We start from the raw sequence: 139999 nt of genomic DNA, 5'->3' as shown, positions 1-139999 counted from the left end.
AGAACGGGAATTTTTTTTATTCAACTCCTCAGCGAACATGCATTTTCGTTTCGGCATTGCTTGTAAACATTCAGTGTCGAGTGGCCAGCCAACCCTACTTCGTAGCAAAGTGACTAGATTTGAGGAGAAGGGCGTGACTTATTTGGAAACTGAAGGAATGGGGTTGAAATACAACAAGTCCTACCTAGCTACAAAAACAGATATGCTCAAACCTCATTGAATAAAGTACATAAGCAGACAAGTATATTCACATATTAAATCAATAAAAGAAACATTTTAAGCATATAATTATACCTACACACCAAATCAATAAAGCAGACATAGCTAGACATTTTTGATAGGTGGTAATGACAAAGGTTTTTATAACTTTATGATCTGATATGTATTTCTGAGCACTTTGAAATAACAAATGTTTTTTTATATATTGCCTGAATAGCTTAATGACCCTCAAGGAACTGTTTAATGCATGCCTGATGATTTTCTAAATCACGGACACTGCCAAAGTCGTCTAAAAATGTTCAGTACTTGATTATATCTTATGTTTTGATTAATGCTAGACGCCAGTTTTCGATTACTACTGAACGTTCTGGACAGAGGGAAATATTTTGCCTAACAAAGAAAAGATATGGTTGGAAGCATGATTAAACTAAGAATATGATGACGTAAGCAAGTACATGGAGTATCAAAAGAACAAACAAACAAAAACATGGTAAGTGGTGAGTACAAACTTTGCATAGTCAGGGAACATTAATAAATTGATGATGTCACAGCCAAAAGCTCACATAATCCCGTACAAAATGACAAAATTGAAAGAATGATGAATGGGTGTGCGACAGTGGACGAAGTGGATGTATGTGCAAGAATGGTTTACAGGAAGGACACTTGGAGATAAAACCGGTAGAGGTGCCAGAGGAAGAGCGGCAGGAGGAAAACAACCATGAACCCGGCCAAAGGGGATCCCCAAGGCCGAAAGACGGGATGGAAAACAACAGCCCCCACACACACCGAATCACCCATAATCAGCACCCACCCCCACGGAACCAGCTCTCACCGAACCAGCACCCACTCCCATGGAATCAAACTCTCCTGTGAACTTGCCACACCCCCTGACTCATCACCCATCAAACTCAGCCCACATTGGCATGTGCAACTGAATATAAGCTGACCAAAGAACCTTGAACATTGCCTTTTCTGAATGGAGACTTTCTGCTCTTGAGCATGGTCGCACGAAAGGCCCAGCGCTGTATTGTACTTTCCTGAAAACAGCTTTCTTAACAAGAATTGTGATTGAACTCAACCAACCTGTGTAAGTCTAAATTTTGTTTCGGTGTCTTAGCCTTTTCCTAAAACTGAAGAAATAAGGGTAAATCAAGGATTTAATGATTTGGAGTGACACAGAAGGTTTGACAAACTATTATGGCTTTTACGCACACCCGGTCCTACTCTACGGAGCTCTCTTTCACCTCTGTGGATGGAAGTCGGGGGCCGGCGCTCGGCCGGGTGGCTGTCCGGGGACGGTGGATGGGGCTCGGACACTGCCTACGCATGCCCGGTCCTACTCTACGTAGGTCCCAGCCACCTCCGTGGCTGGAAATGCCACCTCCGGGGATGGAAGTCCACGCCGCCACACGCCTTGAAGTCCACGCCGGTGCTTGGGGCCGTGTGGCGGTGAACTATTTATGTTATAGTCATTTGATATATTTTATTTCATGTAGCAACTTGTATATGTTTTTATCGTTACAGTTCAGTAGTTGTTGGCTCGTTGAACTCTTGTTTTGTTAAATAAAGAGCCGTTTACCAAACCCACATCTTTCCTGGTACTTTGTTAACGCTACAATATAGTTACATACTAATCTGTGGAATAACGACGAGGCTGACGTCAGCGGCGCACGCGCGGCGTTGTTGACAAAGGACAAGGAATTTGATCTATGGATTTAATGATTTGGAGTGACAGATGGTTTGATAATATTGTTGTTTAAATGATAGTTATTTGATACATACTTTATATATCGTTATATGAGTCTGTGGAATATTTTGCATATTTAGACGTCAGCGGCATCGTTTCCATAAAGGACGCTCGATGGATTTAATGAATTGGAGTGACACAGATAGTTTGATAAACGTGTTATTTATCCATCCATCCATCCATCTTCTGAACCGCTTAGTCCCCACGGGGGTCGCGGGAGTGCTGGAGCCTATCCCAGCCGTCAACGGGCAGTAGGCGGGGGACACCCTGAACCGGTTGCCAGCCGATCGCAGGGCACACAGAGACAAACAACCATTTGCACTCGCACTCACACCTAGGGACAATTAGGAGTCTTCAATCGGCCTACCAAGCATGTTTTGGGATGTGGGAGGAAACCGGAGTGCCCGGAGAAAACCCACGCGGGCCCGGGGAGAACATGCAAACTCCACACAGGGAGGGCCGGAGGTGGAATCGAACCCGCACCCTCCTAACTGTGAGGCGGACGTGCTACCCAGTGCGCCACCGAGCCGCCACGTGTTATTTAGTATTTGAATAATAATGATGGCATTCTGTCTGTGCCTTTGAATGTGGTGCAAATTAATTTGACTGTTGTACATATCCAATCACGTTATTTTAAAATAGTACTGATAAAATTGCTTGTTCTACAAGTTGTTATCCAAATGATGAAAATGTACAGGGTAAACCTGAGTTTTATTTTGCACTTAGACATCCGCCCCGTTTTCCAGAGTGTGAAAGTCAAGGCAATGATGTCAAAAATGCAAGTTCCATATTGAAGATTGCAATTACAAAATACACGTTTTGCATATGCTCGACAGTAGCTAAGCATACATAAGTATATTCAAACCACCAATAACAGCTCAATTTCCAAAGATAACGCAAGGCAGTTGTGATTACTTCTACAATCAAGAATAAGTCAAAAATTAATCTGTACCTTATGGAGTCCAGTCAGTTTTTAATACAGATGCAGTGGAGCCTCGGTTTTCGAACACAATCCGTTCCAGAAGGCTGTTCGAGAAGGGAATCGTTCGAATTCCGAATCATATTTCCCCTTTACAAATAATGGAAAGAAAATGAATCCGTTCCAAGACAAAAAAAAAATCGGCAAACGTTCTGATGTATTTCATCTAGATGATGATGGTAATGATCTAGATGAAGATACAACGGTCTTCTTCCAAAGTTCCCAAAGGGGCAGAGGAAGAGTTATAGACCAACAAGGCCGCAGGCCGCCATTAAATTCAAACTCCACATCAAATTTGGACTGTTGGAACTGTGGGAAACGGGGACACTTGGCAAGAGTGTGTCGTCGTGTAAAACAATACCAATCAAAGGGTGGAGGAAGGGGCAGAGGAAAAGCCAAATTTTCAACATGACAAGCTTCCTCCCCTTTGACCGCTCAAACTCATACAGAGAAAGAATTAATAGATGTCCATACAGCAGAACATGTCATTGTCAGATTATTAGAAATTTCTTGGGATTATTAGAGCTCCTGTCCATACATGAAGTAGGACAATGCTGTTTGTATGCCCAATGACAAATGACCTGAGATCAATGTGTGTGCACACTAAAGTTAAAATTTGCAAAATAAATGGAAAAGAATTACAAATAGCTTCTAAAAGTAAAATAGAGAATAAATCTGACAAGTAAGACGAGCAAAAAGGTGTTCTTAGTGCGTTCTATGTGTTCTTATATGTTGTGCGTCATCCTTTTGTGCTGGTGTGTGTGTGTGCGTGTGCGCGCAGAGGATCCTCATGAATGTGTGTGTGTATGAGTGTGAGTGAGATGTGTGTCCTATGGAAGAAATCAGTAATGGAGAATGTTCAGGAGGCTGTTGGGAATAATAGGGAAATTGAGAAGTGGATGATGATGTGTTTAAGTTGGTTGGAGAAACTAAGATGAGCAGTGTGTGGCAGTAGAGAAAATAAGACGTGTGTGGCAGAAAGTGACTAGACCGGTGGTTTGATAGGACGAGAATAAGAGACAGTAAATGTTGTGTAGAAGACAGTGAAAGATGTCGAATGTGAACATGATGAAGGGGGCAACAGCAAAGTTGGCCTGCCCTTTGAGAGGGTGAGACTGATAAGCGTGCCTGCGCTCGCGCGTAGTCGCGGGGCGGGGCTGTGCGCGTGGGCCTGTGCTATGCTCGTGTGGGCGGTGGGCCGGCATCATGATTGTTGCAGGAAATGGCCAGCCTGTGACCAATCAACATTGATGCCGCGCCCCCCCCTCACGAATGGCTGCAGGCGAGGCAGGGAAAGTGTGAGTCGCTCAGAGAATGTTTGAATATTTGAAGCAGGGTGATGCTTAAGGAAGATGTGACAATATTTGCATGAAGGATAAAAGGCACTGATGAGAAAAAAAGTATAACCAAAACGTCAAAATAGAGGATGACGTTTGCGCAGCGTTGTTTGTTGGTATTGTTTGTGAGCTGTGTCTCTGCTGTTTTTGTGTTGTCTGTGTGCTGTGTTATGTGTTAAAAGGATGAAATTGGCTAATACAGGTGCACAAAAGAATTTCTTAGACTGTAGTCTATCTGATTTGCACCGCAAAACAAAAACGATTTTGTAAAAATAGGAAGTGAAAAAAAAAAAAAAAAAAAAAAGCAAGCAATTTGTTTGTGGGCAGAAACTGGTCCACACTGCATTAATGCCTAGCCTTGATGAAACAAAATTTGAGAGATGGAAAGAACTTGCTTTCTGGAATTGGATGAAGAAAAATTATGAAATAACGACATTTCGATGCTAAATTTAAAGGGAATAGTCGATTGGTTGTGTCAAGACTATACAAGTTTTTACATTTGAGAATAAGAGAGCGATTGAGTTGAAGTTAAGAAACAACAACAATTAACTATTATATTAATTTACTGCCGGTCATTTTGTTGGTTTTTATCTTTTTATCTTGATTGGTTTGACACCTTGAGGAAGGAAAAATTAGGATGTGGAACACGGGTTGAGACAACCAGTTACACACGCAAAACGTGTGCACTGGGACACTGAGAAGCATTTTGAAAGGTGTGTCAAATTAAACGAAGATGAAATCATATGTAGTAATACAACACTTTACTACATATGGATTCTCTAAATCATACAATTGAGTAAAATAAAACATACATTTTGATTTTATTCAAATTTCTAAGATTCTTGTGATAAACGATGAGAAAATGATTGAAAAGTAACTAAAGAAACTACAAGAAACTACAACTAAGCTAGTTGTGGAAGCAGTCCAATTGATATGCACGTGTGCAGGGCACACACGAGACTGATAAGGTGTCAAGAGGTAACACGCTTGCAGACGGAACCGCATAGCTGTAGTGCAAAAGACGCTTCAAATTTTATACACACAAGAAGCAGATTAAATTACTGAAACGTTTTTAAAGATGTGCAGCGACAAAGTCCATCGACTGACATTCAATTATGGACGAAAAGAGGGGCAAGAGTAGAGAATGGCATCTATAAATGACCAAAAGACTGACCTATCATACAAATGAACCGATACAAATGGGCAGCAATATTGAGCCATGATGTTGTCACATGGTGTTGACACATGGCTCAACAGGGGGGATGAAAGGGCAGTTCAGTCAGCTTTATACAACATATGAATTTGATTCATATTCAAAACATTTATAAAAAAACATTTGTAGAGCTTGTTTAACATGTGCTAAGCTCAATCCACAGGGTTATAATGCCTGGTCATAATAGATGCATTCTCAAAATGGATTGAATTGGCTTCAAAATAAACACTGAATGCCTTAAGGGGATGTTTGAGAATATTTGCCATTTTTCACATGTCCTGTGTTGTTAGTCACCTAAATGTTGAACAGAGGGTGTGATTTACCGAAGTCAAATTCCTTGTTTGGCACGCTCAAACATGGCGAATAAAAAAAAACTCTTGAATCTTAACAGTGGCAAAGACGTTATGTAAAGAAATAATACTTTGTCAACAACCGCTGTAGATGTTAAAGAATGGAATCAATATCTCTAAAATGAATGTGGATAGTTTGTTTCAGGTGACTATAAGAGTAACTGGTAAAAGAAACAATTGATTGCTCATGGCAAAACAAGCTGCAAAGACAGAAAAAAATAATGAATGTCATATGTATGGGTTTACGACCGATTCTTTATGTTGTACCGTTGCCATTGACAAAAGATTGTGTGAAATCTGTCACGTCTACTGATTGTGAAAGGTGCGACAGTGTTCTATATAATATCCGTTGAGAAAAAAACAAAAAAAACATTGCTTTTAGAGAATGTAGTCAACCAAAATTGTATATGTATCGACATGCCAAGATCTGGGAAAAAGCTGGAAAAAACCAAAATGTCTTTAAATTTGAGAGGCGACGATGATCTGACTGAAATTGATGCAATTAGGGTCCCCAGAGGAGTTCCTGATTAATAAGAATTAATTAACCAAATTGCAGCGGGATGGGAGTCCTCCATTTGCTGCTGGTGTACGATGAACAAGAACGTTGACAGGATAAATTACATCCATTGCAACATGCAGAAATTGGGCAAACGGACACAAGCGGGACTTGAGGCAGTGCACGAACAGCTAGCCACGCCTTCCCTAATGTCAATCCAGAACCGCAATGCTCTTGTTATGTTGTTGTCTGAGAAAGGAAGGGTCTGCGCAATGTTCAGGGAACAATGCTGCACCTTCATCCAGAACGACACCGCCCCTGATGGAGGCCTGACGAAGGCGATTGCAAGCTTGCAATCCCTCAACACGAGGATGGAAGAGCACTACAAGTGGATGACTGCTTTTGGGAAGTATAAAGCCCTTGTGTCCTCAATTACTGCTATACTCACCTTGTGTGGATGTTGTTGTATTGCATGTCTCCGTGCTCTGTTTAATCGTCTCATCACTACAGCAATATCGCCCATGGAAGACGAGATGGCCCGGGTATGCCTAGTGTCTGAACGCCAGCATGTTGATGATAACGATGATGATGATGCAATTTTTGCACTTGAGTTTACAGACTTTTTCCCAGATCTGTGTATTTCCGAATGATGATGTCGCAACATTTATCCTTTTTGGTGTAAATATATTTGTGCTCATACTTGTGATCCGACAACTGAAAATCAAGAGAAGTGGTTGTTTTTGGTAATGTAAAAATTGAGCAAATGTGTGATAAACAGGAGGGAAATGTTGGAATAATATAAGTGAAGCCTTGGCCTGCCAGACCTGGAGGCCTTGTCTTTACGAGTTTATGACTTTCCTTTTATCTAGGTTCTTCCTCTTCAGTGACAGGGATGTCTTTTGATCCCTGTCAGCCATATGTGTCCTTCCTGTCCTTATGTTATCTGTGTGTTTTTGTTCCTGTAAGAGGCCTTCACTAACAATGAGCAGAGCTTATTTGCATAGGCGAAATGTTCTTATTTGGTTCAAAGAAACTTCATTCATTTTAATTAACTGTAGGTTTGGTTCATAGATTGTTGTTGATCAGAACTGTTTTTCTTTGTTAAGTGTTATATACAGTTTGAAGTAGTTGCGTACAAGTTATCCTATATTTACTCAATGTTTGTTTAAGGAACTGCATACCAGTTACCTTACATTTACTTAACATTTGTTTTAGTGTTTAGGACAAGTTACTCATTATTATTGTGTGTTAATTTACCAAGTAGATAAAGTTAGCCAAGGTTTAGTTGCATTGTTCCACAGGAAAGCGGCAATTCAAGTTATCTGATCACACTCGAGGACGAGTCAGCCAACCATGAGAGAAGAACAGCTGGTTGAGGAAAGAGGACAAATTCTGCGGGGGTCACGGGCCGACAATGAAGTGCTAATTCACACCACACTACATTCCTTGGCTAATCAGCGTTGCTACAGACACAATCTCCCCTCCCTTTAGTGTAGCAACGCCTCTGTAACCAGGGCAACCAAAACATTGAAAAGAGGAGCACGTGAAGTAAGGACTCAGAATTGATGGAGATACATGGTATCATCTGTCCCAGTGCACCCCAGTGAAGGGTTCCTGCAAGGAACCAGATCCGCCATCGACAGCGTCCCCGCCCCCAGTTCAAACAGAGGCAGAATAATCCTTTTCCCCCTTGGTGGCCAGGTAGTCCACCCTGAGCCACTGAAGACAACGACCACGCAGCAGATATTTCCAAGTTCTCCCCGGACGGAGCAGAGCTGCGAAGGGGGTGAGAATTGTGCTCACCCTCCACCAGTGGGCGTGCCAAGCCCCCAACGGCTGAACAATCGCGAGCAATTTTTATCTTGAACTGTTGTTATTGATAACATTCTGGTCGCCTGAGGCAGAGGGACCGTGTGAGACTTTTCCTGCAAAATAATATCTAGCCGCAGGTTTTTCACTCATACAAAATTTGGACTGGAGTATTGAGGAAAAACCTCATCTTCACTGGAAATTATTGCTGTCATTGTATTTTCTTACTTATGTTTGATTGATCGGGATTGACATAATCATATGATAAAACAGGAGGGATATGTTAGGGTTTACAGATTATCTTCATCGTATGATTATGTTGGAATGTAACCTGTAATAATTTACCTAGCTTGTCCTGTCGAAAGTAGTAGAACAAAGTGCTAAGATCTTTTCAGCTGATTGACTAGCTGCAGAGGAAGCAATCAAAGTTGCCTTGTTTACACAACGTCGTAAAAGACCCCCTGCTATGCTTTGATCAGCAGGCCAGGGGCTTCAACCCCACACCCCCACTCTCAACCCTACTCTGTTTCTCTCAATAAAAATGCTCCTGCATGACGCCAGAGTCAGACGTCATTCGATCATCGCTGTATGCACAGCGACGAATGGACTCTCCACCTGCAGGTGTCTAAAAGGACTTACTTGTCTCCTGTGTGGTTCTTGCAAAATAAGTTAGAGTGAGCACCACCCTAACAATATGGGCACCAGAGTGGCCTCAATAGTAGACACTTAGGGACTTACACTGTTGCCTAAGGTCGGGGTCGATTGGATCGGCCAGGCCACCAATACGAGTCGGGGACTCGTGAAAAAAAAAAAAAAAAAAAAAAAAAAAGGTGAAGGCATCGCTGATATAACAGGACGGATGCCTGCCGACCTCAATAGTGCGACCTTAGAGACTTATATTGTTGTCTAGGGCGAAGGGTAACTGGGTTAACCAGGTCGCTACATAATTGTTGAAGTGTGTCTATGATGATATTGTGTGGAAAGCAGGCTTGGCTGTCAGATGGGACAGCGACGCAGCTGGAGAAGTGAATGATTAGTTGTGGTGCTGCTGTTCATGGGGTGGAAGTGATGATTTGTGGTTCATGAAGAACAATAAGTTGATTTGTATAAAATTGTTGATTTTTTATTGGCATGTGAGTTGGAGTCAGAAAAATGGCTTAACAAGAATTTGATAAAGAATGTATATATATAATTAGCATGAAGGTTGTATCCCATTGTGAGGTGAGGTTAAACTGTAACCATTTGTGTTTTCAAAAGGGTGCGACTCTAAAGTTTGGGCCAAACGGTCAGGTGGGCACAAATGCATATTTTGGACAGAGGTGGGGGGTTGCATTGTGTGACGTGGTGGTGGCGAGGTTCTCCACACTTCGGTTGCCCCCCCCCCCCCTTGTCATCAGCTGGGAAGATTGTCATGTCTATGTTGTGGGCCCGTGTGTTATCTATGTTTGTCTTTGTGTATCAGTTCGTTATAAATGATGGAATTGGGCTAAAATGGTGCACGAAAACGGTGTGCTAGACAATGGTTTATCAGATTTGCATTGTTAAATGTAAAAATGAGAAATTATAGAATAATCTGAGGGTTGTGGGCAGAAACTGGTCCAACGAGGAGAGTGCCCAGCCCTCATAAAAAATGTGAGAGTAAGAGAGAACATACATTGTCAAAATCCAACATCACATATGAATTGTAAATGCATACGGCATAACAACTTGTCAAAAATAATATTTGCTTTTTATATGTAGGCTAATCATACAGTTATAAACTTTCAAAAAGATTTTATTCACTTGAGATTTTATTTACTTAAGAAAACCACTACCATTGACATTTAGCGACCATTAACGTTTGTGTCAGAAGCTCTTCTCCTCCAAATTATTTAAACTAAAACAACTAGTCACGTAGCGAATTATGGAAAAACAAAGTATTAGCTAGCAGGCAAGCTACAACTTAAGTCCAAGCATGAAATCCATTGATAATGAAATGGACAAACTTTGCATGACAAAACAACAGCTCTTACTGAAACACCTCATAGCAGGCTTCCTTGGTGTCTTTTTTTTATTTTGTCTTTTAGAAGCAACATGCGTCGACTGAGCAGTTTACTTGCTGTGGACACTTTTACTTCTACTTCTTCTTCTTCTTGTTTTTTACGGTGGCGCACAATTTATGCACATGTCTGCCCCTAGCATTTCGAAAGAAGCAATACAACATTGTTCGTACAAATTACAGCTGGTTTAGGGTTCAATATTTCATATTTAATGGATTTAATTTTGGCATCTATATAAGGTCTATGGAAAAACCTAATATAGACTTCTATATCAGTTTACAGAAATAACCACACTTCACACGGATCATTGGTTGTTTAAAACAAAGCAACACAACTTCTGTACATTATTTATACAACTTATAGCTGGTTTAGGGTTTAATATTTCATATTTTATGGTGGGGACAAGCGGTATAGAAGATGGATGGATGGATGGATGGATGGATGGATGGATGGATGGATGGATGGATGGATGGATGGATGGATTAAAATTGGCCTCAGGTTACAGAAATAACCACACTCCACACGGATCAATGGTTGTTTAAAACAAACCATCACAACTTCAGTGAGGACCTCTCCTGGTCCGCCAACACCGCATCACTGGCCAAGAGAGCTCAGCGCCGCCTGTACTTCCTGCGGAAACTCAGGCGAGCAAGTGCTCCTCCGGCCGTCATGACTACATTCTACCGTGGCACCATTGAGAGCGTCCTCTCCAGTTGTATCGCTGTCTGGGGTGGTAGCTGCACTGAATACAACGTGAAGGCCCTCCAGCGCATAGTGAACACGGCTGGTAAGATTATTGGTGCTTCACTCCCCTCCCTGAAGGACATTTACACCTCCCATCTCACCCGCAAGGCGACCACGATTGTGAGTGATGTGAGTCACCCCGCTCACTCTTTGTTCGATCTTCTGCCCTCTGGGAAGAGGTACAGGAGCCTGCGCTCCCGCACCACCAGACTCACCAACAGCTTCATTCTCCAGGCTGTTAGGATCCTGAACTCTCTCCCCCCTTCTGCGTAGCGTCCTGTACTTTTGAGCTATATTCTGACTGTCTGCTGTATGCACACTTGCTCCATTTTTGCTCCTCTTATTTATTGTGTTATTTGTTTATTTATTATTTATTCACCACTCTTATTTATTCATTGTTTGTGCCTTCTTGTTTTTATTTTTTTTGTGTTGTTTACTTGTATGTATATTGTGTACTATGTCTTGTCACCGTGGGATAGTGGGAATGTTATTTCGATTTCTTTGTGTGTCTTGGCATGTGAAGAAATTGACAATAAAGCAGACTTTGACTTTTTCTGTACATTATGTATACAACTTACAGAATGGTTTTGGTTTAATATTTCATATTTGATGGATTTAATTTTGTCATCTATTTTAGGTCTATGTGTAGACTTAAAATAGACTTCTATTTTAGGTTATTCTACAGACCTAAAATAGACATCTAAATTAAGTCTATGTGTAGACCTAAAATAGACGTCTAAATTAGGTCTACACATAGACCTAATATAGACGATCAGGTTACAGAAATAACCACACTTCACCCCGGATCAATGGTCGTTTAAAACAAAGCAATGCAACCTCTGTTCATTATTTATACAACCTACAGCTGGTTTATGGTTTAATATTTCATATTTAATGGATTTAAATTTGTCGTCTCTTCTAGGTCTACACATAGACCTAATTTAGACGTCTACTTTAGGTCTATAGAATAACCAAAAATAGGCGTCTTTATCAGGTTACAGAAATAACCACTTCACATGTACGGATCAATATGGTTGTTAAAAACAAAGCCAAACAACTTCTGTACATTATTTATATAACTTACAGCTGGTTGAGACTTTAAAATTTCGAAATATGATCATATTTGATGTTTTTAATTTAGACGTCTATTTTAGGTCTATACATAGACCAATTATAGACGTCTAAATTAGGTCTATACATAGTCTAATAGACGTCTATGGCTGACAGGGAAATTTAAATCCATAAATATAAATATGAAATATTAAACCCTAAACCAGCTGTAGGTTGTATAAATAATGTACGGAGGTTGCGTTTCTTTGTTTTAAACAACCATTGATCCGTGTGAAGTGTGGTTATTTTGTAACCTGATATAGACGTCTATAATAGGCTATTCCATAGACCTAATATAGACGGCAAAATTAAATCCATCAAGCGGAGATGGGGACTCGAGTCACTGTGACTTGGACTCGAGTCGACTCGAGTCGCTGTTTTGATGACTTGTGACTTGACTTGACAAAAAATTAAAAAACTTGAGACTCGACTTGGAAGTTAAAGACTCGGGACTTGACTTGAGACACGATGACTTGAATGACTTCAGTGTTATTTAGTTTATGTTTTCAGTTTGAATATAAAATTAATAATACATTTAAAAAAATAATATCGATAACACGGTAGGAGCGCAGGCTGAGAATGGCGTTGTCATGATTGGATCACTACCCTGTCAATCAATCAGTCGTGCCCGCTCTACCTACCGAACGTGTTTATTGGAGAATCACGCCCCTTTATATCAGACGTGCGCAAACATGTCATCCTGAGCGGTACCGCGAGTCATCACCTTCTGCTATCGCAATTACTTTTATGACGGCAAAAGACGGACACCACAGTGCGAGATATGCAACAAAAACATTTCGGACAGCCAGACGACAACTTCAAACTTTGTCCGTCATTTGAAGAGCCATTCTGCCAAGTAAGTGCTTTTCATTTATCTAAATAGGTGTGTATATATAGCTTTAATGCAATGAATATGATGATGAAACTGAATTAAGTAAATATGATTTAATATGGAGCAAGTTAATAAATAAAAACTACAGTTAACTTGACTTGGACTTGACCAGGCACGTGCACTCATAGGAGGCAGGTGAGGCAGTGCCTCACCTTGCCACCAGGGGCGGTAAAGGGCTCAACATGGTTTCCTCAGCTGTCACCATAAGTTGTTAAAAAATGAATAATATAATAAAACATAATATAATATCTGTCCTGTGGTCTATGGTTTTAATGCAATTTTGGTGTTTTTCCCTATACATATGGATCATTTTCATAGTCAAAATAGCTGTATTTCTTGTTCAAATAACAACGGGAGACGAGAATCATGGAGGCTGAGGCAGTGACAGGTAGTCCCTCTCAGGGCGTGCGTGTGAGTGCGCGCACCACTCACACACTGTACTGAGCGCATGCAAACGGCGCGTGCTTGCAGTCAGCTCAGTAACCTAGTGGTAGAGTGTCCGCCCTGAGACTGGAAGGTTGTGGGTTCGAACCCCGGCCGGGTCATACCAAAGACTATAAAGATGGGACCCATTGCCTCCCTGCTTGGCACTCAGCATTAAGGGTTGGAATTGGGGGGTTAGATCACCAACTGATTCCCGAGCGCGGCACCGCTGCTGCTCACTGCTCCCCTCTCCCCCAGGGGATGGATTAAAATCACACGGGGATGGGTTAAATGCAGAGGACAAATTTCACCACACCCAGGTGTGTGTGTGACGATCATTGGGACTTTAACTTTAACTTTAAAATACGGGCCTTGAGGCAGCCAGTACTTTTGCCTCAAAGATAGTGAGCCTGCGGCTAATAGTTCACGACACGAGTAAATGCGAGAGTAAATTAAGAAGAAAAAAAAGAAAAGAAAAACAACCAACCACATTCGGTGCTAACGCGTTGCTATTTGGCTTTATTTTCCCTGAAAATGGAGGATATAATCTCGAAGATAAGAAATTATTCAAAACTTGACTTTCAGTCAAAGCAAGAAATCATAAGTAAGGGAAGACCAACGCCAGATTTGCGAGGATTAATTCAAACTACGGGCCTCCCGGGACGGACTACAACACGTTCGTTTCAAAAGGATTGGTACTCTAAAAAAGACTGGCTTTGTGGTCGTGCTGCAAAAAATCGACTTTATTGCTTTCCCTGTCATCGAGATTTTCGTCCAGAAGGACAGGAGAATGGACTTCATTTACAAGTAAAGGTAAGAATACTGCAGTGGTGTGTTTAAATGTACAGTGGTGTGTTTAAAATGTTATTAAATTTGAGGTAAATTTTGGATACTATGCGTCTCTGTTTGTCACCTTAAATGGTGACCTAGCTGCAGTGAGGAGACCATAAGCTATTTTTGCGGTACAGAGAAGCTCTAGTTTCAGTAATGTGTAGGTACTTAGAATATGGAAGGGCCATTCGTCCGTGACCAGGAAGACCTTTGTCCATGCCCTTTTAAGGGCATCGGAAGTAACCAGTAGAGTTAGACTCGGACCGCAGCTGTTGTCTTACGAGGTACAAATGATGGGGGAGAACAGATAGGGGGGCGCGAAGGGCAAGAACAAGAGGCGCGAGGGTGTTTTGGGGCAAACATCTTTGCTGTCAAGAGCTGAAACATCTTTGCTCTTGGGGCCACTCAAACTTTTGGAGAGACATCACTCTGACATCGGTTGAATAAAATCTTTTCCCAATCAGCCGTGTGTCACTGGAGTGCTTCGCTGGGACAGCCATTGTCCACCGAGTGTTTTTTTTTGGAGACCAGCGAAACAACAAAGACCATTCACCACAAATTTAATCAAGAATGGGATAACAACCATGTATGCATGTAAATCTGACTTGTGAGTCAGTGCCTTAGCGTCATACAGTACGTTTGTAAATCTGACTCTGAGTCAGTGCCTCACCAACCCCAACCCTCACCGCACGTCACTGGACTTGACCTATTTAAGGACTTGACTTGGACTTGACCTATTTAAGGACTTGACTTGAATTGACTTGCCCAAGACAAAAATGACTTGGGACTTACTTGAGACTTGAAGGTTAAGACTTGAGACTTACTTGAGACTTGCACCTGTGTGACTTGGTCCCATCTCTGCCATCAACTATGAAATAGTAAACTCTAAACCAGCTGTAAGTTGTATAAACATATTAGGGTGACCAGACGTCCTCTTTTTCCCAGACATGTCCTACTTTTGAGCCCTAAAAAATCGTCCGGGATTGTGTTGGACTGCCTCAAACATAATGCATGTACAGTATACATTGTCAATAGAATTGCCACTCCGTTCCATTTCCAGGTTTTTCTGTATCGTTCGCAAATAAGTCACGCCCTTTTTAGACTTCTCCGAGTGCTTACAAGCAATGCCGAAACGAAAATGCACGTTCACGGAGGAGTTGAATAAAAACATTCCCGTCCTTTCGCCAGGGTCGTGATCCTTATGAAGCTGAATGCTTGACATGCAAGGCAGGCACTTGCGTGTCTGTGGCAAATAAAGGTGCCAACGCACCCCGCAAGAGCGCTTTTTTCTTCTTCTTCAAATGCACCGATGGCCGTATTTCTTTTGTCTTTTTATACTTAGTGTACCACTATAAAACTAAAAAATGTCAGTGTACACATATGTTTTCGTTAGCGTAAATGTGTTTTTGTCATTGTATATATGTTGTTTTGTTATTCGAGCCAATAAATGCAATTGCTATACTGACACCATGCCCCCCCCCCCTCTCAAAAAAGGTGTTCTCTTTTTCAGAAACCAAAATCTGGTCACCCTAGTTTGTGTGCTCTTTATAAATGAAGCGAATAAAAAGCAGGAATAGCTGCCATGATCTGTCACATGATTTTTATTTGGAATAATTAGTGTTAACTGAACGTTTTCCAAACGTCACAAAACATGTCAGATCTTCAACACTTAAAATTCCCTAATTACATGTATTCATGGTATCAGTTGATTCTTGTCATTATTTCCGTGTGTACGCGTACACACACGCACAAACACACATAAATCTCAGGAAGAGTGTGAATATATACATGCACACAATCTTCCTAAGATTTATATATACTATATACTCTTTCTGAAACACGTCACATTGACGTTGACATTGGCTGCAGGTCAGCGCAAAGTGGGCGGGGCCAGTCTTGACGGCTTCCTGCGACTTGACGGCGGTGCTCCCCTCAGGCCATATAAGGGTACTTCCACTGTGTGAGCGGGATGTGCGTTTCCTTTACCACCTGCGGGGAAGTCCAGCGGAGGACATAGTGAGGGCCGCCCGGTTTGTCGTTTGTGCCTGGCAAAGGCAAAAAAACAAAGATGGCGTTAAGACTGGCAAAAAAACAAAAATGGCATCGAGACTTGCTACAGCACAAACACGTTAGCGTGGGTGTTTTGGCGTGTACAGTGGTGCCTTGGGGTCAGAGTTGACTTTGTTCCACGACCATGCCTGTAACTCAACACTCGTATCTCAAATCACCCTATTCAAATAGACCTGTCTGGAAAGTGTACTCTTAGGAGAGAGTAAATTCACACTTGATGAAAGCATCCAGAAAAGTCATCATGAATGCTTTTTGAACGCTCACGTTTCCTCCACAAAAAGAGCAGCAAAGGGGGAACCTGCATCCACACCATTTAGGGTGCACTTCAAGTGGGAGGCTCACGAAAAAGCCGGTCTCTTTTGGGGACCTATTTTCTTGTGAAACGTGGCCGTGTCAAGGTGTCCCTGTATCGCTGCTGGTTCTGACCTGACGCTCTAGCGCCCCCAAACGGCTGCTGCGCCACAACGGAGCCCGTCGACTTGTCGTTGATGTAGAAATTGCCCGCGGCGTTCCTCAGGATTTTGGACGCCTCGTCTACCACGGCCCTGAAAAAGGTCACCAAACCGCCTGTCAAAAGGCAACAGGCCCCTGTCTTTGGCCCAACCCCCGGGGCAGGCGGGCTCTTACGTGTCCAGTGCAAAGACGGCGCCGGTGAGCGCGTAAGGAGACGTGCGGTCCACTAGGCTCAGAAACTGCTTGTAGTCGTCGTCCGGGTACACGTACACGGACAAAACCGGGCCAAAAAGCTCCTGCAAGACAAACACGACAAAGGAGGAGACGTTCACACTCACGGGTTTTCGAGGGTGGACATTGTAGAGCTCTTGTTTGAATCTGTTCTGTTCTGGCAGCCGCAGCACAAAGAACCTCAAACTTGTTAGATTTAAAGGCGGGGGGTGACCTGGGCCATGATTGGGTGTTGGGGGTCTTTGGAGGTGATGATGGTGGGCTCCACAAAGTAGCCCTTGGAGTCATTGCAGTTGCCCCCGGCAATGACCTCCAGTTCAGGGGAAGACTTGGCGTCATCCAAACACTTCTTGATACGGCTGAATGACTGCCAAGGAAGACGCAGGGGAGGACGTCAGCCCGCGAGCGTGTTGGCTTGCGCACACGCTAAAGGCCTCACCTTGTGGTCAATAACGGCGGAGAAAAAGGCGCCAAAGTCTTCCACTGGCTAAAAGACAAGAACAAGGCCCGGTTGGCTTTCATGATATCAGCGTCAGCTTGTGATGGTGATATTTTGTGAACGCTTTTCTGCGGACACCAGCGAGCGCGAGAAGGAAGTTGTGCCTTGTGTCCCGGACGTTCTGTAACACACCTCTACGACAAAAAGTCATTTATGGGCTTTCTTTTTAGCAGCTGTGCATGCAGGCTCTCTACGTCGACCGCCTTCAGACCACTTACTGGCCATACTTTGGCCCGCCCCGCCCGCAATGGAAGAACAAGAACCGCACTTTATAGGAAGGGCAAGAAGAGGAACTGACATCTCCCACGCGAATTTGCTTGAGAGCGTCGAGCAGCTGCCGCTTGATGTCGGGCCACAAGCTGGCGGGCACGTACATCCTGGAGCAGGCCGAACACTTCTGGCCACCATACTCAAAGGCTGAGCGCACTGTGCCGTTCACCACGCTGCGCACGTCCGCAGAATTGTGCACAAAGTGGAAGTTCTTTCCGCCGCACTCTGACAAGAGAGGGGGGGGGGGGCAACTGAGAGCGAGAAGAGTGCCGTTGCGGCCGGCGGCGGCGGTCCTCACCTCCGGCCAGCCTGGGGAAGGTCCGGTACACGTCCAGGTTGTGGGCCACCTGCTTCCACAGGCTCTTGAAGGTCCTGCGGGAAAATGGCACAGTCGCACGGGATTTTGTTTACTGGGTCGAGATCAGTCGGACGGACGACGCAAAACGAGAAGAAACTTTCCACCCAAAAAGAAAAACATCGAGGGCGACTGGACCTGATTCCAAAGCAGGTTTGAAAGAAGCGCTTACGGGACACTGCCGGTGAAGTTGATTCCCGCCAGGTGCTCGGAGGACGTGATGGCGTCTCCAAAGACGGGACCGTCGGCCGGCAGAAACTGGATGACGTTGGGCGGGAGGCCGCACTTGCGCAGGATGCGGTAGACGGCGTAGCTGGCTGACATGGCTGTGTCGCTGGGCTTCCACAAGACCACGTTGCCCTGGACGCCATGCACACAGATGCACGCTGTTGAAGAACTCCTCCCAGTTCTCCACCAGGATTCAAATCTCATTGTCTCAGTCCACCGCGGCGCCATTTGAAGCTTTTGCGAGGCGTGCCGGAAAACCTTTCGCTGTCTCGCTCACCATCACGGCCGGCGTTGCCGCCAAATTCCCGCCGATGGCAGTGAAGTTGAAAGGCGCCACGGCGGCCACAAAGCCCTGATGGGAAAAAAAAAAGGAGTTGTTGTGACTGTCCCACCTGAAAGGGGGAGGAAAGGCGCCTGCTCCGTACCTCGAGACCGCGGTAGACGGCGGTGTTGGTGCTGCCCTCGGCATTCAGCGGCTGCACTGCCTCCAGCTCCATGGCGTGTTTGGCGTTGAAGCGCAAGAAGTCAATGAGTTCGGCGGCCGCGTCAATCTCCGCCTGGATCACTGTTTTGCCCTGGGAGCCCGGAGAGCCAGTCCTTTGCTTCAGAGTGGCCGCGGCTCAAGCCGAGGCAGGCCGTTACCTGTCCGATCATGGTCTTGGCCAGCACTTCACTTCGTTTGGCTCCGCTGATGACATCGGCTGCCTTGAAGAGGACTGCTGCTCGGTCCTGGACAGGTTTCAGGTCCCACTCGCGGCGTGCTGCCATCGACGCCGCGATGGCTTTGTGGATAAGGTCCTGCACGGGCACGCATGCTCCAATTCATGTCAAAGTTTCTCAAAGCTCAAACTTGGTCATTTGCCGATTGAAAACCAGCAGCGCCGATTGTCACCTTGTCGGCGTAGCAGAACTTTGAGACTCTGTGTGCGTGATTGAAGGGCTTGAAAAGAGAAGAGCAAAGACGTGAGGCTCCGGGAAGCCATTCAGCCGGTGACACACGACAAGGTGGCGCGGACTCACACACAGTTGGTATCGGACGTCAGCGGTCCAAACGGGTTCATCCCCTACCACGCAAGGAATCTCCTCTGTGGTGGACTTAAGCCGCTCCAGCGCCTGAGTGTGTGTTCATGTTGACAGAGAAAAGGAGAGCCATCGCATTGGCCTGGTGCAGAGGCGAGCGCAAACCACCGAGCAGACCTGCAGAAGCTGCCGTCTTTCAGGACTCCCTCGTTTGAAGTCCAGCACCGGCTCATTCCTCACTGACACGCCGCCGGCGCAGCGGGCCGACCCTTTCAAACTAAAAGCACAACACACGCTCAGCTTTCCCTCGCATTGCAGCTTGAGCGCCATTTTTCTGCCAGCGGGCGCCACAATTGGACCCCCGGTGCCACTGCCACCTTGTCATGAAACTTCCAAGTTTGCCAGGACCAAGCCGCGGCGCGGCGCCCGTTGTGCCCCCTCGGAGCACCCCGTCGTTGGCGGTTTGGTTTACTTTACAATCGGCACTTGTTTTTGTCACATGAACACGCAGCCCAAAACACAAGGAAACCGATCAGAGCCGCTCATTAAGTGCCAAAGGAGGCGACCAATTAAGTTCATGACATGACTGTTAATAGAATTTCTTTCCCTCATTGCTGGCGGCGCCTTCATTTGTTCCTTTTGTACTTGTCGTATGAGCTCAAAGGGGGAACAAACAAAGCCAAATCGAATCCAGCCAGTACAAGCACAGTTTTTTATTCAGACATTTGACCCTGGGGAAAAAGTGCATGTTTGTGCGGGCGCCATGTAAAGTTTAACTTATTAACTCCTACGTCAAACGCAGCTGAAGGTCGCCAAAGGGCAATTTGCTTTTGCGCAATTCTGAGGGCAATGGAAACCCACTGACTGTTTGCTTCTTGTGATTTGGATTAAAGACGCAGAAAGTGGAGAAATTCCTGACGCTAAGCATAGTCGCTACTTTGTGCTGACCTTCCTCTCCCGCACCTTTGCCTGTGTGAGTGAAATGTGGAACATGAACAAAGAGTCCGCGTGTTTGGGCAGCTGGTGCACACGCTGAGACTCAACGCACACTCACACGCACGTCATCGGGCTCATTATCTTAGCCACTAAGCACTGCTGGCAAAATACTCATTCACACGCCTGCTTGTGCCGACAAGCAGGCAAGTAGACGGACCGAGAATAGAAACGAGCGAGTGCTCTGAGCAAAGACTGCGAGGATAACTTAACCACGTTGGCTGCCATGTTAGTATGACGTCACAATGTGGGCAGGGCTTATCTCCCCTCTCATGAGCCCTTGTAAGCATGAGCATTAGCTGGATGACTTCTTTCCGAGGTCACGGTATTTGGTCTGGCCGTAACTTGTGCTGTTTCTTGCGTGTCTGTGCTGAGGACGAGCGAACTCACCCGCGCCACGACGTCCGCCTCGTCGCCGCCACTGTCGTCCCCCTCAGCATGGTTCCACCCGCAGCACGAGCACAAGTGACGATGCAGAATAGTGTTGGCAAGTGAGTGAACGGTTCGTTCAAAATGAACGGATCTTTTCAGTGAACGAGAGTGAACGAATCACTTCCTAAAGTGATTCGTTCTTTTTAATTTTTTTATTTGTTTATTTATTTTTTATTTAACGTTTTAACAGGTAAGCCAATTGAGAACACTTTTTCATTTACAATGGCGACCTGGAGGCAAGGTGTGTGAAGTGTTTTGCCCAAGGACACAACGACATGTGACTGTGACAGAGCTGGGATCGAACTGCCAACCCTCCGGTTACTAAACGACCCACTCTACTGCCTGAGCCACAGCCGCCATATAACTTCAACCAGTAGGTGTCGGTAATGCCCATTGAAGCTGGTGCCACCTCGCCGTAAAACAAAACGAAGAAGAAAATGACGTACCGTTTTTGACCATGTATAATGCGCAAAATGTAACTAATTTATTGTCCTAAAATCTGGGGTGCGCATTATACATGGGTACAATTTTTTATTTTTATTATTTTTTTTTTTTGAAGAAAATCATGGTACAACAATTTTTGAAGAAAATCTTGTCACGGATGGAGTGTGGAAAGGAGCGGGGCGACCAAGTGCAGCTTGGACCAGGGTTTATTGGAGGAACTCAAAACACAGACTTGGTAAACTAATTGGGATAAATAACTGGAACATCACTCAAATATTGGTGATCCCGTTGAGAGTCTCACATATTTCTTCACTATCGAGTTTGCGACTGCATGCGCAGTGATACTGACCGGCAGAATAACATCCGGTTGTTCCCAAAGATGATCTTTTTTCTGAAATAATTTTACGTTTACGGACTTAAGTAACCCGGCCGGGTCATACCAAAGACTATAAAAGTGGGACCCATTGCCTCCCTGCTTGGCACTCAGCATTAAGGGTTGGAATTGGGGGGTTAGATCACCAAATGATTCCCGAGCGCGGCGCCGCTGCTGCTCACTGCTCCCCTCTCCCCCAAGGGATGGATCAAAATCACACGGGGATGGGTCAAATGCAGAGGACAAATTTCACCACACCCAGATGCGTGTGTGACGATCATTGGGACTTAAAAAAATAAATAAAAGTCAAAATTTGGGTGCGTATTATACATGAGTACAGGCTTTTTTCCAGCATCGACATGCCATTTTTAGGGTGCGTATTATACATGGGGGCGCATTATACATGGAAAAAAACGGTAACTTCCCGTTCACGAACGAGTCATGAATTGCATTTCCCGTTCACCAACGAACGAATCTGTGAGTGAACGAATCACTCACTGAGTGATTTGCATTTCCAGTTCACCGTGAGAACGGAACAGTTAGGGAACGAATCCTGGCTTTCCCATTCGCTAACGAGTCAATGAGTGAACTGCCTTCCTGTGCATCGACGGATCAGTCAGTGAATATGTTGCGTCTCCTGGCGTGGACTATGTAAGCCAGAATGTAGATTTACGATTTACTTATAGTAGGTTTTAAATAACGTGTATGCATATACCGTAATTTTCCATGTATAATACGCCCCCATGTATAATACGCACCCTAAAAATGGCATGTCGATGCTGGAAAAAAGCCTGTACCCATGTATAATACGCACCCACATTTTGACTCTTACTTAAGTCCGTAAACGTAAAATTATTTCAGAAAAAAGATCATCTTTGGGAACAACCGGATGTTATTCTGCCGGTCAGTATCACTGCGCATGCGCTAGGAAACTCGATAGTGGAGCAATGTTTCGGATTTGTGTAGGGTACATTGTGACAGCAAACGAGCAGGTGATCGAGCAAGCGTCTGATACGAGAGCATTGTGTTCGTATGGAGCGTGTTTGAAGTGAACAGCAGAGAGGAAAGGAACAAGGCAAAGTGTTGTGAAATAAAATATTACCTGTAATACGCATTTAGGTAGAGAACTGAACTCTCGCTCTTTATATAGCTGACGTGTCTTGCGCATCCGTTCTGCGCATCTGTAATGGCGGCCTCCGTATGATATCTGGTTTGCGATGGAGATTAAAAAACAAAATATTTGACAATAACACACCATCAAGGATTGGACCATCGCATCAAACGATGTGTCGTCAATTATGAATTTTACTGACTAAGTGTGTTGGGCAGGATGGCTGAATGCGATGCGCGATTGACGTGTCTTGCGCATCCGTTCTGCGCATACTGTCATGGCGGCCTCCGTATGATATCCGGTTTGCGATGGAGATTAAAAACCAAACAATATTTGACAATAACACACCATCAAGGATTGGACCATCGCATCAAACGATGTCGTCAATTTTGAATTTTACTGACTAAGTGTGTTGGGCAGGATGGCTGAATGCGATGCGCGATTGACGTGTCTTGCGCATCCGTTCTGCGCATACTGTCATGGCGGCCTCCGTATGATATCCGCTCTGCGATGGAGATTAAAAAACAAACAATATTTGACAATAACACACCATCAAGGATTGCACCATCGCATCAAACGATGTGTCGTCAATTATGAATTTTACTGACTAAGTGTGTTGGGCAGGATGGCTGAATGCGATGCGCGATTGACAACAAACAAGAAGAAAGGTGATTTCAAGTTTTATTTCGAGGGAGATTTTCTTCAAAAATTGTTGTACCCATGTATAATGCGCACCCCAGATTTTAGGACAATAAATTAGTTAAATTTTGCGCATTATACATGGAAAATCACGGTATATGCCTAAATGTTGTTATTCAATATATCGACTGCAGTTTCACATTAGATTGCTGGTTTGAGATGTACTTTTATTATTATTATTATTATTATTTTAATAAACATTTATGTTATAACTTGTCTGGTGTTTTATTCCTTGTTTTTATATTCGCCAATCAAAACAAAAATACGACATTTGGTTAACTGCTTTATATGACAATATGTATGTGTTTTACGTTGTTATATGAGTTGGTGTCCCCAAAATTAACATATGTCGGCATAACGTTTTTTATTCCAACCTTTTATTCAAACACAAACACGTTCGATATAATAACACCATCAACGACAATCCAACAAATACAAAATTAAAACATCAATGTCGGCATAAAGTGTGTAGGTTGGCAATGGCATAGCGGCAATGCTGTCTGTCACTCACTCGTGAATCTTCGCGAACGACCAATCAGCAGCGCCAGCGAGCGTTAGATGGAGGAGGGACTTTACGAGTCAGTGACGTAATTTCCCGTTCACGAACGAGTCAGTGACGCAACTTCCCGTTCACGACCGGGTGAGAGACTGTTGCCAACGAATCAGTGTGTAAGTGTTGTATTATAGAAAGAAATGTGTTAATTACCCGAGCCAATTATTAGCATATATAATAATTTGGGCGGGGGGTGGGGGTGGGGGGTAGTTGTATTGTTTGATGTGTATGGGTTATTTCCACTGGATGTTATTTAAAAAAAAAAAAAGCCGTATCATTGTGTGTGTGTGGGTGTGTGGGGGGATTCATTGAACGATTCGTTTGAACGAATCTTTTGAGTGAACTGATTTCAAAGATTCTGTTCACCTAAAAGAACTGGAATGCACATCACGAATGCAGAAGCATTAGCAAGAACACGCTTCTGCTGTCCTGTACCGCCCCCGGTCAGCTGATAGGAGACGCCTCGACCCACGGCTGTTTTCAGGACATACAAAGTTGGCACGCACGCCCACGTCGATGACCGCATGGTGTCGCTGTTGTTTTGCACTGTTTTGTTCCACTTTTACTATTTGCAGAGGTTTAAAAAAGGCATCGATACTACTTGCACTTTTTGTCACGGATCTCTCGAAGACGCGTTCCACACGTTTTGGGATTGCCCACATTCCGTTCATTTTTGGAAAGACGTATCTATCATCATTTTTGTTCTTGTAGCTTGTGTAATGTAGAGTCATGCAAGGTGGCTAAGCTAAGTTCTGCTAGGAAGCTTAAAGAAATTTCCAAACAAATAGAGTCCCTCTACTTATTGTTAATGCATCGACTCAATGTTTGACCAAACCAATAGATTTCCCTCCCAACACTTTACGTTGCTGCTACCTTTTGTTACAACTGGACTTTAGAATGATAAAATCTATAACACAATATCCAAGGAGACTATAAACACACCTGGGGGGGTATTCCAGAAAGCGGGTTATGTGAAAACTCAGTAAGTTAGGTAAGTAAGGGAAACTCTGAGTTATCTGTTGCATGTTGTTTGAGACCCCTCCGTGAGTCGTCACCTTATCGTGGTGGAGGGGTTTGCGTGCCCCTATGATCCTAGGAGCCATGTTGTCTGGGGCTTCATGCCCCTGGTAGGGTCACCCGTGGCAAACGGGTCCTAGATGAGGAGCCAGACAAAGCACGGCTCAAAAAGCCCCTTATGATGAAAAAGATATATGGACACAGATTTCCCTCGCCCGGACGCGGGTCACCGGGGCCCCCCTCTGGAGCCAGGCCTGGAGGCCTTCGCCCATGGGGCCCGGCCGGGCACAGCCCGAAAAGGAAATGTGGGTCCCCCTTCCCATGGGCTCACCACCTGTGGGAGGGGCCAAAGGAGTCGGGTGCAGTGCAAGCTGGGCGGCGGCCAAAGGCAGGGACCTTGGCGGTCTGATCCCCGGCTGCAGAAGCTGGCTCTTGGGACATGGAATGTCACCTCTCTGGCTGGAAAGGAGCCCGAGCTGGTGTGCGAGGCAGAAAAGTTCCGAATAGATATAGTCGGACTTGCCTCCACGCACAGTTTGGGTTCCGGTTCAAGCCCTCTCGAGAGGGGCTGGACTCTCTTCCACTCTGGAGTTGCCCACGGTGAGAGGCGTCGAGCAGGTGTGGGTATACTTATTGCCCCCCGGCTGGGCGCCTGCACATTGGGGTTCACCCCGGTGAACGAGAGGGTAGCCTCCCTCCGCCTTCGGGTGGGGGGACGGGTCCTGACTGTTGTTTGTGTCTATGCACCAAACGGCAGCTCAGAGTACCCACCCTTCTTGGAGTCCCTGGAGGAAGTGCTGGAGAGCGCTCCTTCTGGGGACTCCATCGTTCTACTGGGTGAATTCAATGCTCACGTGGGCAATGACAGTGAGACCTGGAAGGGCGTGATTGGGAGGAACGGCCCCCCCGATCTGAACCCGAGCGGTGTTCTATTATTGGACTTCTGTGCTCGACATGGATTTTCTATAATGAACACCATGTTCAAACATAAGGGTGTCCATGTTTGCACTTGGCACCAGGACACCCTAGGCCGCAGTTCGATGATCGACTTTGTAGTCGTGTCATCGGATTTGCGGCCGCATGTTTTGGACACTCGGGCGAAGAGAGGGGTGGAGCTGTCAACTGATCACCACCTGGTGGTGGGTTGGCTCCGATGGTGGGGGAAGATGCCGGTCCGACCTGACAGACCCAAACGCTCTGTGAGGGTCTGCTGGGAACGTCTGGCGGAATCCCCTGTCAGGAAGAGCTTCAACTCCCACCTCCGGCAGAGCTTCAACTCCCACCTCCGGCAGAGCTTTTCCCACGTCCTGGGGGAGGCGGGGGACATTGAGTCCGAGTGGACATTGAGTCCGAGTGGACCTTGTTCCGCGCCCCCATTGTTGAGGCGGCCGACCGGAGCTGTGGCCGTAAGGTCATTGGTGCCTGTCGCGGCGGCAATCCCCAAACCCGCTGGTGGACACCGGCGGTAAGGGATGCCGTCAAGCTGAAGAAGGAGTCCTATCGGGCCGTTTTGGCCTGCGGGACTCCGGAGGCAGCTGACAGGTACCGGATGGCCAAGCGGAACGCGGCTTCGGCGGTTGCTGAGGCAAAAACCCGGACGTGGGAGGAGTTTGGCGAGGCCATGGAGAATGACTTCCGGACGGCTTCGAGGAAATTCTGGTCCACCATCCGGTGTCTCAGGAGGGGGAAGCAGTGCAACGTCAACACTGTTTACAGTGGCGATGGCGTGCTGCTGACCTCGACTCGGGACGTCGTGTGTCGGTGGGGAGAATACTTCGAAGACCTCCTCAATTCCACCGACACGCCTTCCATTGTGGAAGCAGAGCCTGGGGACTCTGAGGCGGACTCTCCAATCTCTGGGGTCGAAGTCACTGAGGTAGTTAAAAAACTCCTCGGTGGCAAGGCCCCGGGGGTGGATGAGATCCGCCCGGATTTCATAAGGGCTCTGGATGTTGTGGGGCTGTCATGGCTGACACGTCTCTACAACATCGCATGGACATCGGGGACAGTGCCTCTGGATTTGCAAACTGGGGTGGTGGTTCCCCTCTTTAAGAAGGGGGACCGGAGGGTGTGTTCCAATTACAGGGGAATTACACTCCTCAGCCTCCCTGGTAAGGTCTATTCAGGGGTGCTGGAGAGGAGGGTCCGTCGGGAGGTCGAACCTCGGATTCAGGAGGAACAGTGTGGCTTTCGTCCTGGCCGTGGAACAGTGGACCAGCTCTTCACCCTCAGCAGGATCCTCGAGGGTGCATGGGAGTTCGCCCAACCAGTCCACATGTGTTTTGTGGACTTGGAGAAGGCATTCGACCGTGTCCCTCGGGAGGTTCTGTGGGGGGTGCTTCGGGAGTACGGGGTACCGAGCCAACTGATAAGGGCGGTTCGGTCCCTGTATCACCGATGCCAGAGTTTGGTCCGCATTTCCGGCAGTAAGTCGGATTCGTTCCCAGTGAGGGTTGGACTCCGCCAAGACTGCCCTTTGTCACCGATTCTGTTCATAATTTTTATGGACAGAATTTCTAGGCGCAGCCGAGGCGTTGAGGGTGTCCGGTTTGGGGACCTCAGCATCGCGTCTCTGCTTTTTGCAGACGACGTGGTGCTGTTGGCTTCTTCAGGCCGTGATCTCCAGCTCTCACTGGAGCGGTTCGCAGCCGAGTGTGAAGCGGTCGGGATGAGGGTCAGCACCTCCAAATCCGAGTCCATGGTCCTCGATCGGAAAAGGGTGGAATGCCCTCTCCGGATCAGGGATGAGATCCTGCCCCAAGTGGAGGAGTTTAAGTATCTTGGGGTCTTGTTCACGAGTGAGGGGAGGATGGAGCGCGAGATCGACAGGCGGATTGGTGCAGCGTCGGCAGTAATGCGGACTCTGTACCGGTCCATCGTGGTAAAGAGAGAGCTGAGCCAAAAGGCAAAGCTCTCAATTTACCGGTCGATTTACGCTCCTACCCACGAGCTATGGGTCGTGACCGAAAGAACGAGATCCCGGATACAAGCGGCCGAAATGAGTTTTCTCCGCAGGATGTCCGGGCTCTCCCTTAGAGATAGGGTGAGAAGTTCGGTCATCCGGGAGAGACTCGGAGTAGAGTCGCTGCTCCTCCACATTGAGAGGAGCCAGATGAGGTGGCTTGGGCATCTCATCAGGATGCCTCCTGGACGCCTCCCTGGGGAGGTGTTCCGGGCATGTCCCACCGGTAGGAGACCCCGGGGACGACCCAGGACGCGCTGGAGAGACTATGTCTCTCAGCTGGCCTGGGAACGCCTTGGGATGCGTGTGCGTGTGTGTGTGTATGTTGTCTCTGCCGTCTGTGCCAATGTGGCCACAAAGTTCTGGGTGCTGTATCCGTGTTCTGATTGAGCAGTTATGTTTATATAAAATAATAATACAAACCGGATTCGACTGAAGTTGGGAAATTGTGTAAAATGTAAATAAAAAAAAAATACAATGATTTGAAAATCCTTTTCAACCTATATTCAATTGAATACACTGCAAAGGGCGGTTCGGTCCCTTTATCACCGATGCCAGAGTTTGGTCCGCATTTTCGGCAGTAAGTCGGATTCGTTCCCAGTGAGGGTTGGACTCCGCCAAGGCTGCCCTTTGTCACCGATTCTGTTCATAATTTTTATGGACAGAATTTCTAGGCGCAGCCGAGGCGATGAGGGGGTCCGGTTTGGGGACCTCAGCATCGCGTCTCTGCTTTTTGCAGACGACGTGGTGCTGTTGAGGCCGTGATCTCCAGCTCTCACTGGAGCGGTTCGCAGCCGAGTGTGAAGCGGTCGGGATGAGGGTCAGCACCTCCAAATCCGAGTCCATGGTCCTCGGTCGGAAAAGGGTGGAATGCCCTCTCCGGATCGGGGAAGAGATCCTGCCCCAAGTGGAGGAGTTCAAGTATCTTGGGGTCTTGTTCACGAGTGAGGGGAGGATGGAGCGCGAGATCGACAAGCGGATCGGTGCAGCGTCGGCAGTAATGCGGACTCTGTACCGGTCCGTCGTGGTAAAGAGAGAGCTGAGCCAACAGGCAACGCTCTCAATTTACCGGTCGATTTACGCTCCTACCCTCACCTATGGTCACGAGCTATGAGTCGTGACCGAAAGAACGAGATCCCGGATACAAGCGGCCGAAATGAGTTTCCTCCGCAGGATGTCCGGGCTCTCGAGATAGGGTGAGAAGCTCGGTCATCCGGGAGAGACCCCGGGGACGACCCAGAACGCGCTGGAGAGACTATGTCTCTCAGCTGGCCTGGGAACGCCTTGGGATCCCCCGGAATGAGCTGGATGAAGTGGCTGGGGAGAGCCAAGTCTGAGAGTCCCTCCTAAAGCTGCTGCCCCCGCGACCCAACCCTGGATAAGCGGAAAAAGATGGATAGATGGATGGATACACGACAAAGACAACATATTTAATGCTCAAACTAATAAACTTTATTTTATTTTTCAAATAATAATTAACTTAGAATTTCATGGCTGCAACACGTGAAGCAGAATTGGGAAAGGGCATGTTTACCACTTCGTTACATCACCTTTCCTTTTAATAACACTCAATAAACGTTTTGGAAGAGAGGAGACTAATTCTCTTAGCTACTCATGTGGAATTCTTTCCCATTCTTGCTTGATGAACCACTTCAGTTGTTCAACAGTCTGGGGTCTTCCCTGTCCTATTTTGCGCTTCATAATGCGCCACACATTTTCAATGGGAGACAGGTCTGGACTACAAGCAGGCCAGGGGAGAACCTGGACTCTTTTACTTCAAAGCAATGCTGTTGTAACACCTGCAGAATGTGGCTTGGCATTATCTTGCTGAAATAAGCAGCGGCGTCCATGAAAAAGACGTCGCTTGGATGACAGCATATGTTGCTCCAAAATCTGTATGTACTTTTCAGCATTTATGTTGCCTACACAGAAATGTAAGTCACCCATGCCATGAGAACTAATGCACCCCCTACCATCACAGATTCTGGCTTTTGAACTTTGCGTTGATAACAGTCTGGATGGTCCGCTTCCTCTTTGGTCCGGAGGACATGTCGTCCAGTGTTTCCAAAAAGGATTTAAAAGTGGACTCATCAGGCCACAAAACACTTTTACATTGTGCATCAGTCCATTTTACATGAGCTCGGGCCCAGAGAACCCGACGGCGTTTCTGGATGTTGTTCATAAACGGCTTTTGCTTTGCATGGTAGAGTTTTAACCCGCACTTATTGATCACTTCACTGGTTCTTTTATATCAAACAAATTATTTTAGGTGCATTACCTGACATGTTTCGGCGGGTTCTTCCGCCTTCATCAGAGTGTCACTGATGTGGTTGTGACGCGTCTTTATCAGCTGATAGATGAAGGCGTGGCTCACCTGTCAGATTTGACAGGTGAGTCACGCCCTCTGCTGTCCGTTCACCTCTCCAGAATGCTGTTCCAGGTTGTAGAGAGCATGTAGGCTGTTGATGGTACTTGGGCCCCGCTTGCGGATCTCAATGGCCTCCCTGATCCAACGCTGATGTTTGTTTTCTTCAGTGCGGATGACTCTGGCCTTTTCCCAGTCCATGATGTGGTTTTCTCTTTTACAGTGGTCGGTAATGGCTGACTTGTAGTGTTCCTGTTCTGCTTGTAGTTGTATTGCTCTTGTTTGTCTTGTTGCTGTCTCCTTCTCACACTCCTTCTTGTGTTCTGTTTTTCTTGTGATGAAGTTCCTCCCTGTCTCCCCGATGTATGATTTATTGCATGATTTGCATGGAATCTCGTATAGAGAATTGCATTTATTTTCCGGGTTGACTCTGTCTTTTGGGTGGACCAGTATCTGATGGAGTGTTGTATGTGGTTTGATAGGTGTGTTTATGTTGTATTTTTTCATGGCTCTTTTGATGCGTTCCGTAATTCTTCTCACATACGGCAACGTCACCATTCCGCTGGGTTCTTGTTTCCGTGTTTCTTTCTTTCCCCCTGTGTTTTGTATTTTTTGTTTTTTACCTGTTCTGCACCTTTGGTTATTGCCCATTGTGGATACTGACATTTTTTGAGTGCGTGTTGTATGTATTTTTCTGCCTGTGTTATGTCCTCCGGATCCGTGATTATTGTTGTGCGTTTGTATAGTGTTCTGACTACTGACAGTTTATGTGTAGTGGGATGTTCTGATGTCCAGAGGAGGTATTGGTCGGTGTGTGTGGGTTTTCTGTGTACTTTTATTTTTATGTCTCCGTTGTCTGTGTGGTGTATGTTGATGTCTAGAAAGGCTATGGATCGATCTGTTTCTTCTTCATGAGTGAATTTGATGTTACCGGTGGTGTCTATGGTGTTGAGATGGTCTGTGAGGTGTTGTGTATGTCCTGTTTTTGTTTTTTCTAGAATGTCATCGACATAGCGTCTCCATAGCGTGGGTTTGTTCTAAATCCTCCATAAAAAAATTGCACATGATGGCAGAAAGAGGGTCTCCCATGGGGCATCACTCTTTTTGCCTGTAGATTGTGTTTCTGTATTGGACGTATGTGGAGGTGGCGATGAAATGGAGTAGTTGGGTGATGTCCTGTGCTGTTAGATTTGAGCGTTTCTTAAGTGTCCTGTCTGCTGATAGTCTGTCATGTACTATGTATATGGTGGACTGTGTGGGTGTTTTTGTGAAGAGTGAAAAGACGTCATGTGATATGAACATTTCGGACCCGCCGAAACATGTCAGGTAATGCACCTAAAATAATTTGTTTGATATAAAAGAACCAGTGAAGTGATCAGTAAGTGTGGGTTAAAGCTCTACCATGCAAAGCAAAAGCCGTTTATGAACAACATCCAGAAACGCCGCCGGGTTGTCTGGGCCCGAGCTCATGTAAAATGGACTGATGCACAATGTAAAAGTGTTTTGTGGCCTGATGAGTCCACTTTTCAAATCCTTTTTGGAAACACTGGACGACAACTGTTGCATCGATTCTTCGTAAGTGTCTGTGTCCAGAATTACTGTTGTTCTGCCTTTGGTCCGCTGGGAGGATTGTAATGTCTTTATTTTTTGTTAGTGTGATCATTGCGTTTGCTGCCCCATCGTAGACAGCATAGGGTCAGTCACATAGTATAACCTTTCAAAAGCACTCACAGAAATAATAAAACCACTACTAGGACTCACGGATCAACACTGCAAAAACTCGAAACAACTCGCCACAGAACTCACACACATAAAAGTACAGAAAGACGAAATGTTCATATCACACGACGTCATTTCACTCTTCACAAAAACACCCACACAGTCCACCATACACATAGTACATGACAGACTATCAGCAGACAGGACACTAAAGAAACGCACAAATCTAACAGCACAGGACATCACCCAACTACTCCATTTCATCGCCACCTCCACATACTTCCAATACAGAAACACAATCTACAGGCAAAAAGAGGGATTCCCCATGGGAGACCCTCTTTCTGCCATCATGTGCAATTTTTTTATGGAGGATTTAGAACAAAAGGCACTCTTAACAGCCCCGGACACATACAAACCCACGCTATGGAGACGCTACGTCGATGACATTCTAGAAAAAACAAAAACAGGACATACACAACACCTCACATCTCAACACCATAGACACCACCGGTAACATCAAATTCACTCATGAAGAAGAAACAGATCGATCCATAGCCTTTCTAGACATCAACATACACCACACAGACAACGGAGACATAAAAATAAAGTACCGTATTTTCCGCCCTAAAAGGCGCACCTAAAAACCTAAAATTTTCTCAAAAGCCGACAGTGCGCCTTATAGGCCAGTGCGCCTTATATATGGATCAACTGATGAATTTGTTGATCCATACTGGTTGTACACAGTGCTCTGCCAAAATGTTTCAGTACGTTTTAGTACGACTAATAAATTACAAGGTCGCATCGCTTCCCAGCATTACGGCAACTGTAGTCAGGGGGCGTCACCGAATAGCTGTTGTACCCGCGAGGCTATTTCCTGTCAAAATAGGCTGCTCTGTTAATGTTTCGAGTAAATCTACGGATCGATATGGAAGGGAAACATAGGTAAGTAGTACCAATGCGTTAGATCGAACTTTAGTCAGTTCCGATCATTTTATAGGAGATCGTTTGAGAAACGCGATTGTTTACACTTTGCTGAGGCTCATGGGAGATTGCGAGGTGAGGCTCGTGAGACTTTGCGGATGGCTAATGCTATTGCGATAGCTGCTATACGTACCAGGCTATTTCATGTCAAAATAGGCTGCTCTGTTAATGTTTCGAGTAAATATACGGATCGATATGGAAGGGAAACATAGGTAAGTAGTACCAATGCGTTGGATCGAACTTTAGTCAGTTCCGATCATTTTATAGGAGATCGTTTGAGAAACGCGATTGTTTACACTTTGCTGAGGCTCATGGGAGATTGCGAGGTGAGGCTCGTGAGACTTTGCGGATGGCTAATGCTATTGCGATAGCTGCTATACGTACCAGGCTATTTCATGTCAAAATAGGCTGCTCTGTTAATGTTTCGAGTAAATCTACGGATCGATATGGAAGGGAAACATAGGTAAGTAGTACCAACGCGTTAGATCGAACTTTAGTCAGTTCCGATCATTTTATAGGAGATCGTTTGAGAAACGCGATTGTTTACACTTTGCTGAGGCTCATGGGAGATTGCGAGGTGAGGCTCGTGAGACTTTGCGGATGGCTAATGCTATTGCGATAGCTGCTATACGTACCAGGCTATTTCATGCCAAAATAGGCTGCTCTGTTAATGTTTCGAGTAAATCTACGGATCGATATGGAAGGGAAACATAGGTAAGTAGTACCAATGCGTTGGATCGAACTTTAGTCAGTTCCGATCATTTTATAGGAGATCGTTTGAGAAACGCGATTGTTTACACTTTGCTGAGGCTCATGGGAGATTGCGAGGTGAGGCTCGTGAGACTTTGCGGATGGCTAATGCTATTGCGATAGCTGCTATACGTACCAGGCTATTTCATGTCAAAATAGGCTGCTCTGTTAATGTTTCGAGTAAATCTACGGATCGATATGGAAGGGAAACATAGGTAAGTAGTACCAATGCGTTGGATCGAACTTTAGTCAGTTCCGATCATTTTATAGGAGATCGTTTGAGAAACGCGATTGTTTACACTTCGCTGAGGCTCGTGAGACTTTGCGGATGGCTAATGCTATTGCGATAGCTGCTATACGTACCAGGCTATTTCATGTCAAAATAGGCTGCTCTGTTAATGTTTCGAGTAAATCTACGGATCGATATGGAAGGGAAACATAGGTAAGTAGTACCAATGCGTTAGATCGAACTTTAGTCAGTTCTGATCATTTTATAGGAGATCGTTTGAGAAACGCGATTGTTTACAGAGGGCTCGTTGGTTATTGGCTAGTGGATGCATACCGCAACCCTAGTCAACCTCAGTTTGATGCAGTATAGCTTCTATTTTATGCGCCTTATAAGCCGGTGCGCCTTATATATGGACAAAGTTTTAAAATGGGCCGTTCATTGAAGGTGCGCCTTATAACCCGGTGCGCCTTTTAGGGCGGAAAATACGGTACACAGAAAACCCACACACCGACCAATACCTCCTCTGGACATCAGAACATCCCACTATACATAAACTGTCAGTAGTCAGAACACTATACAAACGCACAACAATAATCACGGATCCGGAGGACATAACACAGGCAGAAAAATACATACAACACGCACTCAAAAAATGTCAGTATCCACAATGGGCAATAACCAAAGGTGCAGAACAGGTAAAAAACAAAAAATACAAAACACAGGGGGAAAGAAAGAAACAAACACGGAAACAAGAACCCAGCGGAATGGTGACGTTGCCGTATGTGAGAAGAATTACGGAACGCATCAAAAGAGCCATGAAAAAATACAACATAAACACACCTATCAAACAACATACAACACTCCATCAGATACTGGTCCACCCAAAAGACAGAGTCAACCCGGAAAATAAATGCAATTCTCTATACGAGATTCCATGCAAATCATGCAATAAATCATACATCGGGGAGACAGGGAGGAACTTCACAAGAAAAACAGAACACAAGAAGGAGTGTGAGAAGGAGACAGCAACAAGACAAACAAGAGCAATAAAACTACAAGCAGAACAGGAACACTACAAGTCAGCCATTACCGACCACTGTAAAAGAGAAAACCACATCATGGACTGGGAAAAGGCCAGAGTCATCCGCACTGAAGAAAACAAACATCAGCGTTGGATCAGGGAGGCCATTGAGATCCGCAAGCGGGGCCCAAGGACCATCAACAGGGACGAGGGAGCCTACATGCTCTCTACAACCTGGAACAGCATTCTGGAGAGGTGAACGGACAGCAGAGGGCGTGGCTCACCTGTCAGATTTGACAGGTGAGCCACGCCTTCATCCATCAGCTGATAAAGACGCGTCACAACCACATCAGTGACACTGATGAAGGCGGAAGAACCCGCCGAAAAATGCACCTAAAATAATTTGTTTGATATAAAAGAACCAGTGAAGTGATTAAAAAGGAAAAACAAGATGAACTTAGTACAACTAACGCATTTACTGATGTCGTGACGAACTGTATTTACTGACAGTGGTTTTCTGAAGTTTTCCTGAGCCCATTTGGTGATATCCTTTACACACTCATATAGGATTTTAAGACAGTCTGAGGGATCGAAGATCACGGTCATTCAGTCGTTTACGTGCAGTGATTTCACCAGATTCTCTTACCCTTTTGATGATATTATGGACCGTACGTAGATGTTGAAATCCCTAAATTCCTTGCAATTTTGCTTTGAGAAATGTTGTTCTTAAACTGTTCAACTATTTTCTCACGCAGTTGTGGACAAAATGGTGAACCTCGCCCCATCCTTGCTTTTGAATGACTGAGCATGTTTGGGGAGGCTCCTTTTATACCCAATCATGGTACCCACCTGTCCCCAATTAGCCTGATCACATGTGGGATGTTCCGAATAGGTGTTTGATGAGCTTTTCTCAGCTTTCTCAGTATTTTTTGCCACCTTTCCCAACTTCTACTGGACGTGTTGCAGCCATGAAATTCTACGTTAATTATTATTTGGCAAAAAACAATTAAGTTTATCAGTTTGAACATTAAATATGTCGTCTTCGTAGTGTATTCAATTGAATATGGGTTGAGAAGGATTTTCAAATCATTGTATTTTGTTTTTATTTACATTTTACACAATTTCCCAACTTCAACCGAATCCGGTTTATATATATATATATATATACAGTGCCTTGCGAAAGTATTCGGCCCCCTTGAACCTTTCGACATTTCGCCACATTTAGGCTTCAAACATAAAGATATAAAATTTTAATTTTTTGTCAAGAATCAACAACAAGTGGGACACAATCGTGAAGTGGAACGAAATTTATTGGATAATTTAAACTTTTTTAACAAATAAAAAACTGAAAAGTGGGGCGTGCAATATTATTCGGCCCCTTTACTTTCAGTGCAGCAAACTCACTCCAAAAGTTCAGTGAGGATCTTTGAATGATCCAATGTTGTCCTAAATGACTGATGATGATAAATAGAATGCACCTGTGTGTAATCAAGTCTCCGTATAAATGCACCTGCTCTTTGATAGTCTCAGGGTTCTGTTTAGAGCGCAGAGAGAACCATGAAGACAAAGGAACACACCAGGCAGGTCCGAGATACTGTTGTGGAGAAGTTTAAAGCCGGATTTGGATACAAAAAGATTTCCCAAGCTTTAAACATCTCAAGGAGCACTGTCTAAAAGTCGCTCCGGAATATAGGTCGCATTAGCCATAAAATGCACAGTAAAGTGAAAAAAAACATATATAAGTCGCTCCGGAGTATAAGTCGCATTTTGGGGGAAATTTATTCGACAAAATCCAACACCAAGAACAGACATGAACGAGCAACAACAGGCTAAACGATAGGAATGCTAACGTAACATAAACACAAACAAAGAGCTGAGAATGGGCCTGACGTAACATTCAGAGTTATTCAAATAACTATTACATAAATAACACGTTTATAAAACCATCTGTGTCACTCCAATTCATTAAATCCATCGATCGTCCCTTATGTCAACAATGCCGGCCGGGTGCGCGCCGCTGACGGCGGTTGCACTTCAAAATATTCCACAGGCCCATATAACGATATATAAATTATATATCAAATAAATATAAGCAATAATATTATCAAACCATCTGTGTCACTCCAAATCATTAAATCCATCGATCGTCCTTTATGTCAACAATGCCAGCCAGGTGCGCGCCGCTGACGGCGCTTGCACTTCAAAATATTCCACAGGCCCATATAACGATATATAAGCAATAATATTATCAAACCATCTGTGTCACTCCAAATCATTAAATCCATCGATCAAATTCCTCGTATTTTGTCAACAACGCCGCGCGTGCGCCCTGACGTCAGCCTCGTCGTTATTCCACAGATCTAGTATATAACTATATTGTAGCGTTAACAAAGTACAAGGAAAGACGTGGGTTTGGTAAACGGCTCTTTATTTAACAAAACAAGAGTTCAACGAGCCAACAACTACTGAACTGTAACGATAAAAACATATACAAGTTGCTACACGAAATAAAATATATCAAATAACATAAATAGTTCACCGCCACACGGCCCCAAGCACCGACGTCGACTTCCAGGCGTGTGGCGGCGTGGACTTCCATCCCCGGAGGTGGCACTTCCAGCCACGGAGGTGGAAGAGAGCTCCATAGAATAGGACCGGGCGTGCGTAAAAGCCATGTCCGAGCCCCATCCACCGTCCCCGGACAGCCACCCGGCCGAGCACCGGCCCCGACTTCCATCCACGGAGGTGAAATAGAGCTCCGTAGAGTAGGACCGGGCGTGCGTAAAAGCCATGTCCGAGCCCCATCCACCATCCCCGAACAGCCACCCGGCCGAGTGCCAGCCCCCGACTTCCATCCACGGAGGTGAAAGAGAGCTCCGTAGAGTAGGACCGGGCGTGCGTAAAAGCCATAATCCATCCATCCATCCATCTTCTTCCGCTTATCCGGGGTCGGGTCGCGGGGGCAGCAGCTTCAGGAGGGACTCCCAGACTTCCCTCTCCCCAGCCACTTCATCTAGCTCATCCCGGGGGATCCCAAGGCGTTCCCAGGCCAGCCGAGAGACAGTCTCTCCAGCGCGTCCTGGGTCGTCCCCGGGGTCTCCTACCGGTGGGAGATGCCCGGAACACCTCCCCAGGGAGGCGTCCAGGAGGCATCCTGATGAGATGCCCAAGCCACCTCATCTGGCTCCTCTCAACGTGGAGGAGTAGCGACTCTACTCCGAGTCTCTCCCGGATGACCGAACTTCTCACCCTATCTCTAAGGGAGAGCCCGGACATCCTGCGGAGAAAACTCATTTCGGCCGCTTGTATCCGGGATCTCGTTCTTTCGGTCACGACCCATAGCTCGTGACCATAGGTGAGGGTAGGAGCGTAAATCGACCGGTAAATTGAGAGCTTTGCCTTTTGGCTCAGCTCTCTCTTTACCACGACGGACCGGTACAGAGTCCGCATTACTGCCGCCTGTCGATCTCGCGCTCCATCCTCCCCTCACTCGTGAACAAGACCCCAAGATACTTAAACTCCTCCACTTGGGGCAGGATCTCATCCCCGATCCAGAGAGGGCATTCCACCCTTTTCCGATCGAGGACCATGGACTCGGATTTGGAGGTGCTGACCCTCATCCCGACCGCTTCACACTCGGCTGCGAACCGCTCCAGTGAGAGCTGGAGATCACGGCCTGAAGAAGCCAACAGCACAACGTCGTCTGCAAAAAGCAGAGACGCGATGCTGAGGTCCCCAAACCGGACACCCTCAACGCCTCGGCTGCGCCAAGAAATTCTGTCCATAAAAATTATGAACAGAATCGGTGACAAAGGGCAGCCTTGGCGGAGTCCAACCCTCACCGGGAACGAATCCGACTTACTGCCGGAAATGCGGACCAAACTCTGGCAACGGTGATACAGGGACCGAACCGCCCTTATCAGTTGGCTCGGTACCCCGTACTCCCGAAGCACCCCCCACAGAACCTCCCGAGGGACACGGTCGAACGCCTTCTCCAAGTCCACAAAACACATGTGGACTGGTTGGGCGAACTCCCATGCACCCTCGAGGATCCTGTTGAGGGTGAAGAGCTGGTCCACTGTTCCACGGCCAGGACGAAAGCCACACTGTTCCTCCTGAATCCGAGGTTCGACCTCCCGACGGACCCTCCTCTCCAGCACCCCTGAATAGACCTTACCAGGGAGGCTGAGGAGTGTAATTCCCCTGTAATTGGAACACACCCTCCGGTCCCCCTTCTTAAAGAGGGGAACCACCACCCCAGTCTGCCAATCCAGAGGCACTGTCCCCGATGTCCACGCGATGCTGTAGAGACGTGTCACCCATGACAGCCCCACAACATCCAGAGCCCTTAAGAAATCCGGGCGGATCTCATCCACCCCCGGGGCCTTGCCACCGAGGAGTTTTTTAACTACCTCAGTGACTTTAACCCCAGAGATTGGAGAGTCCGCCTCAGAGTCCCCAGGCCCTGCTTCCACAATGGAAGGCGTGTCGGTGGAATTGAGGAGGTCTTCGAAGTATTCTCCCCACCGACACACGACGTCCCGAGTCGAGGTCAGCAGCACGCCATCTCCACTGTAAACAGTGTTGACGTTGCACTGCTTCCCCCTCCTGAGACGCCGGATGGTGGACCAGAATTTCCTCGAAGCCGTCCGGAAGTCATTCTCCATGGCCTCGCCAAACTCCTCCCACGCCCGGGTTTTTGCCTCAGCAACCGCCGAAGCCGCGTTCCGCTTGGCCACCCGGTACCTGTCAGCTGCCTCCGGAGTCCCGCAGGCCAAAACGGCCCGATAGGACTCCTTCTTCAGCTTGACGGCATCCCTTACCGCCGGTGTCCACCAGCGGGTTCGGGGATTGCCGCCACGACAGGCACCAATGACCTTACGGCCACAGGTCCGGTCGGCCGCCTCAACAATGGAGGCGCGGAACAAGGTCCACTCGGACTCAATGTCCCCCGCCTCCCCCGGGACGTGGGAAAAGCTCTGCCGGAGGTGGGAGTTGAAGCTCTTCCTGACAGGGGATTCCGCCAGACGTTCCCAGCAGACCCTCACAGAACGTTTGGGTCTGCCAGGTCGGACCGGCATCTTCCCCCACCATCGGATCCAACCCACCACCAGGTGGTGATAAGTTGACAGCTCCGCCCCTCTCTTCGCCCGAGTGTCCAAAACATGCGGCCGCAAATCCGATGACACGACTACAAAGTCGATCATCGAACTGCGGCCTAGGGTGTCCTGGTGCCAAGTGCACACATGGACACCCTTATGTTTGAACATGGTGTTCATTATAGAAAATCCGTGTCGAGCACAGAAGTCCAATAATAGAACACCGCTCGGGTTCAGATCGGGGGGGCCGTTCCTCCCAATCACGCCCTTCCAGGTCTCACTGTCATTGCCCACGTGAGCATTGAAGTCACCCAGTAGAACGATGGAGTCCCCAGAAGGAGCGCCCTCCAGCACTTCCTCCAGGGACTCCAAAAAGGGTGGGTACTCTGAGCTGCCGTTTGGTGCATAGACACAAACAACAGTCAGGACCCGTCCCCCCACCCGAAGGCGGAGGGAGGCTACCCTCTCGTTCACCGGGGTGAACCCCAATGTGCAGGCGCCCAGCCGGGGGGCAATAAGTATACCCACACCTGCTCGACGCCTCTCACCGTGGGCAACTCAAGAGTGGAAGAGAGTCCAGCCCCTCTCGAGAGGGCTTGTACCGGAACCCAAACTGTGCGTGGAGGCAAGTCCGACTATATCTAGTCGGAACTTTTCTGCCTCGCACACCAGCTCGGGCTCCTTTCCAGCCAGAGAGGTGACATTCCATGTCCCAAGAGCCAGCTTCTGCAGCCGGGGATCAGACCGCCAAGGTCCCTGCCTTTGGCCGCCGCCCAGCTTGCAATGCACCCGACCCCTTTGGCCCCTCCCACAGGTGGTGAGCCCATGGGAAGGGGGACCCACGTTTCCTTTTCGGGCTGAGCCCGGCCGGGCCCCATGGGCGAAGGCCCGGCCACCAGACGCTCGCCTTCGAGCCCCGCCTCCAGGCCTGGCTCCAGAGGGGGGCCCCGGTGACCCGCGTCCGGGCGAGGGAAAACGTGATCCATTAATTTTTTTCATCATAAGGGGCTGATGAGCCGTGCTTTGTCTGGCCCCTCACCTAGGACCCGTTTGCCATGGGTGACCCTACCAGGGGCATGAAGCCCCAGACAACATGGCTCCTAGGATCATAGGGGCACGCAAACCCCTCCACCACGATAAGGTGACGACTCACGGAGGGGGCGTAAAAGCTGAAAAAGTCAGATGTTTTCAAACCTTCTGTGTCACCTCAAATCATTAAATCCTTCAAACTCTTCATCCTCCGTGTCACTTACAAACAAAGCCGCTAATGATGCCAGTAGTACGTGGGGCCCTTCGTCATCTTAACTAAAGTCCCAATGATCGTCACACACACACCTGGGTGTGGTGAAATTTGTCCTCTGCATTTAACCCATCCCCGTGTGATTTTAATCCATCCCCTGGGGGAGAGGGGAGCAGTGAGCAGCAGCGGTGCCGCGCTCGGGAATCAGTTGGTGATCTAACCCCCCAATTCCAACCCTTAATGCTGAGTGCCAAGCAGGGAGGCAATGGGTCCCATTTTTATAGTCTTTGGTATGACCCGGCCGGGGTTTGAACCCACAACCTTCCAGTCTCAGGGCGGACACTCTACCACTAGGCCACTGAGCTGGTCGTCATCCCGTGATCGAATCTTTGTCCTTTATGTAAACAACCGCCGTGCTGCGCTGCGCACGTCACTTGAAATTCAAATTACAGTAATCCCTTGCTACATCGCGGTTCAACTTTTTTTTTTTTTAATTTTGAAAATTTATGAAAAAATTCACATAAGTCGCTCCTCAGTATGTCGCCCCTCCACTCAAACTATGGAAAAAAACGCGACTTATAGTCCGAAAAATACGGTAATAATAATAATAATTGTTAGTCACCTGAATGTTGTTCGTCACTTAAATGTTGTACAGAGGCTGAGATCAACCGGAGTCAAATTCCTTGTTTGGCATGCACAAACTTGGCCAATGAAGCTGATTCTGATTCTGAAACATTTATGAGTGTGTCTAAATTAACAAAATATGTACACGTTGCTGTTTCACACACTTCATATCCGTTCCCGATAGAGAGGTATCTTAAACTCTGGATCAGTTACTGCCAATGTTCCCTCTAATTTTTCATGTATCTGGGCATACACACAAGCTCCCTGAGCAAACTGAGGACTACTGTGAGCAACATCAGATATGCACGCTTTATTTTTAAAGAAGTAATTTGGTCCACTTAAAAAAAGACAAAAATCTGAAAAATGGGATGTGTAGATGTTATACAGTATGTGAGCGTCCTGCTTTGGCCATTGGAAGAGTCCTGCTTTGGCCATAGGAAGAGTCCTGCTTTGGCCATGGGAAGAGTCCTGCTTTGGCCTGGCTGAGTGTCCTGTTCTGGAAGATATGAGACATATACACCTTTCAGACATAACATTTTGCTCACATTAAAACATTCACATTTTGCACAATGACTTGTGCTGTAGCTTGTGATACAGTGCAAATTCCTGTAACACTTTGTCTGTAAAATATCTAATTACACAGTTTTTCCTGGCATTTCTACTACCCATAAATGATCTAATAGTAACAACATTTAATGATTAATATCCATAAAGACAAAATCTTAATAACCGTCACTAGAATATACACAAATCTGACTTAAATTTGACCTTATTTTTCACGTCTGTCCTTCTCACTTCTCCAATGGTTGTACACTTTGTCCAGGTTGATGGCTTCGTCTGCTTCTTGCTTTGACTTTATGCGCATCAGCTGGTCCAAATGTGTCACTTCAAGACGATTTCTGGATTTTGTTTTGATATGATTCATTAAACTAAATCCTCTTTCACAGTCGGCACTGGAAGCTTGAAATGTAGCACAAATATCCACAAGCTGTGAGATCTCCTTTAGCTCCTCACATCTAAGTAGACCTTTCTCACTTGAAAAAGAAAAAATCTCACCCAATTTCACCGCTTTTTCTTCAATTTGCACATACTCCGACAGCCATTCCATCTTAAAAGAACTGCATTTCTTTTTTACTGTGGCTTGGTGAGTGGATGTATCGCTGCCTGTTCGTTTCGCCATGATGCGGGGTTTGTATTAGCATCAATTAACCTGCTAGCTAACCTGCACGGCGCATATAGGCAGGGCCCAGACGCAAGCACCGTCAATGCCATGATTGGCTTCGTACCGTAAGTGAACCGTATCGTATCATTGGCTGGACACCTGTCACTCACTGAGTGAGAAACAAAAAAAACAATATTATTGGGCGAATTAATTAGATTAGGGCTAATATTAATATAATATTATAATTGATATAATATATTATAATAATATATTATAATCTAATATTAATTAATACGTTATGTTGATGTTGTTTATGCGCTGGATAGATTTTCTTGTGCGCTGAGAATGTGCGGGCAGTGCGCGATTGCGCACACGCGCAGTTTAGAGGGAACATTGGTTACTGCGGTAACTTACTCTGTGAACATAACCTGCTTACTGGCAGGTTTACTATAAGAGACCCAGAGTTCCAATCTGTCTCCTCCCACACGAAGAAAGCAGTTAACCATGGATTGTCCATTAATTCAAAATCCGATCGACATGGAGGTCGTAATAATTCGAAACACTTTACGTCGTGAGAGGATCTTACAACCCAGATTAGATGTTTCATCATTTCTAGAAAAATATATTTTCGAGCGCTACTGCTTTCTTTGAACAGTATAATTTATCTCAATTTATCTTGCCCTGGTTGTTGGGCTCCAATGCCCCAGTAGGTCAAGATCACAACCCGGTGGTCCGACCACACGAACATGCCGGGAAGTATCAGGTCGTTCAGTCTGGTCCAGAAGGAAGGGCGGGAGAGCAGACAACACGAGGTACAAAGAGGACGCGAGGCGCGACACATTCGACGCACCAAAGTAGGTGTCTCTCAGCCACTCCGGCTCCTCTGAGCCAATGGAAATTAGTTGGGCACCGATATTCCTGCAGGTGCGCTGAGTGTCGGCCCATGTCTTTTGGTCTTCAAAAGGGTTGTAGCAAGAGCCCGCAAACTCCTTTCAGTCTCTTCTCTGCGTATGAGATGTCGTGTCATCACAAGTTGACGTGACGGCACGAAGAACCGACTCAAACTCACCTTCATCCGCAAATGTGAAAGCCAAAACCTCAATTCGGTCGGCTCTGCGGAGAGTTGAGAGCTCATTAGCTGGCTTCCTTCGTCGGGCCGAGCGGTGAAAACGGGCCACTCACTGTCTGGAGGCGATTGCGTTTTGGGTGGAGGTGGTGAAGACCTGCGTCAGAGCTCTCACCAAGGTGCACTCTCCACTGATCTTTTTGTGAATGATGCCTGCATGAACGGCGGCCGCGCAGATGTGCGAGTCCTGTGCTCGGGGAAAGTCGTAGTCAAAGACAAGAACTCAAGGGGCGGGTTGCGCCATTACGTACCGCCTTGTACACCGACGTGCTGAACACTTTGCGGGCCAACTTGGCGCAACCTGGCGGACAGTAGACCTTGCAGAAGATGCGGAAGACTGTTGTGACACGTGAGCGGGAACCCTCCTCGCAGGTGTAACTCACGTCTTGGGATTGCCATCGATGCCGATGCTGGCGGGCCCGTCATTGCACCTGAACACATCTGCGGACAAAAGACAGAGTCAGAACGCATTCGTCTCTCGGACGAGTGCAGCGGCGCTCACTGCCAGGCACGCATCCCAAGACGTCAAAGCGGATGGCGACGTTGGCGTCCTCCAGCGGCAGCAAGCTGATGTACCAAGCCGATACGGGCGTGTCCAGCAGCTGATAACACCCTGTAGAAATAAAGAGCAGCCGCGTTTGCATTTGCCAAACGTGGACGTCAGCATGCCTTGAGATTGCGTGGTGTGGTGTGTTGCGTCCCGTCCTACCTTTTCTCTTGCAGAAGTAGCCTCTCTTGTTCTCGCACACGTCAAATTTCCAATAGCCGTTGCCAGTGAGAAAGGAAAGGCAGTGTCCACCAGATTTGTCGCCAGGGTGACCTGCAAACAGAGACTAAGCACTCTGTTCGATGCCGAGCGATGAATATGAACGAGGATCAGCACCAACCTGCGCTCAAGTGGACGTAGCTTAATGGGGAGCCGTCGGCCCAGCTGCCGCCGCCCTCGGTAAAGAACGTGTTGGCGCCCAGCCACAGGGGGGCAGTGGCAGGCACAGTCGTGCTGTGACCTCTGGATCAAAGTTCCAACATGGAGCGAGAGTTCAGAAATGCGCATGCACGCTTTGGAAGGGAACACCGCTAACTTTCGGGACCTGAGCTGAGGCATGCCACCAACATTGGCCGTGTGATGTACGGTGACTGTGTGTGCTGTGATTGGCTGGCGTCAGCGGCTCTGAGCAGCCATGGAGTTAAACTCTGTAGAACATGCCCAATAGACGATCAACCGCTCTCGCGAAATTCTTTCAAGGGACACTAAACCGGGCTGAACATTGGCACTTACAAACTGTCAGTGCTGCAACTGCCCCCTGGAAAAAAAATCTGAAGAGACAAGCAGGCCTTCGTACACGATAGGGCGACTGGCTGTGTGTGCGTATGACACACACGCACACACGGCCAGTCACTCTACCGTGTACAAAGGCCTGCTTGTGGCCATTGGTGATGGTGAGGAGGTCGCCTCCGTGGAGCTTGCAGTCGTCACGCACCTCCTTCCAGGTCTTCGGGTAGCTTCCTCTCATCAGGTAGCAGAGGTCATTGGCGGGGTTGTCCAGCCACTCCCAGCCGCATTCGTCACCCCAGTCTGCAGGCCACAAGTCAGGGGAATGCTGCACGAGCCGCACTCCGACATGACGACGCGAGCACAGGGCGAGACGTCCGCCTACCTTGGAGATGCTGAACGGGTTGGGCTGCAGGGGGGCGAAATGGAGCGCAAATGAGAGTAGAAACAAAAAGGGCGTGGTGAGGGCTTTGTGACCTCCACACCTTTTCAATAGATGAATGGCCTGGAATCAGTGCAAGAGCTGTCATTAATCCCACGTGTTAGCAGACCACATTCTTGATTTTGGGGTCGGTGCGGGTACCACAAGACGAGGTTCTGTGGACAACATTGGTGATGTGGTCTTAGCGTGTTGCATTTCTTTCTTCGCTCGTCAACATTATCACATTGCTACCGTATTTTCCAGACTATAAGTCACTCCGGAGTTCAAGTCGCACCAGCCATGAAATGCATAATTAAGAAGAAAAAAAAAACATATATACTAAATCACACCGGAGTACAAGTCACATTTTTGGGGAACTCTATTTGACAAAATCCAACACCAAGAACTGGCATGAATAGGCAACAACAGGCTAAACGATACGGTATACTAACGTTATATAAACACAAACGAGGAACTGAGAACGTGCCTCACGTAACGTGAACAACGATAACATAAATAACAAGTTTATCAAACCATCCGTGTCACTCCAAATCATTAAATCCATCGAAATCTTCATCCTTTGTGTTGCATATAAACAATGCCGCTGCTGACTCCAGAAGTACACGCGGCGCTGACGTCGGACTCATCGTCAGTTGCGGTTCCAATCATTCCACAGACCTATATAACTACTTGTATATATAAACTATACATCAAATAATCCATCCATCAATCCTAACCCTTTACTCTCCTCCGTCAATGCATCCATCCTAACCCTTTACTCTCCTCCATCAATGCCAACATCTTACAGCTCGATTAGTGCTTCCACAGGCTATTTTTTTCTTTTTCTCCAACATTATGTAGGACATTTCTTGGAAAGGTGCACCTTTTTTTTCTTGAAATGGATGAAAAACTCATCTTTGTAGGATGACACGTTAGTTTGCACTTTTGAATTATTGCCAACTGAGAACTTTTTTTTCTTCAACTGCCATGAGTGTGTTACTTATCAAAGCTGTTTTGTCGCTCGACTCAAACTGGTTGTTGGTCTTCTGCAGTGCTAGCCAAGAATCGTAACTAGGGATGTCCCGATCAGCATTTTGGGCCTTCGATCCCGATCCGTTTTTTTAACCTCAAATCCGATCTGATTTTGTGTCCCGATCCGATATTTTGCCTTTAGTATTGCAATTCATCAAACTGAAATATATTTTGAGCAAGTAACTCAACTTTTTATAAGAATAAAATTGAATCAATAAGCATTACTATATTATTGCAAATCCCATGAAATAAAAATCTTATTGAGAATTTCAATTTCAGCTTCAATTTAATATTTTAGACAAAAGTAAAAAGAAAAACACTTACTTGGTACAGTATTATCAAAAAGTGCTATCCAAGTGCTACTGAGATGGGCTGGTTGTCAAGAGCAATACATTTTACCAACCTTGACCTCTTTGCCCTCTTGTTTTCATTGGAGTATTTGTCTCTCCTCATAATGTCCAGCGTTTGTTGCTTTGCTTTAGCAACATTTCCATCTGCAGCTTTATAAAACGCATTATACATTGTTATGTTTTGTCCTCAGATGTCAAAATCAAGTTTGTGGTGTTAAATGTCGCTCTGCTGCTACCTCCTCTTGAAATTGCCATATTGCAGACATTGCAAGTAGCTTTAGGACAGTCTTCACTCTCGAGAGTAAAATATTTCCACACTTCTGACATGTTTGCTTTGCACCGATGGTTTATATTGCGCAGCCATAACTAGCGGGTACTTTAGGGCAGTTCCCGTAAAGATCGGCACGACTTGTCAGTTAATGCATCTGATCTCCGATCACCGGAAAATAGGAAAAGAACGGGCCGATCCGATCTCAAGATCGGTATATCCCTAATCTGATTATTGAGACCCACCTAAGTCCACGAACGATCAACATCTCGCATTTGAGCTTGTGGAAAGAGAACTCAGCTTTAGTGCATGAAGAGCAGTCAAACTGGCTATAGTTACGTCGCGTTACAAGATCGATGTCGGCATCGCCACTTGGCCTTGGTGCTCACCCCTCATCCATTTGCCGTCTTCGTGCGAGTGGACTAGATAAAGCTGTGCTAAAGGGAATGTCAACCAGTCAATGAGGTAAAAAAAAGTCCAACTCCCATTCCGTACGAAAATGATACGGTTTGGCTTCTTACTTGGTCCAGCAACCCCACTCATTTTTGATGGTTATAAACTTTCTTTAGTTCAAAAGAAATAAGCGAGTGTGTGCGTTGATGCGTAATGCATTGATGACCTTGTTAGCTTTGGTGCCGAATTTGTGTACGCACAGACAAACTTGCTGCGGTAAGGGGGTGTGGTCACTGTCTATTGCGGATGAAAGTGCTACAATTTGGCTTCTTACTTGGTCCAGCAACCCCCCTCATTTTTTATGGTCATAAACGTTCTTTAGTTTAAAAGAAAAAAGCGAGTGAGTGCGTTGATGTGTAATGCGTTGATTAGCTTGTTAGCTTTGGTGCATGCGCAATTGATCTATATATAAGGCACTGCATTATTTGGCGCACTGTGGTTTTTTGAGCTTTTAAGTGCGTCCTATAGTGCGGACAATACGGTATATAAATAGAATGGACTTAACGAATGCGTTGAAATTTCCGACTGGCTGTCGACCCAGAACAGCGATTTAGAAAACAGGTGTGGCCTCATCGGCCGTTTGCTCTGCTCTGGGCAACTTGGATGTCCTTTTCAGTCCACGCCAAGTTATCAAATTCATGATAGACAACTGAAAATAGCTAAAGTAAGTATCCTTTAACAAAGCACGCATGTTTTAAAACATGCTTAGAAAAAGCTGAACATAAATAAAGAAAACTCAAAAGACAATAAGGACGCCTGTTGCTAGGCAACCACCAAGCGGTCAAACTGTTGACTGTTTTTTATTGATCAGCTGAGCAAACAACAGCAGGTCACCCCACCAAGTGACTGCTCTTTACAAAAATACAATTGAAGCATTTGTGTTTAAAATACGTTCCCCGTTTGAGTCTTTCTTGTCTGAAAAAACTATCAGAGGTATCAATGCTGTGGGGCTATCATCTAATTTTCCATTCATTGAAAAAAGATTTTAACTCTCAAAACAGAGGTGGCCCTTCACAATAAAAGTCTTGTTTGTGTGTGTGTGCGCCTCAAATGACATGGAAACGTGACCGCTCCGTGGATCTCGCATGTAAATTAATGCATGACCGGAGTCTTAATACTTTTGAGCATGTGGCCAGCGGTCAGGTGATCACTCTTTGGTTTTCAATCAAAACAGAGCCCATAGGGCGGAGGGGAAAATAAACGGCAATATGTTGCGTTCCATTTGGCATTGAGGGATCGGGCTTGTTTGTCAGACGCGGTGGCCGCAGCGTGGGCACTCTATTCGGCGTGGTGCCCGGTGATGCGGCAGTACACCCGACGTCGATGCTCGGGCTGCAGGCAGTAAGCCAGGGTGAGCTCCGCCTCCCGGCAACGCCTCAGGAAGCGGCCTCGGTCGCGCGCCAGCTGCTCCCATGGCCCCCGACGGTCCTCTTCAGCCGCGTTGGCACCCGACGCGATCAAGAACTCCTCTACCACGTCGCTGAAGCGAACCTGAGCGACAACGACTCAGATGTGAATCAAACGACATCAGGCACAGGAAGTGCCATCCTGTGTGATAGCTGGAAACACGATGAGCACAAGCCTCGGTGCCACAAGAGCAAACGCTGTGCAGGAACTAGATAGAAGCACTTCAAAAGAAAAGCCTGACTCGCAAGTCAAAATTTGTTTTAAAACATTACACAGGAAGTGGACACATTAGCTTAGCCATGCCGCAGGCGCAAACAGGAAGTGAGTTGGGTTCTCTCAAGATTCAACGAGCTTGCACAACAAAATAAAAGCCTACCTTTTTGGCCTGGGTGAAAGGTCGCACCAAGCCACTATCCATCCTCGGGGGCAGAGCCGGTGCTTTCCCGGTGCTTAGCGGTGCCTGGAAGTTGAGCAAACTGTAGGGGTCGGAGGGGGTCATCGACGCCAACAGGAGGAGGCTTTCTGCCTCGTCAGCTTCGTCTGCCTCGCCGCCGGAGTCATCCCACACGTCCTGACCCGAGGCGGGCGAGGCGGTGGTGGCAGGAATGGAGCAAGGCTCTGCGCAAGCCGTGTGGAGCCAGGCACTGACGTTTGGAGGGTTGCACGGGTCGTCGTGGTGACACACTGAGGCAAGCAAACGCCCCGCCTCCTCGTCCGCCACGTCGCCAACTCCTCCGTCTTCGTCGGATGACAATCGATCCGACGAGAGGTCAGACGAGCCCGAACTGTCGAAGCCGTCGTCTTGGGCGGAGTCTGCATCTGATTGGCTGTCATCCTCGCCGCCGCCGTGCGGGCAGCCCATGATGAAGGCGATGCTGGCGTTACGGCATTGCGGCACTGCCGTCCGGGCCAAGCGATCCACCTCCGTCTTATCAGCCGCCTGACTGGGGGAGTCCGTCCCATCCGGCAGCTTTACGTGTGCTTCGCAGAGCGCCGCGGCCGATTGCCAGGCGTGACCGTCGTCGGCAGTCTCACGACTCTCCGTCGCCATCTTGAAGGGTGGGCCTTCTTCAGGCGCGCGACCCGCCTCCATCTCCCCTGCCGTTTTATCAGGGAGTCCATCCCATAAGACGCGACCCGGCACGTCCGACAGCTTGACGCTGACCGAGAGGCACGCGTGACGCTTGAGGCCGTGTTCCTCCTCCAGGCTATAGTAGCCATTGTCCTGGTCGCCGCCGTTCGGGGCACCTTCCGGGCCTGCATTGACTGACGCTTGCTGTTTGTGGATGACGCCTACAGCGTTTTTGACCAACCGGTCGCCAGAGACCAAAATGCGGCACTGCTCTTTTGTCAACTGTGAGCTTTGCAAGACACCCAAGTGCTTGTGCACTGATCCTAGTTCAGCGTGAGACCAAGGAGCGGACTGCGGGTTTCCTTCCTGAAAGCCACTCCACCGGCCCTTCATCCCGTCCTTCTGCACGTCCCAAGCGAAGAAGGTCCCGGAAGGAGAAGCCTCGGGATTCCGGCCCGGCTCGATCTCCAATTGGCGGAGGGAATGCTCGCTGTCGCTGAGCCAGGGCGCGCAAAGCTCGTCCTGCTCTTGGGCCACATCTGCTCGGCCTACGCCGGGCTGCCACTCCGGGCCGGTGCTTGCACCGCCTCCCCCGACAAGGCCCGGAAGATATTTGGAGACGAAAGACAGCGCGGGCCTGGACAGCACCGAGAGCAGGCCGAGCCACGAGCTGTCGTGAGCAGCGAGGCCGGCAGAGGAGCCGCGCAGGCCGGTCGCGGAGGCCAGGTTCCGCCCGCGCGGTAGTCCGCCCTCGCTGCTGACATTTTTCAACATATTTACTCCTCCTGCTTCAGTTGAGTTCTCAATCGCACACAAGCAACACTTGAGAGTGGTCAGTTTCCAGAAGCTGAAAATGTGACAACCGTGACGTCAAACGGATAACTCGAGTCCACTTTTGACCCCGCTTGCCACTTAAAAGTTTCCGCAATGGAAGTGCGTCCTGCCCAGAGACATTGTGCTTACTCGGATTGGCGAGATGCCCAGCGAAAGTGAGGGCCGGTGGGCACCGGGGCAAGGCGAACGTCGACCCGGTGGAGGTCGTCGGCGGCGGCGCTTTGACCACTCCGCTGCTCATTCGGTTTCGTTCTGCACGACGACGCGCTCGCGTGGGACGCAGGGTGAACACCGAAGACCTGGCAAGACCCCATCCAAGCCATGCTGTTCGTCTCCGGACGCCGATTGGAGAGGGCCGGAAGCTCCCCCGGTCGGCTTGTCTTAATTTAGCTTATCTTATTTTAGCTTAGCTCAGCTAATCTTAGCTTCGCAGCTCGTCAATGGCCTAAAGTGCCTCCCCTGCAAATGAATCCGCTTCCACGTAACAAAAGACGTCTTTTGGTGTCGTCTACGAGTCCCAAACCCTTTGTTGGGACATTAATGAGGGCAAAAGCTTGGCCTCCAGCCACCTCGCTCTTTTCCGTAGTGCGACCAAAAGATTTCATCAGAAAGTCAAGGGAACGTCCACCAGTGGCAGGCGTGTGTGTTGGCAGGGAGCGTCGCGGTGTTATTGGAGCCGAGCACCCCCTGACACAGTGGTCCCCAACCACCGGGCCGCGGACCGGTGTTGTGCTTGATTTGGTTCCCCCGTGAGATTTTGTTCCCCCTGCCGCGGGAGCGCGCACGCCTTATTTGGAAAGCGAAAAACCGATGTCGTACGGCGTCGTACGGCGTCAGCACTATGTTGTTTTCAATAAAAACATGAAGAACTCACGTTTGCGTCAGTCAATTTTAATTTTTATAAAGGATTATTCTCATTTGATGTCTTTAAATTCATCCGCGTTCTGCCATTGAAGCGGGGTGCATTCAATTTTTATCCCCCCTCCCCACCATCTGTCACTTTGCTTGGGACAAAAGGAGCCTTCAGAACTGAAATTTCTTCTCAATTATTCATTCAAATCAATTCACTCAAATCATTCTCGTTATGAAAGATTTGATCACAAAACGTGTGTGGCTTTTTCTTAAATGAACACGTTTGACATTGCTATAGTGTCAGTTTTTAATTATATTGCGCTGTCATTTTAAAGCAAATTAATAAATGCAACAATATTAATTTGCTTTGAAAATACCTGAGTAATAAAATGGATGGATGGATGAATGATGATCACAATTAAGTATAAAGTCTCCTTTGTAATATATACTCCTTGTAGCCTGTACCCAAAAAGAGGAGTTTCTTTGCATCGAGGTTTATGCAAAGAGCTCACGTAATTATATTGTTGCGTTTTGGTGAAGTGAATGAGTGTTCCGTCTGTACGACTGGTCTTTGAATGCACCCCGCTTCAATGGCAGAACGCGGATGAATTTAAAGACATCAAATGAGAATAATCCTTTATAAAAATTAAAATTGACTGACGCAAACGTGAGTTCTTCATGTTTTTATTGAAAACGACATAGTGCTGACGCCGTACGACGCCGTACGACATCGGTTTTTCGCTTTCCAAATAAGGCGTGCGCGCTCCCGCGGCAGGGGGAACAAGATCTCACGGGGGAACCAAATCAAGCACAACACCTGTACCGGTCCGTGGATCACTTGGTACCGGGCCGCCAAGCCGCACAGGGAAAAATATATATATATACTATATATATATATATATTTTTTTTTTTTTCATTGACGATCAATTCATTCAGGTTAAGACGCTCGTCCCGGTCACGTGACATGTTTCCCCAGTCGAGCCCGCAAAGCTAGCAAAAATGAGTAAGAATTTATTTTGAAAAATATAAAAAATTTGGCGAATCTCTCCCAATTACATCTGTCGGTGCATCTGAAAAATAAGGACTCTTGACACAGGGCGCTCGTCTCGGTCACGTGACATGTCACCACAGTCAAGCCCGCGAGGCAAGCAAAAATGAGCAAGAAACAGAGAAGTTTGGAAAGCTTCTTCGGAAAGGGAAAAACGTCCAATGAGGACACTGAGGAAGAAGAGCCTACGACTTCTAAGAAAAGGAAAGCTGCATTTAAAAGAACATTTCTGGAGTCCTTCTTAAAATATGGATTTATCGCCACAGGTGACTGACGCGCCAAGTGCACACCGCATATGTGGCGAAAGGCTAGCTAACGAGGCAATGAAGCCTTCAAACCTGCTTCGGCACATGGAGACCAAGCATCCTGCATTTAAAGACAAACCTTAACCACTTCGGGTGTCATTGTCTCCGATTATGCCTAGATGGGAACAGCTCATTTCTGAGAAAAGAGCTCGGTGCTCCCACTAATTCAACGTTTTATTTTTATGTGGTTTATATTTGGTTTTATGCCAGTCGTATCATTTTATTTCATCCTATTTATATATATAAATATTTAAATAATAAATATATAAATATATTTATTTATATAAAGGCCGGTCCGCGAAAATATTTCTGACACGTAACCGGTCCGTGGTGCAAAAAGGTTGGGGACCACTGCCCTGACATACAGGACTGTCTCAGAAAATTAGAATATTGTGATAAAGTTCTTTATTTTCTGTAATGCAATTAAAAAAACAAAAATTTCATACATTCTGGATTCATTACAACTCAGCTGAAATATTGCAAGCCTTTTATTATTTTAATATTGCTGATTATAGCTTACAGCTTAAGAAAACTCAAATATCCTGTCTCAAAATATTAGAATATTTCCTCAGACCAAGTAAAAAAACAAGATTATAAACAGCAAAACAAAATCAAACATTTGAAAATGTCCATTGATGCACTCAGTACTTGGTTGGGAATCCTTTTGCATGGATTACTGCATCAATGCGGCGTGGCATGGAGGCAATCAGCCTGTGGCATTGCTGAGGTGTTATGGATGCCCAGGACGCTTCAATAGTGGCCTTTAGCTCATTTGCATTGTTGGGTCTGGTGTCTTTCAGCTTCTTCTTCACAATACCCCACAAATTCTCTATGGGGTTCAGGTCAGGGGAATTGGCAGGCCAATCGAGAACAGTAATGCCATGGTCAGTACACCATTTACTGGTGGTTTTGGCACTGTGGGCAGGTGCCAGATCATGCTGGAAAATGAAATCATCATCTCCATAGAGCTTTTCAGCAGACGGAAGCATGTAGTGCTCTAAAATCTGAATTTACTCTGGACTTGATGAAACACAGTGGACCAAAACCAGCAGCTGACATGGCTTCCCAAACCATCGCTGACTGTGGGAACTTCACACTGGATTTCAAGCAACTTGGATTTTGCTCCTCTCCAGCCTTTTCTCCAGACTCTGGCGCCTTGACTTCCAAATAAAATACAAAACTTGCTTTCGTCTCAAAAGAGGACTCCGGACCACTCTGGAACTGTCCAGTGCTTCTTCTCCATAGGCCAAGTCAGATGCTTCTTCCGTTGTCTTGAGTTCAGAAGTGTCTTGACCATGGGAATAAGGCTATTGTAGCCCATTTCCCGGACACGTCTGTGAACAGTGGCTTTTGATACCTGGACTCCAGCTTCAGTCCACTGTCTTTAAAGCTCCCCCAAATTCTGGAAGCAACTCTTCTTCACAATGCTGTTAAGGCTGCGGTCATCTCTCTTGGTTGAGCAGCGTTTCCTGCCACATTTTCCCCTTCCAACAGACTTTTTGTGGATGTGCTTTGAAACTGCACTCTGTTAACAGTTTGCTCTTTGAGAAATGTATTTTTGTGTCTTACCCTCCTAATGGAGGGTGTCAATGCTGGTCCTCTGGACAGCAGTCAGATCAGCAGTCTTCCCCATACTTGTGATTTAGTTTACTGAACCAAGCTGAGTGTTTATCAAGGCTCAGGAAGCCCTTGCAGGTGTTTCGAGTTAGACGATTCAAGTGATTAGTTGAATACCCTACTAGTATACTTATTCATGATATTCTAATATTTTGAGATAGGATATTTGAGTTTTCTTGAGCTGTAAGCCATAATCAGCAATATTAAAATAATAAAAGGCTTGCAATATTTCAGTTGATTTGTAATGAATTCAGAATGTATGACATTTTTGTTTTTTTAATTGTATTACAGAAAATAAAGAACTTTATCACAATATTCAAATTTTCTGAGACAGTCCTGTACAACCCTGCTCTTCGCTCATCGTCTGCCGACCATTCTCGGGCTATTTTTTCATTGCTTAAGTAGGGTGACCAGACGTCCTCTTTTCCCCGGACATGTCCTACTTTTGAGCCCTAAAAAAAACGTCCGGGGGATTTTCAAAAATCGTCCGGGATTTTGTTGAACTGCCTCAAACATAATACAGTACATTGTCAATAGAATTGCCATTCCGTTCCATTTCACTCAATTCCAGGTTTTTCTGTATCGTTCGCAAATAAGTCACGCCCTTCTCCTCAAATCTAGTCACTTTGCTACGAAGTAGGGTGGGTTGGCCAGTCTACACCGAGTGTTTACAAGCAATGCCGAAACAAAAATGCACTTTCACGGAGTTGAATCTATATATACTACTATAAAACTAAAAAATGTCAGAGTACACGTATGATTTTGTTAGTGTAAATATGATTTTTGTAATTGTATATACACTCAAACCTCGGTTTTTGACCACAATCCGTTCCAGAAGGTGGTTCAAGAAGTGAATCGGTCGAATTCCGAATCTATTTTTCCCATTACAAATAATGGAAAATATTTTAATCCGTTCCAAGAAACCCCCCCCCCCCCCCCCCGCATTTTTAAGCTTTTTTTCATTTGCGCATGTTTGTCCGATCGCGCAACTGCAGCGCACCGCCGAACACGCAACCGTAGCGCGCCGCCGACCGCGCAACTGCACCGCGCTGGTCGCATTATTGTGACAGCTGAAATTTAGAAAATATTTTTAAAATCCTGAGGTACTTTCCAAAATTTAAGTGGACCTCAGTGCGTAGGGAGCTTAATTTAGTCCGATCACGCAACCGCAGCGCACCGGGCGCTCACTGTCGCATTGCTTTAAGAGCGTCTCTGTGTTTTAGAATGGCTTTACTGCTCCTGCTTTGCTTTCTTTGGAGGCATGATTAGGGGTTAATACAATCTTCAAAGTAACGAAAATACAATAACGAACGGAGTCAGTCGGCATCCGGGCCGCGAGGTCGGGTTTTCTCGAGTCCATTCGGCTCATCTCACGAGGTTCGACCTCCAAATTTTGTTCGACAACCGAAGCAAAAAAATCTCAAATTTTTCGTTCGGATTCCGATTTGTTCGAGAAGCGGGACGTTCGAAAACCGAGGTTTGACCGTATGTTGTTTTGTGTTATTCGGGCCAATAAATGCAATTGCTATACAGACACCATGTAATTTGTGTCATAACATGACACAAATGACCACCCTATTAAAACCCACAAAATAAATCATGACCCCGCCCCCTCCCAAATAGACCACGCCCCTCCCAAAATGACCACGCCCCCTCCCCAAAGAAGTGTCCTCTTTTTCAGAAACCCAAATCTGGTCACCCTAGCTCAGCGTGACCAGATTTGGGTTTCTGATAGAGAACACCTGTTTTTTGGGGGGGGTCATTTTTTTGGAGAGGGGGTGCTTTTTTGGGGGGGGGGGGTCATTTGTGTCACGTGTTATGACAAATGTCATTTGTGTCATATGTTATGACACAAATGACCATGGTGTCTGTATAGCGATTGCATTTATTGGCCCGAATAACACAAAACAACATATATACAATAACAAAAAACATATTTACACTAACAAAAATATACGTGTACACTAACACTTTTTAGTTTTATAGTAGTACACTAAGTAAAAAAAGACAAAAGAAATACAGACATCGGTGCAGCATTTGAAGAAAAAAAAGGGCTCCTCTTCAGTCCCCTTGCGAGGTGCGTTAGCACCATTATTTGCCACAGACACGTACGTAAGTGCCTGCCTTGCATGTCAAGCAGTCAGTTTCATAAGGATCACGATCCTGGCAAAAGCACAGGAATTTTTTTATTCAACTCCTCCGTGAACAAGTCCAACAAAATCCCGGACGATTTAGAAATTCCCCCCGGACTTTTTTATAGGGCTCAAAAATCGGACATGTCTGGGAAAAAGAGGACGTCTGGTCATCCTAGTTTAAGTAACAACAGTAAACAAAGAAAATCAGTTGCGCACGCATCCTTTGGCTGCGGCTGATGCCAAATCCATTCATTTTGAAAAACATACAAGACTTTCTCTTTTGTTGCAAGAACTAAGTTCTAAACAGATGTCAGATTCGAGACTTTTGCACTTAAGGAGTTTTTACTGTCAGACGCCAATAAAAGAAAATGACAAGTCATGCCAGCAAGTTGAATGTGTTGTGTTGCAAACAGAAACAAATCGGCAAGCACATCATCTTGGAGTTCCAGTTTATTTGCGATTATTGTTTATTGACTTTATTTGCGTGCATTAAAATGCTTGTTGGATGTATGAAGAATAGAAAGCTTTCCGCGTCGCGCGTTGACATTCCTCTCAGCCCATCACGTCGCTTTCTGTCCCGGCGTGGAGTTTTTATTTCTTGTGCATTTCAAAAGGCCAACGTTCACAGTCTGCAGTTGCACAGTTGAACAAACCCACCAAGGATGCAAAAGGTTATAAAAATAGAAAACCACATGTGCAAAGAGAAACGAAACACAAAGATCGGTCCCATGCTAATGTGAGCGCCGCCTTCATTTCCCGCAACGGGTGCGGCGGGAGGGGAAGACGAGGCCTTCGCAACCCCACCGGAACACGGGGATTGACGCGCCCACCCTGCGAGTGCCCTCATCCGCCCATGCGTAGCAATGCTCTTTGGCCTCACTCGCTGGACGCAGCGGAATGTGGCAAAAAAGGAGGCAAAAAGTCGCGAGCGCACGCACGCGGGCAGGAGCGTCAGGGGTGCGCCCACTTCACATTTGCCAACGGAATTCATGCAAAACTTCGCCATCCGGGACCGCCCTCGGACCGAGTGGCGGGCTCGATTTCGGCTCGGCAGAAGTGAAGGGGGAGAAGCGCCAATAGTGGAGGGGGAATGTAACCCGGTAGAGCAAAGTTGTAAGCACGCGCGCTCGTTCGGCGACGAGTCGGAGGTGGGGTTGATGCCGAAAGGGATTTTCCATGCGCGCTCCCGTTTTTTTGCGGTGGACGCGCGGTGCTCATTGTGGCACCGGCGCCAATGGGTGCCAGTGGAGCCAGCGCTGACCCGGAACCAGCGCCCCGAGCGGCACTAAGGCCTCGCCCAACAGCGTGTTGTCCCAGAAGGTGCCATCAGCCAGCACGCGCACGTGCACCTGGCGCCGCTGCAGGTCGCCACGCGGGATGCGCTCGTACACCAACTGCCGGGCAAAAGACACACGCGTGTTAGCATCGCGGCGCAACTCAACTCTGACGAGCGCCGGCCACACGGTACGCCGCCGACACGTCTGACGGCAAGGCTTCGCTCTGGAACTCTCTGTGGAGGAGTTGGCTGGGAGCCTCTCCGTTTTTGGTGTGCCGTCAATAAAGTCCGTCGACGCCTTTTGGGGTTTCTGGTCTTCGCCCTCACTGTCCGAAGCCAAAGTGTCGATACTTGAAAAACCGACGACAGCACAAAGACGCTCGATGGACCCCCTTTTATCAGGGGTCTCGAGCCCACTTGCTTTTGTGCCCGTGTGGCTGCAAAGTGGCTGGCTAGTTTGCCGCTCAAAGCGGCTTCCTGGCTCAAAGCGGCATGAAAGTTGCATTAGCGGCACCGGGTGGAAAGCTCCGCCTCCCGATTGCACGCCATTCCACAGCATTTTGCAGCAGCTTCTTACGATCTGGGCGCAAGCTGCATTGTCTGCCTGCTGCTTTTGTCATTCCAATCATGCGTGCGTGTGCGTGGGTACCATCTCGTTATACGTTGGGTTGCAGGTGCGTCGCGCCGCCTTGGTCTTCCTCTTGCTGGTCTTTTGTGGGTCTGGCAGGAGGTAGAGTTTCACGTACGGGTCAGGGTCAGTACCGTCCTGAAGCGGCTGCTGCTGGCACACGCACGTTCACATCAGTGGGCGACGTGTGCCCGAAATCCCCCACCCCCGATACGCGCAGCAGGACACACTGACCAGGCCTCGGATGTGCATGACCATGATGAAGAGTTTCTCGTTGCGGTAGCAGATGGACAGTTTGACCTCGCCCAAATCTTTGCCAGACGGACTCCACGGCATTTCTGTGAGTGTGCACACGCAAAGTTACACACATACATACACAATCATGTCCAGCATGCACGCACTTTAGCGCGAAGCATCAATCAGCTTATTTTTGTACATATACCTAGAATAATTTATGGTGGCTTGTGATTACCATAAATTTCGGACTGTAAGCCGCTACTTTTTTCTCAAATTTTGAACCCTGCGGCTTATAGTCCGGTGCGGCTTATATAGGTTTTTTCCCGTGATTTTTCTCATGACTAACTTATACACTCATAAAAAAGCTGTGGATCGCTGTTGTGGTGTTATGTTAATAAAAGTTATGCGTCCCTAAATAATCATCTCTTTCCTGACAATCATCTTTGTGTATACCGTGTTTTTCCATGCATAATGCGCAAAATTTAACTAATTTATTGTCCTAAAATCTGGGGTGCGCATTATGCATGGGTACAACAATTTTTGAAGAAAATCTCCCTCAAAATAAAACTTGAAATCACACCTTTCTTCTTGTTTGTTGTCAATCGCGCATCGCATTCAGCCATCCTGCCCAACACACTTAGTCAGTAAAATTCATAATTGACGAAGCATCGTTTGATGCGATGGTGCAATCCTTGATGGTGTGTTATTGTCAAATATTGTTTGTTTTTTAATCTCCATCGCAAACCGGATATCATACGGAGGCCGCCATTACAGATGCGCAGAACGGATGCGCAAGACACGTCAGCTATATAAAGAGCGAGAGTTCAGTTCTCTACCTAAATGCGTATTGCAGGTAATATTTTATTTCACAACACTTTGCCTTGTTCCTTTCTTCTCTGCTGTTCACGTCAAACACGCTCCATACGAACACACTGCTCTCGTATCAGACGCTTGCTCGATCACCTGCTCGTTTGCTGTCACAATGTACCCTACACAAATCCGAAACATTTCTTCGCTATCGAGTTTGCTAGCGCATGCGCAGTGATACTGACCGGCAGAATAACATCCGGTTGTTCCCAAAGATGATATTTTTTCTGAAATAATTTTACGTTTACGGACTTAAGTAAGAGTCAAAATTTGGGTGCGTATTATACATGGGTACAGGCTTTTTTCCAGCATCGACATGCCATTTCTAGGGTGCGTATTATGCACGGGGGCGCATTATGCATGGAAAAACACGGTATTCTCTCACAAATGGTAACTAAGCATTAAAAACCTTACACGATCATGCGGCAACTTTACATGCATTTTTTTCTAACGGCCATCAGGGGGGGCTCGAGCAGAAAAGGTAAGAGTGAGAGAGGTGGAATATATGCGCCGAGGAAGACAGTAGTGGTACGTTGTGCACGAGGAAAGTTAGCGCAAACAGAGCCCAATGATGGAAGGCATGCGTATGACGCAGCTTTCAAGTTAAAAGCCATTGAGTTGGCTGATAAAGAAGGGAACAGACCGGTTGCACGTAAACTTGGAATAAATTAATCGATTTAAAGTGGCCCTCCGACTTGAATGGGAGGCTTGGATGACCAGCGGCGAGAAACCTTTTCCAAAAACTGCCAGTGGATCCTGACAGCGTGGAGCAGTGTGAAAAAATCCACCATCACCAACTGGTTTCGAAAAGCCGGTCTGCTGCGTGACGGAGAGGAGAGAACAAGCTCAGGAGTGAATTTGCCTCAGGACGAGAGTGACGCTGAAAGCGACAACGTAAGAGAGAATGAGAAAGAGTGTTGCGACGTACATCTGGCGCTATTCCAATTGGACACTGAGGTGGAAGATTTTGCTGGTTTCAGTGGACAGGAGGAAGACAAAGACGGCTCTCAGTGACTTTGTTGACTGGTATGTTGTTTTTTTTACCCACCTAGTTAGTGTTGTTACTTCCGTGTTTACAACAAAACGTTAATTTTATTAAAACTTTAGCCCAGCTAGTGCTGTTACTTCCGTGTTTACAACGAAATGTTAATGCTATTAAAACTTTAGCCCAGCTAATGCCGTGTTTACAACGAAATGTTAATGTGATTAAAACTTTAAAAAGGCTTTCTGTGTACTGTCTTTCTTTGTAAAAAGACTCGTGCGCACGTGCGGCTTATAGTCCGGTGCAGCTTATATAAGTGTAAAACAAAACAAAAATCACGAATTTTAGATGGTGCGGTTTATTGTCCGGTGCGGCTTATAGCCCGAAATGTACGGTAATAATTTGGGAAGAATGCGAACATCTTCCAGTGATCCTATGAGAAAAGCTCCTCCTGAAGCTCACACTCAAGCAACTGCCCCATGGGAGAGACAATGTGAACTGCAAACTGCGTATGTGTGTGTACACACGAGTTTGCACGCACACCTGTTTTGCTGCTGCTGCCTGGTCCTGGTAGCTCGTCTCTGGGTAGGGGGTGGAAGAACGTGTACACCAGATCACACTGCGCATATACACACACACCCATATATACACACCCATATACACACACACACACACCGCTTCTCAGAAGTGCTCATATCATATCAGCATTACGCACTCACGTGTATGTGTGTGCGTGCTGAGTGAAATGGAATCACAATGTTCCAAGACGGAGCTGAGGGGTCAAGGGGGTTGTAGACATCTGCCAACTAGTCCACACGCGTTTGAAAGTATGCGCCTTTGTGTCCGTCACATGTAGTGCAACAACTGACCTGTGCGACGTCCTGCACGGCGTGGAGGAGCTGCCGCACGTAACCATTCAGCTCGTCTTTGCGCCGCTCCGCCGCCCCCTCGCCGCGGGAACGGCCCATCGCCAGGCGGCCGGGGAAGCTAGGGGCAGGACGAGCGCCGAACTCAGAATTGTACAGCACCGGTGCGCCGCCAATCAAAGCAGGGGAGACGCACGCGTTTGGGGATACCTGGGAAGCTTGGAGGAGGGGAACAGGAGCCTGAGTTTGCTGTGAAGTTCCTGAAACTCCTCAAAGGTCCGCTGCACCAACTGCGCCTCCTGCTGGCCATCACGCTCCACCTTCACCGCGTAGGTCTAGAACACGAAGCGCACGGCACAGCGTCATCGGGGCAACTGGAGGTGGCCGGCGAAATGAAGGAGCGCCACCGACGTGAGCTTTCCCATGGCCGCTGCCGTGCGCGCACACGTAGAGACTTTGGATGACGCGGTCGCTCTGAGCCGTGTGCACGCGAGGGGCGAACGACAGCGACGGGACGTCCTCGCCACACGCGAACTTCATCTGCGCCAGGTTGTGGATGAAGAAGTTCAGCTTGGTCGCCACGCTGCCCAGGCTCGTCTCGATCAACCTAACCCCACGCGCGCACGCACAGACACGCACGCACACACAAGTAGCCATGAGGTGCATCTGTGACCGTGTTTGCTGGTGTTCAGGTGGCATCACATGGTGGCGCCTCAAGACACGTGTGAAACCACACTTGTATTTCAAATGGCTTTTGCACATTGAAATGCGTCCATGCCCAATAAGCGCACATAAATTCCTTTCATCATTTGTGGTAGCGGCGTGGCAAGCCAAAGCCATTCTCTTCATGGCCAACAGAAGCGGGCCCGGACCGCCCGCACCAACACATTTGCTGCGGTGGTTGTTGGAGGACGTCACTCAGTCTTCGTCATGCGCGCACCTGGTGAAGTACATGGTGGCGTCCGCCTCCGACTCATGAGGCCTCAGAGCATCGTAGACGTACTTGAGATCATCGACGTCGGACAATTCGGGAATTCCGCATGACAGCATCTTCGAGACACAAACGGCAGACTGCTCACCCTGACGGCATGTGCGCGTGGAAATGCACGCATGTGTCGGCAGATGTGCGCCCACCAGGCCGAGCAGGTTGACGAAGAGGTGCGCGTGCTTGCGGATGATGTTGTAGGCCTCGCAGCAAAGGTCCACAAAGTCGTGGAAGCGACTGGACGGTTTGTCCCCGCCGTTGATGACGTAAGCCATGTCGGACGTGAAGACGAACGGTGCGCGGTCCCTGTGGGAACGGGGACACAGTCACGCTCACCTTCACTAGAGCAACGGCTGTGTGCAAGGCGACCACTTGGGTCCACACTTGACCTCTGGAGCGCGCTGTCGTGCTCTCGCATGCAGCTGCAACCTTCACTCACCGCTTGATATTGCCAAACATCTGCGCGTGTCCCAGGAACCTGCCAAAGTCGATGTGGAACATGTGGCCGCTGGTCTTCAGCATGATGTTGTCGTTGTGCCGGTCGCAGATTCCCAGCACGTACGTGGCCACGCAGCAGCCCGCGCACGAGTAGATGAAGTTCTCCACCGCCTACCCGCACCAAAGCAAACGTGGCTTAGGGCAATGGGGTGCGCTCCCGTCTCAAGTCACCTTTGCCCTTTAAAACAAGATGCCAACGACGGGCAGGTGCACCTTGTCGTACTGCTCTTCGGCAGGGTTGTGCTTCTGAAGCCAGTCAGCCAGCGGTCGGTCTTTGAAGGATCCAGTCACGCCGTGCTCCACCTGGATCTTGCGCAGCGTCTCGGCCTGAGGGATCATCTCCACCATGCCTGAATGCAAAGACGGCCGCCAATCAGATGCCGCCCGGCCGCCGGCCCGCCAAAGCGTTCCTCACCGCGGCCCCGCCCCGTGGACAAGCACTTGAAGATGACCATCCTCATGTCCAGACCCTCCTGGAGCCAGATCCTGTTCATGATGCGGATCACCTGCAGCGTCAGCATGTCCTGACGCAGGTCATCGCCTGACTGCACACACACGCACAGAAAGGTGCAAACAACCGTCAAAGGAAGGAAATTAAAAATAAAACACACACACACGACAGGCGGTCTGACTTTGAAGATGACGCTGATGTCGTCGCCGAGTGGGTCGAAGTTGCAGAAGGTCAACTTGAGTGGGACGGTGTTGGAGTTGAAGAAGGAGCACGCCTGCATGGCGGCAAGAGAGAGGGAGCGCCCCCCCCCCCCCTCGGGTCAGCAGCGTTGGCAAGGTGGCCGGCACGACGGGCCCCGACTCACCGGGATACAGATCCCCCGTACCCGCAGTGCCGGGTTGAGGGGAAGTCGGCAGCTGCCGTTGATGGAGAAGAAGCTCTTCATCTCCTCCAGAGCGTCCCGCAGCGCCGCCTGACAAAAACGACGTGCGCCAGACGCGAGTCGGCCACCTTTGACACGGCCAGCGGATCCGTTTGTCGAGATACTTTTGACCATTGGCCGAGCTGCCTCTGAGGACCCAAATCTTACACAGCCCCCTGTTGAACCCCGAGACTTGATTTTCAAAAGGCACTGCCGTGGAACGGGCACGGGTGGCCATCACTCCCAAGCCTACGCCGAGCTACATTTTCTGCCAATCAGATTTGAATCCAGTCCTCTTGGAGATGGCCCTCAAAACATGTCACCAAAGGCTGTTGGAGACGGCAAAAACGCCCAGCAGCCTTTTCAACAGAGGGACTGCGGCCATGCTCGGGTGTGACGAGAAGGGCCGCTATCACCCAAAGGCAGCGCAGGGCCGAAAATCTCAAAGTGGTATTTTGCGTGTCTTTGCAAGTGGCGGTCGCACCGGCCAAGCGGCCGCTCTCGGGCGACACCGCCCACTGACCTGTCTGGCGGCAGACGCGGCGTCCCGGACGCTTTGGGCCACCTTAGTGAGGATGGACACCATCCAGCACTGGCGGTCGAGCTGCTCTCGGACGCCGCGGCCCGCACAGCACAGCAGGGCAGCCAGCAGGTGCTGATAGCGAGCGCGGAACTGGCTATCCTGCAGGTTGTCCTTCAGCAGCCTGACGGGGCGAAGAAGGTTAAAAAATATAAAATAAAAGGCGCGCCGGGGGTGAAGACAGCTAGGGCAAAATTCACCAGAAAAGCTGCTGAGTGACACTCAGGTCTTGGATGGCACGCCGCAGCAGGAAGCGCACCAGCGAGCTGTCCAGGTAGCACTCATACTTCACCGCCTCACCAAAACAAGGAGGGGGAAAAAATTCACATTGGATGGATGACACCAACTTCATCCATTGCGTGATCAAACAGTCGAGTTAGTCGATCAATTGAGCCGAGTCCTTGCGAGGTCAGACCTGTACGAGTTGAGGCAGGAAGTCGACCAGCTCCGGCTCGGAGATCGCGTCCATCCACTTGACGGCCGTCCTGCGAAGCTCCTGGTCCGGGAACCTGCAATGGCGGCGGCGTCACAGGCGGCGTCCTGGGCGTGGCAGGCCGCCGCTGTGGCACTCACGAGGCGTGGAGCAGGCCCAGTGCGTCCAGGTGGCCCGGGCAGGCCCACTGTTTCAGCAGTGCATAGATCTCTGGCAGGCAGGCCCACTGCCAGCAGGGGGCGCTGGCCAGCACCAGTGGAAGCGGGCTGCTCTCCGCCTGGAGGAAGGCCTTCTTCTCCCACACGGCGCGCTTGTCCTCCGCCGTCAGCCTGAAATGCACACGCTAAAGCACTTCGAGCTCTGGCCACCCATGCGCCAGAGCGGGCGGCTCTCTTATGCCTGACCAGAAGAAGGCCTTCTTGTGGAGGATGTCGCGCAGCACCACCTGGCTCTCGGCGTCCAGTTGGGAGAAGTCGTATCGAGGGCAGAAATCGGTGGCGGGCGGCATGCCGAAGACAACCTGGAAGGCCGGCGACGGGAAGTCCACCTGTGAGCCAGCGAGTCCGTGTGAGATGAGCGCCGCGCACGCGGTTCCTCCGGCCAAGGGAGGCTTGCCCCACCTGCAGGATGACGCTGTCCGGCTGGCTCAAGTTGGGCGAGCCAGAGCGGGCGTTAATGCTGCTCCCCGCTGCAGAAGGCCAAAGGCCCAGCAGCTTCCTGCCGCACATCAGCACGCTACACATGCCACCGGCCGTGAGTGCGCTAACAGGGACGCTAATGGTGGGGGGCAAAGGGGACGCCACTTACTGCCTAAAGTCAAAGAGTGGCAGGGTTACCCAGCCCAGGGCCTCGGCGCCACGCCGCTGCCTGCCCTTCTCCTCTGAGCTGCCGGGGGGCGGCAGCGAGCTGGCATACAGCGTCACCGTCAGCTGTGTCTCCCGGGGAAGCTGGCTGATCTGCACCGGGAAGGTCACTCTGCGCTGACAGGCGCGGATGAGAAGACGGCCGACGAGCGCGGCAGCAAACACTGGCGCCTACCTCTGGTCCCACACCACCAGGTGGAAGAGGTATTTGTTGACCAACTGTTTGCTGGTGTGCTGGGGGGCGCAGAGCTCCACCCCTCCGTGACTCAGCGCGCATGACAGGAAGTAGCTCTCGTAACTGCGCGCGCAAACAAACACGCACATGAATACCGGAGGTGCCAAGCGCCTTGGCGTGAGAGTGTCAGCGTGCACCCAAGTGGACAGGGATGTGCCCCGCATCCACGTGCAGCCAAGGGAAAGCCACCTGGCAGCCCAGGTGACGGGCAGGCGGTGCGCGGCGTAGACATTGAAGGAGAGCACGGTGGCTGTGCGTCCCGCCTCCTGGACGGGCGTGGCGCCGGGGCGGTTGTGTGGCGCCGTGTGGAAGTCAGCGTTGAAAGTGGCGCAGTACAGGTCCACCAGGTCCAAGATGGCTGCTGTCAGCCTCTCCACCAGATTCTCTGTGAGACGGCAAGCGGAGCGGACAGGAAATTGTGAGGACGAGCGGTGGGAGGGACGCGAACAAGCGAACTTACCTCGGTTCTCCTGGACGCACAGCGCCGAGGCATCCTGCCGGTCAGAGAGCACGTGTTCAGAAGTCTTGTTTTAAGCTTTCAACTTGGGCTCTCACGTCAGGTCAGAGGTTTCAAATTTGGGTTTTGGTCTATTCTATTCTATCTATTCCATTCTATTTTAGTGCGAAAGTCCAAATCTAAAGCCTGGTCCGTTTGACATTGTTTTAAAAGCCAAAGTTGAAATGCCAGCGTCGGCTTAAACACGTTTGCGCTGCGGCACGACACAAAACCCCGAGTGCACCTTGAGGACTTTGGGCTGCAGGCGACAGGGACGAGCAGGCAGCCGTCCGAGCGCCACCGTCACCTCCGGCGTCTCCACGCCCGCTAGCGAGCTGCACAGCACCTTCACCGACTGGACCAGCCGCTCCACGCGCGGCGGCGCCGGCTCCGCCTGCCGGGGCCCACGCCGCCCGAGGGTCGGTCAACTGCTCACCGCCCGAAGGTCAGTCGCCCGCGCTCGACACCTTACCTCAGCCAGCGTGAAGGATTCGGCCTCGTTGTGGAAGGTGTCCAGCAGCACCGTCAGAGCCTCCCTGTGTGCAAAACATCCAAATGCAGAGCTACAGCAATAGTTTTGTTTTTTTTTTCTCTGAGGTATGAGGAGGAAAAAGTGGCCATTGAAGTATCCAAGCGAGCCACCACCAGCGCTGGTGCCGCATCACCTGGTGAGCGTCTGCTTGATGGGTCGCTCCTGCAGCAGGATGCCGTGGTTCAACGCGGACGCCAGCTCGTCATCGTCCTTCTGTCGGGTTGGACCAAAAACAAGAACCTGGTACGGTTGTCGACTTCGGGGCTCAGTCTTTTGTGTCTTTCCGCAAAGCAGAGGGGGCCTTTTTCTATTGTTGTTGGCTTCATCACGGGGCTCAAGCGAGCTCCTGGTCACGTTGCTATATTGATATGCCAATCTTTGCACTGCCTTGGAAGACGTCTGTGAGTTAGTTTCAGCCACGATTTGTGTGTGTGTGTGTGTGGGGGGGGGGTGAATTTGGCCTAGGACCACACCATTCGCCGCTTCAGACAATTAGGCGGAAATGTTCCCATCTGCTAGTCGGTCTGACGTGACGACTACAAATATGCGCACGTGTGTGCACGGACCGTGCGTGCCAGCTCCGTGTCGATACCATCTCGCCGAGTGAGGACCAGTCGAACATCCCGGTCCAACTTCAAACATTGTTGCACATACTCGGAACCTGCCAAAGTCTGACAGCTGCCACACGCGCGCACGCACACAAACACACATGCTCACATTGGAGGAAGAGAAGATTGGACTGAGGGAAAAGCAGCACGTCAAAGACACACGAGAGGAAGTGGGCAACCCACACGGAAGCGGCGCCGACGCGTTTCCGCAAACAAACAACCTCGCCGCTTTGTTGCCTGGTGAGAACGTAAGGACTTACTTTTGCAGGTACTCGTCGTATCCGCACACCTTCAGCAGGTAGTCGTTCACGTCCAGGTGGTTCAGGTCCTCGTGAGTGTAGCACAGCATCTGGTAGATTATCAGGTCCGCCGTGGAGGAGCCTGGCGCACACGCACACAAGTGAGCGCGGGTCGCCTGGAGAAGGCTGCGGCGGCTGACCAACCATCACAAGTGAAGATGAGCGGCTCCTCAAAGTGAGCGCTGATGACCGTCACCTTGACGGCGGGACACGGGCCGCAGCGGGTCTCTTCCGGGCCGGCCCGCGGAGACCAGACCAAGCCGGCGTTGGTGGAGCGCTTGCAGTGCGGGTACGCCAAACGCAGCCTGGGCAAACACGAGCCAGTTCTCAACTGTCGGCTGTCGAGCTGAAAACAAAAACAAATGGCACGGCAACTTTCCGAGGCATCGCCACGAGTTGAAGGCACCCTTCTTGCTCGTATTCTCTTGACGCTACACCGCCACCTAGCTAACAATTTCAGGGTGGCCAAAATGTTCTTTTCTGACTTGCTTCTTCACGTGGCGCCAAATTTGGGCTCCTCTGGCCTGCAAATTCGCTTCGGTCAGCACTGCCGGGGGACACCGGAAAGTCGACCACATTTACCGAAGGTTGGCAACAAACGATTCTTTGAACAATGGATTGTAAACAATGGATGGCAATCACCCGATGAGCCTTCAATTGAGGCAGGAAAAGCCCCGTGCCAACGAGGCCCCACCCCCCTAGCGCAAAGTCCACCCTACTCACACATCCAGCATGTGGCAGAACGCTGCCACCTCCTCGTCGCGTTCCTCCAACACCTGAAAGAGTTGGTAGCCGAAGCCGCTGGTCCGTAAGCCCGACGCCACCTGTCGACCATTAAGTTAGACCGTCAAGTTAGCGGGCAGCACGACTCGATAGGCCAGCCACCGCTCCCGGCAGGCGCAATCTTGACGTGTGGCGAAGGCAACTTGTGTACTGGTGTCAACCTGTGATTGATTGACGACGCACGTCTGGGGAGAGGACGCTGGCGCTGATGGTTCGCCGCTTCTCCACCAGAATTAGTTTAGTTTTAGTGTTTTTTATTTTTTAGTCATTATTAAAGTTTAGTTTTTAGCATCTAGTTTTAGTGTGCAGGCTAAAGCAGTCGGGCCGCAGTTACCAGGACCGCAACGGGCCGTAAGTTGAGCGGAGAGGCCCTGTCGGGCGGAGCTGGCGAGGAACGAGAGGACGGTGTTTGTGAGGCTGGCGCGGTCGGCCCACAGTCGCCTGGACCGCAACAAACCACAATCAGCCGGCTGCCTACTACGGCCGGCTGCCTACTACGGCCTACTACCTGACCTGCTGCAACCTGACTGCTTACACCTCACTCAACATGTAAATGTCCCCACTCATGACAAAGGGCATACACTTGACCTTGTCATCTCCTCATCGGCCATAAGCAACCTACAAGTTCACGAGGTCGGTGTGTCTGACCACAAACTTATTCAAATGGAACTGCCTTTCCCATGCCCCCACTCCAAACCCAAGCGGCAAATCTCATTCAGAAATTTCAAAAACATCAACCAAGACACTAAAGCACAGGACCTCCAGCTTCTCTCCTCTTCCTCTGCAACCTTTACAGTGGACTATTACAATAACTCTTTGGCCAAACTTCTAGGTATCCACGCCCCCATAAAAAACAAAACAGTCACTTTTTCATGCTCAGCCCCCTGGTACACCAGTGAGCTGCGTCTGATGAAGTCAACTGGATGCATCCTGGAGCGTCGTCTCAAAGCCTCAGGACTGACCGTGCACAAACAGGCCTACAAAGAACATCAGAAGGCCTACTCAAAAGCCCTTGGGACTGCACGTGCCCAGTTCTACTCCAATATCATAAACAATACCCCTGGAAATTCAAAACAGCTCTTTTCAACCATCAACCACTTTCTCAAACCCCAACCCACCACTTCAACAGACTCCTCAGAGGTAGTGTGCAATAACTTCATGACCTTCTTCACCGCTAAGGTTGACAACATCCGCTCCCAGCTCCTCTTCTCTTCTGGCCCCTCTACTTCACCTCCACCCCCTTCCTGTCACCCGGGACAGTCCAGCCTCTCCGCTGCTTCTCCCCCATCTTGCAGTCGGAGGTAGAGGACATCATCAAAAAGATGAAACCCTCCACATGTGCCCTGGACCCTTTCCCCACAGCCCTCATTAAACAACAAACCTCAGCCATTAGTCACTTAACCAATGTCATCAACCTGTCACTCCAGTCTGGCTCTGTACCCCCTGCATTGAAGACAGCCATCATTACCCCCCTGCTAAAAAAATCCTCACTTGACCCGGACAACCTTGCCAACTACAGACCGATATCAAACCTCCCGTTCCTCTCCAAGGTTCTGGAAAAAGTGGTAGCTGCCCAATTTCACACTCATCTCACCCACAATAACATCGCTGAGAAATTTCAATCCGGTTTTCGCTCTGGCCACAGCACTGAAACAGCCCTTGTTAGGGTCACCAACGACCTTCTCATGGCTGCCGATACAGGCTCCCCGTCACTCCTCATTCTGTTGGATCTGTCTGCTGCATTTGACACTGTCCACCACAATATCCTCCTTAATCAACCGCACTCCACTGGATTCTCTGGCACTGCTCTAACCTGGCTTCAGTCCTACCTCTCGAACCGAACCGAGTACGTTTCCCTGGAAGGGAAAAAATCCGACACACACACACTGTCACCTCCGGTGTCCCCCAGGGATCTGTACTCGGTCCTACCCTCTTCACTCTCTACATCAGGAGTCACCAACTCCGGTCCTCAAGGGCGCCAATCCAGCCTGTTTTAGATGTATCCCCCCTGCAACACACCTGATTCAAATAATCAGGATCGCTATCAGCCTTAATAGAGCTTGCTGATGAGCTGATAATTTGAATCAGGTGTGTTGTTGCAGGGCTGCACCTAAAACAGGCTGGATTGGCGCCCTTGAGGACCGGAGTTGGTGACCCCTGCTCTACATGCTACCCCTCGGCAATATAATCAGGAAGTCCGGCATCTCATATCATTGTTATGCGGACGACACCCAGCTATACGTCAAACTCGACCCCCCGCCCTCCACAACCCAGCCTCCTCCATCTCCCTCATCCATCCTCTCCCTGTGTCTGGAGGAGATAAAGCCGTGGATGAATCTCAGCTTCCTGCAAGTCAACAGTGACAAAACTCAAGCCATGTTAATTGGCACTCCCTATCAGATCCATACCTGCCCAATAACAAGCATCTCATTCGCCGGTCACACTATCCCCCTCTCAGCCACTGTCACCAACCTGGGTGTGAAACTGGACCCTCAACTCAACCTAGAGTCACACATAAAACACATCTGCAAAACCTCCTTCTTCCACCGCAGGAATATTTCTAAACTCTGCCCCACACTTACCCTGACGGATGCTGAGAAATTTGTCCACGCCTTTGTCTCCTCCAGGCTAGACTATTGTAACGCACTCCTCATCGGGATCCCTAGCAAGAGCCTCCAGAGGCTACAGTACATCCAAAACAGCGCTGCTAGGATCCTGATGAGGGTGCGGAAAAGCGACCACATCACACCCATCCTCCGTTCTCTGCACTGGCCTAACCCTAACCCATCAAATTCCGAACTGATAAGATCGCCCTCCTCACTCACCAGTGTATCCTCGGACATGCTCCCCCATACCTCAAAGAACTCCTTGCCCCAAAACCTGCCACCCGAAGCCTCCGCTCATCCAACTCACACCTTCTCCACGTCCTGAGAACCAAGTTGCGCACCATGGGCGACCGGGCCTTCTGCAGCCCCCACACTGTGTAACTTCCTCCCCGACCACCTAAGAGTACCCCAATCCACTGACTCTTTCAAAACCGGACTTATAACTCACCTCTTTACCCTAGCATTTCCGTAATCCTGTTCTCACATCCTGGTTGTCGTCCAGTTGTTTTATACTTGTCTTTGCTTTGTTTTCTTGTTTTTACTTACCATGTTGCACATTCCTCCGAATGTAAAGTGCGTTATATATATAATTTATTATTATTATTATTATTATTATTACTCTTGTCAATGCTACACTTGTGCATCCCTGCTTGTGCCTAAGACAGAGCGAGGCAGGCGGGTCACATGACCACTGGCAGGCGGGACGGGGGTCGCGTTCTAAGGACATCTTGTCAATACTTTGCTATCCAGTATTTGGCCACTGGAGGTTTGCTCGCCATTCAGAGAGTCAACAGGCAAGAAGGTCTGCCAGCCAGTCACTTCATGTCACTGGAAGGAATAAGATGAAAGCAATCTTCCTCCAGATATGACCCAGCCAGCGCCAGGCCCGACTCCCTCCATCCAGGATACATTGTTGCTAAGCGGGAAGCTCAACTTACACAGTTTTTGGACTCAGTCAAAAGCGTTTTGTGCCCGTAAAGTAGGCCACAGGAAAAGGGAGCTCATTCATCCTGTGCGCTCAACGTAGGACGGACACGCCACCCGAGCGGAATCCCAGGGCATCTTACCGGCTCCGCCGACGCTCGGCGCCGGTTCTTGTCGCTCTTGGCGGTGGGTAAGTAGGTCTTGGGCGGGACTTGAGGGGGGAGGGTGTGGTTCCGCGCCACGGGCTTCCCAGGTGGGTCGTCGACGGCATCGCAGTCCGGCTCGCCCGGAGGGACTTTGCGCAGCCCCGTGTCAGGCGCTCTACCCGGCAACGAGGGATTCTCTGAGCCCCGTCGCGGCGGCAATGGTGGGATGGGGTTGCGCGGGGGCACGGCGGGGGGGGTATCGTCAGGAAATGTTTGGATGCCGCTGGGAAGGGTCTCGGCGTCGGGGGTGCTGCGCTCGTTCAGCTCGGGGCCATCCGGGATGTAGACGGCAGGGAGGGTTAGGGTTAGGGAGGAGTCGGACAGAGCCCGCTCCCCGGCGGGGGCCTTTTGGTTCTGCTTGAGCCTGGAGAGGGCGTCGTACTCCATCTGCAAGGCCTCAGCCAGGACCAGCTCTTTCCGACTGAGTCCTAGAAAGTCCGGGCAGGCCCGGCTCCCACTCACGCCGCCCTCCTTCTGGGTCTGCGACTCCGACATAATGGAAGCGTGGCGATCCGCTAAGAGGACACACGACAAGTTGGTTAGCGACTCCAGCAAAATTGAAGGAATTTGCAAACTTGCCCTGGAGAGGACTGGGAATGCTACAATGTATTACATCCGAGGTTTTGTTAGCACTCGGTTAGCGAGCGATACAATATTCCCATTGTTTAAATTGACTTGACCCGATCGTTCTACGAGTCCAGGCCTAAAAAACTCATTACGCACACAGGCGCGCACGTGCACACGCACACACAGACACACACACACACGACCGTTTAAACCAGCGGTCGCCAACCTTTTTTGCGCCACGGACCGGTTACGTGTCAGAAATATGTTCGCGGACCGGCCTTTATATAAATAAATAATACATTTATATAAATAAATAATACATTTATAATAAATATATAAAAACGATGAAATAGAATGATACAACTGGCATAAAAATAAATATAAACCACATAAAAATAAAACTCACCATTACGTTGAATTAGTGGGAGCACTGAGCTTGTTTCTCAGAAACGAGCCGGTCCCATCTAGGCGTAATCGGAGAAAATGACACCCAAAGTGTGCTGTTGTTCACGTTTTTTTCTTTCAAAAAAATTCCAAAAGTTTGTCTTTTAATGCAGGATGCTTGGTCTCCATGTGCCGAAGCAGTTTTGAAGGCTTCATTGCCTCGTTAGCTAGCCTGTCGCTACATATTATGCAGAGTGGGCTTGGCACGTCAGAGTCACCTGTGGCGATAAATCCATATTTTAAGTAGGACCACAGGAATTTTTTTTTTAAATACAGCTTTCCTTTTCGTAGAAGTCGGAGCCTCTTCTTCTTCTGACTTCCTAAATGGTCTAAATAACTTCTTTGGGCGTTTTGAGGCACTAAACAGCACTCCGGCAGTTAAAACTGTTCCCCACCAGGAAGAGGAGGTCCTCTGCCTTGACTCAGCCGACGTGTGGAAGACTCTGAGAAGAGTCAACCCACGTAAGGCCCCAGGCCCCGACAACATACCTGGGCGGGTGTTCAAGGAATGTGCAGGCCAGCTGGCTGGTGTCATCACAGACATTTTTAACATCTCGCTGGACCAAGCCAAAGTGCCAGTGTGCTTCAAGGCTGCCTCCATCATTCCGGTGCCGAAGAAACCTCAAATCACCTCATGGAATGACTACAGACCTGTGGCACTGACTCCCATCATGATGAAGTGCTTCGAGAGGCTGCTCAAAGATCACATCGTCTCCAGACTCCCCCCAACATTCGATCCGTTCCAGTTTGCCTACCGGCAGAAACCGCTCCACTGAGGATGCCATCTCCTCCGTTCTTCACCTGAGCCTGGCTCACCTGGAGGAGAGGAACACCAACGTGCGGTTGCTGTTCCTGGACTTCAGCTCAGCGTTTAACACCATCATTCCACAACATCTGTGGAAAAACTGGAACACCTGGGCTTCAGCACCCCCCTTCGGAACTGGCTGCTAGACTTCCTCACCAACAGACCTCAGTCAGTCCGGGTCGGACAGAACACCTCAGATGTCATCACCCTCAGCACAGGCTCCCCTCAGGGCTGCGTCCTGAGCCCCCTGCTGTTCACCCTGATGACACACGACTGCGCCCCCAGGTTCACCACCAATCACATCGTGAAGTTTGCAGACGACACAACGGTGGTGGGCCTCATCAGGGACAACAACGACCTGGACTACAGAGAGGAGGTGGAGCAGTTGGTGGGCTGGTGCAGAGAAAATAGCCTGATCCTGAATGTGGAGAAAGACGAAGGAGATCATCGTCGACTTCAGGAAGAACCAGCCTCACCACGCTCCACTGATCATCAACAGCTCAGCTGTGGAGGTGGTCAGCAGCACTAAATTCCTGGGAGTCCACATCACAGACGACCTCACCTGGACTGTGAACACCACAACACTGGTCAAGAGGGCACAGAAGCGCTTGTACTTCCTGCGGAGGATGAGGAGAGCCCACCTGCCCCCACCCATCATGAGGACGTTCTACCGAAGCACCATAGAGAGCATTCTGACAAGCTGTCTCTCGGTGTGGTGTGGAGGTTGCAGCGCCTCCGATTGGAAGAACCTGAGGAGAGTGGTGAGGACAGCAGAGAGGATCATCGGTGCTCCTCTTCCCTCCATTCAGGACTTGTCATCCCAGCGCTGCGTGTCCCGAGCCCGAAATATTATCAGTGACCCATCACACCCCCACCATGGACTGTTCTCCCTGCTGCCCTCTGGGAAGAGGTTTCGCAGCATCCGCTGCAGGTCCACCAGGTTCTGCAATAGTTTTTTCCCTGCTGTCGTCAGACTGTTGAACATTCAAACGTAGCATTCCTCTGCACACTTGTAAATACTGCTTTTGTCTCCTGCACTGTTCACATACTTTATCACTGCTGCACTTTGTACTTTATAATTATCTTATTTCATATTTTTATAGAGAAGGTCACTTTTCTTTTTAACCAGCCGAAATACCTCTACATTGCTGAAAGCCGTATGCAACGAAATTTCGTTTTGTACACACCTAGTGTTGACAAAATGACAATAAAGTTCTGTCTAAGTCTAAGTCTAAGTCTTCCGTCTCCTCATTGGGCTTTTTTCCCTTTCCGAAGAAGCTTTCCAAACATCTCTGTTTCTTGCTCGTTTTTGCTTGCTTCGCTTGATCGACTGGGGTGACATGTCACGTGACCGGCATGAGTGTCTTGAGCTGAATTAATTGATTGTCGATAAAAAGATTTTTTTTTTTTCTGTGCGGCTTGACGGCCCGGTACCAAGTGACCCACGGGCCGGTACCGGTCCATGGCCCGGTGATTGGGGACCAATGGTTTAAACCATACAGCAAGCAATAAGCAAAGGAGCACACGTGACGTGCGTGCGTCTATTTAAGTGGGTCGCAGCTGCTTTCGTCAAGGAAAGCAGCTCCCCATCTGGTGACTAGTACGTACATCCTCTTCTCTCCTACCATATTTCACATGGACAATGACCGGATAGTCATCATCAGCACAAGTGTGGGTGTACGTATGTGCCACATGGATGAGGTCAGACAAACGAGGGGTGTGTTGTTTTGTTGATGTCAAGAAATGTCACGCTGTAATGTTGAAACACTCCGCTTTATTTCAGCCTCTACAAAAACGAGCAGTGGTCCTGCACGCAGTTGATTCTATTGCTTGACTGTCTTTTTCCGTGCGCCTATTCAAATCACATGACCCTTTTTGCAGGACATAATATGTCACAAGGGGAGATACAATCCATCCATCCATCCATCCGTTTTCTGTACCGCTTTGTCCCCACGGGGGTCGCGGGCGTGCTGGAGCCTATCCCAGCTGTCATCAGGCAGTAGGCGGGGGACACCCTGAACCGGTTGCCAGCCAATCGCAGGACACACAGAGACGAACAACCATCCGCACTCGCGCTCACATCTACGAGCAATTTGGAGTGCTAAATCAGCCTACCAAGCATGTTTTTGGGATGTGGAAGGAAACCGGAGTGCCCGGAGAAAACCCACACAGACATGGGGAGAACATGCAAACTCCACACAGGGAGGTGGAAACGGACCCGCAGCCTCCTAACTGTGAGGCGGACGTTCTAACCAGTGAGCCTACAAACCAATCCAATCCGTTTTTCTTTATTTGGCCCTTTCACAACAGCTGTCACCGCACGCGGGGGAAAACGGCATCGGGGCAGATGGACTATGACGTCACAATTTCCCGCACCTACCGCCGCGTATCAAGGCACACGACGGCAATGACGTCAAACTAGGCGAATACATGATGATATCGAACATGACGGGGACCAAAGGATATATTAAGATCAAATAAATATACATAGAAAAGAAAGACACCTGCACAACTGTGCATTGACCGAAAGGTGACTTGAACGCGGACCGTTAATTTGCTCGCCCACAATGAATTGCCGCTAACTTCATCCAGCGCGGCACTATGCGTTTCAACAGGTAACAAGTGTATTGCTGTCTTTTGCGCGTTTCCAAAATGTTACGCACCTCTTCGCTCGATGAGGGCGGCGACGGCAGCACGGTCCGCTTTCTGCCCAATAGCTTCAGTTCAACATTCATTTTCGGCGGATTGTATCAAGCCGATGTTTACCTCTAGTCCTGATTCCGGCTCATAATCTAACAAACATCATCGCTACGACTATTTGTTCCACTTCAGCTATTTGTCAATGCAGTTCGACGTGAGCGCGGGTTGAGACCCGGCGAGTGAGTCCATAGGTCAAAAGCGAGCCAGCGAGCCATGGTGCAAGCTAACACGCGCTAACCCGCATCCGAACGTGCTAAATTAGCGACGAGGTTGATATTGACCTACCTTGCTGGGTTCCCGGCGGGCCGCAGCCGGTTCACCGGAGCCGGCGGTGTCGTTGGGCGACGGAGAAAGCCCTCGTCATAGGAACAAAAAATATCAAAATCCTATTCGAGTGAGCGAGGCAAAAATTTCGGGTAGACCGCCGGATCTAGCCCCTCAATTGTCAGGGGTGGCACTAGGGGCAGCAGTAGCGTACGTGTGAAGCTTGTCCGGAGCCTCGGAACCTGACCACACCGACACATGGACACGCTCGCCGCGGGACTCTCTCCTCCGAGAGCAAGTGGCACCCAGTTCAATTTGAAAGGAAGCTTGTAGTTTCCGCAAGTTGTTTCTAAGTAAAATGAAGAAAAACCCAAAACTTGCGTTCAAATGACTTTAATCCAAAATATTTGAGTCGCTACGGTCAATGTTTGTGGTTTAGATGGTTTCACTGTTCCCGAAAACATTTTGATTTCGATGATACTCAAATCACCTGTACTTCCGGTGTCGTTCATTTCAGCGCTTGACAATCAGGGGGGCAGCGGAAGGTGAAACAGTGACATTGAGCGGCCGCCAGATTTGAATCACAACGATTGGAATCAGGGTTGTGGTTAACATGTCCTTACATTTTATTCAATACGTTATAAATGATTTTGAAATACATTTTAATCGTGTTTCAAATCTTTCTTGATTGTTAGAAACTTTGTCCAAAATCGTAGAAGTAGTTGACTTAACAATCACCTTTGGACCAAAACCATGGCATACGAAATAACCACCAATCCCCACCCAAAATTCATATTCACGTGCCAACTATCGTCCACTTGAAGCCATAAGAATGTAAATGTCAGCACCCGCGTAAACTTGTTGCCGACGTTTTCAGACACCATATTATGGCAGAAGGTGCCAAAAAAGGTAAGTCAGGAACCACATTGCCACACCTGCCACCTCCTTTGATGAGCTCATCACAAGCTGTCCCTTCCCCACCCGGGCGGGCGTCATCAGAATGTGCCGAATGGAGTGAGAAAGAACACATTGTCACTTTGGAGTTTTTCAGACTCCCGGCCTCATTCTGACCTCCCGCTGCATGGACACAAGCCCTTGTACAATCATTAAATGTCTTTAGCATGAATAAAGATTTTTCACCTGACGGCACAAATATAAATTTTGTATGTCTGTGTTGAAGTATACTGCAACTGTAGCGTAAGATGTACAGGACTGTCTCAGAAAATTAGAATATTGTGATAAAGTTCTTTATTTTCTGTAATGCAATTAAAAAAACAAAAAGGTCATACATTCTGGAGTCATTACAAATCAACTGAAATATTGCAAGCCTTTTATTATTTTAATATTGCTGATTATGGCATAGAGCTTAAGAAAACTCAAATATCCTATCTCAAAATATTAGAATATCATGAAAAACTATACTAGTAGGGTATTCAACTAATCACTTGAATCGTCAAATTAACTCGAAACACCTGCAAGGGTTTCCTGAGCCTTGAAAAACACTCAGCTTGGTTCAGTAAACTAAATCACAAGTATGGGGAAGACTCCTGATCTGACTGCTGTCCAGAGGACCATCATTGACACCCTCCATCAGGAGGGTAAGACACAAAAAGAGATTTCTCAAAGAGCAAGCTGTTCACAGAGTGCAGTTTCAAAGCACATCCACAAAAAGTCTGTTGGAAGGGGGAAATGTGGCAGGAAACGCTGCACAACCAAAAGAGATGACCGCAGCCTTAACAGCATTGTGAAGAAGAATTGCTTCCAGAATTTGGGGGAGCTTCAAAGACAGTGGACTGAAGCTGGAGTCCAGGTATCAAAAGCCACTGTTCACAGACGTGTCCGGGAAATGGGCTACAATAGCCTTATTCCCATGGTCAAGCCACTTCTGAACTCAAGACAACGGAAGAAGCATCTGACTTGGCCTATGGAGAAGAAGCACTGGACAGTTCCAGAGTGGTCCGGAGTCCTCTTTTCAGACGAAAGCAAGTTTTGTATTTCATTTGGAAGTCAAGGCGCCAGAGTCTGGAGAAAAGGCTGGAGAGGAGCAAAATCCAAGTTGCTTGAAATCCAGTGTGAAGTTCCCACAGTCAGCGATGGTTTGGGAAGCCATGTCAGCTGCTGGTTTTGGTCCACTGTGTTTCATCAAGTCCAGAGTAAATTCAGATTTTAGAGCACTACATGCTTCCGTCTGCTGAAAAGCTCTATGGAGATGATGATTTCATTTTCCAGCATGATCTGGCACCTGCCCACAGTGCCAAAACCACCAGTAAATGGTGTACTGACCATGGCATTACTGTTCTCGATTGGCCTGCCAATTCCCCTGACCTGAACCCCATAGAGAATTTGTGGGGTATTGTGAAGAAGAAGTTGAAAGACACCAGACCCAACAATGCAAATGAGCTAAAGGCCACTATTGAAGCATCCTGGGCATCCATAACACCTCAGCAATGCCACAGGCTGATTGCCTTCATGCCACGCCGCATTGGTTGCAGTAATCCGTGCAAAAGGATTCCCAACCAAGTACTGAGTGCATTAATGGACACTTTCAAATGTTTGATTTTGTTTTGCTGTTATAAATATTTTTTTTAATTTGGTGTGAGGAAATATTCAAATTTTTTGAGATAGGATATTTGAGTTTTCTTAAGCTGTATGCCATAATCAGCAATATTAAAATAATAAAAGGCTTGCAATATTTCATTTGAGTTGCAATGAATCCAGAATGTATGACATTTTTGGTTTTTTAATTGCATTTCAGAAAATAAAGAACTTTATCACAATATTCAAATTTTCTGAGACAGCCCTGTATGTATGTAGGTAGGTAGGTAGGTAGGTATGTACGTACGTACGTATGTACCAGTGACGTGCGGTGAGGTTCTTGGCTGGGGAGGCACTGACGTCACCCCCCCCTCGGTAAAATTTGTCCGACACCTAACCGTGTCACAAAAAATGTTGGCGAACGCTGCTCTAGAGTGGCTTATTCATTATTTAATTTGAACTATTTTAATTAAAATCTCATATCAGCAGTCTTCACACATAAAAACACTCAATAAAGCACATCAAGGAATCAAAAACTTGTTTTCGATCGTGCGTACCACTCCGTTTGAAAAGACATGCTCCGAAGTCCCGTTGTCAGCATAGGCAGCCGTGTGTTTACGCAATCCTCATCGGAGGCAAGGCAGGAATTTGCCCCCTCCTAGCGACTCGTCTTCGATTTTAACATAACTATAAAACTTCAACAAAAAGGAAAATTACTTTATAATAAAAACAATTTAATTTGTTTTTCCCCTTTTCATGATGGCAGGCGAGGCGTATGGAAGTGAGGCTTGAAAACAGTGCCATCCGTCCTTGACTCTTCAGACATGCTTGTGACCTGTTGAAGTGTATTCAAAATGACAGCAGGCGAAAGCAGGCAGGATACTATCAATACTTGAAATAAGATCTATTTCTTGTACTGGATTGAGTCCATTTGAATTCAGAGATTACCAACCCGACTGAGATGCCGATTTCCGTCTTCAAATCTGGTTGTCTGTCATTTTCAAACAAACCAAACTATTCACACTGGAGCAACAGTTAGGAAACTCGACAGGTGCCAACGGGTCAGTCCGTCAGACTACATTTGCCCTGAGGTGGCCGGCGCACGAGGTCGGCCAGCTGAGCATCCAACTGCCCAGTTACTGACGGCAATTTCCGAAACCGAGGGATGTCTTTGTGGAACGTCACAACCCCCTGCCGCCCTCCTTCACCTGCCACTACGTGTCCTTCAGCAGCATCAGGAGCGACAAGAGCCCGTGAGGGGACCTGACGCTAGACTTGCTTCTCCTCTTTGCCAGCACACGACGTCCTCCTCAGGTTCTCTTTGACTTTGACAAATTCGGGAGCCATCAGCTTGTCACGCTCGCCCTTTTGCTGCTCCAGCTCCATCTGCGACGATGCAAAAACGTCAACGTCAAGCCAGTAATGACCTCAAGCTCAACATTGGACCCTCCCCCAGACCTCTGTGGTTTTAACCCCTCTTGAGCTTGACATTTTTAGCCCTCTTTTGCTGCAAAACATTTGTTGAACAACATTGTTTCTTGTCATCCTCACTATCCAAGCATGATTCTTCAACCATCTGCGGCAAGACAGGGTCACCGATGGCAAACGGACGGGTCCAAGGTGAGAGCGGACACTGTATAGCAAGAAAGGGGTGCCGCTCGCCTTGACCTGGTGTGTTGTGACTCGGAGGGGGGGGGGGCTCAATTGCACTGACACCCCTCCCGCTGAGGAAGCAGAGGCTGGAGACCCTTAGGATGGCTCTCCTATCTCTGGGGTTGAAGTCACCAAGGTGGTTAAAAAGAGAGAAATTTTCGTCGCCTCTCATCTTGATTTGCTCCTTTGGAGCTCTTTTGCAAATGGAGAATAGTACAAGAAACTGCTATCTGGTGGAAAAGAACCTTCGGAGGTGTTCAGGTTGGCATGAAAAGCCAGTTCAAGGGATTCAAGCCTTTCAGCACCGAGACAAGCACGCTTCGGAGCCCCGCCGCCATCAGCATGGTTGACAACATGGAGGAGCAGTAAGGACGGAGCCATGACATGCGCGGCGCAATTTCGCTTCAGTAAACAATTTGCGAGGAGCAAATTGCATTGGAAACTGTGGAGACCGCCCAGCAAATGTGTGTTTTCTTTTTTTCTGCGCTACCTCTTCCAGCGCTTGGTGCCTCTTCCTGAGCTCGGCTTCCAGGGGCGAAATCTTCCTGCGGGCTTCCTCTTCCAGTTTCCGTTCCCTCAGCAGTCGATCGCGCCGCCGACACTCAAGGACTCGCTCAAGTTCTGGCTTGTTGCTCTCGACGCGCACGCCCCCGCTGCTTCTAAGCACACAATTGCAGTGGTACGACCAAAACCAAACGCAAAACAGACGGACGGACGGATTTTTGGGTTACCGTTTACAGCAGGTCATCAGTTCTCTGTGGAGCTCCTGGTGACTCCGGGAACACTTGACGGGATTGAGGAGTTTCCTGGGCTTGATGAGGTCGTCGTGGTCACGGAGGTCCGTCGAGTAGTTGGGCGGCGGCGCGTAGCTGCAGGAAGCGGCGGGTGCCGTCCTTCCCCGGTGAGCTGGCGTCTCGTCGTACGCCGAAGCTGCACAGCCAACAACAATGTCAGCCCCTCAGCAGGAGCACGGCCTACACTGGCAGCCTTCTACTGCACACCTGCCGCACGCACGCATGCCAGTAAATGTAGTCCTGGTGGAGGGCTCATCCTCGATGTCCTCATTTCACGGAGATGTCTACTGAAGGTGACGTCTCGCCGGTAGCCATGGCCTTCGGCTTGGCCCACTCGCCATTTGGTCCGCTACTCGCCAACAACTTCTGCTCTGCTCAATTTGCCTCATCACGGTGCAACAACATGCGGATTTTCTCCCCCGAGTCGAGTTTGCAATGCATGCGTTTAAGGGAGAGGGTAGGCTCCATTGTTTGCTTTTTGCTCCCGCGAGCAGCAGCTGAGTCTTGAGGGGACAAAGAAGGAGATTGGTCTTGTGAGCCTGTTAAAATAGGCCTCTTCGGCCTAGGTATTTAGCTAGGTAGCTTTAGCTACTCCGTTATCTTGCAGTGAGCCTTCTCTTGCTTCCACTGATAGGCCTCTTTGGCGCTAGGTAGCTTGAGCTATGCCGTTATCTTGCTTCCACTGACCCTCAAGGTCACGCATGATCGATCACAGGCTAGGCAGTCGCCCCGTTTCAGGCGGGCGGCCAAGAGTAGTACAAAAATAGGAATCCTCGAGGTAGAGGTGGGACCTACCGCAATCTCGCAGAGAAGGCTCCACAGCTGTCTCCATCTTTCTGGAATACGTACATTCAATAGTTCCACTGAGAAGGCAGCCTCCTGGTCAGTATGATTAGCATAGTGAGCATTCAAGAGAAAGAACTGAGACAAAATATAACAAGCCGTCTTCCCTCGTCTTTGCTCCACGTGGATCCTGTTTCCTCACACGTGCATGTGCTCGACCTTTTTATGAAAGCAGACACCGTCCGCCACCGAGAGATGTGAAACATGACTAGACGTTTTCATTTTTTTCCCTTCTACACACCAACGTACAGTCTCCTCGACTGCGCACATTTCTGACATCAATCAAATGACTGTGATTGAGCGACATCACAACATAACATTTCATTTCTAAAAGTTTTTATTTTCTCTAAAGCGATGAATACATCCCTGCCCTGTTGTTACTTTCCATTGCAAGACAGATGCTCATGTCCAACATGCATCAATCCATTTCAAGGCGCTGTAATCAACACAGTCTTGTGCAAATAATAAATTAATATTTCTATGGACTTTTATTGCGGGAAGATGAACGTGAATGAATATTTCACTGGAGTGACTTTTGTTGCTTGGACCTCTTTTCTCTCCCGGATGTCCGTAATGAAGCAGCAAAGCTCAGAATGAGAAGTTGAATGCTTCACGGAGCTTCAGCCGCCCAATCATCTCGAAGAGACTCATTTGCTCTTCGCATGCGCAACCGGCAAACACCAGCAAGAGTAAAAGGCACACTAGCAGTCATCTCTTTTCGCTCCTTCTTTTGTGGCAAAGCAGCGTTACCCGCTGGCAGGGGCCTGCCGCTGTGAGGAAAGCCACGAGAAAGGTGTGCGGGCGTCATCTCGCGGTGTATGCTGCTCTCAAAATTGCCCCACTCCCCAATCGCGGCAAAAAAGGTGAAGGGGAAACTTGAGTGTCAAGGCACCAGGGTGGTAGGAATTTAGTTATTTTCCAAAGATGCCCACCGGACTTATTCAACTGTTTAGCGATTATAGTTCCTCCGGTGATTATTTTTTTCACTAATGTCCACTTGTGCGATTCCAAAAGTTGTCGCTAGATTTGTTTTGCGTCTTACCAGAACAAAGCACGGCCACCTTGTAGGAAATCTCATTATCCGGGCATTCGTCAGTCTTGCCGTGCGTCCATGCCTCTGCCGATGAGCCCTTTTCCTTTTCCATCCCGGGTGAGGTGGCAGACGAGTGTCAAGTGCTGGTCGAGTCACATGACTGCGGAAGCCCTTCCTCTTCTCTTTCTCTCTTTCCTTCCGCTCCGCGTTCCCAAGTTGCCTTGGTAACAGCGTTCTTGTCATGTGGACCTGGCTGCGTCCTGGAGTCAGTTGACTGTCACTTGAGGTTGCCAGAGGCGAATGCTATGCGAGCTTGTCAAAGTTTACCCCTGTGGTATTAGGGAGGACCGTCTACTAACTCTACTTCATGCACAGACTGTCGTGCTCAGACGAGGGTGGTGTGTGTGTGCATGAGTGTGTGCGTGTGCGTGTGTGTGCGTGTGTTTGTTGTTGCCTGCGTGCGTCGTGCCTGCGTGCGTGCGCGTTTGTGGGGGGTGGGGGGGACTGTCGACGTTGGCTGACCTGCGCGCGTCCTGCTGCTGTATGCGTCTCCCGGCCGCCGAGCGATGTCGTACGCCCTCTGCAGGACAAACATACAGAGATGTCATGGGAGGAAATTGCTGCCCAATTGCGCAAGTTTGAATGTACTATTTCACTGATGTAACATCTAACCATAAGATCGTAGCATAGCCTATAGTTATGAATTTAAGTAGGAATGAAATCTGAATTTGATTTAGATGCAATCCAACATGAGAAAAAATAACATAAAAACATTAGTCAAAAAGGTAAGGCATGTTTTGCTAGGCTGTGATTGCACCTTTCTTTGATTTTAATTTAATTATTTTAAATTGACTTACGTTATTAAACAAAGTAAATATTAATTTAAACTAAAATATTTCAGTGGTTACTTCAAATAATTTAAAACCCAAACAAAATGTTTTCCAACGTCCTCTCAGTTATTTCTACACTTCGTGGATTAACACTTAACACAAATGCATTAATGTTTCATACCTATTGTAGTCATTTAAAATGTGACGCTGTAGCCTACACCAACACTCATTAAAATACTATTTTAAAACAAACATTGAGTTCTGCTCAGCAAACAGACAAAAAGTAATGCAGCAGCGGAGCGCACTCCGGCTCTCCGGACACGGGCATCAGAGTGCGCCAGAGGGCGCCCATGTGAGCTCATACACCTGTGAGGAACACCCTCATGTCACAAACGGATGTTATGAAAAATAAAACCCCAACACGACAACTCGGCCACAGCCCCAAAACATCACCGGTCGCTACAAGTAAGAGACCAAAAGAGCAAAGGCAGCGGGTGCAAATCTGCTGAAGACCCGCATGCAACCTTTGACCTCTGTCCGTATCTGCCACCAGAGTTCATCTGACTAAGCATTCGCGGACTGACCAAACTATTAATACTTCTTCCCGCCATCATTTTCAAATCGGGTTTGAAGAGGCGACAAAAGGTTGAAGCAAAAAACGGCTCAAGCGTGGCGATGCTGAAAATGACACAAGGCTCTCACCATTTCAAGCAGCAGAACTTACGTGAGCGGTAGCTGACTAAAATACTTTTCTGCCCCGTGTGCGCTTGTATTTTTAGCTGGAGGATTTTCTGCAAAAGACTTAGAGAGGCTTTAATCTGGTTGGTTTGTCACTCGGGATGCCTCTTTCGCTCGCTCTTGGTGCGCTTACGTAACGATGCCTTGATTGGGTGTCGCCGTCCCGAGTTGATCCACCAGCGCTACTATGTTTTCTTTGCCTGGTTGTCATTTTAAAACAACGGCGTTATCGACATCCTACCAAAATAGCATTAGCAGCGTTTGCTGACCAAAGAGCACGCTAAAACAGGTATTATCAATCTAGCGCGGAACGCCGCCAACGAGCCGATGGCAAGGAGGCCGCGTATGCGTGCCAGTTACTTCGAAAACCGGTCTGACAGCTACTTCCTGTCCTGTCCCTACGTCAAAACCGTCAATCAAGTATGTGGGAATGTGATATGGGTGGACGCGCGTGTGTGCCGTCGTCTTCTCTCCCTTCGGACCGCGAAGGCAGTGCAGGGCACCCGCTCGCCCACTGCACCCATCAGCGGGCTAAAACTACATCAAGCGTTTGACCTCACGGGACAACTGGACAGCGTGCTCTCTCACCGAGACAACCAACGCACCACAAAAGTGCAACAAAGTCTCGCTGCTAACAAAACATTGTGCTAAAAAAATTAATACGTGCAAAAACACATCGAGACTATCATTGAGATGAACATCAGGCCAAAGTTGAAGACAAGACAAACATTGATGCAAACGGTGATTTGCACGTATTGTGCGCGAGCGCCCTTGAGTGCTAGGCATATGAATCAAATTGAGCAGAAGCTGAGCGTGGCTTCAAACTTAGAAAAAAAAGTCACTACAATACATTTCTTGAATACAGTTTGGTAGTACAATATTGGCCCGAATTTAAGACGACCCTGATTGTAAGACGACCCCCTCTTTTTCAATACTCAAGTTTGAACGATTCGTTTGAACGAATCTTTTGAGTGAACTGATTCTAAAGATTCAGTTCACCTAAAAGAACTGGAATGCACATCCCTAGTCAATTGACGCTCCATCGATGCGACACGTTACCGTCGCACATCACATGTTGCGCACGTCATGTTATCGCGATCGTCTTGTTCGAGCGCAAGCTCCGATAACGTAATTGTGTGAGGATATTGTAGCGGAGTGACGAGTGTAATTGTATCATAGTTTATGGCGAAAACCAATTTAAAAGGGACATTCGACGTGCTGTCAAATCAGTCATATTTAAACTTGCGCAATGACGTCGGCATGCGGTCGCGGAGGAAAACGTAAGTTTTGGGGGGAATTTTAGCAGCATGGGCGATAATTAGAGGTATCAATGTTTTTTATTTATGTCATCGCTAACACACACTGGGCGATTATTAGAATATGTGCGATAATTAGAATAAATACGGTATATGCTTTCCCCCCCAAATGTTTCATGCATAGTCATAGCCTATTGAATCCCATGCATTGATAGATGACTGTCTTTTACTTGTCAGCTGCTCTGATCTAGTTCTGGGCCTACTGTCTGAAGCACCAAAACTGGCAATATTTCCATCTTTGCATAGGGAAAATAGACATATATTTTAATATTAATTTAGCCAGGGCCAGTTACAAAGTTTAGAGGAATGAGCAAGTAAGAAAGAATAACAAAAGACTCTTGAACTTACAAAATCAACTAGAACTACCGTATTTTCTGCACTATTAGGCGCACTTAAAAACTTAAAATTTACTCAAAAAAACACAGTGCGCCTTATAATGCAGAGCGCCTTATATATGGATCAATTGATGAATTTGTTGAGCCATACTGGTTGTGCACAGCGCTCTGCCAAAATGTTTCAGTACATTTTAGTACGACTAGTAAATTACAAGGTTGCATCGCTTCCCAGCATTACGGCAACCGTGGTCAGGAGGCGTCACTGAATAGCTGTTGTACCCGCGAGGCTATTTCATTTCAAAATAGGCTGTTCCGTGAATGTTTTTGAGTACGTTTACGGATCAATATCCAACGGAATCATAAATAAGCAGCACCAATGTGTTAAATCAGTCTTTAGTCGGTTCCAATCACTTTTATGGGAGAGTGTTTGAGAAACGTGATTGTTTACAGGGGGCTGCCACGACACTTTGCTGAGGCTCATGGGAGTTTGCGGGTGGCTAATGCTATAATGATAGCTGCTATACGCACGAGGCTATTTCATCTTAAAATAGGCTGCTCCGTTAATGTTGCGAGTAAATTTACGGATCAATATAGAAGGGAAACATAAGTAAGCAGTACCAATGTGTTAGATCGAACTTTAGTCAGTTCCGATCATTTTATAGGAGATAGTTTGAGAAACGCGATTGTTTACAGGGGGCTGCCACGACACTTTGCTGAAGCTCATGGGAGTCTGCAAGCTGAGGCTCATGGGAGTTTGCGGGGGGCTAATGCTATAATGATAGCTGCTATATGCACGAGGCTATTTCATCTCAAAATAGGCTGCTCCGTTAATGTTTCGAGTAAATTTACGGATCGATATAGAAGGGAAACATAAATAAGCAGTACCAATGTGTTAGATCAAACTTTAATCAGTTCCGATCATTTTACAAGAGATAGTTTGAGAAACGCGATTGTTTACAGGGGGCTGCCACGACACTTTGCTGAAGCTCATGGGAGTCTGCAAGCTGAGGCTCATGGGAGTTTGCGGGTGGCTAATGCTATAATGATAGCTGCTATACGCACGAGGCTATTTCATCTCAAAATAGGCTGCTCCGTTAATGTTTGATTGATTGATAGAACTTTATTCATCCCACAGCGGGGAAATTCACTTGTCACAGCAGCGCATATGAGTGCAAGAATAATACGAGTGCAAGAATAAAACAAGTGCCAAAATTTCAAAAAAGGGTAAATAACAGACAAGGACAAACACAAGTGCCGCTAGTAGAGACGAAACACATTAATTTTATCAGGTGCCACGCATGTTGTAAAGTCTGACAGCAGAGGAAATGAAGGACCTGCGGAACCATTCCTTCCTACACCGAGGGTGCAAAAGTCTGCCAGTAAAGGAGGTGCTCAGGGACCGCACAGTCTCATGGAGGGTGTGAGAGGTGTTGTCCATGATGGATTTAAGCTTAATCAACGTCCTCCTCTCACCCACAACCTCAATGGAGGGGACAGCCCAGGACAGAGCTCGCTCTTCTGACCATCTTATTCAGTCTCCCCCTGTCCCGGTCAGTATTGCCCCGACCCCAGCAGACCACAACGTAGAGGATGGCTGAGGCCACCACAGAGTCATAGAAGGTCCGGAGGAGAGCCCTGCACACACCAAAGGACCTCAGTCTCCTCAGCAGGTGGAGGCGACTCTGGCCCTTTTTGTACAGGGCGTGGGTGTGATCAGTACAGTCCAGTTTGTTGTTAAGGCGAACACCCAGGAATTTGTCATTCTCCACTACCTCAATGTCCGATCCCTGGATGTTCACCGGAGTGAAGATGGGTGCTGTCCTCCTCACAACCAACTCCTTCGTCTTGCTGGTGTTCAGCTGAAGCTGGTTGAGCTCACACCAGCTGACAAAGTCCTTGATGACCATCCTATATTCCAGATCGTTCCCCTCCGAGACATATCCAACAATGGCCGTGTCGTCTGAGAACTTCTGGATGTGGCAGTGAGCGGTGTCGTGGGTAAAGTCTGAAGTGAAAAGGGTGAAAAGGAAAGGAGAGAGCACCGTACCCTGGGGGACACCTGTGCTGCAGCGCACCACGTTGGACTCACAGCTATGTAAACTCACATACTGCGGCCGGTCGGTGAGAAAGTCCGTTGTCCATGTAGCCAGGCGCTGGTCCACACCCGTCTTCTCCATCTTCACCCTAAGCAGTGACGGCTGGATGGTGTTAAAAGCGCTGGAGAAATCGAAGAACATGATCCTCCCAGTGCTCCTGTTGTCCTCCAGGTGAAGCAGTGTTCTGTGCACTAAATAAATCACTTCATCGTCCACCCCAACACCAGGCTGGTAAGCAAACTGCAGGGGTTCCAGCTGCGCTCCCACTAGTGAACGCAGGTGACCCAGGATGATCCTCTCCATAGTCTTCATCAGGTGGGAAGTCAAGGCAATAGGCTTGAAGTAGTTAGGCTCCTTGGGGTGCGGCACCTTCGGTACGGGGACCACGCAGGAGGTATTCCACAGTCCTGGGACCTTGTTCAGGCTCAGGTTGAACAGGTACATGACCACGCCACTCAGCTGGTCCGCACAGTCCCTGAGCAGTCTCGGCCAGATGCCGTCTGGGCCCGGAGCCTTCCCTGCCTTGACCTTTCTGAGGTGACTCCTCACCTGAAGATCTGTAAAGGAGAGGGGGATGTCGGAAGACCGGGGTGATGCAGTGGAGACAGAAGAGTAACTCCGGGGGGGTGAGAGGGGGTTGGTGAGTTGGCGGGGGGGCTGGAGTGTCGAAGGTGCCTGAATGAGGTGCGGAGCGAGGTGAAGGGGCGGGGGGGAGGCGGAACCAAATCTGTTGAAGAACAGATTGAGTTCATCCGCCCAGTCCTTGTCCCCATCAGCTGGTTTCCGATCAACCCCTTTACCATGGCCCGAGATGGACTGCAGACCCCTCCAGACGTTTCTGGCGTTGTTAAGCCCCATTTGCTTCCCCTGCCTGATCTTCAGCCGAGCTAGTGGATGCATACCGCAACCCTAGTCAACCTCAGTTTTTTGCAGTATAGCTTCTATTTTATGCGCCTTTTAATCCGGTGCGCCCTATATATGAAATAATTTCTAAAATAAATCAGCAGATGGACAGCCTTATTACATGGCAGCGGCACATATACACACAACACATGCAAACTGGCATGCATACACGCGCGGGCACACCGTTTTCAATGGCACCGTGTGTGTGTGTGTGTGTGGGGGGGGGGCTGAACAAATCCGTAACTTTTCTGCATTTTGCCGCGTCTTCCTCCAGCGCCTTCTTTTTTTTGTCCCTCTCCGCACCGCCTTTCCTCTTCTTTTTACCACTTTTGAAGTCCATTATCCTCACTTGCACCGCTCGCTAGCTACAGCAGACGGCACCTGACATAGTAACACTCCCCTTCGATTCACACGCGCTCTGTGTGGTTGATACGGACTGTGGGGGCGGGTGTTAATTGATATAAACCAATTGTCTCCCTCCTCACATGCTCCTGGCCTGAGTGGCCTGACCTATCTCTCTGATAGGCGCGCTGCCGCACTGGCAGACTTAAAATAAGAAAAGAAAAAAAAAAAAACTGAGCGACGCAGGCCAGCAGGCCAATCCTTGGCCGGCGCTTCGGGAATACTCCCGGTTCTCCCGATGGTCAGTCCGGGCGTGTCTTTGTGCAATCCCTTCCAATGTAACCACTATTTGAAGTGCGTTGATGTTGAAACTGCACAGAACGTTCTGACAATGTCCAATCCAACTTTTAGGGAATCGAACTTGAAATGAAAGTTTGACAACCGCTGACAACATAATAGACGAGCGTTTTAAAGGAAAACAAACCTTGATGAAGCTGACCCGAGCATCAGCATTGCGTTGGACAGAAAGGTCGTCAACATGCTCGGTTGGGTGAGCGGCTCGTCTTGTTCTTGCTGTTCTTGTTTGCTGAATGCAAGCGCCGAGCTCAGCTAAGGGAAGGGAAGAAGCGACCAACCTTTTTGCTGTGAGACGCTCCCATGCTGTCGGCGGCGGCGGCAGGCTCCCTTCTCCTCTCTGGCTCGCCCACTTTGTGGCTGTGAGACGTTTTGCTCCCGGTCTTCCTCCTCCCTGGCACGGGTTAGTTTGCCAATGGTGAGAAAGAGGAAGCTGAGTGTAATGAAGGGGAGGCCACCTGTCCCCATTCTGACTTTCTGCTCCTGCCTGCGAAGAGATTAAAGTTAAGTGGTTTAAGTAATCTGATTACCTACAATACCGACCATGTAAGTCTGACAAATGAGATACGGATGCCGAATAGCGCAATAGGGAGATTAATGCGATATTTATCGTGCACCTGAAGCAAGCTCAATGTATGTAGTCGTAGCTACTTAAAAGCGAAGCGAGAAGCTGAAATTCGCAGCAAATGGCCAATTTTAAATGAAGCAGGGCCACTAAATGATGAATCAATTATAAACATAATGACCAACTAATTAGTGTGAAGGCAAAGGCCTTCACACTATTGTTATTCCTGTTCTTTATTATTGTGTGAAGGCAAAGGCCACTATTGTTATTCGACAATTTTATTCCCCCCACTTTTTTGACGCTTAACTAGTTCCACATACTTCAACCGATTCACTCCGTTCCACTTTTAACTTATTCCAAATATTCATGACACCGTTGCTTACATACTTTTCATTTAAAAAAAAAAATAAAATCCCTTTACACAAAATTCACAAATTTCCGGAAAATGTTTCCCCATTCATTCTTAATGGCAGATTCAACATTTCACATTTACGTCGTTCCAGTTTGAAACGCAAACCTCGCACACGAACTCCCCAGATACAGACAGCACATAACGTGTCCCACCAGAGGGGCACAGACACTGGACCACTGCTACACCGTAATTAAGGATGCATACCACTCTGTGGCTCGTGCAGCTTTAGGACTCTCGGACCACTGTCTAGTTCATCTGATCTCGGCCTACAGGCAGAAACTAAAAACTTCTAAGCCTGTGGTGAGGACTGTGAGGAAGTGGACAGTGGAGTCAAGGCAGGACCTCCAAGCCTGCTTTGACTGCACCGATTGGGGAGTTTTTGAAGCTGCAACTTCAGACCTGCATGAACTCACTGACACTGTCACATCATACATCAGCTTTTGTGAGGATCTGTGTGTGCAGACTAAGACCTTCTGCACGTACAACGACAAACCTTGGTTTACACCGAACCTCAGGAGGCTGCACAAAGTCAAGGAGGAGGCCTACAGGAGCGGCGACCGGGACCTGTTCAAGCAGACCAGAAACACACTGAATCGAGAGGTCAGGAAAGCCAGGAGGTGTTACGGGGAGAGCCTGGAGAGACACCTCTCTGTCAATCCTGATCCCTCAACAGTGTGGAAAGGTCTGCAGAGCATCACGGGCTTCAAGAAACGAACCCCCCGTCCTGTGGAGGGCCCAAGGCTTGCTAACCAGCTAAACAGGTTCTACTGCAGGTTTGATCGGTCCTCCCACACAACGGGACCTCCTGCAGCACAATCTACATACTCACCTTCCCCCACAACTGCTCTGTCCACACCTCCATCACCGTTGTCACCCACTCTCTCTCTTGCAGAGGCCGCGCCCGCACTCCAGATCCGCGAGGAGGAAATTGCGCCAGATGTTCTGGAGACAAAAGATCAGGAAGGCACCGGGCCCAGATGGCGTGTCACCTTTCTGCTTGAAAATCTGTGCTGAGCAGCTGGCACCCACCTTTGCACGGATCTTCAACCGTTCCCTGGAGCTGTGTGAGGTGCCCTCGTGCTTCAAGAGCTCCACCATCGTTCCAGTGGGCAAGAAGCCCGCCATCACAGGTTTGAATGACCTGTCGCACTGACATCTGTGGTCATGAAATCTTTCGAGAGGTTAGTGCTGAACCACCTGAAGGATGTCACGGGCCCCCTGCTTGACCCCCTCCAGTTTGCCTACCGGGCAAACAGGTCGGTGGATGATGCGGTCAACATGGGACTGCACCACATCCTGCACCACCTGGACACCCCAGGAACGTACGCCAGGATCCTGTTTGTGGACTTCAGCTCGGTGTTCAACACCATCGCTCCTGACATCCTCCAACAGAAGCTCATCCAGCTCGCGGTGCCTGCCTCCACCTGTCAGTGGATCACCAGCTTCCTGACCAACGGGAGACAGCGTGTGAGGCTGGGGAGCATCACATCTGACACCCGGACCACCAATACTGGAGCCCCTCAGGGGTGCGTCCTCTCCCCACTGCTCTTCTCTCTCTACACCAACGATTTCTCCTCAGGTTACTCTCCTGTGAAGCTCCTGAAGTATGCAGACGACACCACTCTCATCGGACTGATCCAGGACGGTGATGAGACTGCGTACAGACAGGAGGTGGAGCGGCTGGTCCACTGGTGCAGCCAAAACCACCTGGAGCTGAACCCGCTCAAGACCGTGGAGATGACAGGGAACCTGGGAACCACAATCTCTCGGGACCTGAAATGGACCGGCCACATAGACTCTGTCCGGAAGAAGGCCCAGCAGAGGCTGTACTTCCTGAGACAGCTCAAGAAGTTCAACCTGCCGCGAGAGCTTCTGAAGACCTTCTACACTGCCATCATCCAGTCTGTCCTCTGCACCTCCATCACTGTCTGGTTTGGATCGGCCTCCAAACAAGACAAGCACAGACTGCAACGGACAATCAGGACTGCAGAAAAGATAATTGGAATCAACTTCCCATCTATCCAAGACTTGTACCTGTCCAGGACCAGGAAACGTGCAAGTATCATCTCTACAGACCCTTCTCACCCAGGTTGCAGTCTGTTTGAACTACTCCCCTCCGGACGGGGTTATAGAGCTCAGTACGCCAAAACCAGCAGACACAGAGACAGCTTCTTCCCCCAGGCTGTTGCTCTGATGAACTCACACCACTCTTAGAGTCTCAGAGTCATTACTGTGCAATAACATCCTGCTCTCCACACCTTTTTTGAATTGTCTACACTGTTTGTACTATGTGTCCTCTCTGCGTCCATTGCAGCCTGGTTATACTGGAAGAGGGACCCTCCCATCTGTGGTCTCTTAAGGTTTCTCATTTCCCCTAGCTGGAGTTTTGAATTTTTCCTTGCCCTCTTGGGAGTTTAAGATCAGGGGATGTTTGAGAATATTTGCCATTTTTCACATGTCCTGAGTGTTGTTAGTCACCTAAATGTTTAACAGAGGTTGTGATTTACCGAAGTCAAATTCCTTGTTTGGCACGTTCAAACATGGCGAATAAAAAACTCTTGAATCTCTTGAATCTTAAAATTCACATCATTTAGCACATTCAAATCACATTGGGTACATTCCCAACATTGCCTAATTAAAAAAAGTCACATTTTCACGTTTAAAATCGGCGCAAAATTTCGAAAAAAGTCACCAAATTTTGTTTTTCACTTCTAATTTCTACATATTTCAACCGATCGTTCCAACTTTCAACTGTTCATCTTTTGCCACTTACCAAAAATTTTCAATTTTGAAATTCACACCAAATTTTCCAAAATTTAGTTTTTCCCTTCTAATTTCTACATTTTTCAACCGATTCAACCCATTCCCATTTATTCACTTTGTTCACCTTGTGCTTACCATATTCACCCCCTTCACCCCCACTTCCACTATGCTTACACAATTCACCCCTTCACCCCCACTTCCACAGCGTGGCGGCCATCTTGGATTGACCCAGAAGTGCCCCAAAATGAATACAAAGTGAACCGGAAGTGCCCCAAAACAAACAGGAAGGGCCCCAAAATGAACAGGAAGTGACCCCATATAAACAGGAAATGAACCAGAAGTGCCCCAATTTTAACAAGTGAACCGGAAGTGCCCCAATTCAAACCGGAAGTGACCCAAATCAAACAGGAAGTGCCCCAAATCAAACCGGAAGTGACTTAAATCAAACCGGAAGTGACCCAAATAAACCGAAAGTGACTCCAAATAAACCGGAAGTGACCTCAGCTTAACCGGAAGTAAAGTAAATTAAACCGGAAGTGCCCGAAATAAACCGCAAGTGAATTGATGTTGGATTTTGTCCACAATTTAGGGAGCGCGCTATCTGCGCCTCACGGCAAAAGCCATTGCCAATCACCTGTTATCCAATTTACTCACTGCGTGCTCGTTTGATTTCTTCAGATTTAGGAAAATGCTAAGACACTGAAGCAGAAATTAGACTTACACAGGTTGGTTGAGTTCAATCACAATTCTTGTTAAGAAAGCTCTGTTTTCAGGAAAGTACAATACAGCGCTGGGCCTTTCGTGCGACCATGCTCAAGAGCAGAAAGTCTCCATTCAGAAAAGGCAACGTTCAAGGTTCTTTGCTCAGCTTATATTCAGTTGCACATGCCAGTGTGGGCCGAGTTTGATGGGTGATGAGTCAGGGGGTGTGGCAAGTTCGCAGGAGATTTTGATTCCATGGGAGTGGGTGCTGGTTCGGTGAGAGCTGGTTCCGTGGGGGTGGGTGCTGATTATGGGCGATTCGGTGTGTGTGGGGGCTGTTGTCTTCCATCCCGTCTTTCGGCCTTGGCGATCACCTTTGGCCGGGTTCTTGGTTGTTTTTTCCTCCTGCCGCTCTTCCTCTGGCCCCTCTACCGGTTTTATCTCCAAGTGTCCTTCCTGTAAACCATTCTTGCACATATATCCACTTCGCCCACTGTCGCACACCGCCTATTCATCATTCTTTCAATTTTGTCATTTTGTACGAAATTATGTGAGCTTTTGGCTGTGACATCATCAATTTACTAATGTTCCCTGACTATGCAAAGTTTGTACTCACCACTTACCATGTTTTTGTTTGTTCGTTCTTTTGATACTCCATGTACTTGCTTACGTCATCATATTCTTAGTTTAATCATGCTTTCAACCATATCTTTTCTTTGTTAGGCAAAATATTTCCCTCTGTCCAGAACGTTCAGTAGTAATCGAAAACTGGCGTCTAGCATTAGTCAAAACATAAGATACAATCAAGTACTGAACATTTTTAGACGACTTTGGCAGTGTCCGTGATTTAGAAAATCATCAGGCATGCATTAAACAGTTCCTTAAGGGTCATCAAGCTATTCAGGCAATATATCAAAAAACATTCGTTATTTCAAAGTGCTCAGAAATAAATATCAGATCATAAAGTTATAAAAACCTTTGTCATTACCCCCTATCAAAAATGTCTAGTTATGTCTGCTTTATTGATTTGGTGTGTAGGTATAATTATATGCTTAAAATGTTTCTTTTATTGCTTTAATATGTGAATATACTTGTCTGCTTATGTACTTTATTCAATGAGGTTTGAGCATATCTGTTTTTGTAGCTAGGCAGGACTTTTTGTATTTCGAACCCATTCCTTCAATGTCCTTGATTTGCTGATCGGTGATATTGTTTGCCATTCAAATGACCATTTCCTTCACTGTTTTTGTGGAGAGAGGCATGTCTTTAATTTTCTGAATGATCTCGGTTTTGTTTTTGAAGTCCGAAAATAGGCACTCTGATATTTTAACGAATGAATCCTTCATGTACTCGCCATCAGTGAATGGTTTTCCGCGCTTTATCTCCCGGGCTGCAACAAAACTTGCAGCAGTAATAGAGTTTGGAGATGCAATCCACTTCTTGAAACTGTTTTTTCGTTCCTCAAATTGCAACTTTCCTCTCAGTTCCAACTGGGTGAGCGGCAGCAAATTTAGCATGCTTTAGCTGAAAATGTCGCTCCAAATTGTTCTTCTTGTTATATTTGACAACTTCTCATTGCAAATCAAACATTCAGCATTGGCAATGAAAGCAAATAGTTGAGTCCATTCTTTCTTAAACCCTCTGTTCTCATCGGCAATCTTTCTCTTTTTGCCTTTTGAATCCATGGCCCGTCACTCACACACCTGTTTGTTTACAACTCGCCTGTGCTGTGTCGCTTGGTATGACGCAATTTTGCGCCATTCTGAAATTCTGTATTTTTAATATACAGTGCCTTGCGAAAGTATTCGGCCCCCTTGAACCTTTCAACATTTCGCCACATTTCAGGCTTCAAACATAAAGATATAAAATTTACATTTTTTGTCAAGAATCAACAACAAGTGGGACACAATCGTGAAGTGGAACGAAATTTATTGGATAATTTAAACTTTTTTAACAAATAAAAAACTGAAAAGTGGGGCGTGCAATATTATTCGGCCCCTTTACTTTCAGTGCAGCAAACTCACTCCAGAAGTTCAGTGAGGATATTTGAATGATCCAATGTTGTCCTAAATGACTGATGATGATAAATAGAATGCAACTGTGTGTAATCAAGTCTCCGTATAAATGCACCTGCTCTTTGATAGTCTCAGGGTTCTGTTAAAGCGCAGAGAGAACCATGAAGACAAAGGAACACACCAGGCAGGTCCGAGATACTGTTGTGGAGAAGTTTAAAGCCGGATTTGGATACAAAAAGATTCCCAAGCTTTAAACATCTCAAGGAGCACTGTGCAAGCAATTATATTGAAATGGAAGGAGTATCAGACCACTGCAAATCTACCAAGACCCGGCCGTCCCTCCAAACTTTCATCTCAAACAAGGAGAAGACTGATCAGAGATGCAGCCAAGAGGCCCATGATCACTCTGGATGAACTGCAGATAACTACAGCTGAGGTGGGAGAGTCTGTCCATAGGACAACACAGTCGTGCACTGCACAAATCTGGCCTTTATGGAAGAGTGGCAAGAAGAAAGCCATTTCTCAAAGATATCCATAAAAAGTCTCGTTTAAAGTTTGCCACAAGCCACCTGGGAGACACACCAAACACGTGGAAGAAGGTGCTCTGGTCAGATGAAACCAAAATCGAACTTTTTGGCCACAATGCAAAACGATATGTTTGGCGTAAAAGCAACACAGCTCATCACCCTGAACACACCATCCCCACTGTCAAACATGGTGGTGGCAGCATCATGGTTTGGGCCTGCTTTTCTTCAGCAGTGACAGGGAAGATGGCTAAAATTGATGGGAAGATGGATGGAGCCAAATACAGGACCATTCTGGAAGAAAACCTGTTGGAGTCTGCAAAAGACCTGAGACTGGGACGGAGATTTATCTTCCAACAGGACAATGATCCAAAACATAAAGCCAAATCTACAATGGAATGGTTCACAAATAGACGTATCCAGGTGTTAGAATGGCCAAGTCAAAGTCCAGACCTGAATCCAATCGAGAATCTGTGGAAAGAGCTGAAGACTGCTGTTCACAAACGCTCTCCATCCAACCTCACTGAGCTCGAGCTGTTTTGCAAGGAAGAATGGGCAAGAATTCCAGTCTCTCGATGTGCAAAACTGATAGAGACATACCCCAAGCGACTTGCAGCTGTAATTGCAGCAAAAGGTGGCGCTACAAAGTATTAGCGCAAGGGGGCCGAATAATATTGCACGCCCCACTTTTCAGTTTTTTATTTGTTAAAAAACTTTAAATTACCGTTTTTTCCATGTATAATGCGCCCCCATGTATAATACGCACCCTAAAAATGGCATCATCAGTCATTTAGGACAACATTGGATCATTCAAAGATCCTCACTGAAATTCTGGAGTGAGTTTGCTGCACTGAAAGTAAAGGGGCCGAATAATATTGCACGCCCCACTTTTCAGTTTTTTATTTGTTAAAAAAGTTTAAATTATCCAATAAATTTTGTTCCACTTCACGATTGTGTCCCACTTGTTGTTGATTCTTGACAAAAAATTTAACTTTGATATCTTTATGTTTGAAGCCTGAAATGTCGCGAAATGTTGAAAGGTTCAAGGGGGCCGAATACTTTCCCAAGGCACTGTATTTACAACTACATGGCATGAAAATCTCGCACCATTAGAAAGCAACTGCGCTCCGCTTCGCCGTAAGGTTAAAACGTGCTATCAGAAGCAAAACCCATTGAGATTTCGCCTTCACACTAATTAGACAAACACAATTGCCTTGATTTTCAGTGAAGAAGTATTGTAATTCCCATTTTTATCGAAAGCAACGGCCCTCAATGTCAACTTTCCTCATTTTCTTTGCAGTCGCCATGGCAGAAATGAGCGGAGAGGGGCTACCTTTTGGTAATAGGAGGAATTACAGTTTCAAGTTTCATGATTTTTTTTTATTCAATTTGACAGTGCATGCGGCCCATAAATACTGTCTTTTTCGGACTATAAGTCGCGTTTTTTTTCATAGTTTGGGTGGAGGGGCGACTTATACTGAGGAGCGACTTATATGTGAATTTTTTCACAAATTTTCAAAATAAAAAAAAATAAAAAAATAAACCCCTCCGTGAGTCGTCACCTTATCGTGGTGGAGGGGTTTGCGTGCCCCTATGATCCTAGGAGCCATGTTGTCTGGGGCTTCATGCCCCTGGTAGGGTCACCCATGGCAAACGGGTCCTAGGTGAGGGGCCAGACAAAGCACGGCTCACATTAGCCCCTTATGAAGAAAAAAATAAATGGATCCCGTTTTCCCTCGCCCGGACGCGGGTCACCGGGGTCCCCCTCTGGAGCCAGGCCTGGAGGCGGGGCTCGAAGGCGAGCGTCTGGTGGCCGGGCCTTCGCCCATGGGGCCCGGCCGGGCACAGCCCGAAAAGAAAACGTGGGTCCCCCTTCCCATGGGCTCACCACCTGTGGGAGGGGCCAAAGGGGTCGGGTGCAGTGCAAGCTGGGCGGCGGCCAAAGGCAGGGACCTTGGCGGTCTGATCCCCGGCTGCAGAAGCTGGCTCTTGGGACAGGGAATGTCACCTCTCTGGCTGGAAAGGAGCCCGAGCTGGTGTGCGAGGCAGAAAAGTTCCGACTAGATATAGTCGGACTTGCCTCCGCGCACAGTTTGGGTTCCGGGACAAGCCCTCTTGAGAGGGGCTGGACTCTCTTCCACTCTGGAGTTGCCCACGGTGAGAGGCGTCGAGCAGGTGTGGGTATACTTATTGCCCCCCGGCTGGGCGCCTGCACATTGGGGTTCACCCCGGTGAACGAGAGGTGGGGGGACGGGTCCTGACTGTTGTTTGTGTCTATGCACCAAACGGCAGCTCAGAGTACCCACCCTTTTTGGAGTCCCTGGAGGAAGTGCTGGAGAGCGCTCCTTCTGGGGACTCCATCGTTCTACTGGGTGACTTCAATGCTCACGTGGGCAATGACAGTGAGACCTGAAAGGGCGTGATTGGGAGGAACGCCCCCCCCCGATCTGAACCCGAGCGGTGTTCTATTGTTGGACTTCTGTGCTCGACACAGATTTTCTATAATGAACACCATGTTCAAACATAAGGGTGTCCATGTGTGCACTTGGCACCAGGACACCCTAGGCCGCAGTTCGATGATCGACTTTGTCATCGGATTTGCGGCCGCATGTTTTGGACACTCGGGCGAAGAGAGGGGCGGAGCTGTCAACTGATCACCACCTGGTGGTGGGTTGGCTCCGATGGTGGGGGAAGATGCCGGTCCGACCTGGCAGACCCAAACGTTCTGTGAGGGTCTGCTGGGAACGTCTGGCGGAATCCTCTGTCAGGAAGAGCTTCAACTCCCACCTCCGGCAGAGCTTTTCCCACGTCCCGGGGGAGGCGGGGGACATTGAGTCCGAGTGGACCTTGTTCCCGCCTCCATTGTTGAGGCGACCGACCGGAGCTGTGGCCGTAAGGTCATTGGTGCCTGTCGTGGCGGCAATCCCCGAACCCGCTGGTGGACACCGGCGGTAATGGATGCCGTCAAGCTGAAGAAGGAGTCCTATCGGACCGTTTTGGCCTGCGGGACTCCGGAGGCAGCTGACAGGTACCGGATGGCCAAGCGGAACGCGGCTTCGGCGGTTGCTGAGGCAAAAACCCGGGCGTGGGAAAAGTTTGGCGAGGCCATGGAGAATGACTTCTGGACGGCTTCGAGGAAATTCTGGTCCACCATCCGGCGTCTCAGGAGGGGGAAGCAGTGCAACGTCAACACTGTTTACAGTGGAGATGGCGTGCTGCTGACCTCGACTCGGGACGTCGTGTGTCGGTGGGGAGAATACTTCGAAGACCTCCTCAATTCCACCTACACGCCTTCCATTGTGGAAGCAGGGCCTGGGGACTCTGAGGCGGACTCTCCAATCTCTGGGGTCGAAGTCACTGAGGTAGTTAAAAAACTCCTCGGTGGCAAGGCCCCGGGGGTGGATGAGATCCGCCCGGATTTCTTAAGGGCTCTGGATGTTGTGGGGCTGTCATGGCTGACACGTCTCTACAACATCGCGTGGACATCGGGGACAGTGCCTCTGGATTGGCAGACTGGGGTGGTGGTTCCCCTCTTTAAGAAGGACCGGAGGGTGTGTTCCAATTACAGGGGAATTACACTCCTCAGCCTCCCTGGTAAGGTGTATTCAGGGGTGCTGGAGAGGAGGGTCCGTCGGGAGGTCGAACCTCGGATTCAGGAGGAACAGTGTGGCTTTCGTCCTGGCCGTGGAACAGTGGACCAGCTCTTCACCCTCAGCAGGATCCTCGAGGGTGCATGGGAGTTCGCCCAACCAGTCCACGTGTGTTTTGTGGACTTGGAGAAGGCGTTCGACCGTGTCCCTCGGGAGGTTCTGTGGGGGGTACTTCGGGAGTACGGGGTACCGAGCCAACTGATAAGGGCGGTTCGGTCCCTGTGTCACCGATGCCAGAGTTTGGTCCGCATTTCCGGCAGTAAGTCGGATTCGTTCCCAGTGAGGGTTGGACTCCGCCAAGGCTGCCCTTTGTCACCGATTCTGTTCATAATTTTTATGGACAGAATTTCTTGGCGCAGCCGAGGCGTTGAGGGTGTCCGGTTTGAGGACCTCAGCCTCTGCTTTTTGCAGACGACGTGGTGCTGTTGGCTTCTTCAAGTCGTGATCTCCAGCTCTCACTGGAGCGGTTCGCAGCCGAGTGTGAAGCGGTCGGGATGAGGGTCAGCACCTCCAAATCCGAGTCCATGGTCCTCTATCGGAAAAGGGTGGAATGCCCTCTCCAGATCGGGGATGAGATCCTGCCCCAAGTGGAGGAGTTTAAGTATCTTGGGGTCTTGTTCACGAGTGAGGGGAGGATGGAGCGCAAGATCGACAGGCGGATCGGTGCAGCGTCGGCAGTAATGCGGACTCTGTACCGGTCCGTCGTGGTAAAGAGAGAGCTGAGCCAAAAGGCAAAGCTCTCAATTTACCGGTCGATTTACGCTCCTACCCTCACCTATGGTCACGAGCTATGGGTCGTGACCGAAAGAACGAGATCCCGGATACAAGCGGCCGAAATGAGTTTTCTCCGCAGGATGTCCGGGCTCTCCCTTAGAGATAGGGTGAGAAGTTCGGTCATCCGGGAGAGACTCGGAGTAGAGTCGCTACTCCTCCACGTTGAGAGGAGCCAGATGAGGTGGCTCGGGCATCTCATCAGGATGCCTCCTGGACGCCTCCCTGGGGAGGTGTTCCGGGCATGTCCCACCGGTAGGAGACCCCGGGGACGACCCAGGACGCGCTGGAGAGACTATGTCTCTCAGCTGGCCTGGGAACGCCTTGGGATCCCCCGGGATGAGCTAGATCAGAGGTCACCAACCTTTCTTAAACTGAGAGCTACTTCCTGGGTACTGATTAAGGCAAAGGGCTACCAGTTTGACACACACTTCTGAAATAGCCAATTTGCTCAATTTAGCTTTCACTATGTGTTATTATTATCATTTCCAGTTCACATGTAAGTGTGATTTTAACAAGAATAGCAAAAATACAGTCAAACCTTGGTTTTTGACCACAATCCGTTCCAGAAGGCGGTTCGAGGAGCGAATCGGTCGAATTCCGAATCCATTTTTCCCATTACAAATAATGGAAATTTTTTAAATCCGTTTCAAGAAATAAAACCCGCCTTTTTTAAGCATGTTTTCATTTGCGCATATTTGTCCGATCGCACAACTGCAGCGCACCGCCGAACGCGCAACCGCAATGCGTCGCCCACCGCGCAACTGCATCACGCTGGTCGCATTATTGTGACAGAGCCGTCGCTGAAATTTAGAAAATATCTTTAAAGTTAAAGTCGCAATGATCGTCACACACACATCTGGGTGTGGTGAAATTTGTCCTCTGCATTTAACCCATCCTCGTGTGATTTTAATCCATCCCCTGGGGGAGAGGGGAGCAGTGAGCAGCAGCGGTGCCGCGCTCGGGAATCAGTTGGTGATCTAACCCCCCAATTCCAACCCTTAATGCTGAGTGCCAAGCAGGGAGGCAATGGGTCCCATTTTTATAGTCTTTGGTATGACCTGGCCGGGGTTTGAACCCACAACCTTCCAGTCTCAGGGCGGACACTCTACCACTAGGCCACTGAGCTGGTTAAGTGGTTAAGTCCTGATGTACTTTCCAAAATTTAAGTGGACCTCAGTGCGCAGGGAGCTTAATTCGGTCCGATCGCGCAACCGCAGCGCGCCGGGCGCTCACTGTCCCATTGCTTTAAGAGCGTCTTTGTGTTTTAGGATGGCTTTACTGCTCCCACTTGCTTTCTTTGGAGGCATGATTAGGGGTTAATACAATCCTCAAAGTAACGAAAATACAATAACAACGGAGTCAGTCGGCATCCGGGCCGCGCGGTCGGGTTTTCTCGGGTCCTCCCGGCTCCTCTCGCGAGGTTCGATCTCGAATTTTTTGTTCGAATTCCGATTTGTTCGAGAACCGGAACGTTCGAAAACCGAGGTTTGACTGTAAAATAATTAGATGCAGCTCACTGACAAGTGCCGCTATTTGAGCTAATTTTAGAACAGTCCTGCGGGCGACTCATGCGGTCCTCACGGGCGACCTGGTGCCCGCGGGCACCGTGTTGGTGACCCCTGAGCTAGATGAAGTGGCTGGGGAGAGGGAAGTCTGGGAGTCCCTCCTGAAGCTGCTGCCCCCGCGACCCGACCCCGGATAAGCGGAAGAAGATGGATGGATGAAAAAAAGAAACCGCGATAAACGAACCACGATGTAGCAAGGGATTACTGTAATTTGAATTTCAAGTGACGTCAGCGGCACGGCGCGGCGGTTGTTTACATAAAGGACAAAGATTCGATCACGGGATGACGAAGATGACGAAGGGCCCCACATACTACCGGCATCATTAGCGGCTTTGTTTGTAAGTGACACGGAGGACGAAGTGTTTGAAGGATTTAATGGTTTGGAGTGACACAGAAGGTTTGAAAAACTATTATGGCTTTTACGCACGCCCGGTCCTACTCTACGGAGCTCTCTTTCACCTCCGTGGATGGAAGTCGGGGGCCGGCGCTCGGCCGGGTGGCTGTCCGGGGACGGGGGATGGGGCTCGGACATGGCTTTTACGCACGCCCAGTCCTATTCTATGGAGCTCTCTTCCACCTCCGTGGCTGGAAGTGCCACCTTCGGGGATGGAAGTCGACGCCGCCACACGCCTGGAAGTCGAGGCCGGTGCTTGGGGCCGTGTGGCGGTGAACTATTTATGTTATAGTTATTTGATATATTTTATTTCGTGTAGCAACTTGTACCGTAATTTTCGGACTATAAGTCGCGTTTTTTTCATAGTTTGGGTGGGGGTGCGACTTATACTGAGGAGCGACTTATATGGGAATTATTTCAAAGACTTTCAAAAAAAAAAAAAAAAAGTGAAACCGCGATAAACGAACCGCGATGTAGCAAGGGATTACTGTAATTTGAATTTCAAGTGGCGTCAGCAGCGCGGCGCAGCCCGGCGCAGCCCGGCGCAGCGTGGCGGTTGTTTACAAAAAGGACAAAGATTGATCACGGGATGACGAAGATGACGAAGGGCCGCACGTACTACCGGCATCATTAGCGGCTTTGTTTGTAAGTGACACGGAGGAGGAAGAGTTTGAAGGATTTAATAATTTGGAGTGACACAGAAGGTTTGAAAAACTATTATGGCTTTTACGCACGCCCGGTCCTCCTCTACGGAGCTCTCTTTAACCTCCGTGGATGGAAGTCTGGGGCCGGCGCTCGGCCGGGTGGCTGTCCGGGGACGGTGGATGGGGCTCGGACATGGCTTTTACGCACGCCCGGTCCTACTCTACGGAGCTCTCTTTCACCTCCGTGGATGGAAGTCGGGGGCCAGCGCTCGGCCGGGTGGCTGTCCGGGGACAGTGGATGGGGCTCGGACATGGCTTTTACGCACGCCCGGTCCTATTCTATGGAGCTCTCTTCCATCTCCGTGGCTGGAAGTGCCACCTCCGGGGATGGAAGTCCACGCCGCCACACGCCTGGAAGTCGACGTCGGTGCCTGGGGCCGTGTGGCGGTTAACTATTTATGTTATACATAGTTAATTTGATATATTTTATTTCGTGTAGCAACTTGTATATGTTTTTATCGTTGTCAAAACCTAATGAATTGGTGTCACTAAATGAGGCCTCACCTCCAAACTTTGTGAGCTCGCATGTTGCGCATCCTTGTAAGAAGGGTGGGGGTGTAGCCCTTAACTCCGATTCTGATCTCAGACTCGCTTGATTAACGCATTTTAAAAAAATTTAAGTCCTCGTTGTCCGATCCGCAGCCTTGCTGTCGTTTTATCTCACTGTTATGTACCATCCACCTGGCGCTTACTCTAGCTTTCTGGACCAGAATTCCAGAATTCGTGGCTGACCTGGTGACCCATGTGGATAATAATTATTGGGGATTTTAATATTCATAAAAATTTACCACTGACTGGGACGTTTCAGACAATAATTGGTACATTCGGTTTCATGCAGGGAATACAGGCAGCAACGCATAAAAATGGAAATACTTTAGATCTGGTATATTATCCCGAGGCTTGGCAACCCCACACTACTGTTATGTCCGATCACTATTTTATAAAATTTGAAATTTTTGCTCTCTGTCAATGACAGGAAGGCAATCAAAGTTACAGCAGACGCGAGGCCAGAGCATGCACGGCAGAGACAAGCAAGGCACACGTGTGCAGAAGAAAGCCAACCAAGGGTGATGCCTTCAAGAAAAAATAGAAAAATTGTGAGCCCTTATTCGGACCAACATGTACTTACGTATATGACCATTATGCTCAGTGTGTGTCATGATGTATTTATTTAGTTGTGTTGTTTCTGTTAACGGCGCCGCCGCCGCCACACGAACACCATCGTCCTTGATCTTTCTTGTCAAGCTGGAACGAGATAGAAGGATGGTGTTCTAGCGGCCGTCCCTCATGAGAAAGATGCAGCACCGTTGCTACTGCGCAGAGCAAAAGAAGGAACGGGAAGGAGTGCTGGGCTCAAGAAGCAAAGAAAGCAACAAGCGGCTGGCTGCAAATCTCTTTTATTAGGATGGGGGCAAACGGCACGAATAAAAGAGGGCGCACACCAGTAGGAGTTTGCTAGCGTCTATAAATAGATTGGGGGGTGCTGACGTCATCACTGCCGGCCTCTACTGCGGCTGCCGCTCCGGGGCGGGGGCGGGCTCGGGCCCGTCGTAGCTGGGCGCCGACATCTGCATGAAGAGCTCCCGCAGCTCGGCCATGTCGTCGTCGGGCGATGGCAGTGGCGGGCCTGCCGGGTGCTGCTCGCGCTCTTGGATGAAGTCCCACAAGCGCACGCTGTTCATGAACTGGAGGGAAGAAGTCATAGTTTATTTAGAAGAAGTGGACGGCACGTTGAAAGGAGCTCACAGCGAGAGCGACAGGGGCGCTGACCCGGATGTTCCCCTCTGAGCTCAGCTGCTTGCGCGGTTTCTCGGCCTCGGCTCGGCTTCCGTCTGGGAAGGCGTGGAGGTACAAGCACTTTCCTCCAAAGGGACACGAGCCGCGGCCCTGGTCAAAGTACTTGCAGGCCTTCTTGCTGCGCACAGCACAAAGGCGCGTGGGTGGGTGAGCGAATCAGCTAACGGGATGGCCTTTGAAGCCGCAGCCGAAGCCCGCGGTGCCGCGGGCTCTGATCCAAACCCACCTGACTCCGGACTTGAAGAGCTCGACGAGGTTGTCCTTGTCGTCCTGCTCCTCCACCCAGTACACCGACGGGATGACGAACTCGGAGAGCACGCGACACTCCGGACACGCTCTGCCGGGAGATGGACGCGGCAACCTTTTGGCATTTTCCAGCCTAGCTTTTGTCATTGCTGTGGCAACATCTCCGTCACAGGCATGCCCAACCCCCAGGGACACGTCCCTCTCTGTCACCCCACACACACACGCAACCCAACCAACGGCAAGACGCGCGTGCCAAAGTGGCCTCACTTGATGATCTTGTTGCTGAAGTTGCGCGTGCATCTCCACTGTCGAATGCACGCCAGGCAAAAGACGTGACAGCACGAGGACAGGATTCCAAAGCGGCGCTCCGACGGGACGGCCTTCTGCACCACCACCTCCATGCAGATGGAGCACACCTCCAAAGCAAAAAAAAAAAAAAAAAAAAAATGATCTCCCTCTCACCTCCCTGAGAAGATGCGAGTGAGCAGTCATTGGATGGACCGAGCAAACGCCTTGGAACCTGTCAGAAGGCCACCAGCGTGGGCCTCAGTACCTTGTCTTGGCTGAGCTGTGCGGCGAAGGCTTTCTCCATGTCCCTCTCGAAGGCCAGCAGGCACATCTGCGGGGAGAGCCACACGGTGACGCCTCGGCAGCAGCGACGCAGCAGAGCCGGCCGTCGTCACCTTTTCGTGTGCCCGCCGCTGCTCGGCATCGTGAGGGTGCAGCACGCGCAGCCGGCACACCTCGCACCGGTCACCGTGGAGATATGGGCAGCCGTCCTCGCGGAAGCACCGGCCAGCGGCGGCATACGGGCATAGCTGGCAAAGGTCCGGGTAGGCTCCACCCATCTGGGCAGGACCTGCGCGAGGGTGGCCCGTTAGCTGTGGCGATCCAAGCGACCGAGTGGCGTCCCAACCTTGTTCTGGCGCCGAAGCTTCCAGGCCCGTCCTGATGGCGTCCACGTACGAGTGATTGGACGCGGCGGGGACCTCACGAGTCGGGCTGACCGCCACACCCCCGAACAGGCACTCCAGCTGCCCCGCTGAGTTACACACGCACAAAAATGAGCTCAAGTGCTTCGGCACTTTTTTAAAGATTAAAGATTAAAGTCCCAATGATTGTCACACACACATCTGGGTGTGGTGAAATTTGTCCTCTGCATTTAACCCATACCCATGTGATTTTAATCCATCCCCTGGGGGAGAGGGGAGCAGTGAGCAGCAGCGGTGCCGCGCTCGGGAATCATTTGGTGATCTAACCCCCCAATTCCAACCCTTAATGCTGAGTGCCAAGCAGGGAGGCAATGGGTCCCATTTTTATAGTCTTTGGTATGACCCGGCCGGGGTTTGAACCCACAACATTCCAGTCTCAGGGCAGACACTCTACCACTAGGCCACTGAGCTGCCTAAATTTGGTGAATTTCCTTTGGTCTTGTGGTGTGCGTGTTGACCTTGGGCCTCTCTCATCGGCTTCCTGGCCTCTGGTCTGACCGAAGCTCCACCTCCAGGACCCGCTTTGGCCTCTGAAGCTCCGCCCCCTCCTCTGTAGGATGGTTTGATGTGATCGTATCTGCAAATGACCACCGTCAGGTTACAAACGGCTCAGGGTTAGTTTGAAAAAGGAAAAAAAATCTTGACATGGCGCTCAGCGAGGCTCGTCTCAACATACTGGACCATTTTGCTCGGGCTTAGCAACAACTGCGATACGCCTCGACTCCACTCGCGCTTTGTGCCCGCCTTGCCGTTGGGTTTGACACTCTACAAAAGCCCTCGAGATCATTTTCGTCTCATGGAAAAGTTTGCGAGGAGGTGACCTGCATCGTTCTCCGTAGGCGCACACTCCTCTCTGGTAGAACTTGCAGATGGTGGAAGGCTTGCTGCTGGACGGGTCGTGAGAGAACATGCAGCGGCCGCCCTCCCGGCACACGCCGTGCAGGAAGTACCTGCGGCGCAAAGGCAACGTCAAGCCAAGCAGCGTAAAGATGACAGCAATCTAGGCAGCGCAACAAACACACAGGCAGAGATGAGACAATGGTGTGCTCGGCCTCCCCTTGACAGGTCGCTGCCGTGGTCCTCAAACATTTGACACCCAAAATTGCCGTTCTGAAAGGAGCGGCTCGCCCCAAGCCCAATTGTCAGTTTCCCAACTTGCCTTTTCTGGTTTTGGAGTTTCTTATTTGTAAACGCAGAAAACGGGAGCTAACTGGTTCCCGCATCACAGAGACAGCGACACGGCCCACGAGCGGACTACGCGAGGGCCTTTCCGTGCCGCAATCTTTGGAAGGTGTGCGCCTGACTTTCCCGAGAACGGCGTGACATTAGTCTCGCAAACAAATGCGCATTCACAAAAATACACATGCACAAATGACACATGATAAATCTCGGGATTTAAATGCACAAACATTATAAACAAAAATACACAACAAATCACAGATATATTTGTGAATCGGAGAAACACAAGCAAAAATGCAGATGCACAATTTTAGTGTGAATAATTTGCAGACAAATCTCTCGCCACACCAGAAGAGCTGAGCTGAACAAAACATTGTTCAAACCAAAGCAAAACCTGCGCAGGGGGGTCTTTTGTTTCAGTGAAATAATGTTTTGTCAGCCACTGCTTGCGGCTGACAAACTTGTTTTTGTTACAGTAAAAATCAAATGGCAAAAAGTCGTAATTTTACAAGGGGGAGAATATTTATATGAAGAAGGAATCGTCATTTTAGGAGGGGGGCAGAGAGGTTTGCAGAAATAGTTTGGGAAGATAGATGATTCAAGAATAAAGACAAAATAGTAAAACAAATATTAGAACATTTAAAAAATAAGTATAAAAATATGGAAAAACAATTAGAGGAATACAATCCAAATTCACGATCCTCGATGGACACGCTGGGTATTGCTGCTGTGAAGAAAATGAGAAAATGAAATGTTGCTTTGGATTTGCAGTTTGTTCTTGAACGAGCCGCTATTTGAAAAGCAACCCACTAATGACTCACGTAGTTTATTTCTGAATAGGTATTTACGTAGACACCCCAAGAAATGAATTGGCTGAGTACTTTTGACAGTCGTCTTCACACTTTTGTCTACTCGGTGGTAACATACAAGTAAGCGGTGATTTTACTCCAGACCGGACGTGGGTTGGTCGAAGACGGACGAAAAGTGGAGCCCGACGAGGCTCGAGAAGGGAACCGCTAAAAACATTAGCATGACAGACGACACGCGCAGACAGGCAGAGAGATGGACCGGGCCTCCGTCAATCGCTTACCGGCAGGTGACCTGTTTGGTGCTCATCTTCCCCTCGAAGGCAGCCTCCAATTCCGTTACGATAGCTAGCTAGCTTACTAGCTAGCTAGCTAGCTTGCGTCCACTGTGGTGCCGTTTGAGTTAGTGTTGGCTAGTGTTGGCTCGTGAGTGACCGATTCGTTCAAAAGAACGAATCTTTTCAGTGAACGAGAGTGAACGAATCACTTCCTAAAGTGATTCGTTCTTTGTTCAGTTCATATGACTTCAAAGTCAAAGTCTGCTTTATTGTCAATTTCTTCACATGCCAAGACACACAAAGAAATCGAAATTACGTTCCCACTATCCCACGGTGACAAGACATAGTACACAATATACATACAAGTAAACAACACAAAAAAATAAAAACAAGAAGGCACAACAATGAATAAATAAGAGTGATGAATAAATAATAAATAAACAAATAACATAATAAATAAGAGGAGCAAAAATGGAGCAAGTGTGCATACAGCAGACAGTCAGAATATAGCGCAAAAGTACAGGACGCTACGCAGAAGGGGGGAGAGAGTTCAGGATCCTAACAGCCTGGAGTATGAAGCTGTTGGTGAGTCTGGTGGTGCGGGAGCACAGGCTCCTGTACTTCTTCCCAGAGGGCAGAAGATCAAACAAAGAGTGAGCGGGGTGACTCACATCACTCACAATCGTGGTCGCCTTGCGGGTGAGATGGGAGGGGAGTGAAGCACCAATAATCTTACCAGCCGTGTTCACTATGCGCTGCAGGGCCTTCATGTTGTATTCAGTGCAGCTACCACCCCAAACAGCGATACAACTGGAGAGGACGCTCTCAATGGTGCCACGGTAGAATGTAGTCATGACGGCCGGAGGAGCACTTGCTCACCTGAGTTTCCGCAGGAAGTACAGGCGGCGCTGAGCTTTCTTCGCCAGTGATGCGGTGTTGGTGAACCAGGAGAGATCCTCACTGATGTGCACCCCAGGAACCTGGTGCTGCTCACTCTCTCCACCACAGCACCGTCGATGGTCAGCGGCAGGTGTTGGGTGTGACCCTTCCGGAAGTCAACAACAATCTCCTTGGTCTTGTTGACGTTCAGCAGGAGGTTGTTGTCCCTGCACCACGTGGTCAGAAGGTCAACCTCCAACATATATGTTCTGCAGCGATAGATGGAGGAGGGACTTTACGAGTCAGTGACGTAATTTCCCGTTCACGAACGAGTCAGTGACGCAACTTCCCGTTCACGACCGGGTGAGAGACCGTTGCCAACGGATCAGTGTGTAAGTGTTGTATTATAGAAAGAAATGTGTGAATTACTCGAGCCAATTATTATTATTATATATAATTTTATTTTTTCTGGCAAGGAAAAAATGATGATCAACCAAAGGAACATGGAGTGGGCTTCGCCGTGAAGAATCACTTAATCAAAATGATCGAACCTCCTACCAATGGCACGGAAAGAACTCTCAAAATGCGTCTTTCAACAACCAAAGGTCCAGCTAACATCATCTGTGTTTCCGCCCCAACGCTACAGGCTGCAGCAGAAACAAAAGACAGTTTCTATGAATCTTTAGATTCCATCCTGAGTGCAATCCCTGTATCTGACCACCTTTATGTCCTAGGTGACTTCAATGCGAGGGTGGGTGCGGACCAGGTATCATGGCCGGAAGTATTAGGATCTCACGGCGTTGGAAAGATGAATGAAAATGGTCAAAGGCTTCTAGAACTATGCTCTGTTCGCAACTTGTGCGTGACCAACACCTACTTTCAAAACAAGGCATGTCGCAAAGTGTCTTGGAGACATCCGAGATCAAAACACTGGCATCAACTTGACCTTGTAGTCACTCGACGTAACTCTTTCCATAGCGTCTGCAACACGAGAGCTTACCACAGCGCCGACTGCGACACTGACCACTCATTGATTGTGAGCAAACTGAATCTTAAGCTCAAGAGGTTTTATCATTCGAAGTCGAAGTGTCAGCCACACATCAATATCGGCAAGACAAGCTGTGTAAACAAGAACGCCGAGTTTATCGCAAGACTGGAAAGCACGCTGTCAAATGATCATCGAGAGTGTGCTGAAGACAGGTGGAAGTTTATCCGCACTACCATTCAGACGGAAGCAACTCTGACCTATGGTAAGAAGGAACGCAATAACACAGACTGGTTTGAGGCGAACATTGCCGAAATGGAGTCAGTCCTTGATGTCAAACGCAAAGCATTCTGCAAGTACAAGCAGCACCCATCTACAAAAAACTTGCAGGAACTGAAGTCTGCACGGGGTAACGTCCAGAGAACAGCCCGCCGCTGCGCGAACGACTACTGGCTCCAGCTGTCAGAAACCATTCAACATGCCTAATGGCAACGTCAGGGCAATGTACGAAGGCATCAAACAAGCTACTGGAAAATTAGTGAAGAAATATGCGGCCATAAAATCCAAGACTGGTGAAGTCATCATTGACAAAAGCAAACAGCTAGCGAGATGGGTAGAATACTACCTCGACTTGTATGCCAATCCATCGCCAGTTTCGCAAGACGCAATCAGTACGTTAGAAGACCTTCCTGTGATGGACGAGTTAGACTATGTACCAACCTTAGATGAGCTCAGCAAGGCCATTGGTGCTCTAGCATGTCGGAAGTCTCCTGGTGCGGATGGAATACCTCCCGAGCTAATCAAGTGCGGAAAACCAGCACTTCTGAAACCACTCCACGAACTCCTGTGTTGGTGTTGGAGAGACGGCAAAGTACCACAGGATATGAAGGACGCCAAGATTGTTACACTGTACAAGAACAAGGGAGATCGTAGTAGTTGTGATAGTTACCGTGGTATCTCTCGACTGAACGTAGTTGGCAAGGTCTTTGCCCGTGTTATCCTTGCCCGCCTACAGGTCCTAGCTGACCGTGTGTATCCGGAGTCGCAGTGTGGATTCAGAAAAGCAAGATCTACAGTCGACATGATCTTCTCATTGCGCCAGCTACAGGAAAAATGTCAAGAACAACGAACTCCACTTCATATTGCATTCATTGATCTTACCAAAGCTTTTGATTCGGTGAGCCGAAGTGGTTTATTCCAAATGCTGAAGAAGATTGGCTGTCCTCCGCAGTTGCTCAGCATCACAACCTCCTTCCATGAAAATACGCAGTGCACTGTTAACTTCAACGGCACGTCATCGGAACCATTCACCACAAAGAATGGGGTTAAACAGGGTTGTACTCTGGCTCCAACATTATTTGGAATATTCTTTTCACAAATGCTCAAGTTGGCATTCAGTCATTCTGAAGAAGGCGTCTATCTTCATACTAGGAGCGACGGAAAGTTGTTCAACCTATCTCGCCTAAAGAGTAAATCCAAGGTCCGCACCTTTTTAGTACGGGAACTGTTGTTTGCAGACGATGCAGCCTTAGTCGCACACACAGAGAGTAGGGGTGTAACGATTCATCGATACACATCGATTAATAGATATAATGCTCTACGATTTGTTGGCATCGATGCTAAACGTAAACATCGATCTATATCGCCCGTTTTTGACCTCGGACATTAGACGCGACTTTATTTTGAAATCCAGTTTATTGTTGCTTGCTTCCTTTTTCCGGGAGCAGTGCGCTGCGTGTTGTGTTGTGAGCAGAGCAGGCACGTGAAAGGGGAGCCGACAACTACGCGGCTCCTAGGCTGGTGCTATGGCTAGTGTCCAAGAAGACGAGGAAATTCGCTCCCCTTTGGGCTTCAAGTCATTCGTTTGGAAGCACTTTGTAATTTCCTAAATAAAGAGTTTGCAGTACCTTGTTGATTTTGCGTATGAATTGTTATAAATCAGGATATTGTTCTATATCGATCGTAGAGCACTATATCGTGATGTATCGTGAATGAATCACAGCAGGCTTTAAGATATCGGCAAATATCGTATCGTTGTTCTTTGTATCAATATGATATCGTATCGTGACAAAACCCGCGATTTACACCCCTAACAGAGAGTGATCTTCAACAATTGATGGACAGTTTTACTAATGCTTGAAAAGCATTTGGATTGTCGATGAACATCAAGACCAAAGTCATGGGTCAGAACATACAGGTACCACCGTCAATCAGTGTCGAAAACAATCAGCTTGAAGTTGTGGATGAATATGTCTACCTGGGCTCAACATTCGCCAGCAATTTGTCACTGGATGCTGAAATCTCAAAGCGCATAGGCAAAGCCTCAGCCGTTATGGCTAAGCTTCACAAGCGAGTATGGGGTAACCAAAAACTCACAGTGAACACCAAGCTCAAAGTGTACCAGGCTTGCGTCCTCGGAACATTGCTGTACGGTAGTGAGTCATGGACCACCTATGCTCGCCAAGACGACCGACTGGAAAAGTTTCACATCCGGTGTCTACGTCGGATTCTGGACATCACTTGGCAAGAGCGCGTCACGAACACTTCGGTGCTGGAAAAGGCTGGTTCCCTCAGTATGCATCTCCTGCTTTGTCAACGTCGAATGAGATGGCTTGGACATGTGCGCCGCTTGAATGATGGAAGGATCCCAAAAGATTTACTTACAGCATTTGGAAAGCAAGCGTGAACGCAGGAAAAAGAGACAGGAAGCTCAGGCCCAAGAGCAACCAACTCAATTCGTATGTCCGGCTTGTGGGAGAGACTGTCATGACAGAATCGGACTGCTGAGCCACTCAAGACGCTGTACTTTACTCCAGTGATTCCATGCTCCATGGCGCTACCATTGTCTCTCGAGACAGACGGATGCCAAAGGATATATAAATTTTAATGTAATTATTTTGGGGGGGGGGGGGGGTTGTAGTTGTATTGTTTGATGTATATGGGTTGTTTCCAGGGGATGTTGAAATATAGAGAAAAATGTGTGCGTTGCTGTTGTCGACATTACCGTGTGTAAACTTGATTGTTTTTTGTCTGGTGTATTGGGAGGTGTATTGCTTAGTTGTGTGTGTTATTGAAATAAAAAAAAAAAGTAAAAAAAAAAAAAAAAAAAACGGATCAGTGTGTGTGTTTGGGGGGGGGGAACGATTCGTTGAACGATTCGTTTGAACGAATCTTTTGAGTGAACTGATTCTAAAGATTCAGTTCACTTAAAAGAACTGGAATGCACAACACTAGTTTGAGTGGTTAAGGCGTGCTGCACAAACACATCCGGCTAGAAACGACGCTTCGGCTCGTCTATACGTTTCCAGGCGCAAAACAACACCCAAACAGAAAATGTTTTCTACTCGATGAGCGGTCAAACAAACCATTCATTTGTACCGTACAAACTGCTTGTTTATTGTGGCGAGGCAAACTGTGCTCAAGGGACAAATTTGGCCGAATACCTGAAGACAGCCGGGATAGGCTGTGATTCGCCGTTATTTATTTATTCTTCTGTGGGCAAATTGTCGCTCTAAAGCAGGGGTGTCAAACTCATTATTTTCGCGGGCCGCATTGTAGTCTTTCAGAGGGCCATTATGACTGTCAACCCAAATAAATGTATGAGCACCTCATATTATATAGAGTAAAAGCTACAAAACAGACTGACAAATAACTCATTTTCAAATCAGACGAGTAAAAACTGGTCAAATATCTTTTAAAAAAGATATTAAAAGTGAAGACAATTTGCAATTCTAGGAATGACACACACATTTGATGCACAATTTGTCTTCGCGGGCCACATAAAATGATGTGGCGGGCCGTATCTGGCCCCCGGGCCTTGAGTTAGACACCTGTGCTCTAAAGCATTGGTTCTCAAATGGGGGTACGCGTACCCCTGGGGGTACGTGGAGGTACTCCAGGGGGTACGTGAGATTATAAAAACATATATATACCGGTATTAAAAACAAAACGAAAAAAACAGCAAGCCTGATTGTCTTGAGAATTAGTTGTAAAAAGTTTGATGAAATACAAATGTATGTTTTATATTCAGTATTCAATTTTAATCCTTAAAAAAACGGACTCTCCACAAACCAATAGCAGTCACCTGCGGTTGCCTTGACGACGCACTGTCACAAGGAGATGTGGCTAAAGCGTAGCAGCGATGCTGCTGTTGAAAACACGGAGAAACAAGTAAAAAAGAAGGCAAAACCAGAGCCGACAAAGTACCGACAGTACATGGAAGATTATTGTTTGATGGGATTTACGTCCACAAATTGTAACCCACCCAAAGCGCTGTGCTTTCTTTGCGGGGAGAAATTAGCCAACGCTAGCATGAAGCCGGTGTTGTGCTCGATTTGGTTCCCCCGTGAGATTTTGTTCCCCCTGCCGCGGGAGCGCGCACGCCTTGTTTGGAAAGCGAAAAACCGGCGTCAGCACTATGTTGTTTTCAATAAAAACATAAAGAACTCACGTTTGCGTCAGTCCATTTTAATTTTTAGAAAGGATTATTCTCATTTGATGTCTTTAAGTTCATTCGCGTTCTGCCGTTGAAGCGGGGTGCATTCAAAGACCAGTCGTACAGACGGAACACTCAATTACTTCACCAAAAAGCAACGATATAATTACGTGAGCTCCTCTTTTTGGGTACCATTACATGCTACAAGGAGTATATATTACAAAGGAGACTGTATACTTAATTGTGATCATCATTTATCCATCCATTTTATCACTCAGGTATTTTCAAAGCAAATTAATATTGTTGCATTTATCAATTTGCTTTAAAATGACAGCGCAATATAATTAAAAGCTGACACTATAGCAATGTCAAACGTGTTCATTTAAGAAAAAGCCACACACGTTTTGTGATCAAATCTTTCATAACAAGAATGATTTGAGTGAATTGATTTGAATGAATAATTGAGAAGAAATTTCAGTTCTGAAGGCTCCTTTTGTCCCAAGCAAAGTGACAGGTGGTGGGGAGGGGGGATAAAAATTGTAACAGGAACTCTATAAAAAATGTCAAGCCGTGAGAATTTGTGCCCCCCTCCCATTTTGAGAACGGTGAGTCCTGGACATCGATTGGCTTTTTTTCTGTCTTCCTGGGGGTCTGTTCAGGTAGTGTGGCAAATTTGAACAGGTTCCCTCATTCCTAGGCCAAATTACAGGGGGGGAACACATCCTCACGGCGGCCCCGTGAGGATATGTTCCCCCCCTTATTTTGAGAACCGTGAGTGCTGGACTCCAACAGTTTTTTTTTTCTGTCTTCCTGGGGGTCTGTTCAGGAAGTGTGGCAAATCTGAACAGGTTCCCTCATTCCTAGGCCGAATTACAGGGGGGGGGAACACATCCTCACGGCGGCCCCGTGAGGATATGTTCCCCCCCTTATTTTGAGAATGGTGAGTGCTGGACTCCAAATGTTTTTTTTCTGTCTTCCTGGGGGTCTGTTCAGGTAGTGTGGCAAATTTGAACAGGTTCCCTCATTCCTGGGCCGAATTACAGGGGGGGGAACACATCCTCACGGCGGCCCCGTGAGGATATGTTCCCCCCCTTATTTTGAGAACCGTGAGTGCTGGACTCCAACAGTTTTTTTTTTTTCTATCTTCCTGGGGGTCTGTTCAGGCAGTGTGGCAAATTTGAACAGGTTCTGTCAGGTCTAAGTACCATAAGACATTATTTTATACACTGAAACAAGAGGAGAAGACAACCAGTATTCCTTTTGCTCGCGAGGAGAATTACGTAGAAGGCCCAGTTACAGTCCTCCACCAATTCTGGACTCCTCTTCCGCTATCTCCTCTTTTTATTTTGGGTTGCCCTGGTTACAAGAGGCGTTGCTACACTAAAGGGAGGGGAGATTGTGGCTGTAGTAACGCTGATTAGCTAACTAAAGAATGTTGTGTGGTGCGAGGCCTTGGCCGATCCGTGACCCCAGCAATGCAGAGTCTGTCCTTAGTTGGTTGGCAGCCTCGTCCTGGGCTGCGATCTCCAAACGTGCTGGGTGCCGTGTCCCTGTAAAACGACGCTCTAGACCAGGGGTGGGCAAACTACGGCCCGCGGGCCACATCCGGCCCACGGGACCGTTTAATCCGGCCCGCCAACCCTGAATTAATTGTATTATTAAACTTTTTTTGTCATTTTGCCTGCAATGACTGCGTTTCCCCAGTAGATGGGGAACCGCTCGCCTGCGCATTTACTACCGGAAGCCGTGTCAGAAAGCTCGGTGCACACTCACAAGTGCGTGTACGTACGTACTCAGTAGTACGGACATGGCGCACTCGCGCTCTATTTGTATCAGTCCCGAATTTAGAGATGCCCGAGCCACCTCATCTGGCTCCTCTCAACGTGGAGGAGTAGCGACTCTACTCCGAGTCTCTCCCGGATGACCGAGCTTCTCACCCTATCTCTAAGGGAGAGCCCGGACATCCTGCGGAGAAAACTCATTTCGGCCGCTTGTATCCGGGATCTCGTTCTTTCGGTCACGACCCATAGCTCGTGACCATAGGTGAGGGTAGGAGCGTAAATCGACCGGTAAATTGAGAGCTTTGCCTTTTGGCTCAGCTCTCTCTTCACCACGACGGACCGGTACAGAGTCCGCATTACTGCCGACGCTGCACCGATTCGCCTGTCGATCTCGCACTCCATCCTCCCCTCACTCGGGAACAAGACCCCAAGATACTTAAACTCCTCCACTTGGGGCAGGATCTCATCCCCGATCCGGAAGGGGCATTCCACCCTTTTCCGATAGAGGACCATGGACTCGGATTTGGAGGTGCTGACCCTCATCCCGACCGCTTCACACTCGGCTGCGAACCGCTCCAGTGAGAGCTGGAGATCACGGCCTGAAGAAGCCAACAGCACCGCGTCGTCTGCAAAAAGCAGAGACGCGATGCTGAGGTCCCCAAACCGGACCCCCTCAACGCCTCGGCTGCGCCTAGAAATTCTGTCCATAAAAATTATGAACAGAATCGGTGACAAAGGGCAGCCTTGGCGGAGTCCAACCCTCACTGGGAACGAATCCGACTTACTGCCGGAAATGCGGACCAAACTCTGGCATCGGTGATACAGGGACCGAACCGCCCTTATCAGTTGGCTCGGTACCCCGTACTCCCGAAGCACCCCCCACAGAACCTCCCGAGGGACACGGTCGAACGCCTTCTCCAAGTCCACAAAACACATGTGGACTGGTTGGGTGAGGCCAAATTACAGGGGGGGAACCCGTGAGAATATGTTCCCCCCCATTTAAAACGGTGTATATTTAAATAAATGATTTGTGCACTGATAACTTTACAATATTGGATGCTAAATAAATAAATAAACAAATAGATAATGTTTTCCTTCTTTTGGTCAAACAATATTGTCTTGAATTGAAACTTGTCACCGAAGCACCCATTTTACCCCACCTTGTAAGTGCGCACTTCATGTCATTTTGCCATTTGTTTTCTGACAACAATACACTGCCGCACAATGGACCCAGCTATTTACCAACAAATGATTGCCTACAAAACAAAACGTGAATACCCAAATGGTATTACGAAGAAGGAGAAGTACGTTATGAGAAGAAAAGCTTCTTTTTACGACGTTGAGGGTAAGATATACAACGTACATAAATCAAGGAAATTAGATCCAGAGACGCACCAAAAATCCAAATTGCAGAACCTGCTAATTTCTACACTAACGTCAGAAACGTAAGTTTTAGAGTAATTACTCTATAAGACAAATAATTGACTCATAAAATGTTGAATGCAATATATATAACACACCTCACTACGAAGGAATGGTATTACAAAAAAAGAAAGAATATTCCTTTTTCTTTACTTATATGAGAAAAAATATAGGAATTTGATCAAGTTCAGTGTTAAAATAAGCACTTTGTATACTACAATACTCTTGTAATTTCCTAAATAAAGAGTTTGCAGTACCTTGTTGATTTTGCGTATGAATTGTTATAAATCAGGATATTGTTCTATATTTTTTATTTAAAAAATAAAAATATCGATCATGGAGCACTATATCGTGATGTATCGTGAATGAATCACAGCAGGCTTTAAGATATCGGCAAATATCGTATCGCGGTTCTTTGTATCGATATGATATCGTATCGTGACAAAACCCGCGATTTACACCCCTAGTAATTATGTCAGGTCTTGTTAACTAATGCATGTGATGATTAAGAAATATATTGAATTACACATTCATTGTATATTATTGTCTGTTCTATGTTTTCAACAGTGCGCATTTTGATGTTTTTAACTTCCTAACGTGTAATATTTTGAAATGTATGTGCTGCATTGTATAATTTTGCTTTTTTCTTTGTTCGCCAGATTCAGTGTGACGATTGTTGCACGTGGTTCCATCTTGTATGTGTCTGGGAGCCTCCAACCGAAGGCTCTTTTTTGTGTACAACATGTACAGAGATTAAATGCTAAATATTTGAAGCTTGCTTGAAGAACATTTTGCTTTTTTTTATTTCTTTATAAAGTTTAAAGTTATTATTTTTTATGTATGTTATATGATTAAGAAACAAAGTTCTTTGACCAAAATAAGGACAACGAAATTGAGAAAGTGCAGTAATAAAGGTATCACTGCACAAATCATTTATTTATTTTTTCTTCTCAGTTATTAAGTTCGAACTGCACAATGCATTCAATAATTTCTTCACTATGAGTACCGTAATTTTCGGACTATAAGTCGCGGTTTTTTTCATAGTTTGGGTGGGGGGGCGACTTATACTCAGGAGCGACTTATATGTGTTTTTTTTTTCAAAAAATTTAAAAAAAAAAATAAAAAAATAAAAATGAAACCGCGATAAACGAACCGCAATGTAGCAAGGGATTACTGTAATTTGAATTTCAAGTGACGACAGCAGCGCGAAACCATCTGCGTCACTCCAATTCATTAAATCCATCAATCGTCCTTTGTCAACAATGCGTGCGCGTTGCTGACGGCTCTTGCACTTAAAAATATTCCACAGGCCCATATAACGATATATAAATTATATATCAAATAACTATTATATAAGCAATAATGTTATCAAACCATCTGTGCACTCTAAATCATTAAATCCATCGATCAAATTCCTCGTCCTTTGTCAACATCGCCGCGTCAGGGCCGTTCTCAGCTCTTAGTTTGTGTTTATGTCACGTTAGCATAGCTATCGTTTAGCCTGTTGTTGCTCGTTCATAACTGTTCTTGGTGTTGGATTTTGTCGAATAAATTGCCCCCCAAAATGCGACTTATACTCCGGAGCGACTTATATATGTTTTTTTTCACTTTTTTGGGCATTTTATGGCTGGTGCGACTTATACTCCGGTGCGACTTATAGTCCGAAAATTACGGTACTCAGTCATACAACAGTTAAAAGGAACATTTGTAACCCTCTCCTAAAATATGTATTGGTTTAGCTTTTTAAACATGTAAATCGAAGTGCACCTCATTAATTAAACACACACACATATACACCGTTTTGAATGGGGGGAACATATCTTCGCAGGGCACCCGTGAGGATCTGTTCCCCCCCTGTAATTTGGCCTAGGAATGAGGGAACCTGTTCAAATTTACCACACAACCGGAACAGACCCCCAGGAAGACAGAAAAAAAACCAGTTGGAGTCCAGGACTCACCGTTCTCAAAATGTGTGTGGGGGGGAACATTTCCTCACGGGGCCGCCTTGAAGATATGTTCCCCCCCTGTAATTTGGCCTAGGAATGAGGGAACCTGTTCAAATTTACCACACTACCTGAACAGACCCCCAGGAAGACAGAAAAAGAGCCAGTCTGAGTCCAGGACTCACCGTTCTCAAAATGGGGGGGAACATACGTAATTACATCGTTGCTTTTTGGTGAAGTGATTGAGTGTTCCGTCTGTACGACTGGTCTTTGAATGCACCCCGCTTCAACGGCAGAACGCGGATGAACTTAAAGACATCAAATGAGAATAATCCTTTCTAAAAATTGTGACGCAGATGGTTTTATTAACGTGTTATTTATGTAATAGTTTTTTGAATAACTCTGAATTTTACGTCAGGGCCGTTCTCAGCTCTTAGTTTGTGTTTATGTCACGTTAGCATAGCTATCGTTTAGCCTGTTGTTGCTCGTTCATAACTGTTCTTGGTGTTGTATTTTGTCGAATAAATTGCCCCCCAAAATGCGACTTATACTCCGGAGCGACTTATATATGTTTTTTTTTCACTTTTTTGGGCATTTTATGGCTGGTGCGACTTATACTCCGGTGCGACTTATAGTCCGAAAATTACGGTACTCAGTCATACAACAGTTAAAAGGAACATTTGTAACCCTCTCCTAAAATATGTATTGGTTTAGCTTTTTAAACATGTAAATCGAAGTGCACCTCATTAATTAAACACACACACATATACACCGTTTTGAATGGGGGGAACATATCTTCACAGGCCAACCCTGTAATTTGGCCTAGGAATGAGGGAACCTGTTCAAATTTACCACACAACCTGAACAGACCCCCAGGAAGACAGAAAAAAACCCAGTTGGAGTCCAGGACTCACCGTTCTCAAAATGTGTGTGGGGGGGGAACATTTCCTCACGGGGCCGCCTTGAAGATATGTTCCCCCCCTGTAATTTGGCCTAGGAATGAGGGAACCTGTTCAAATTTACCACACTACCTGAACAGACCCCCAGGAAGACAGAAAAAGAGCCAGTCTGAGTCCAGGACTCACCGTTCTCAAAATGGGGGGGGAACATACGTAATTACATCGTTGCTTTTTGGTGAAGTGATTGAGTGTTCCGTCTGTACGACTGGTCTTTGAATGCACCCCGCTTCAACGGCAGAACGCGGATGAACTTAAAGACATCAAATGAGAATAATCCTTTCTAAAAATTAAAATTGACTGACGCAAACGTGAGTTCTTCATGTTTTTATTGAAAACAACATAGTGCTGACGCCGTACGACCGTACGGCATCGGTTTTTCGCTTTCCAAACAAGGCGTGCGCGCTCCCGCGGCAGGGGAACATACGTAATTACATCGTTGCTTTTTGGTGAAGTGATTGAGTGTTCCGTCTGTACGACTGGTCTTTGAATGCACCCCGCTTCAACGGCAGAACGCGGATGAACTTAAAGACATCAAATGAGAATAATCCTTTCTAAAAATTAAAATTGACTGACGCAAACGTGAGTTCTTCATGTTGTTATTGAAAACAACATAGTGGTGACGCCGTACGACCGTACGGCATCGGTTTTTCGCTTTCCAAACAAGGCGTGCGCGCTCCCGCGGCAGGGGGAACAAAATCTCACGGGTGAACCAAATCGAGCACAACACCTGTTTGTTATACAGAACTGTCTCCGAAAATTAGAATATTGTGATAAAGTTCTTTATTTTCTGTAATGTAATTAAAAAAACAAAAATGTCATACAAGGCGTCTGGGTTGCGCACTGGCTAGCACGTCCGCCTCACAGTACGGAGGGTGCGGGTTCGATTCCACCTCCGGCCCTCCCTGTGTGGAGTTTGCATGTTCTCCCCGTGTCCGCGTGGGTTTTCTCCGGGCCCTCCGGTTTCCTCCCACATCCCCAAAAACATGCTTGGTAGGCTGATCGAGCGCTCCAAATTGCCCCTAGGTGTGAGTGCGTGTGCGGATGGTTGTTCGTCTCTGATGGGCTCCAGCAAGCCCGCGACCCCCGTGGGGATACAGCGGTACAGAAAATGGATGGATGGACGGATGGAAAAATGTCATACATTCTGGAGTCATTACAAATCAACTGAAATATTGCAAGCCTTTTATTATTTTAATATTGCTGATTATGGCATACAGCTTAAGAAAACTCAAATATCCTATCTCAAAATGTTAGAATATTTCCTCAGACCAAGTAAAAAAAAAAGATTTATAACAGCAAAACCAAATCAAACATTTGAAAATGTCCATTAATGCACTCAGTACTTGGTTGGGAATCCTTTTGCACGGATTACTGCAACCAATGCGGCATGACATGGTGGCAATCAGCCTATGGCATTGCTGAGGTGCTGGATGCCCAGGATGCTTCAATAGCGGCCTTTAGCTCATTTGCATTGTTGGGTCTGGTGTCTTTCAGCTTCTTCTTCACAATACCCCACAAATTCTCTATGGGGTTCAGGTCAGGGGAATTGGCAGGCCAATCGAGGACAGTAATGCCATGGTCAGTACACCATTTACTGGTGGTTTTGGCACTGTGGGCAGGTGCCAGATCATGCTGGAAAATGAAATCATCTCCATAGAGCTTTTCAGCTGACGGAAGCATGTAGTGCTCTAAAATCTGCATTTACTCTGGACTTGATGAAATACAGTGAACCAACACCAGCAGCTGACATGGCTCCCTAAACCATCGCTGACTGTGGGAACTTCACACTGGATTTCAAGCTACTTGATTTTGCTCCTCTCCAAGCCTTTCTCCAGACTCTGGCGCCTTGACTTCCAAATGAAATACAAAACATGCTTTCATCTGAAAAGAGGACTTTGGACCACTCTGGAACTGTCGAGTGCTTTGTCTCCATAGCCCAAGTCAGACGCTTCTTCCGTTGTCTTGAGTTCAGAAGTAGCTTGACCATGGGAATAAGGCTATTGTAGCCCATTTCCCGGACACGTCTGGGAACAGTGGCTTTTGATACCTGGACTCCAGCTTCAGTCCACTGTCTTTGAAGCTCCCCCAAATTCTGGAAGCGACTCTTCTTCACAATGCTGTTAAGGCTGCGGTCATCTCTCTTGGTTGTGCAGCGTTTCCTGCCACATTTCCCCCTTCCAACAGACTATTTGTGGATGTGCTTTGAAACTGCACTTTGTGAACAGCTTGCTCTGAGAAATTTCTTTTTGTGTCTTACCCTCCTGATGGAGGGTGTCAATGATGGTCCTCTGGACAGCAGTCAGATCAGCAGTCTTCCCCATACTTGTGATTTAGTTTACTGAACCAAGCTGCGTGTTTTTCAAGGCTCAGGAAACCCTTGCAGCTGTTTCGAGTTAATCAGACGATTCAAGTGATTAGTTGAATACCCTACTAGTATACTTTTTCATGATATTCTCACATTTTGAGATAGGATATTTGAGTTTTCTTAAGCTGTATGCCATAATCAGCAATATTAAGATAATAAAAGGCTTGCAATATTTCAGTTGATTTGTAACAACTCCAGAATGTATGACATTTTTGTGTTTTTAATTGCATTGCAGAAAATAAAGAACTTTATCACAATATTCTAATTTTCTGAGACAGTCCTGTAGATTTGCGGTGAAAAATACGTTTGTACTCGCCATAAGCCTGCATAAGGACCTCCAACTCCATCGAGGTAAAATAATGTGATCTGTTTTTCCTCAGTTGTCATGGTGACTCGTGGTATCCGGGCTCCATTGATGGCTTTTTATAGTGGTTGTGCACGCGTGAAACTCCAGGTTGACATACCGTTTTTTTTTCATGTATAATGCGCCCCCATGTGTAATACGCACCCTAAAAATGGCATGTCGATGCTGGAAAAAAGCCTGTACCCATGTATAATACGCACCCAAATTTTGACTTTTTTTTTTTTTAAAGTCCCAATGATCGTCACACACGCATCTGGGTGTGGTGAAATTTGTCCTCTGCATTTGACCCATCCCCGTGTGATTTTGATCCATCCCCTGGGGGAGAGGGGAGCAGTGAGCAGCAGTGGCGCCGCGCTCGGGAATCATTTGGTGATCTAACCCCCCAATTCCAACCCTTAATGCTGAGTGCCAAGCAGGGAGGCAATGGGTCCCATTTTTATAGTCTTTGGTATGACCCGGCCGGGTTACTTAAGTCCGTAAACGTAAGATTATTTCAGTAAAAAGATCATCTTTGGGAACAACCGGATGTTATTCTGCCGTAGTATCACTGCGCATGCAGTAGCAAACTCGATAGCGAAGAAATATGTGAGACTCTCAACGGGATCACCAATATTTGAGTGATGTTCCAGTTATTTATCACAATTGTTTATTATAATAATATATATAATATATATAATTGTTTATTTATTATTCACAATTGTCATGGTGATCTTTCTGGTGATTTCTTAACTAGGCTGGATGTATTTTTTTTGTTGGCGTTGATTTCTCCGACTGCCCAGAAAGGCACCACCGCGATCAGTTAGGTTAAAATGAAAAGAGAGGAAAGTGACGTTGTAAAGAACCATCCGTGAAAAGATTTTCTTCAAAAATTGTTGTACCATGATTTTTCTTCAAAAATAAATAAATAAATTAAAAAAAAATAAAATAAAAAAACATTGTACCCATGTATAATGCGCACCCCAGATTTTAGGACAATAAATTAGTTAAATTTTGCGCATTATACATGGTAAAAAACGGTACTCAAAGTTGATTGAAGTAACTCAGATCAGCTGTTCTGGAACGGAACACTCAGTCTCCCACCTCAGAGTAAGTCAACTCAGAGTTCAGTGACAGACTCAGAGTATGTTGAACCTGCTTTGTGGAATACCCCCCAGCTCATTTTGCTGGCTGGATTACAGCTCTTGTCAACAAGATCATTTTTCATTGTTGGCTGGTTTCAACAAAGGAAAAATGGCTTGCAATTCAAACAGCATTCCAAAATTATGTGATGTAATATTGCTGCCGCGACAACGTGACGCGATGTGACCATGCTCAAGATGACCTTTTCCAGATTGATAGTGAGACTAAGAGATTAATTTATTTACGAGTTATTCGGGTTAATAAGCCAAGAATAGATTGACCCTGCTTTTTTTGTCACGATTTCTTTTTCACGAGACAACATTTCTTTAGGTACGTTACATATGGCAACATTCAACAACTGCATTTTTCCCCCTATCGTGTAGCCACAATGCAAACTGCCATGGAGTTATTCGAGATGACTCGGTCTTATCCTCCGAGGTGGCGGCAGAGCGTCACCAAACTCTTATTTTGCTGGGGCGCATTTCCTGTGCAGCTCTGGGTAAGAAAAGGCAAGATTTGGTTGTCTTTGTATTTTATTGCCATTGGGCAAAAGGACACATCCAGTACATCAAACATGAGCTCCACATCCAAAATTGTGTTTTAGGTCAGGGATAATAAATTTATATCATAACTGCCGTCCACCTGCAAAAGAAAAAGCACAGCAACCATTAAGAATCAGCTAATTGCGCAACGTGCGGTGTGTTGGGCGTACATCAAAGCGTCCGACGGGGGCGGTGTGGCTCCGACTGCTCCGCGTGGTGACTTCACTCAAGGCCCACATCGGCTGCAGACGGCACGACACGGACGCAGCATCCAGCGAGCCCTGCGGGGTGCACGATCTTTCAGATCCGGCCGGCGCAGGGCGGTGGGCACCTGACTTAGGAGCCACAAACAAGCTCGCAAGAACTCACTTGACTTATCAGCCGGGCAGGAAGGCCCGCTCCAGATGAAGCCACCTCGCTCCATATTTTATCGACTTGAAATGAGCGAGGAGGGGAATTTTCCACCCCGACGTGTACAAGGGAGTCCATGGCACAATGAGCAACAAGCTGGCGCTGCCCGTGTATTCAAGAAAGCAGGTTCAACATACTCTGAGTCTATCACTGAACTCTGATCAACTGATGAGCAAAAAACCTCGCACGCCGGTGTGCTCCAAAGTCAAGGTGCCCCCAAATGTGCAAAGGATGCGGTGCCGGCCGATGTACCTGCGTAGGCAGCCGTTGCTCAACCAGGTTCAGAGCCGACAGCCAATCAGAGAGCTCGCCGACGGGCTCCTGCAACATTGTGGCAAACCTCTCAGCTGTGCGTGCATGCACAACAAGGAAGCTGGCGTTTTGGTGCTGTTTGAGCCCAAAAGCCTCAAGCAAAACATGGAGGCGGCCAGTACGTACGGGCTGGGCGCGAGGGAAGAGGAGCACGTCCTCCACGCCAAAGGTCAGCCAGGCGCACGATGGCTGCTTGAGGACCAGCCGTACGGACGACACGTCATCCGGCTCCACTCGCATCTGAAGACAAAGGCGGCACCGGCAGTGTTACAGCAGCGGGCGGCACCAGTGTTGCATCACTGACGCCACCGGATGGTGCAAGTACGGCGCTCGTGCTCACCTGCTTCCTGTCGATGCTGCAGTAGTCCTGTGCGCCGCTTTCCGCGTGCGGGTTGGTCATGAGGGGGCGGTCCCTGAGGGCCGTGCACCACTCGCCCCCCCCCCCCTCCCGGCCAGGGCTCCGCCTCCGCAGCCTCACGCTGACCAGGGCCGTATAGAAATTCTTAAAGGTGATGGTCTCGATCTGACGACATTGTCGACATGTTAGCCTTCCCATCGGCCTCGATTGGATGTCGTGACGACGGAGGTCTGCAAAGCAGCTGGACGCGTCACACCGATTGCTCACCGCCACCGGTGGCCATCTTGCGTTGCCCAATGCATTGATTTGTGGCTCTGGTGGCCTTTTCGCATTCTGTTCGGTCTGGTTTTGATTGTGAATCCAAATCATCTCTCATGAGGTATGCCAATCTCCGAGCGCTACGACGGCATCAGCCTGCATCACCGAAGCGAAGCCGAACGCGGAGTCGACGTGAAAAGTCGACCCGACAGCTACGAGTCAGCAGTCGGAACCGCCACTGGTCGGCTCTTTTCCCATGACTCGAGGCTTGCAGCACAAGTCATCAGTGACAGCGGCGACACGACGTATGTGCTCGCTGAATATATCTGTAAGCGTATTTAATGTGCACCAGAAGAAAGGGGCTTTTTTGGGGGATTGTCTTGTGTCAAGCGCTTTGTTACGACAACAGCTGTCGTGAAATCGCGATGTGAGTGGCGACTGCATCGTCGAACGAAAGAAGGACACTCTTTTTCCCCAAGCGGCAAAATAAGCAAGCTCAACGCAAGATGGCTTCCAGCTTCAGGCGTGAGAGGCCACCAGCAGTCCGACGACACGAGTCTCCTCGTCATCGGAGACCTACGTTGACGGTTTTCCCCGGGGGCAGACTGGCGTCGATTACGCATACGCCCGAGCAGGACGCCTGCATCTCGCTGCCTCCAAAGTGAAGAAACACCGGCGGCTTCAGTGCGCAGGCCACGCCCCTCGTGACATCACTGGCGCTCATTTTTGCCTGCTAACAATCACAACCATTCTCAGAGTGGCCAGCACACAAATATTAAGGTGAGACATTCAAGTTGCGATTCCATCATTTATCGAGGAAAGACTTGGAAGGGGCGTTGCGTTCGTGGGACTGCCTGAAATGTCGGTGTGCGGCATACACACTACCAAAGCTTGAGCTGGCCAAGAAGGAATAAACATTTATCCATTCGCTTTCTAAAGCGCCTCTCCTCACGAGGGTAAGCACCGTAAGCATTTTTGGCCTGGTAAATACCTTCCAATGTACAAACCGAAATCATTTGAAGTTGGAAATTGTGTAAAATGTCAATAAAACCATAATACAATGAGTTGAAAATCCTTTTCAACCTATATTCAATTGAATACACTACAAAGACAAGATATTTAATGCTCAAACTCATGAACTTCATTTTATTTTTCAAATAATAATTAACTTAGAATTTCATAGCTGCAACACGTGCAGTAGAAGTTGGGAAAGGGCATGTTTACCACTTCGTTACATCGCCTTTCCTTTTAATAACACTCAAACGTTTTGGAAGAGAGGAGACTAATTCTCTTAGCTTCTCATGTGGAATTCCTTCCCATTCTTGCTTGATGAACCGCTTCAGTTGTTCAACAGTACGGGGTCTTCCCTGTCCTATTTTGCGCTTCATAATGCGCCACACATTTTCAATGGGAGACAGGTATGGACTGCAAGCGGACCAGGGGAGAACCTGGACTCTTTTACTTCGAAGCCACGTTGTTGTAACACGTGCAGAATGTGGCTTGGCATTATCTTGCTGAAATACGCAGCGGCGTCCATGAAAAAGACGTCGCTTGGATGGCAGCACATGTTGCTCCAAAATCTGTATGTACTTTTCAGCATTTATGTTGCCTTCACAGAAATGTAAGTCACCTATGCCCTGGGAACTAATGCACCCCCATACCATCACAGATGCTGGCTACTGAACTTTGCGTTGATAACAGTCCGGATGGGCCGCTTCCTCTTTTGTCTGGAGGACACGACGTCCAGTGTTTCCAAAAACAATTTGAAAAGTGGACTCATCAGACCACAAAACACTTTTCCATTGTTCATCAGTCCATTTTACATGAGCTCGGTCAGGCCCAGAGAGCCCGGTGGCGTTTCTGGATGTTGTTCATAAACGGCTTTTGCTTTGCATGGTAGAGTTTTAACCCGCACTTACTGATGTAGTGATGAACTGTATTTACTGACAGTGGTTTTCTGAAGTTTTCCTGAGCCCCTTTGGTGATATTCTTTACACACACGTCGGTTTTTAAGGCAGTGCCGCCTGAGGGATCGAAGGTCACGGTCATTCAGTCTTGGTTTCCGGCCGTGGCGCTTACGTGCAGTGATTTCACCAGATTCTCTGAACCTTTTGATGATATTATGGACCGTAGATGTTGAAATCCCTAAATTCCTTGCAATTTTGCTTTGAGAAATGTTCTTAAACTGTTCAACTATTTTCTCACGCAGTTGTGGACAAAGTGGTGAATGTCGCCCCATCCTTGCTTGTGAATGACTGAGCATGTTTGGGGAGGCTCCTTTTATACCCAATCATGGTACCCACCTGTTCCTTATTAGCCTGATCACATGTGGGATGTTCCAAATAGGTGTTTGATGAGCTTTTCTCGGTATTTTTTCCCCACCTTTCCCAACTTCTACTGGACGTGTTGCAGCCATGAAATTCTAAGTTAATTATTATTTGGCAAAAAATAATTACATTTTTCATTTTGAACATTAAATATGTTGTCTTTGTAGTGTATTCAATTGAATATGGGTTGAGAAGGATTTTCAAATCGTTGTATTTTGTTTTTATTTTCATTTTACACAATTTCCCAACTTCAACCGAATCCGGTTTGTACTTTGAGCTAATTGCAACAAACGCAGGAACTTTCCCAAAATGCCACAGCATTTGGGCATTTTGACTAAGCTAGGCAAAAACGAAGCAAACAGTTAGATAAAATATTAGATTTGGTGAAAAATTGTTAGGATGATTGAAGACCACGATTTAGGTCTTGTCTTGTAAATAAAGCCATAACATTCAAGTCCAAGATGTTCGACTTTGATCGTTTTGCAGTGTTTTACAGTCATGGAGTCACGACTTTGAGAAATGTGCTTGAGTCAAGTCAAGTCTATTTGTCTCACACAGAAAGGTCTCAAAGGGCTTCACAGTTGACACATATTCTCGACGGCCTGACCACAAACCCAAGGAGGGCAAGGAAAACTATTAATTGAGGAAGTCAGTGTCACGTTCCGTTCATTTTCATGCCGAACACGTTGCACGATTGCGCCGAAATGTCGCACGAACGCAACACAAGGCCATTTTCAGTTAGCGTTGCTAAGTGCTAATAGCGGGTAGGTGCCCGTCACGATGTCCCGAATCGACGTTGCCCTCGCTCAAAATGAAAATAACCTACGTACTCACGTCTCCTCCGTCCTGCGCGTGTTCGACGACCACGGACCATCCCGAAGCGGCTGTCAAAAGAGAAAGGCGAGGGGCCATGAGCACGCTCGCGAGCATGGATTGCAGCCGGACTGACTTCCGGTCTCGTGTAACCATGGCGACTGAGCCTCGGCCTCCAAACGCTCAGTCTTCACACATTCACGACGGCATGGCCGCGGACGGTAGCGCAAAGCAAGTTGAATTCCTTGGAAACAAATACATAGCAGCAAATCAGAACCACATAAATGGCAAACGACACACTTGGTATTGCCGATGCGGCTCCTGTCGCCCTGGCAATTAAATCCAAGAACCTGCAGCAGTTGATCAACTTGTGCAGTTTCTCCTGTGACGTTTGAGTCGTCTCGTCCCGCCAAGACGTTTTGCTCTCAAAGTTGCCATGCAGCATAGTGAAGCAGATGTTTCCAAAAAAGAAAAAATATGTTATTGCCTGCCACTGCAACATTAAGCACAGTCTGAACATTTACACTCTGCTTAGAAATACAAACTGTTCTCAACTAAAATGCATCGCTTAGGTTCTCCTCCTGCTCCTCCTCCTCCCACCTCTTCTTCACCTCCTGCCACTCTTTGTTTTCACAACCAGGGCGCGTGCATGTTTGAGGAAGAGAGTGGAGAGCATTCCTGAGCGCTCACGCCAAAAGGCAGCACTCAAGTGTGTGTGCGTGTGTGTGTGTGTGTGTGTGTGGGGGGGGGGGGGGGGGTCGCGCACACACGCACTCACATGGGTGGGGGTGAAGGAGGGAATGGGGAAGAAACACAGCTTGGGCCTCGCTTGCATGCATGATTTGTGGCACCAATGAAAAAGGCGTGCGTGCGTGTGCGTGCGTGGGTACAGGCTGCCATTTTCAAAGATGCTTAAACTGTTTTGTGCAACGACCTTTGACCCCAATGGTCTCAAAGGGTGTGAGCGTGACTTTTGTCATCTTTGACTCTCACACAAAGCACACAAATTACACACCAAGGTCAACCAAGGGCAACGTCCTTCTGTTGCCAAGGTAACAGGGTTATAACTTCCATCCAACATTGACTCGCTCTCTTTCTCTCAAACACGCACGCACTCGGGTGTGCGTGTGTGTTATATGGTTGATTTGGCCAGTGGTGGGTTTGCACAGGGTAACGGTGCATGTTTCAGTTTTCTGGAGTTGACAGACCACAAGTTGTCGTGGCAACAACAACAAGGGCAGAAACAACACCATGGATGGATAATCAGATCCATCCATTTTCAAAACCTCTTCATCCTCACAAGGGCGCGCTGGAGCCTATCCCAAAGCTCTCCAGGCAGTCTGCACCCACAATCGGTCGCGCTGGAGCCTATCCCAAAGCTCTCCAGGCAGTCAGCACCCACAATCGGTCGCCGGCCAATCGCAGGGAGACCAACAAACATCCGCATTCGCACTCACACCTAAAGGCGATTTGGAGCATTCAATCGCGCACGCATGTTTTGGGGATGTGGGAGGAAACCGGAGCACCCGGCGGAAACCCACGCAAGCACTTGGAGAACAGGCAAACTCCCAAGCAGAAGGCCCGCCGGACCCAGGGTGGAACCCACAGCCTCTACCCTGCGAGCCAAACCAGTGCGCCAAACAACAATAATCATCGTCATAGTCAACTCAGATGCCAGTGCCAAGAAGGTTTCAAGGGATTTGGCCATATGTACATTGATGCAAAAAGAATCCAAAGAGGAGAAAAAGCCCCCCCCCCCCCCCATTTGCCTACAGTGTCTGAGATATTGCATGTTAGTTTCAGCCTAGTGCAAAGGGTACAGCAAAAGGTGGTTTTCTCTCCATGGCCGACGTTGCTGAGGCTGCATGTGTCATGTCCACACAGTCTCCTTTCATTTTTGACGGCATATCAAAGAGGCTTCGGGATGTAAATCAGTCTTCCTGACACAATCCAGCCAAAACTCAGAAAGTAGTAGCTGGGGCTGCAAACCGTTCCGATATCTTGTTGTTTATGGCCACCCAGCGTATCAGGAAGAAGAAAAATGACGGACGGTGGTGCCGCAGAGAGAACGGCTTGGGAAAAGTTTTTCCGCCAGCGACGATGAAGCGTCGTTTTCTAGCTGGCAAGTTGCCTGCCTCTGTGGCCAAAAGCAGCTTTATGGCTAAAGTAAGCGTGCCCTCTGTCCTCCATCTCCTGTGGCAGCCATGTTGGGTCAGAGCACTCAGTCAAGTGTAACCAGAGAAATGGAATGCACCCCCTAAGCCCCGCCACACCCCAACAACACCCCCATCCTCCATTTTGTGGGTTTCTATTCATAGCCCATCTGTCGTCAGCCAGGCGGACGAACAGCTGACAGTGTAAAAATAAACAGACGAGGGCGGGGTGGGGGGGGGTTTCGAGCATGACAACAGAAGGCAAAGGGGAGGGAGGGAGGGAGTGCCAGCAAGACAGAGTTAGACCCTCAAGGTGAGCATTAAGAGATGTTTTGACTCGTCTGCAAAGGTCAGACGAGTCGAGAAGAAGGAAACTCCTCACGTGGGCCTGCACAGATGGCAAAAGTTGAACATTTGAACAAGCCAAATGACACGGAGGACAGCTGGGTGCTCAGGTGGGCGGGGCTTTTGGGGGCCATCAGAGGTCGGCATTCCATGAAGACGAGCCTAGGGGCGAGCACCAAACACAAAACGAACCCGGCAGAATGTTTGAAAGAGTTAAAGCAAAAAGTGCAACTCGACTGTTGGGTTGCTTTGATCCGAGCATGCCCGAATCAAGAATGATTAATTTTAAAGCAAAACAATTTGACTGGCGGTATTGCATTTCAATTCAGTATGGCTCTGCTCAATTGGGTGATGATGCCGCGACTTTTTGCAAAGGTGTCATTTCTTTCCCTCTCTCCTTTGATACAAAAATACACTTTGTATGGACACTGCCACCCTGGGCCTACTCATGAATTAAACAGTTCATTCAAATTCAATAAAAAGTGCAAAACGGGAGGGAGGATGTGGGGTGAGTACGCTCCCAGCGTCCAAATCATGACGTGGAAGAGTGGAAAAAGTGTCAAGAAAGGAGAGTGAGAAAGGGGGGTTAAGAGGGAGCCCCCTCACGGTGGCCACGCCTCCCTCCCCATCCCTCGCTTCCTCGTCGCCTCAATCCCCGCCCCTGCACGTATCGCTCCATTGTAGAGCACGGCCGGCCGACATTCACAAACGCGCGCTGCCGCCAGGAAGCTCCGAGCCCGAGCCAGCCCAAGCGGACAACGAAGGTTCGCTACGAGACGCCATAGAGCCGCGACTGCACACGCAATCTTTTTCTTCTCTTCCTCCTTTCCCGAAGAGCAAAAAAGGGGAAAGTCCGGCAGCAGCAACGTTGAGGGCGGTCAGTGTCTGCGCATGCGTCTCACCACTGGAAGGGAGAGTGTTTGTGCACGCACGCGGCGCCATACACGAAGGGAAGGCGACGTTTAGCGGGAAGCCTCCTTTCATGCTGGTCTGTGCGCGTGACGCTGAACTCGCTATCGTGTACGCGCCCACCCGCCTTCCACGCCAGCCAATGTGCGTGTGTTTGGTCGCGGAATGAACAGGTGTGTGGAAGGGGACATGCGTGCGCGCGCGCCGGGTTATTTCTGTCCGCAGGGAGGGTTGCGGGGTCAGTCAAAACTTGGTGCGTGACCTCATTCCACGCACACGCGGGTGAACGCCTCGTCAGAAGGTGAAGGAGCAGGAGCACGAGTGTGTCAGCAAGAGAAAATGATTCAGACGAAAAACGGGATCTTGGGGCAGCCGACGGAAGCCAAAGGACACAGCTGCTGGCGGAGCTCAAGTCTTACGCGGCCTTCGGAGAGGTGTTTCCCGGCAAATTGTTTGTCGCAAAGTCAGGTTGGCTTCTAGAGCTTTTAAAAAAAAATTAAAGCACCTCTGATGACATCTGGAGGGGCGTTGCCAAAATTAGCCGTGTCAAAAGTCAAAGCCGCTCCAGAGCGCAATTGTCCAAGCCGTTACTTGCGAAAGTACCGAAAGTTAGGGAATCGCAACTCCCCGAAGAAAGCGATGAGGGTCCGTCTGCAAAGAGGGCGAGCGGCTGGGCGGCCGGCCCGTGGTCAAGCTGCTGAGGAATTTCAACTCCCGCGCGTGCTTTCCCGGTAACCATGGTGACCGCACACAAGTCAGAAAGTAGCTAAGCTACTGGAACACGCCCACGGACGCTCGCACGTCCCCTTTGCATCCGAGTTCTCAGAATGTCAGGAATGGACGGGAAGCAAGCGAGGTGCAGGACAGACCATGACGTCTCAAAAGTCCATTTCGACGTCAGCGGCTCCGACGTTCGCCTGCGTGTGCGTTTAAAGAGGACGCACAGGTCGCACTGAGCGCCACCTTCCTCCAAGTGCTCATTTGATCTGAGCTTGGTGTCATGTGACCAAACAGGAAAGACCAGGTTGTTGCGTCTGAAACGGCCCCGTGCGTGTGTTCATGGGGGCGGGGCAGGGATGTACGGTAGTATTTGGGAGTGTGAGGGTGGCTTGATTGACAGATGCTGCAGCTGGCGGCATGTGTCATGTCAAGTCCTGGCTGGCACTCTGAAATGCACACGTGTCCTTGTCAGGGATGGGATGAGACGCAGCCAGAGGTTTGTTGTCGCAGCGTTGTGCCCTGAGATTTTTTTTGGGGTCCTCGTTATTGTTGTTTCAGCCAAATCTCTTTTGTGTGTGTCAGCGGGGTCTCCGCTGCACCCCCAAACAGCTCACAAAAGCCATCACCTTTGCCTTCCACCACCACAGGGTGGGCCGCATGAATAGCAACACACGCACACACACACACACACACAAGTGAAGGCTTGCAGCGTTCACTGTGGAGGCCTCAAGTGAGTTTAATGGCATTAAATGAAGTGAGATTCAGATTACTTCTTGACAATTCCTCAACTTTTGAGCTTTACTTTTCGTTTTGCTGCTCTAAAGGTGAAACGGGACTTTGTGGAAGGAATGTGGAGAGGGGGCCAGACCAAGGCGCACTAGCTAGAAAGACAAAGACCAGCACTCAAAGCTCGAAGGGCATACAGCCTTTCCTCTCGTGCGTGGGATGTTGTGCGAGCCTTTGTCCGGATCGCATGTGGCGCTGCGTTCTTGTGGGGCGCTTTGTCTGCGAGTGTGCATGTGCGAATGTCATGTGATGCCACGCCTCATCTCACGTTGCCTGTCGTCCACTCAGGTCGTGAGCGTCGCCCGTCATGACTTCCTGCTGAGCAAAAGGAAGTGACCAGGCAGAGAGGAGGAGCCAGTCGAGCGCTTTGCTGCGGGGTGTAAGCCCCTCCCCCTGCGTGAGGAGTATGCTGCGCCCGGGCGCAGTCGGGATGTGGGCCGGGCTGGCGGCCCTGCTGGTGGCGGCGGTGGGCGGGGCCGGGGCGGATGTGGCGCCCGGCCGGCTGGAGGTGTCCATGAGCGAGGCGGCGCCCAGTCAGCTGGAGGCATCCATGAGCTCGTTGCTCCTGCGGGACTTGCACGCTGCTGCGCCCACCGCCCGCCACCGCTTGCCCAACGCCTGGGCTGCAGTGGGGCGAGTCTTCAGCATCCGATTGCCCGGCCGGATGGACGAGCTCCCCCTGAAGGTCGGTCGCCATGTTGCTCAAAGCAATGACGCCAAAAGCAAAAAGCGCTGTTAAGGCCGCACCCGCGTGTCTTTAAAAAGCTCTCGGCCATCAGCGAGCGTAATTACATAGCAACTGCGCTCGCTCGCATGTTCATGTGTTTGGGCGCTCCCTGTAATCTCACACACGCACAAAACTGGAAGAAAGGGAAGGATGATGACGATAATGTTACTCAGACCACGCCCCTTGCCTCTTGACCAACAGCTCATATTCTCCATGACTGTTGACCTGATGATGTTATGTGCACTTTGTCTGTCTCCATGGGAACCCGGGTGTCCTTTTGTTTGTGCCATGATATGGATGTTTGTGATGGAAGGAAGGAAGGAAGGAAGGAAGGAAGGAAGGAAGGAAGGAAGGAAGGAAGGAAGGAAGGATGGATGGATGGATGGATGGATGGATGGATGGATGGATGGATGGATGGATGGATGGATGGGTGGATGGACGGGCGGGCGGGCGGATGGATGGATGCATGATGCTGATAAAGTGCTAACTCTTTTCAGATCTCCGAGTCCGGCATGGACGTCCTTCCATCCTGGCTACACTGGGATGCCGCCCGCAGGACACTGTGGGGGCTGCCGCTGGATGAGGACAAAGGCACCTATGAGATCTCGGTCGGCGTGTCCAACGAGTCGCTTTCTTTCTCGGAGGTCCTCTTCATTGAGGTGGATCCCCAGGATCCCTCGGCTGCCAACGGAGCGGGCGCCGAGTGGTCGTGCGGCCCGGACCAATCAGTCACCGTGCTGACGGTCATCCTGGATGCCGACTTGACCAAGATGAGCTCCCGCCAGAGGGTGGCGCTGCTGGACGACATGAGGAGCTTCTCAGGGGTGGAGCTCCCCCTCATGAGGCTTGACCCCGTCGTCGACAACAGGCTCTTCGACATGTCCGCCTTCATGGCGGGACCGGGAAACGCCAAGAAGGTCAGTCTGACGACGCAGCTGTCGGAATGAGCGAGGGTTCTGGTCTGTGACTTGGCCCAAATAGGGCCTGGACGAGGCAAAGTGATCTTCTATCAGCCGCAAAGCAGCAGAAGGAAGCTCACAGCCTTTTGGACAAGTGCACAGCATTGAGAGCAAGACCACAGTTGGTGCAGCTTTTCTCAACTGGCTCAAAGATGTGGCTATTTTGCTACCGCCTCGCATGTCATTTCAAATCACCAACAACATCAGGATGGCTCACTCACACTGCAGCATCTGCCAGTAAAATGGCTCTGCCTTCCCTCACAACTACACCCGCCATCCGTCGTAACAGCATCGAAATTAGGTGGCAAATATTTTTGTGCTCAGACCAAAGCCACGTCTGGCCTCACCATTTCACTTGGGGCCAAGCCGCCGTGACATTGAACTGAAGGAAGGAGAATCATGAGCTCGGGCCATAGCCTTGCCAGAGAGGAAAGAAGTGCTTTGCCGCCGTCTTGGGCCATCTGAAGTCAGTAACAAACCTCTCGAGGTTTTGGCAGGGATTTTTGCGGTTGAGCCAATAAAAAGAGGTTGGATTTGGCTGCCTGCGCCTGGGGCTCCCGAGAGAACGGCGAGCCCGGTGGTAACGACGATGATCCTCGTTTGTCTTTGCAGGTGGTGGAGAACGGGGCTCTGCTTTCGTGGAAGCTCGGCTGCCAGCTAGACCAGAGCAGCGTACCTAACCTGGCCGTCGTCGAGGGTCCAGCCAAGGGAGGCATCATGTCAGCCAAGCTGGGGTACCCTGTGGTGGGCTGGCACGTGGCCAACAAAAAGCCTCGCTTGGCCAAGCGCGTTGGGCGCCAACTGAGCAACACGCCCACGCCGGCCCTGACATCACTGCCGCCTTCCTCGGCGGAGGAGCCACCCGTTCGTGTCATCCCGACGCTATTGTCGCTGTCCATTGCGACGCCCCCACAAAGCTCGGCGCCACCCGTGCGGGGTCCCGTCCCGTTGCCGGGAAAACCCACCATTCGAGTTCGGGACCCGGTGGCTTCCACGCCCACCCCGGAACCGCCTCGACCCACCAAGGCGATGGAGAGCGCCGTCGAGCCGACCGCCACCCGGCCCATCTACGTGGAAGCCACCGCCACGCCGCCCGCGCCCACACGCAAGGCCACCAAGAAGCCCAAACGGCCCAAGACCACGGCGGCACC

The 139999-nt window shown here is 48.3% G+C and overlaps 7 protein-coding genes and 5 long non-coding RNA genes across 42 annotated transcripts in view; 4 read left to right on the top strand and 8 right to left on the bottom strand.

The window, feature by feature from the left end:
• Positions 1-5509, top strand: part of LOC119123494 — a 10213-nt gene extending 4704 nt beyond the window's left edge. The window contains exons 2-3 of the long non-coding RNA XR_005098085.1: positions 4559-4561; positions 5500-5509. This is a non-coding gene — a long non-coding RNA (uncharacterized LOC119123494). The remainder of the gene's footprint in view (positions 1-4558; positions 4562-5499) is intronic.
• A 7276-nt stretch (positions 5510-12785) lies between these two features.
• On the top strand, positions 12786-25197 carry LOC119123498. The gene is made up of 3 exons (XR_005098089.1): positions 12786-12899; positions 24015-24017; positions 25186-25197. It is a non-coding gene; the product is annotated as an uncharacterized LOC119123498 (long non-coding RNA).
• Positions 15773-20787, bottom strand: aldh4a1 (aldehyde dehydrogenase 4 family, member A1). Its single transcript, XM_037252547.1, has 15 exons — positions 20699-20787; positions 19493-19592; positions 19316-19408; positions 19188-19235; positions 18938-19093; positions 18721-18870; positions 18573-18647; positions 18240-18427; positions 18011-18084; positions 17741-17937; positions 17383-17430; positions 17158-17310; positions 16887-17008; positions 16686-16804; positions 15773-16234 (listed from the first exon to the last, which is right to left on the bottom strand). Exons 1-15 carry the CDS (start codon positions 20746-20748, stop codon positions 16122-16124), a joined length of 1686 nt encoding a protein of 561 aa, XP_037108442.1. The 5' UTR covers positions 20749-20787; the 3' UTR covers positions 15773-16121.
• Positions 25198-48775: 23578 nt separating the features above from the next.
• On the bottom strand, positions 48776-51966 carry LOC119123427 (protein phosphatase 1 regulatory subunit 15B). The gene is made up of 2 exons (XM_037252548.1): positions 49796-51966; positions 48776-49503 (listed from the first exon to the last, which is right to left on the bottom strand). Exons 1-2 carry the CDS (start codon positions 51263-51265, stop codon positions 49291-49293), a joined length of 1683 nt encoding a protein of 560 aa, XP_037108443.1. The 5' UTR covers positions 51266-51966; the 3' UTR covers positions 48776-49290.
• Positions 51967-57714: 5748 nt separating this feature from the next.
• On the bottom strand, positions 57715-78273 carry pik3c2b (phosphatidylinositol-4-phosphate 3-kinase, catalytic subunit type 2 beta). Of its 10 annotated transcripts, none has more exons than XM_037252468.1 (33): positions 77860-78271; positions 72996-73573; positions 69263-69363; positions 68684-68844; positions 68501-68621; positions 68199-68310; positions 67766-67845; positions 67573-67636; positions 67345-67494; positions 67065-67098; positions 66794-66989; positions 66545-66667; positions 66314-66481; positions 66127-66241; positions 65911-66053; positions 65647-65835; positions 65489-65582; positions 65274-65368; positions 64978-65197; positions 64437-64544; positions 64239-64346; positions 64037-64166; positions 63835-63971; positions 63563-63732; positions 63273-63429; positions 63079-63188; positions 62550-62745; positions 62349-62473; positions 62142-62259; positions 61816-61891; positions 59421-59524; positions 59208-59336; positions 57715-57911 (listed from the first exon to the last, which is right to left on the bottom strand). In XM_037252468.1, the coding sequence occupies exons 2-33, from the start codon at positions 73551-73553 to the stop codon at positions 57843-57845; spliced, it is 4461 nt and encodes a 1486-aa protein (XP_037108363.1). In that variant the 5' UTR covers positions 73554-73573; positions 77860-78271; the 3' UTR covers positions 57715-57842. The 10 variants fall into 10 exon arrangements, 8 of the variants coding, with proteins under 8 accessions (XP_037108363.1, XP_037108358.1, XP_037108361.1 ...); XM_037252463.1 differs by lacking the exon at positions 57715-57911 and adding an exon at positions 58302-58676 and having other exon boundaries at positions 77860-78270; XM_037252466.1 differs by lacking the exon at positions 57715-57911 and adding an exon at positions 58302-58676 and having other exon boundaries at positions 65017-65197; positions 77860-78270.
• On the bottom strand, positions 70123-72239 carry LOC119123484. Its single transcript, XR_005098073.1, has 3 exons — positions 71496-72239; positions 70560-71259; positions 70123-70522 (listed from the first exon to the last, which is right to left on the bottom strand). It is a non-coding gene; the product is annotated as an uncharacterized LOC119123484 (long non-coding RNA).
• Positions 78274-81146: 2873 nt separating the features above from the next.
• On the bottom strand, positions 81147-85109 carry LOC119123461 (protein FAM107B-like). Of its 3 annotated transcripts, none has more exons than XM_037252635.1 (4): positions 84706-85109; positions 82758-82956; positions 82517-82685; positions 81147-81759 (listed from the first exon to the last, which is right to left on the bottom strand). In XM_037252635.1, exons 1-4 carry the CDS (start codon positions 84806-84808, stop codon positions 81643-81645), a joined length of 588 nt encoding a protein of 195 aa, XP_037108530.1. In that variant the 5' UTR covers positions 84809-85109; the 3' UTR covers positions 81147-81642. The 3 variants fall into 3 exon arrangements, with proteins under 3 accessions (XP_037108530.1, XP_037108531.1, XP_037108532.1); XM_037252636.1 differs by lacking the exon at positions 84706-85109 and adding an exon at positions 83616-84411; XM_037252637.1 differs by lacking the exon at positions 84706-85109 and adding an exon at positions 83041-83157.
• A 21950-nt stretch (positions 85110-107059) lies between these two features.
• Positions 107060-111163, bottom strand: mkrn2 (makorin, ring finger protein, 2). Of its 6 annotated transcripts, none has more exons than XM_037252569.1 (10): positions 110983-111163; positions 109535-109663; positions 109136-109290; positions 108638-108808; positions 108405-108580; positions 108275-108340; positions 107989-108137; positions 107702-107812; positions 107449-107593; positions 107060-107363 (listed from the first exon to the last, which is right to left on the bottom strand). In XM_037252569.1, exons 1-10 carry the CDS (start codon positions 111006-111008, stop codon positions 107184-107186), a joined length of 1308 nt encoding a protein of 435 aa, XP_037108464.1. In that variant the 5' UTR covers positions 111009-111163; the 3' UTR covers positions 107060-107183. The 6 variants fall into 6 exon arrangements, with proteins under 6 accessions (XP_037108464.1, XP_037108467.1, XP_037108463.1 ...); XM_037252572.1 differs by having other exon boundaries at positions 108638-108763; positions 109172-109290; XM_037252568.1 differs by having other exon boundaries at positions 108405-108808.
• LOC119123500 lies at positions 110190-110975 on the bottom strand. The gene is made up of 2 exons (XR_005098091.1): positions 110703-110975; positions 110190-110619 (listed from the first exon to the last, which is right to left on the bottom strand). It is a non-coding gene; the product is annotated as an uncharacterized LOC119123500 (long non-coding RNA).
• A 16580-nt stretch (positions 111164-127743) lies between the features above and the next one.
• Positions 127744-133576, bottom strand: nicn1 (nicolin 1). Of its 8 annotated transcripts, none has more exons than XM_037252600.1 (8): positions 132550-132971; positions 132271-132320; positions 129690-129842; positions 128834-129016; positions 128620-128733; positions 128434-128502; positions 127941-128051; positions 127744-127870 (listed from the first exon to the last, which is right to left on the bottom strand). In XM_037252600.1, the coding sequence occupies exons 1-8, from the start codon at positions 132767-132769 to the stop codon at positions 127829-127831; spliced, it is 942 nt and encodes a 313-aa protein (XP_037108495.1). In that variant the 5' UTR covers positions 132770-132971; the 3' UTR covers positions 127744-127828. The 8 variants fall into 8 exon arrangements, with proteins under 8 accessions (XP_037108495.1, XP_037108496.1, XP_037108497.1 ...); XM_037252601.1 differs by having other exon boundaries at positions 129690-129839; positions 132550-132970; XM_037252602.1 differs by having other exon boundaries at positions 132271-132493; positions 132600-132961.
• LOC119123483 overlaps positions 128393-139999 on the top strand; it is a 22236-nt gene continuing 10629 nt past the window's right edge. The window contains exon 1 of the long non-coding RNA XR_005098072.1: positions 128393-128403. This is a non-coding gene — a long non-coding RNA (uncharacterized LOC119123483). The remainder of the gene's footprint in view (positions 128404-139999) is intronic.
• Positions 134685-139999, top strand: part of LOC119123408 (dystroglycan-like) — a 7727-nt gene continuing 2412 nt past the window's right edge. The window contains exons 1-5 of one of the 8 annotated variants that reach the window (XM_037252508.1): positions 134959-135511; positions 135583-135624; positions 137451-137847; positions 138387-138806; positions 139461-139999. The exon at positions 139461-139999 is cut by the window's right edge and continues 240 nt beyond it. In XM_037252508.1, the coding sequence (XP_037108403.1) occupies positions 137569-137847; positions 138387-138806; positions 139461-139999 (1238 nt within the window). In that variant the 5' untranslated portion in view covers positions 134959-135511; positions 135583-135624; positions 137451-137568. Of the gene's footprint in view, positions 134916-134958; positions 135625-135688; positions 135830-135881; positions 136125-137200; positions 137313-137450; positions 137848-138386; positions 138807-139460 lie in introns of those variants that run through there. The other 7 variants (XM_037252512.1, XM_037252511.1, XM_037252510.1 and 4 more) reach the window with 7 other exon arrangements.

The sequence above is a fragment of the Syngnathus acus genome, chromosome 5 (genome assembly GCF_901709675.1).
Source record: "Syngnathus acus chromosome 5, fSynAcu1.2, whole genome shotgun sequence".
Classification (NCBI taxonomy): Eukaryota; Metazoa; Chordata; class Actinopteri; order Syngnathiformes; family Syngnathidae; genus Syngnathus; species Syngnathus acus.
Note: the sequence above shows the minus strand (reverse complement) of the source record. Positions and strands in the feature narration are given on the sequence as shown.

What these genes read in the sequence shown, in the direction of transcription:
- pik3c2b (XM_037252463.1), bottom strand. Translation starts at nt 73,553, where the DNA reads ATGTCGGAGTCGCAGACCCAGAAGGAGGGCGGCGTGAGTGGGAGCCGG. An exon ending in ATCAAGCAGACGCTCACCAG is followed by an intron (nt 67,637 to 67,765) that starts GTGATGCGGCAC and finishes TTTTGCACACAG; the next exon opens with GGAGGCTCTGACGGTGCTGC. An exon ending in GCCACCATGTACTTCACCAG is followed by an intron (nt 62,746 to 63,078) that starts GTGCGCGCATGA and finishes GCGTGGGGTTAG; the next exon opens with GTTGATCGAGACGAGCCTGG.
- LOC119123427 (XM_037252548.1), bottom strand. Translation starts at nt 51,265, where the DNA reads ATGTTGAAAAATGTCAGCAGCGAGGGCGGACTACCGCGCGGGCGGAAC. An exon ending in CTTTCACCCAGGCCAAAAAG is followed by an intron (nt 49,504 to 49,795) that starts GTAGGCTTTTAT and finishes GTTGTCGCTCAG; the next exon opens with GTTCGCTTCAGCGACGTGGT.
- aldh4a1 (XM_037252547.1), bottom strand. Translation starts at nt 20,748, where the DNA reads ATGCTGAGGGGGACGACAGTGGCGGCGACGAGGCGGACGTCGTGGCGC. An exon ending in AGTTCTGCTACGCCGACAAG is followed by an intron (nt 19,094 to 19,187) that starts GTGACAATCGGC and finishes GTGCCCGTGCAG; the next exon opens with GACCTTATCCACAAAGCCAT. An exon ending in CTTCCCCAGGCTGGCCGGAG is followed by an intron (nt 17,938 to 18,010) that starts GTGAGGACCGCC and finishes CTCTCTTGTCAG; the next exon opens with AGTGCGGCGGAAAGAACTTC.
- nicn1 (XM_037252600.1), bottom strand. Translation starts at nt 132,769, where the DNA reads ATGTTCAGACTGTGCTTAATGTTGCAGTGGCAGGCAATAACATATTTT. An exon ending in AGCAACGGCTGCCTACGCAG is followed by an intron (nt 128,052 to 128,433) that starts GTACATCGGCCG and finishes TGCACCCCGCAG; the next exon opens with GGCTCGCTGGATGCTGCGTC. An exon ending in CCCCCGTCGGACGCTTTGAT is followed by an intron (nt 127,871 to 127,940) that starts GTACGCCCAACA and finishes TTTCTTTTGCAG; the next exon opens with GTGGACGGCAGTTATGATAT.
- LOC119123461 (XM_037252635.1), bottom strand. Translation starts at nt 84,808, where the DNA reads ATGGAAAAGGAAAAGGGCTCATCGGCAGAGGCATGGACGCACGGCAAG. An exon ending in GGTGGCCGTGCTTTGTTCTG is followed by an intron (nt 82,957 to 84,705) that starts GTAAGACGCAAA and finishes TTGGCTGTGCAG; the next exon opens with CTTCGGCGTACGACGAGACG. An exon ending in GGCACCAAGCGCTGGAAGAG is followed by an intron (nt 81,760 to 82,516) that starts GTAGCGCAGAAA and finishes GCATCGTCGCAG; the next exon opens with ATGGAGCTGGAGCAGCAAAA.
- mkrn2 (XM_037252568.1), bottom strand. Translation starts at nt 111,008, where the DNA reads ATGAGCACCAAACAGGTCACCTGCCG. An exon ending in CACAGCTCAGCCAAGACAAG is followed by an intron (nt 108,138 to 108,274) that starts GTACTGAGGCCC and finishes TTTGCTTTGGAG; the next exon opens with GTGTGCTCCATCTGCATGGA. An exon ending in TTCAGCAACAAGATCATCAA is followed by an intron (nt 107,813 to 107,988) that starts GTGAGGCCACTT and finishes ATCTCCCGGCAG; the next exon opens with AGCGTGTCCGGAGTGTCGCG.